Source organism: Hemiscyllium ocellatum, assembly GCF_020745735.1.
Source record: "Hemiscyllium ocellatum isolate sHemOce1 chromosome 27 unlocalized genomic scaffold, sHemOce1.pat.X.cur. SUPER_27_unloc_1, whole genome shotgun sequence".
Lineage (NCBI taxonomy): Eukaryota > Metazoa > Chordata > Chondrichthyes > Orectolobiformes > Hemiscylliidae > Hemiscyllium > Hemiscyllium ocellatum.
The window spans coordinates 2,956,661-3,100,839 of NW_026867476.1; the positions used below are offsets into that span (position 1 = coordinate 2,956,661).

Consider the following 144,179-nt stretch of genomic DNA (forward strand, 5'->3'; position numbering starts at 1 on the left):
CCGACTCTTGCATCTGTCCAGACGCATCTTAAATGAATCTACTGTGCCTGCCTCTACCACCTCTGCTGGCAACGCGTTCCAGGCTCCTACCACCCTCTGTGTGAAGTATTTGCTGTGTATATCCCCCTTAAACTTTTCACCTCTCACCTTGAAAGCGTGACCTCTCATTAGTGAATCCTTCACCCTGGGAAAAAGCTGGTCTCTATCCACCCTGTCTATATCTTTCATAATTTTGTAAACCTGAATCAGGTTCCCCCCCACCCCCATCTCCTTTTTTTCTAACGAAAACAATCCTAACTTACTCAACCTCTCTTCATAGCGCGCACTTTCCATACCAGGCAACATCCTCGTAAACCTTCTCTGCACCCTCTCCAAAGTGTCCACCTCCTTTTGGTAATGTGGTGACCAGAACTGTACACAGTATTCTAAATGTGGCCGAACCAAAGTCTTGTACAATTTTAACATGACCTGCCAGCTCTTAGACTCAACACCAGGGAAAGTTCCCGACGGACAAACGTTTATATTTGACTCTGGGAGCTGAGCAAAGATGACGTTGCTACTGCTAATGATATCCAAATCTGAACCATGTTCAGGCTGACAGCTGAGGTTTATTTCTGATGTTAAATCATCCCTGTAATTGGGCTGGACTTTTTAATCCGGTGGGGAAAGTCTCAAATGAATCACCCTTTGCTTAGGAAACAGTCTGTCAAATCTTAAAACCGAGGACTGCAGATGCTGGAAACCAGAATCTCGATTAGAGCGATGCTGGAAAAGCACGGCAGGTCAGGCAGCATCCGAGGAGCAGGAAAACCGACGGTTCGGGCAAAAGCCCTTTATCAGAAATGTCCAGCCCTGATGAAGAGCTTTTGCCTGAAATGTCGATTTTCCTGCTCCTCGGATGCTGCCTGACCTGCTGTGCTTTTCCAGCACCGCTCTAATCGAGACCCTGTCAAATCTTAAATGCCAATGTCATCAGAAAATAGAAATTCCTCCACCATTTCTTTATTCCTCATTACTATTTCTCCTGCCTCATATACACTCTTGCCTCACCCTTACCTTTTATAAGGTTAAAAATCACACAACACCAGGTTATGGTCTAACAGGGTTTATTTGGAAGGACAAGCACTGCTCCTTCATCAGGATCATAAGACACAAAATTTATAGCAAAAGCTCACAGTGTCATGCAATTGAAACAATATATTGAAAAAACCGAGATTGCTGTTAAGTCCTTCATCTTTAGAATGGGTTCCAGGTTTTGGTTCATTAATATGTAAATCCCAGAACTAGTTTTAAGTCACATTCTTGAGATAATTAAGGTTTTGTTAAAAAAAAAGTGACATCTCAGCTCAGGCAATGCATTACAGGTGTGGTTAGAGTCTGTCTGCATCCCAATTTAGAGTCAGACTGGGTCGATCTCCAAAGTAGGAATTTATAAAATGTTATATATAATTGACTGCCTGCAGGTTGTGCGCTTTTTGAGCAAAAATAGAATGTATCTGCAAATATAATTCTTCAAATGCAAATTCACCCCACAGACTTGTGTGTATGTGTGAGAGAGAGAGAGAGAGAGGGGGGTAGAGAAGGAGAATGTATGTGTGCATGTGATACTGTTACATTTTTCATCTTTTAGAATGGATTGCAGGTTTCATTTCAATTATATGACATTGTGATCTTTTATTTTAAATTCTGTGTCTTATGATCCTGCCCCATGAGCTATCTGACGAAAGAGCAGCGTTCCAAAAGCTAGTGCTTCCAAATAAACCTGTCGGACTATAACCCGGTGTTGTGTGATTTTTAACTTTGTTCACCCCAGCACCTCCACAGCATGGTTACCTTTAATAGATCTTTAAAAAAATTCTTGCGATCGTCTTTTATATTACTAGCTAGCTTACCCTCATGTAGAACATAACAGCGCAGTACAGGCCCTTCGGCCCTCGATGTTGTGCCGACCTGCAAAACCAATCTGAAGCCCATCTAATCCACATTATTCCATTATCATCCATATGTTTATCCAATGACCACTTAAATGCCCTTAATTTTGGCAAGTCTACTATTTTTGCAGGCAGGGCGTTCCACACCCTTACTATTCTGTCAATTTAGATTACTTACAGTGTGGAAACAGGCCCTTCGGCCCAACAAGTCCACACCGACCCGCCGAAGTGCAACCCACCCATACCCATACATTTACCCCCTACCTAACACTACGGGCAATTTAGCATGGCCAATTCACCTGAACCGCACATCTTTGTGACTGTGGGAGGAAACCGGAGCACCCGGAGGGAACCCACGCAGACACGGGGAGAACGTGCAAACTCCACACAGACAGTCGCCCGAGGCGGGAATTGAACCCGGGTCCCTGGTGCTGTGAGGCAGCAGTGCTAACCACTGTGCCACCGTGCCGCCCCGTATTCTCCGTATAAACACCGTATTCTCTGTGTAAAGAACCTACCTCTGACATCTGTCCTATATCCATCACCCCTCAACTTAAAGCTATGTCCCCTCGTGGTAGCCATCACCATCCAAGGTAAAAGGCTCTCACTGTCCACTCTATGTGATCCTTTGTACATCTCTATTAAGTCACCTCTTAACCTTATTCTCTCTAAGGAAAACAGCCTAAAATCCCTTCTGAGACCTTCCCTCCAGACCAGGCATCATCCTGGTAAATCTCTTCTGCACCCTTTTCAACACTTCCACATCCTTATCTTCTCTGCTCTCATTGATTTTTTTTTAAAGCCATAGAGATGTACAGCACGGAAACAGACCCTTCAGTCCAACCCGTCCATGCTGACCAGATACCCCAACCCAATCTAGTCCCACCTGCCAGCACCCGGCCCATATCCCTCCAAACCCTTCCTATTCATATACCCATCCAGATGCCTTTTAAATGCTTCAATTGTAATAGCCTCCACCACTTCCATTTGTCAGCCCTATTCAACGTCCCCATCCAGATGCCTTTTAAATGCTGTAATTGTACCAGCCTCCACCACTTCCTCTGGCAGCTCAATCCACACACGCACCACCCTCTACGTGAAAAAGTTGCCCCTTAGGTCTCTTTTATATCTTTCTCCTCTCACCCTAAACCTAAGCCCTCTAGTTCTGGACTCCCCCACCCCAGGGAAGAGACTTTGTCTATTTATCCTATCCATGCCCCTCATGATTTTATAAACCTCTCGAAGGTCAGCCCTCAGCTTCAGTCTATTCAATCTTTCCCTATAGCTCAAACCCTCCGACCCTGGCAACATCCTTGTAAATCTTTTCTGAACCCTTTCAAGTTTCACAACATCTTTCCGATAGGAAGGAGACCAGAATTGCACGCAATATTCCAACAGTGGCCTAACCAATGTCCTGTACAGCTGCAACATGACCTCCCAACTCCTGTACTAATAAAGGTTGTCGTCTACTGGTGTTTAAAGGCTTTCCACTTATCACCAACACATTGCATGCTTCTTCTTTTACTTTTATGTTGACTTTGGCTTCTCTTGTCAGCCACAGTTGCCTTATCCTCCCCTTAGTACGTTTCGTCTTCCTTGGGATGAATTTCTGCTGTGCCTCCGATATTATCCCCAGAAATCCCTGCCCTTACTGCTCCATCATCTTCCCTGTTCGACTCCCCCTCCCAATCAACTTCTGGGCAGCTCCCCCCTCATGTCTTTGGAGTTACCTGTACTCGTTGTAAGACGATTATATCTGATTCCACCTTCTCCTTCTCAAAAGGCAGGGTGAATTCTCTTGTATTACAGTTTCTCCCCCAGTGGGGTTCCTTCAAATTAAGCTCCCTAATCAAGTCTGACTCATTAGGTATCACCATATCCAGAATCGCCGGTTCCCTAGTGTGCTCTACCACAAGCTGTTCCAGAAGCCCATTCCGTGAACTCCTTCTCTTGAGATCTGCTATCAAACTGATTTTCCCCAGCCCACCTGCATATATTATTAGATTAGATTCCCTGCATGTGTTGGAAACAGGCCCTTCGGCCCCGCAAGTACCCACACAGATTCTACACCCTGGTTCATACAATTGTTGAGGGGCAGGGATACATACAGTGTTGGAAACAGGCCCTTCGGCCCCGCAAGCCCACACCGACCCTCCGAAGGGCAACCTACCCAGACCCAATTCCCTCTGACTCATGGGCAATTTAGCCAATTCACCTGACCCGCACATGTTTGGGTTGAGAGAGGAGACCGGAGGAAACCCACGCAGGCGTGGGGAGAATGTCCGAACTCCACACAGACAGTTGCCCGAGACTGGAATCGAACCTGGGTCCTTGGTGCTGTGAGGCAGCAGTGCTAACCACTGAGCCACCTGTGATTGATGATATTGAAGCCCCCTGTGAATATTGTAATAGTGCCTTTCTTACATGCCTTTTTAATCCTCGGATTTATTTTCTTCCCCGCATTCTGACTCCCACCACTGTCTTCTTTTTTCTTTCGTAGTTCCTAAACTCTACCCACACAGATTCTATGCCTTCTGACTCTGGTTCGTAAAATTGTGAGGGGCAGGGATAGGGCAAACAGACAAAGACTTTTCCCAGGGGTAGGGGAGTCCAGAACTAGAGGACCATAGGGTGAGGGTGAGAGGGGAAAGATTTAAAAGGGACCGGGTGGTGGTGGACTTTTTCCACACAGAGGATGGTACATTTATGACATGAGCTGCCAGAGGAAGTGATGGAGGCTAGTACAATTACAGCATTGAAAAGGCATCTGGATGGGAACATGACTAGGAATAGTTTGGTGGGATATGGGCCAAATGCTGATAAGCCAGACTAATTTAGGGATATCTGGTCGACGTGAACGAGTTGGACTGAAGGGTCTGTTTCAGTGCTGAACATCTCTATGACTCTATATCACGTCTTGCTATTGATGTAATTTCTCACTTACGCGTTCCCTAAACTCCGGAGGTAGGCCATTCAGCCCACTGAGACTGCAAGGACCCACTGAAGAGCATCCCATCCCTTTCCGTAACCCCTCTTGGGGTTTTTAAACCACGGCTGACTCACCTAACCTGGACAAGCTTGGGCACTATGGGTAATTTAGCACGGCCAATCCACCCTAACCTGCACATCCCTGGGCACTATGGGTAATTTAGCATGGCCAATCCACTCTAACCTGCACATCCATTAACACTGTGGGTAATTTACCATAGCCAAGCCACCTGTACATCCCTGGGCATTTAAGCATGGCCAATCCACCCTAACCTGCACATCCCTGAATACTAAAGGCAATTTAGCATGGCCAATCCACAGGAGCACCCAGACACTGGGGGAGAATGTGCAAACTCCACACAGACAGTTGGTCTGAGGCTGGAATCGAACCAGGCACCATGAGGCTGTGGTGCTAACCACTGAGCCGCCATGACCACCTCCTTTGACCAGAGAGGAGGACACATATTCTGCTGTTGCACATTTACAAAGCGAGTGCCAGAGAGTTTGTGAACAAATTGAACAAACCACAACTCACTAAGCAATGTGTGATTACAAATTGCCAGTCACATCCCAGTCCAATGTAATTTTGTTGCTTTTTTTTCCCGCTGAGGTTGATTTTACCGCTCGTGAGTTAGCAGTGCCACAGCCAGCGAGTATTTGTCTCCGACAGACCTGCTCGAGTCAATACTAATCCCAGCCACGTTCCTATCCGTGTACTCCAATCCCCCTTGGCGACACTGGGGTCCCCTTGTATCACTGAATGCAAACCGTGTGGGGAAGTCTGACACCGAGCAACAATCTCTTGTATCGGTGGGGCCCAGGAGGAGGGACAGAGGTATATCTCCCTCCTCGGATGAGGGTGAAACTCCAGTTGCTGGCCTCCCATTGACAAGGAGTTCGGTAGCACCGTCAGGTTTGGGGACCTTCCGCCGGCCCCCTCCAACCGCGGGGGCTCACCCTCGCTGTTGCTCCTCTGGAAGAGGTGCTCGACCTTGTTGCTGGTGCGTCCGTGACCGAATCCCAAGGGGCTGGGGGCCGGAGCGGAGCCCCGGGCGATTCGGATTCACCACCGCCTGCTTCATCTGGAAAGCAGCTCACGCCTGGCCATCTTCCGAACAAGATACAGGCATGCCCCCCTCCCCACTTTTCGGAAGTTCGGTTTACGCCACTTCCCTTGTACGAAAGGCCTGCGTTGGTACCTGTTTTCGCTAACCAGAGGAAATCCAAAGAGGATTTTTTTGCTTTTGCGAGAAAAGGCGTAATATAAATGAATTAATAGTAATCGCTTCTTCGCTTTCCACCATTTCGGCTTACGAGAGGTTTCACAGGAACGCTCGGCTTGCGGACAGCAGGGGGATACCTGTACACTGACAGAGGGGAAAGAGTTGAAGGGAGGATCCCATTAAAGAGGGAGCTGGGTACAGACACAAAGGAACAGAAGAATATGCGGACGGTGGGGGGAGATAAAAGGGGTGGGTGGAGGCTCAGGTGGAGTAAACACTGACAGATATGGCCGGGTGTCCTTGGATAAGGAGCACGTGGTGTCCACCAACACCCTGGAGTTGTTCAGGGAGAGGTGGGCGCCGCAGGGAGTGGAGTGCATCATTTCCCCCCTCCAACTCTATTTCGATTTAGTCCCTGCCCTCCCCTTCACTGTTTGATCACACAGCATTGCCCTTTGATGTGAAGGGCACTGCTTGCCACTGGCCACCCGGGTGTTTTCCTATCTTCCTGGTGGTGGAAATTGAATAAAGATTCGTGCACTTTGTGTCTCTCGCTGTGTCTCACAACTGCACACACACACCATGGGGTGCTGGGGAAAAATAAGCACTACCGCAGTTAGGCTGTAGTGTGGGGGTTAATTTTTTAAAAATTAAAAAACTAAACAGGATTGTGATCACACAGCGTTAAAGAAAAGAAAAAAAAACACTGACAAAGGCCAACTGAGCCGACTGGCCTGGCCCTGTGCTGGAGACTCAATGGGATAGAGACAAATATGTCTATTTCAGATCTACCTGCAGTGGTCGGACAAATGATGTGCTCCATCTAGAATACAAAATGTCCTTCTCGTGTTTCTGCGGATCGTTTCCATAGGGAAGGTGCAGTCCCGGACTCAGAGAGTGTCAGCCCCCCCTCTGGAAGTAAAGTGGGTGAGAGAGTGGCTAGTCCGAACCCTCCGCCCTCCTTCCTCTCTCAATGTCAAAGTGAGCAGGGTCGAGTCCCAGATGTGGCTCTCAGGCAGAATCAAACCAACCTCCATCTCCTTCCTGAAGAAGGGCTTATGCCTGATACGTCGAATTTCCTGTTCCTTGGATGCTGCCTGACCTGCTGCGCTTTTCCAGCAACACATTTTCAGCTCTGATCTCCAGCATTTGCAGTCCTCACTGTTTCCAACCTCCATCTCCCCCCCGCCCTCCCCCAAACCCGCAATCACTTGTGAACGCGCTGGTGCGACACCATGTTGGACAGCTGAGTGAATCCTTTCCCACACTCGGAGCAGGAGAACGGCCTCTCCCCGGTGTGAATGCGCTGGTGGGTCCGCAGGTTGGTGGACTGGGTGAAGGCCTTCCCGCAGACGGAGCAGGTGAACGGCCTCTCCCCGGTGTGGACCCGCCGGTGCCTCTGCAGGCCGGAGGACTGAACGAAGCCCTTCCCGCAGACGGGGCAGACGGACGGCCGCTCCCCAGTGTGAACCCGCTGATGCCGCTGCTGCTCAGACGACGTTTTAAACCTCTTGGCGCAGTGGGAGCAGCCGAACGGCCTCTCCTCAGTGTGGATGCGCTGGTGCAGCATCAGGTCCCAGGAGCTCTTGAAAGCAGCCCCGCAGTCGGAGCATTTGTAAGGCCTGTCCTCGGTGTGGCTGCTCTGGTGTCTGCGTAAGCTGGACGACTGACCGAATCCCTTCCCGCACACAGAGCAGGTGAACGGCTTCTCCCGCGTGTGGAATCGCCGGTGCTTCTGAAGGCTGCCCGAGTCACGGAAAGCGTTCCCGCACACCGAGCAGGCGAATGGCTTCTCCCCGGTGTGGACCCGCTGGTGCAAACGCAGGTGGCTCGACTGTGTGAATCCCTTCCCACACACGGAGCAGGTGAACGGCCTCTCCCCCGTGTGACTGCGCCGGTGAGTTTCCAGCGCGCTCGGTGTTGGGAACACTTTCCCGCAGTCCCCACATTTCCACGGTTTCTCCATGGAGGGAGTGCCGGTAGAACATGCACTCAGTGCAATTTCTTTCTCCGTCCAATGGGTAAACCTCTACCCACGGTCAAATCACTGTGAAACTGTCACTCAGGTGTGTGTTTGTTCCTTTTCCCGGTCTGAAGCAAACAGAACTGAGGTTCCCCTCAAAGGCCCACACGTTCAGTTCCCGATGAACTGACGTTCAGTTTGGTTTGAGATTTCCATTTCAAAATCGTCCTCTCCCTCAGTAGCCTGTAAAAGGAGATTAGAAAAGTCATCTGTGTCAGTCCCTGGTTAGGAATTTGGAGCAAAGAGAATAATCCACAGAACAATCTGTTCTCTCATATCTGCCAAAAATCTGTAAACCACCGTCCCATATCTGCTGTAACTAATCTTCCTGCTGATTCAAACTGAAAGACAAATTCTAAATAACTATGTTGCATAGCTTCTTAGCTTGAGAAACAGTTTGGGACTCTCTGGAATTCTCTGCCTGTGAGCAAAAGGGAAGTAAAGATCATTAATGTTAACAAAACTAAACTGGATGGGTATTTGGCAGAGATAAAATTGCAGGGATAGAGGGAGTTGGAAGGATACATGGGGGCAGCTGAATACTTTCCATAACTGGAAATATCTGCAACATTTGTTGAATCCTCTCACGAGACCAGCAATAATTGGAAATGACAATGAGAGAACCACCAACAAAAGTCAGTGGCACAGCACATAAAACATGTCTCTGTTTTGGATCACTCAAACAGGGTCTTCCTCTGTAAAATAAAATTGCAACGGTGAACATGAGGTATGTCAGCCTTTGGAGCCAAGCAAATATTCCAAACTGAGACAATAAAAGGATGTCAATGTCTCTGAGAAAGAGATGGACACCATACCTTTGCACAGCCTGCACTCTTCCTGCATTCACTGCTGGACAGAAAGCCCACACTGCGCCTGCTCCGGACAGCGGGTCCGCACTGCGCCTGCTCCGGACGGCGGGCGAGTACTGGACAGAGGAAACGCACTGCGCCTGCTCCGCACACCACGCCGCACTCCACAGCGGGCCCGAATTGCGCCTGCTCTAGACCGCGTGCTCGCGCTGGACAGCAGGACCGCACTGCGGCTGCGCTAACCTGGGACTGGGACTGGGACTGGGGAGGGCAGGACTCTGAGCAAAATCCCTTCTTTTCATTTTGCTCCAAGTCATGCAGTTTTAGTTCAAACAAAGCACATGGTTCCAGATTCACTGAAATTTGCTCCTCTGTCCAGCCTCTGTGAGTAAAACACATTGTCTCTTCCCCAGGGGAAACACAGAGAGTTGTGTAGCTGGAGGCTTTTTTCCCCTATATTTTATGAACAATTCTAATTGAAATTTATTCCTTACACAGACATGACGGGTGAACCTGCTCTTTTTTTGGTGTCCCACAACCATCCCACTGTTTGTGGAAGCTCAGGCTAGCTGCTTTTAAATACTTAGGGTAAGCAGTATAAAGCTGTGGATGAGTACCAGAGAGCAGTACTCCAAGTAATCCGGTTGGGTCAACAGAGAAAGACGATGTCCTATCTAAAGAACAGACAGAAGGGTTATGCAGCTCGTTGGGGCAGTTGAGTTGGCTCTGCACTCAGACAAGACTGGACGCTGCTTTTGATGGATGATAATTAAATACTATATCATGGAACAGGGAGAAAGTAAGGACTGCAGATGCTGGAGATCACAGTTGGGAGTGTGGTGCTGGAAAAGCATAGCAGGTCAGGCAGCATCTGAGGAACAGAAGAATCGACATTCATCAGGGCTTATGCCTGAAACGTCGATTCTCCTGCTCTCTTGGATACTGCCTGACCTGCTGTGCTTTTCCAGCACCACACTCTCAACCCCTATATCATGGAACACTCTAAATTCAAGGGCAAGTCAAACACGAAGTTTGGAGAAATATGTCCTTACATTTCTATCCTTGGTTAAAAATTACACAAGTAAAAAGTGAGGTCTGCAGATGCTGGAGATCAGAGCTGAAAATGTGTTGCTGGTTAAAGCGCAGCAGGTCAGGCAGCATCCAAGAAACAGGAAATTCAACGTTTCGGGCCAGAGCCCTTCATCAGGAATGAGACAGAAAAATTACACAATACCAAGTTGTAGTCCAACAGGTTTATTTGGAAGGACTTCCAACCTGATGTGTGATTTTTAACTTTGTACACTCCAGTCCAACACCAGCACCTCCAAATCATTTCTATCCTTGGGTGACCCAAAGAACATGAAATGGAGATTTTTGTGTAGATGGCTCCCATGATAATCTTCCAGTTTAACCAGAGTATCAGTGCAATTAGTTTCAGGATAGTTTTGGTAGGTGAGAGTGGCAAATGTCCTGTATCCTGGGAAGACAAAATGTTTTTCTTAATTTATCCATGGGGTGAGGGCATCACTAGCCAGGCCAGCATTTATTGCCCCATCTCTAATTGCCCAGAGGGCAGTTAAGAGTCAACCACGTTTCTGTGGGTCTGGAGTCACATGTAGGCCATACCAGGCAAGGATGACAGCTTCCTTCCCTCCAGGACATGAGTGAACCAGATGGGTTTTTCCCACAATCAAAAATGGATTAATGGTCAGCATTTATCAAATCTAAATTCCCCATCTGCTGTGGCAGTTTTCAAACCCGGATCCCCAGAACATTGCCTGGGTCTCTGGATTAACAGAGACATTAACATTAACAGTCTCCGGACTGGGGTGTACAAAGTTACAAATCCCACACACTCTAGGGAATCTAATCCTCCCTTGAGTCTCTGGACTTATTCTTTGATCTCAAACAAAAAAAAGGAGATATTGTGGAAGTAATTTTGTGGCCCTGGAAGCCATTTTCATTGAGCGTTAACTACCCTAAAAGTCATTATCAAGAGAAATTTGTAACTAGCTGTCTAACGAGATTCTGTGTCATAGTCTGACCTGACCCTGGAGGGATGAGATGAAGTTTTACCCATAAGAAACAAATCATTATTGAACAGTAACAGTGGTCATCCCTGTTCTGTTCTCCTGCAACGATGTACAAGAGAATGAATTCTTGTAGCATGTTGGCTCAGTGGTCAGCACTGCTGTCTCACAGTGCCAGGGACCTGGTTCGATTCCTGCCTCGGGCAACTGTCTGTGTGGAGTAGCACATTTCCCCGTGTCTGCGTGGGTTTCCTCCCACAAGCTAAAGACGTGCTGGTCAGGTGAATTGGCCATGCTAAATTGCCCATGATGCATTAGTCAGGGGTAAATATAGGATAGGGGAATGGGTCTGGGTGGATTACTCCTTGGAAGGTCGATGTGGACTTGTTGGGCCGGAGGGCCTGTTTCCACACTGCAGGGAATCTCAATGGTCTGCAATTAATTATCAGCCTGCAATTAGTAAAAATCAGTTAAACGTCTGTTAATTTGTGACTCCTAGAATAAAAAAAAAGGGTTCAGTGAAGAATTTAGGTCCTTTCCTGAATAGTCCCTGTTTTTCCTTTACTTATGGTGCTGCCTTTCCTTGGCCTCTGATAACCTAAGCATGCTTCTGCATAACTCATGAAATACTTTAGCTATGGAATGTCGTTTAATCAGCAGGGGAGGGGTTACAAAGTAAGTTCAAAGTGTTGACACAAACCTAAAACAATAGACCTTTTAATATACATTTTTGGCAAGACCTCCACTCTGTCCAATGCAGGTGCAAGCAGGCCATCTAGTGGCTATTTTGTAGAACTGCGTCCAATTAAAGTAAATTATCAGCTGAAATCCTGTATGTAGAGGTTAAAAAAAATCACACAACACCCAAGTTATAGTCCAACAGGTTTAATTGGAAGCACACTAGTTTTCGGAGCGATGCTCCTTCATCAGGTGGTTGTGGAGGACACAATTCTAAGGCACAGAATTTATAGCAAAAATTTACAGTGTGATGTAACTGAAATTATACATTGAGAAATACTTTCCTGTATACCTTGCATTTTCCGAACGAGATGGGCTGGCACTTTTCGGACAATTGATTTTATCTTAAACAAAAGAGGCTATCCTGATCTAACACTGTGCTGTACCGGAGGATCCGTTCAAATCTCTAATGTTAATGAGTCTAGGGTACACCCGATCAGGTCCTGGGGATTTATCCACTTTCATATATTTCAAGACATCCAGCACTTCCTCCTCTGTAATATGGACATTTTCCAAGATGTCACCATCTATTTCCCTACATTCTATATCTTCTATATCCTTTTTCACAGTAAATACTGATGCAAAATATTCGTTTGGTATCTCCCCCATCTCCTGCGGCTCCACACAAAGGCTGCCTTGCTGATCTTTGAGGGGAGGGTCTAGATCAGAGTGGTGCTGGAAAAGCACAGCAGTTCAGGCAGCATCTGCGGAGCAGTAAAATCGACGTTTCGGGCAAAAGCCCTTCATCAGGAGGGGCCCTATTCTCTCCCTGGTCACCCTTTTGTCCTTAATGTATTTGTGAAAACTCTTTGGATTCTCCTTAATTCTATTTGCCAAAGCTATCTCATGTCCTGTTTTTGCCCTCCTGATTTCCCTCTTAGGTATACTCCTACTTCCTTCATATTCTTCTAAGGATTCACTCGATCTATCCTGTCTATACCTGACATATGATTCCTTCTTTTTCTTAACCAAACCCTCAATTTCTTCAGTCATCCAGCATTCCCTATGCCTACCAGCCTTTCCTTTCACCCTGACAGGAATATAGTTTCTCTGGATTCTTGTTATCTCATTTCTGAAGGCTTCCCATTTTTCAGCCGTCCCTTTAACAATCAGTTTTGAAAGTTCCTGCGTAATACCATCAACATTAGACTTTTTCCAATTTAAGGCGGCACGGTGGCACAGTGGTTAGCACTACTACCGCACAGCGCCAGACACCCGGGTTCAATTCCTGCCTCAGGCGACTCTCTGTGTGGAGTTTGCACATTCTCCCTGTGTCTGTGTGGGTTTCCTCCAGGTGCTCCAGTTTCCTCCCACAATCCAAAACTGTGCAGGTCAGGTGAATTGGCCATGCTAAATTGCCTGCAGAGTTAGGCGAAGGGGTAAATGTATGGATCTGGGTGGTATGCGGGTTGGTGTGGACTTGGGCCGAAGGGCCTGTTTCCACACTGTAAGTAATCTAATCTAAGAACTTCAACTTTGAAATCTGGTCTATCCTTTTCCATCACTATTTTAAAACAAATAGAATTCTATTGTGACATTGAGTTCCTGGAAACTGTACATCTCTATGACTCCAGGACTCCATGCATGTGTTTACTTTGTCGGTCATTTTGTTCATGAATGGTCCAGTAAGGTGATGGGAATACCCTGTAAAACACTTAAGGGCTGTGAAATGAACCCTTACCTAAAAAATATCCAGTCGCTTGAGCTGCTTGTGTTTCTTTGTTCTTGCCAGCATTTTCACATGTTCTTCAGTACAGGTAAATCAAATACGCGTATCTCAAGCTGGACCTTGAGATCTTCTTCGGATAATCCGAAATTCAGACAATTGAGGTTCCTCCAAACCTCAAGCTGAATTGTAATTTCGAAGCTGTTTCCCGTGATAAGTAGTGAAATAACGTTGGTCAATACTGAAGATCTCCTTCTGAAATTTTCTACGACACTGTCCAATCCCCTGTCTCTGTCCACACCAGCCCAAGGGGGTCAACATGGCTGATGGAGTGAGACCACCCCAAAGATCCAATCAGATCTTTCCGTTTCATTTACTGGAGCTGTAATTGGCACTGTCAAGTTGCACAGCGGGTGTTCCATAAATGGTTACAACCTATTTACAATAGCACTGACAAGGACGGGTGTCCCCACATCTCGTTCAATACCCGAATGTCGTTCAATGTCACCGCCACACCTTCATCAGTTTTATTTTACAGATTTTCGAACACTTGACCAAAATCTAGTTCAGTAAAAACAATGACTGCAGATGCTGGAAGCCAGATTCTTGGATTAGTGGTGCTGGAAGAGCACAGCAGTTCAGGCAGCATCCAAGGAGCAGGAAAATCGACGATTCGGGCCTTTATTCCTGATGAAGGACTTTTGCCCGAAACGTCGATTTTACTGCCCTATGACAGCGGTCCTTCCTACCGGCACGAGGTCTGATCATTACAGTATTGGTAGAGGCAGCCAGCAAGGTTGTTCCCGCTCACCATTGCTGTCCACGCTGGTGATTGAGCCACTGGTGGAGGCTATTCAGGGGGAACCCAATGTTGTCACCCTGGAGGTGAGGTCAGGGGTCAGAAGGCAGATGACGCTCTCCTTTTCCCGTCAAACCCGACAGCATCTGTACCTCGTCCGACACAATGCATCACCTTACTTGGCTCTTTCTCAGGGTATAAGATCAATTTTACGAAGGAGGGGGCCTTAGTGGATCTCCAAGGCGAGGCCTAGTTCCCTTTCAGGTGATCACTGGGAGGTTTTCCGTACCTAGGTATCTGCGTTACCCCCTGCCTTTGACCAATGATACAAGGCTGCTTTGGTGCACTTGTTTGAGAAGATAAGGCAAAACCTTCAGCACCAGGAGGCTCTTCCAATATCTAGGTTGGTTTAAATAGCTCTGAATAAAATGAATGTTCTTCCTCGCTTTTTATGTCCCTCACGCATGCTCCCTATGACATTGCGTAGGCAAACGTTGCGGAGACTTAACAATCGCTCGGTTCTTGTATTTGGCGTTGCACACGGCCTCTCATTAAGCTTGGCAAGTTGTGGTTTCCCCAGGAAATGAGGTGGAGTTTGGGGGGGGGGGCTGTGGAGGGAGACTTTCCAGATCTCAAAAGCTCCCTCTCATCCTCTGTGAATGACTGGGCATGTCAGGAATGGAGGTGGATATTGAGGCCTCCCAGGCACGTGACCCCTTATCACATTGATGGATAAGATCAGGGCAGTAGCAGGGTATTGCCAGAACCCGATTATCATCAATATTATAGAACACAGAAAAGTACAGCACGGAACAGGCCCTTTGGCCCACGATGTTGTGCCGAGGTTTAATCCTAGTGTAAAATATAGTCACCTAACCTACGCAGCCCTCAATTCACTGCTATCCATGTAATTGTCCAGCAGTTGCTTAAATGTCTCCAGTGACTCTGCTTCCAGCACCACAGCTGGCAACGCATTCCACACATTCACAGCTCTCTGCATAAAGAACCTTCCTCTGACGTCTCCTTTATCCCTTCCTCCTAATATCTTCAAACTATGACCCCTCGTCCCAGTCAATCCTGCCCTGGGGAAAAGTCTCTGGCTATTGACTCTATCTATTCCCCTCATTATTTTGTACACCTCGATCAGGTCACCTCTCTCCCTCCTCCTCTCCAGAGAGAAAAGTCTGAGCTTATTCAACCTTTCTTCATAAGGCAATTATCCGAGTGTGGGGAATGATGCGAGAGAGCGAGAACAGCTTATTTAAAACTTCCTTTCTCACCTCCATGGTAGGAATGCCAGGATTTTGGCTAGGGTGAATGGATTCTGGTCTATGTCATGGGTGAACGGGGGTTGGGTCACTCATCTAGGAGACTGATTTGAAGAGGAAGTTCATGATTAGATTAGATTAGCTTAGCTACAGTATGGAAACAGGCCCTTCGGCCCAACAAGTTCACACTGACCCTCCAAACAGCAACCCACCCAGACCCATTCCCCTGCACTAATCTACCTAAAACTATGGGCCATGCGAAATTGCCCATTCACCTAACCTGCACATCTTTGGACTGTGGGAAGAAACCGGAGCAAACCCACGCAGACATGGGGAGAATGTGCAAACTCCACACAGACAGTTGACCGAGACTGGATTGAACCGGGTCCCTAGTGCTGTGAGGCAGCGGTGCTAACCACTGAGCCACCGTGCCACGCCACGGTGCCCTTTGATCAGAAGAGCTGTAAATATGAATTGCCCACAAGTGAGCTCTTTTGTTATTTTCAGATCGGGGGGCACTTCATTCGAAAAAAGACCGCACTGTAGGTTGACTGACAAGGGCCTGATGCAGAAAGGAGAGTGCTTCAGACTAGACGTACCCTCTCCATGAGGACCCGCTACCATCTACTGGGAGGTGGGACCCCGAAAGACATTGAACAGCTGCATGGGGGTCTGGGTGCACGAACTGGGAGTGGAGGTCTCTTCAGAGGTACGGGAAGACATTTGGGAGAACGTGACAGAACACAAACACAACAGGGTCTATTTAGCCCCAGAAAGCTCGCGAAATTTAAAAAAAAAGGAGCACCTCCAACGTGTCCCAAGGGCAAAATAGATATTGGCGCACTCACCCCATTGTTTGTGGTCACGCCGCATGCTTTGCAAATACTGGGGCGCTATAGCAAGTGTCGGGATGGGGGTTCTGGGGCTCTCTTCTTTTGTGCTTACTGAGTCCGCCTATCGCCATCAGCACGGGAAGCAGCTGATTAATGTTCTTCTGTATTGCACAGGGAAGAACAGGCCGACGAGCTGGATCTCAGAAAGTCCTCCGGCTCTCTCAGGGTGGCACTGACTGGTTACGGAACATATGCCCCTCGACTTCCTTACAAGTAGGATGGAGTAGAAAGCAGAACTTTTTTTTTAATAAGACATGGTGGCCTTTTTTGAACTACACAGAAGCAGACATGTTGGGTATATTAACTCAAGCTTTTGTTTAGCCACGAGACTTGGGCCTGAAGGGCTGGGTACCCTGAGAGGAAGAATCCCAAATAAATCGGGGCATGCTAACTGATGCTCCCGATGATGTGGAGCTTTGATGGGGGCTGCACTGGATAGTGTAACTTAATTTAGATTAGATTACTTACAGTGTGGAAACAGGCCCTTCGGCCCAACAAGTCCACACCGACCTGCCGAAGCGCGGCCCACCCATACCCCTACATTTACCCCTTACCTAACACTACGGGCAATTTAGCACGGCCAATTCACCTGACCCGCACATCTTTGGACTGTGGGAGGAAACCGGAGCACCCGGAGGAAACCCACGCAGACACGGGGAGAACGTGCAAACTCCACACAGTCAGTCGCCTGAGTCGGGAATTGAACCCGGGTCTCAGGCGCTGTGAGGCAGCAATGCTAACCACTGTGCCACCGTGCCGCTGTTTAATAAATAATTTAACTCTGTTCAATTATTTATTAAACAGCAGGATGGGTGCTTTTTCTTTTCTATTATGTGGTAGAGTAATAGTTAGTATAGCAATGGTCGCAATAAACGATCAGATTGTTCCATTTTTGAAGTTTTATAATCTTGTGAAGAATAAAAATCTTTCTTAATTTAAAAAAAAGGACAGTGCATTAACCATGCATGATCCACACTGATACAGACAACACTTTAAAATCACCATGGATTTCCAAAATGAAGACTTAATTCAAAACATTTCTCGGATCCCCAGCTCCAGGGAGCAAAAATACAACAAATATTTACACTAGACCATAAGTAACCACCAACGAACAAAGTTATATTCAAAACAGACCACGGGTGAACAGTGAGGTCAATCAAGGCAATACTAAATGCTGGTGTCTTATTCTGTCAGTCACTGTTTCCTTTTTGATTTTCTCAAAATATCTGCCAACTGTGTTCGGTAATCGCAATTAAATGTGCCATCAGGCGGAAATGGTTTCTCAGTTCTTTGCGTCCATTTCACCCATTGGTTGACAAAGTTTTTGTTTTGGGACCAGACCCATAATGGACCGTCAAGTGCAGTCAACGCGTTCCCCTCGGAGGGTGCGCCTCATGACAGACAGTGTTGCCCATTCTTTTGGGAGCTGGACCTCACACCCTCTCAACTGCACACGAACACACCCAGCCACACAATCGTGCAATCATGCAAACTGGATGTCCTTTACGTTTGTATGATTTACCAAGTTGCCCAGTTCACAAAGGATGTCCCACAATGTCCCATTTCCCTGAGGGGCCTCGAACCCCCTATTTCTGAGGAGCTTCAATCCCCTATTTTGTTGCATCGAACGTGTTTACCTGTGGCGTTCCCGCGCGCTTGTGTTTTCTCTGAGAGGACAAATGGATGTGGGCCATCCTTCTCAGCGGGATAAGTTTTCAGCGTCTCCGGGTACGGCCTGTTTTAGAAGTCACAGACCACAGGTTTTTTTCTTTCGTTCTAAAATGTGGATTTATAAAATTGGTGGAGAAATAGTCCTCCCTTTTGTCTCAGCATCTTTCCCCACCTTGGGATCAGCCTGTTGACTCAGGACCTTTTATAATTTTAGGTTCGTTCAGGACCCTGTAGAGAAGGGATCCTGCCGACTACACCAAACTCAAGAAATTGCCCAGACTCAGACCTTGAGCATTAACAAATTTTATTAACATGATATCATGGGGGGCGGGGGGGAGAAACAGAGACAGAGAGAGAGAGAGAGAGAGAGACAGAGAGAGAGAGACAGAGACAGAGAGACAGAGACACAGAGAGAGAGAGAGAGACACAGAGAGAGAGAGAGACAGAGAGAGAGACAGAGAGAGAGAGACAGACAGAGACAGACAGACAGAAGAGAGAGACACACACAGACAGACAGAGAGAGAGACAGACAGAGAGAGACACAGAGACAGACAGACACAGAGACAGACAGACACAGAGACAGACAGACAGACACAGAAACCTCCTCAAGAACGGTTCAGTGCTTTCTCCAAAGCAGTACAGACTTACATTGTACACATTGAGAGTTACTTACGAACCACAGGATAACCATATGACACAGCCTACAACACACAGACTATGCACAGTTTGAGCTCAGGAGGCCTTATGGTTTTGCTGTGCAGATAAACAGCAAGTTAGCCGGACCTATATTCTGCTTCCTGCCCGAGACCCTGCAGTTTTAGTTAAGAGCTACGTTTGCAAAAACCGTCAGCTTACAAAGAACAGCTTCCACACACCGTGTCGCTCCTGAGCTGCCGTGGAGGATGGAGCCAGTCCAGCAGAAAGCAAACAAAAAAGCCCACTAACTCTCCCACCACACCCACTGCCAGAAGGGGCAGGAGGTTCAGTCCTGGGAGTGACCCACAGCAGTGTCAGCGGCGGAATTCGATTGTTGGGAGCGCTGGTGCCCCCGCTGATGCCTCCGCAAATTACAGGACAACATGAACCTCCGCCCGCACTCAGGGCAGGCGAATGGCCTCTCCCCGGTGTGGACCAGCTGGTGGGTCATCAGGGTGGAGGAATGGCTGAAGGACTTGCCGCACTCGGGACAAATGAAGGGCCTCTCCCCGGTGTGGACCCGCCGGTGGGTCTGGAGGTGGGAGAAGCGGTTGAAGCCCTTCCCGCACTCGGGGCAGCTGAAGGGACTCTCCCCGGTGTGGACCCGCCGGTGGGCCAGCAGGATAGAGGAACAGGTAAAGCCCTTCCCGCAGTCGGAGCAGATGAAGTGCCCCTCGCCAGCGTGGACCTGCTGGTGGGCCAGCAGGGTGGAGGAGCGGGTAAAGCCCTTCCCGCACTCGGGGCAGCTGAAGGGCCTCTCCCCAGTGTGGACCGGCCGGTGTCTCAGCAGGTGGAAGGAGCGAGTGAAGCCCTTCCCGCATTCGGGGCAGGAGAACGGCCTCTCCCCGGTGTGACTGCGCCGATGGGTCTCCAGGAGAGATGGGAAAGAGAAGCCTTTCCCGCAGTCACCACACTTCCACGGTTTCTCCAGGGGGTGGGATTCCTCGGGTTTCTCCATGGCTGAAGCTTCGGCCGCACACAAACGTGCGTACAGTCCCTCCTCGCCGTGAATTCCTCTTTCCAGGCCGTATAACCGTTTCAGGCTCCACACTCAGTGCGCTGGAACAGTACGACTGTCTCATCCAGTCCCACCGATGCTGAAAAATGACTGAAACAGGAACCAAAGAGCTTTGCCCCTTCTCACAGAATCATAGCTGAAAATTGTTGCGGTCCCAATGGATTGAGTGACCGTCATTGACATGAAAGCGAGGACTGCAGATGGAGCATGCGGCACTGGAAAAGCACAGTGGCTCAGACAGCATCCGAGGATCAGGAGAGTCGATGTTTCGGGCCTAAGCCCTTCATCTGTTGATTTGGGAACTTCTGTCTTCAGATCTTCAAATACTCTGTAAAAAGAGATTACAAAATTCATCTGTCGGTCCAGGGTAGAAATTCAGAACAATTCTATTTTCTGCAGAACATTCTTTTCCTTTATTATTTCAGAAAATTTGAAAGCACCACACACACCTCTAACTCATTCTCCTGCAGGTGCTGATTCAGAATCTTAATGGGGCAGAAGAGCAAAAACGCCAAGACTGACATCTCTTTGAATTTTGGATTACTCCACCTGGAAGTTAATATCTTTCACATTACTGGGATACTGCGGAGAGTGAGCAGGTCTGATTTTGGAAGGCTAAAACAAAGTGTAAATTCAGGGTTGAACCTGCAGCCACTTGAGAAACAATCAGACACAAAACGTTAGTGACCTAGGGGTGGGGAATGAGACATCAAGGCATTGATACCAGAGAGAAACTGGACACACAGATGTGGCAAACATTACTGGCAAGTCACAGCCATATAGAGATGCCCAGCACAGAAATAGACCCTTTAGTCCAACCATCTGTGCCAACCAGATATCCTACCGAATCGAGTCCCATTTGCCAGCACCAGGCCCATATCCCTCTAAACCCTTTCTATTCATACACCCAAACAGATGCCTTTTAAATGTCATAATTGTATCAGCCTCCACCACTTCCTCTGGCAGCTCATTCCCTACCTGTACCACCCTGTGTGAGAATGCTGCCCCTTAGGTCTCTTTTATATCTTTCCCCTCTCACCCGAAACCTATGCCCCTCTAGTTCTGGACTCCCCCACCCCAGGGAAAAGACTTTGCCTATTTATCCTACTCATGCCCCTCATAATTTTGTAAAGCTCTATAAGGTCAGCCTCCAGAGAAAACAGCCCCAGCCTGTTCAGCCTCGGCCTATAGCTCAAATCCTCCAACCCTGGCAACATCCTTGTAAATCTTTTCTGAACCCTTTCAAGTTTTGCAACATCCTTCCAATAGGAAGGAGACCAGAATTGCACGCGAGGCTAAATGTTACCATATCCTGTACTGCACATCAGCAGTGCGGTTAACAGTGTTTCATTATATGAAAGAAAACAGCCCGATCCAAGGACAGGGATTTGACAGGAACAGCTCCAAGGTTAGGCAAGAACACCTGCAATCTTCATCATGCATACAGTTACTGTGAACTTTAGCCTGCCACGAATACAGACACTTAGTTCAAACTTTACGGTAAATCATGATTACAATAAAAACTTTTAACCATTGATTCCTCAATACTTTATCTACCCTATTCATGCCATTCATGATTTTATAAATGTCGGTAAAGTAATGCCTGAGCCTCCGGCATGCGAGGGAAAACAGCCCAAGACTATTCAGTTCAGACCCTCCAACCCTGGCAACATCCTTGTAAGTCTTTTCTGAACCCTTTCAAATTTCACAACATCCTTCTGACAGGAAGGAGACTAGAATTGCACACAATATTCCAAAAGTGGCCTAACCAATGTCCTGTGCAGCCACAACATAACCTCCCAACTCCTTTACACTATCAGAGGATTGGGAAAGATTTCAAAACCCACAAAAGACAACCGGGAAACAATGGAGGGACAAAGTGAACTTTTGAGGGTCAGCTTGGAAGCATCAACGCCTCGGGGCGGGGATGGGGCAAGGAAGCAGAATGTGCTGGATTTTGGATCAGTGGTGCTGGAAGAGCACAGCAGTTCAGGCAGCATCCAACGAGCAGCGAAATCGACGTTTCGGGCAAAAGCCCTTCATCAGGAATTAATCATGAATGATCCAGAATCTGGTTTCCAGCATCTGCAGTCATTGTTTTTACCTAGAATGTGCTGGATTCCTGATGAAGGACTTATGCTCGAAACGTCGAATTCTCTATTCCTGAGATGCTGCCTGGCCTGCTGTGCTTTGACCAGCAACACATTTGCAACTAGAATGTGCTGGAGCCAAGGTGGAGGCAGAACAGAGGATGCAGAACCGTTGCAGCTGGCCTGAAGCTGCAATGAGGAATATTGCACGTTCAATACTTGTACCTGTTGCATTTATTTATGGGAATTTGGTGCATTTAAAAAAAATAAAAACAGAAAAGACAACTCCCCCCTCCCCATCTCTATCCTTCCGTCCCTCCCCTACCCGGGTAAATAAGCCACATACCCGAATTTGCAGAGTCTGCTCCCTCCCTGGATTCACTCCAGTTGCTACAAGTGACCAGGTTCCCCCCCTCTCCCTCCCTGTCTCTCTCCCTGGATGAGGAGCTGCCCAGAGGGAGGGAGTCTCGCTCTGGACCTGACCGGGCCACTTCCGCGTTGTGACGTCGACAATGGGGTGGGGGCGGGGCGAAGACCACAACGGAACCCGCAGTGCGCCTGCTCCGGACGGCCGGCCGGCTGGCCCGCACTGCGCCTGCGCTAGCCTGCCACTGACGGGGAGGAGAGCAGAGTTTGCAAAGCTCCCTTCCCTTCAGAGAATCCCTGCAGCGCGGAAACAGGCCACTCGGCCCAACAAGTCCACACCGACCCGACAAAGGGTAACCCACCCAGACCCATTCCATTACACCTATTGCTCGACATTTACCCCTGACCAATGTACTTAACCTGCACATCCCTGGGCACTATGGGTAATTTAGCATGGCCAATCCACCCTAACCTGCACATCCCTGGGCACTATGGGTAATTTAGCATGGCCAATCCACCCTAACCTGCACATCCCTGGGCACTATGGGTAATTTAGCATGGCCAATCCACCCTAACCTGCACCTCCCTGGACACATGGGTGCTGCACGGTGGCTCAGTGGTTTGCACTGTCTCACAGCACCAGGATCCCAGATTCAATTCCAACCTTGGACAACTGTCTGTGTGGAGTTTGCACATTCTTCACGTGTCTGCACGGGTTTCCTCCAGGTGCTCCGGTTTCCTCCCACAGTCCAAAGATGGGCCATGCTAAATTGCCCACAGTGTTAGGTGCATTAGTCAGAGTGAAATGGGTCTGGGTGGGTTACTCTTCTGGGAGGGGGGGGGGCGGTCGGTGTGGACTTGTTGGGCTGGATGGCCTGCTTCCACACTGTAGGGAATCTAATCTAAACTAAACTAACCTGCACATCCCTGGGCACTTGGTACTTTAGCATGGCCAATCCATCTTAACCTACACATCCCTGAGTACTTTGGGTAATTTAGCACAGCCAATCCCGCACATCTGTAGGAGGAAACCGGAGAAAACCTATGTTAACTGGAGGGGAGACTTTGCAAACTCCACACAGACAGTCACCCTGAGGCTGGAAGTGAATCTGGGTCCCTGGTGCCAAGAGGGGGCATTCCTAGCCACTCAGCGACTGTGCTGCCTACATGTGCTGAAAGTGGTGCGGGATGGGAACTTTATCGACTGTATTGCACAGTGGATTGTTGAGTAAAGTTAAATCTCTCAGGGTCCAGGGAGAGCTAGCCAACTGGGTACAAAATTTAGGAGCACATTGCTGGAAACTGTCCCGAAAACAACAAATGCTGGAGATTCACAGCGGATCAGGCAGCGTCCCTGCAGAGAGGGCAAGCAAACGTTTCGAGTCCAGATGACTCCTCAACATAGAGATTTATAAAGTCATGCGGGGTATTGATAAGGTGAATGGGCAGGGGTCTTTTCCCTGAGCTGACGGATTTCAAGAGTAGGGGACATTAGATTCTCTTCTCTCCAGTGTGGAAACAGGCCCTTCGGTCCAACAGGTCCACACCACCCCTCTGAAGAGAAACCCACCCAAACCCATTCCCCTACCCTATATTTACCCCTGACTAACACTGTGGGCAGTTTAGCATGGCCAATTTACCTGACCTGCACATTTTTGGATTGTGGGAGGAAACCGGAGCACCCGGAGGAAACCTACGCAGACACCAGGGGGAGAATGTGCAAACTCCACACAGACAGGTGGGAATCAAACCCAGGACCCTGGTGCTGTGAGGCAGCAGCGCTCACCACTCTGCCACCGTGCTCAGCGAGAACAAAAAGATTTAAAAACAAAACAAGGGGCAACGTTTCTACAGAGAGAGTGGTTCGTGTTTGGAATGAACCTCCAGCGGAAGTGGTGGATGTGGGTGCAGTCACAACGTTTAAAAGACATTTGAATAAGTACATGAATAGAGGGATATTGGGCCAAACACAAGTAGATGGGACTAGTTTAGTTTGGGATTATGGTCGACATGATTGGACAGAAGGGTCTGTTTTCGTGCTGAGAGACTCAATGATTGGATCGAGTCCACGTGGAGAAGATGGTTCCACTACAATGAGAGACTAGGACCCGAGAACACAGGCTCAAGGTGAAGGAATGCCCTTTAGGACTGAGATGAGAAGGAATTTCTTCAGCCAGAGGGTGATGAATCTGTGGATCTCATTGCTGCAGAGGGCTGTGGAGGCCAAGCCATTTAAGGCAGAGGTAGGTAGGTTCTTGATTAGTAAAGGGGATCAAGGGTTATGAGGAGAAAGCAGCCGAATGGGGTTGAGAAACTGGCGCAGACGATTCGATGGGCCAAATGGCCTCATTCTGCTCCTGCGTAATATGGTCTTAAAAACTGTGCAGATTGCTGAAGTGGTTTTCACGAACAATGTCAGAGTCCTGAAGAAGAGTCATAGAGATGCACAACACAGAAACCGAGCCTTCGGTCCAACTCGTCTGTGCCAACCCAGTTATCCCAACCCAATTTAGTCCCATTTGCCAGCACTTGGCCTGTATCCCTCTAAACCCTTCCTATTCATATACCCATTCAGATGCCTTCAAATGCTGTAGTTTTACCAGCCTCCACCACATGCTCCAACATCTGCATGAAAAAGTTGCCCCTTAGGTCCCTTTTATATCTTTCCCCTCTCATCCTAAACCTATGCCCCTCTAGTTCTGGACTCCCTGACCCCAGGGAAAAGACCCTGTCTATCCATGCCCCTCATGATTTTGTAAACCTCTATAAAGTCACCCCTCAACCTCCGACGCTCCAGGGAAAAGCGCGGCACGGTGGCACAGTGGTTAGCACTGCTGCCTCACAGAGCCTGAGACCTGGGTTCAATTCCCGACTCAGGCAACTGCCTGTGTGGAGTTTGCACGTTCTCCCCGTGTCTGCGTGGGTTTCCTCCGGGTGCTCCGGTTTCCTCCCACAGTCCAAAGATGTGCGGGTCAGGTGAATTGGCCATGCTAAATTGCCCGTAGTGTTAGGTAGGGGTAAATGTAGGGGTATGGGTGGGTTGCACTTCGGTGGGTCGGTGTGGACTTGTTGGGCCGAAGGGCCTGTTTTCACACTGTAAGTAATCTAATCTAATCAAAACAGCCCCTGCCTATTCAACCTCTCCCTATAACTCCAATCCTCCAACCCTGGCATCAGCCATGTAAATCTTTTCTGAACCCTTTCAAGTTTCACAACATGTTTCAGCTAGGAAGGAGACCAGAATTGCACGCAATATTCCAACAGTGGCCTAACCAATGTCCTGTACAACCGCAACATGACCCTCCCAACTCCTGTACTCAATAGTCTGACCAATAGAGGAAAACATACCAAACGCCTTCTTCACAATCTTATCTACCTGCGACTCCACTTTCAATGAACTATGAACCCGCACTCCAAGGTCTCTTTGTTCAGCAACACTCCCTAAGACCTTACCATTAAGTGTATAAGTCCTGCTAAGATTTGCTTTCCCAAAATGCAGCACCTCGCATTTATCTGAATTAAACTCCATCTGACACTCCTCAGTGTACTGGCCCATCTGATCAAGATCCCGTCGTATTCTGAGGTAACCCTCTTCGCTGTCCACTACACCTCCAATTTTGGTGTCATCTGCAAACTTACTAACTATGCCTCTTATGTTCAAATCCAAATCATTTATTTAAATGCTGAAAAGTAGTGAACCCAGCACCGATCCGTGTGGCACCCCACTGGTCACAGGCCTCCAGTCTGAAAAACAACCCTGCACCACCACTCTGTCACCTTTTGAGCCAGTTCTGTATCCAAATGGCTAGTTCTCCTTGTATTCCATGAGATCTAACCTTGCTAATCAGTCTCCCATGGGGAGCCTTGTCGAACACCTTACTGAAGTCCATATAGATCACATCTACTGCTCTGCCCTCATCAATCCTCTTTGCTACTTCCTCAAAAAACTCCATCAAGTTTGTGAGACATGATTTCCCACGCACTAAGCCATGTTGACTATCCCGAATCAGTCCTTGCCTTTCCAAATACATGTACATCCTGTCCCTCAGGATTCCCTCCAACAACTTGCCCACCACCGAGGTCAGCCTCACCGATCTATAGTTCCCTGGCTTGTTCTTCCCACCCTTCTTAAACAGTGGCGCCATGTTAGCCAACCTCCAGTCTTCCGGCACCTCACCTGTAACAATCGATGATACAAATATCTCAGCAAGAGGCCCAGCAATCACTTCTCTGGCTTCCCACAGAGTTCCTGGGTACACCTGATCAGGTCCTGGGGATTTATCCACCTTTATGCATTTCAAGACATCCAGCACTTCCTTCTCTGTAATCTGGGCATTTTTCAAGATGTCACCATCTTCCACGTCCTTCTCCACAGTAAATACTGATGCAAAATACTCGATTGGTAACTCCGCCATCTCCTGCAGCTCCAAACATAAGCTGCCTTGCTGATCTTTGAGGGGACCTATTCTCTCCCTAGTTACCTTTTTGTATACCTTAATGTATTTACAAAAGCCCTTTGGATTCTCCTTAACCCTAATTGCCAAAGCAATCTCATGTCTTCTTTTTGCCCTCCTGATTTCCCTCTTAAGTAGACTCCTCCTGCCTTTCTGTTTCTCCTGAATATACCTGACATATGCTTCCTTCTTTTTCTTAACCAAAATCTCAATTTCTCTGGTCACCCAGCATTCCCTATACCTACCAGCCTTTCCTTTCACCCTGACAGGAATATGCCGTCTCTGGACTCGCGTTCTCTCATTTTGAAGGCTTCTCATTTTCCAGCTGTCCCTTTAAGAACAAAGAACAAAGAAAATTTACAGCCCAGGGACAGGCCCTTCGGCCCTCTAAGCCTGAGCCGATCCAAATGTACTGTCTAGATCTACGGGTCAATTCCTAAGCATTTGTATCCCTCTGCTCCCCACCTACTCCTGCATCTGTCCAGACGCATCTTAAATGAATCTACCGTGCCTGGCTCTACCACCTCTGCTGGCAATGCGTTCCAGACACCCACCACCCTCTGTGTGAAGTACTTGCCGTATGTATCCCCCTTAAACTCTCCACCTCTCACCTTGAAAGTGTGACCTCTCGTTATTGAATCCTTCACCCTGGGAAAAAGCTTGTCTCTATCCACCCTGTCTATACCCTTCATGATTTTGTAAACCTCAATCAGGTTCCCCCCTCAATCTTTTTTCTAATGAAAACAATCCTAACCTACTCAACCTGTCTTCATAGCTCGCACCTTCCATACCAGGCAACATCCTCGTAAACCTTCTCTGCACCCTCTCCAAAGTGTCCACCTCCTTTTGGTAATGTGGTGACCAGAACTGTACACAGTATTCTAAATGCGGCCAAACCAATGTCTTGTACGATTTTAACATAACATTACTCCACACCCTGTCCAATGAAGGCAAGCATACTAAATGCCTTTTTGACCACTCTGTCCACCTGTGCAGCAACCTTCAGGGTACAATGGACCAGCACGCCAAGATCACTCTGCCCATCAACTTTTCCCAAGGCTCTTCTGTTCATTGTAGAATTCGCTCTAGAATTAGAATTTGACTAAATGCATCACCTCACATTTTTTTTTAGATTAGATTACTTACAGTGTGGAAACAGGCCCTTCGGCCCAACAAGTCCACACCGACCTGCCGAAGCGCAACCCACCCATACCCCTACCCCTACATTTACCCCTTACCTAGCACTACGGGCAATTTAGCATGGCCAATTCACCTTACCCGCACATCTTTGGACTGTGGGAGGAAACCGGAGCACCCGTAGGAAACCCACGCAGACACGGGGAGAATGTGCAAACTCCACACAGTCAGTCGCCTGAGTCGGGAATTGAACCCGGGTCTCAGGCGCTGTGAGGCAGCAGTGCTAACCACTGTGCCACCGTGCCGCCCTCAATTTGTCTGGATTGAAAGCCATCTGCCACTTTTCCGTCCAACTCTCCAGTCTATCTATATCCTCCTGTATTCTCCGTCAGTCCCTTATGCTTTCTGCTGTGTCATCTGCAAACTTGCTGATCATACCAACAGTGCCCTCTTCCAGATCATTTATGTATATTACAAACACCAGTGGCCCCAGCACTGATCCCTGTGGAACACCACTGGTCACCTTTCTCCATTTCGAGAAACTCCCTTCAACTACTACTCTCTGTCTCCTGTTGCTCAACCAGTTCTTTATCCACCGAGCTATAACACCCTGCACACCATGACTTCACTTTCTCCATTATATGGGGAATCTTATCAAACACCTTACTAAAGTCCATGTATATGACATCAACAGCCCTTCGTTCATCTATCAACTTGGTCACTTCCTCAAAGAACTCTATTAAGTTGGTAAGGCACGATCTCCTCCCGGAACAAAACCATGTTACCCGTGAATGTCTGCCCCAATCAGCTTTTGAAAGTTCTTGCCTAATAAGAACATAAGAACTAGAAGCAGGAGTAGGCCGTCTGGGCCTTCGAGCCTGTTCCACTACCCAATAAGATCATGACAAATTCTTTCATGGAGGAGAAAGTGAGGACTGCAGATGCTGGAGATCAGAGCTGAAAAATGTGTTGCTGGAAAAGCGCAGAATGTCGATTCTCCTGCTCCTTGGACGCTGCCTGACCTGCTGCGCTTTTCCAGCAACACATTTTCAGCTCTAATCCTTTCATGGACTCAGCTCCACTTACCCGCTGGCTCACCCTTACCCCTCATTCCTTTACTGTTCAAAAAAAAATCTTAGCTTGAAAAGCGATTACTGAAGTCGCGTCAACTACTTCCCTGGAATTCCATGGATATATAATCCTCTGGGTGAAGAAGTTCCTTCTCCGTTCAGTCCTAAACCTGCTTCCTCTAATCTTGAGGCCATGCGCTCTTGTCCTCGTCTCACCCACCAGTGGGAACATTCTCTCTACTTCAATCTTATCGATTCCCTTCATAATTGTAGATGTTTCTATAAGATCCCCCCCTCATTCTTCTAACTTCCAATGAATGTAATCCCAGTCTCCTCAGACTCCCCTCATAAGTCAATCTCCTCACCTCCGGAACCAACCGAGTGAACCTCCTCTGCCCTCCCTCCAGTGCCAGTACATCCTAAGGAGAGTAAAACCGCCCAGTACTCCAGGCGTGGCCTCGCCAGCACCTTGTCCGGCTGGAACATGACCTCTCTGCTTTGAAACTCAGCCCCTTGAGCAACGAAGGACAACGTGCTATTTGCCTTCCCAATTACTTGTTAGACCTACAGACCAACCTTCTGTGATTCATGCACAAGGACACCCAGGTCCCTCTGCACAGCAGCAGCGTGCTGCAACTTATTACCCTTCATGTAATGAGCTATTTTGCTGCCACCCCAGTCAAAATGGAGGACTCCACATTTGCTGACATTGTATTCCACCCACCAGCCCTTTGCCCACTCACTCCATGTATCTATGATCCTCTGCAAAGTTTCACAGTTCTGTGCACACTTTGCTCTGCCACTCATCCTAGTGTCATCAGCAAACCTTGACACCCTATACATGGTCCCCAACTCCAAATCATCGACATAAATTGTAAATAATTGTGGTCCCAACACCGATCCCTGAGGCACACCATTAGTCACTGAATGCCAGCCAGAATAGCACTCACTTATCCCCACTCTGCTTAGTTAACCATTCCACCATTCACACGAATACTCTACCCTGACACAATACCGTCAAAATTAGCCTTCCTCCAATTTCAAACTTCAACTTTTAGATCCGGTCTATCCTTTTCCATCACTATTTTAAAACAAAGAGAATTATGGTCGCTGCCCCCAAAGTGCTCCCCCACTGACACCTCAGTCACCTGCCCTGCCTTATTTCCCGACTGTAGGTCAAGTTTTGCACCTTCTCCCGTAGGTACATCCACATACCGAATCAGAAAATGTTTTTGTACACACTTAACAAATTCCTCTCCATCTAAATCCTTAACATTATGGCAGTCCCAGTCTGTTTGGAAAGTTAAAATGCCCTACCATAATCACCCCATTGTTCCTACAGATAGCTGAGATCTCCTTACAAATTTGTTTCTCAATTTCCCGCTGACTATTACAGGGTCAATACTACAATCCCAATAAGGTGATCATCCCTTTCTTATTTCACAGTTCCACCCAAATAACTTCCCTGGATGTATTCCCAGGAATATCCTAAGTATATCAGTCATACTATCCCTTTTCAAAAATGTCACCCCCCCCCTCCTCTCCTCTCCTTCCCCTCTTTCTATCCTTCCTGTAGCATTTGCATCCTGGAATATTAAGCTGCCAGTCCTGCCCATTCCTGAACCATGTTTCCCAGTCCCATGTTCCTAACCATGTCTTGCATTAATCTGCCTTTCCCACCACCATCACCCCACCCCACCCCTTAAAACCTACAGCACAGCTCCAGCAAATCTCCCTGCCAATATATTAGTCCCTTTCCAATTCAGGTGCAATCCATCCTTGTACAGGTCACTTCTACCCCAGAAGAGATTCCAATGATCCAAAAATGTGAACCCTACTCCCATACACCAACTTCTCAGCCACACGTTCATCTGCTCTATCCTCTTATTCCTACTCTCACTCGCTCATAGCACTAATCCAGATATTACTACCCTTGAGGACCTCATTTTTAAATTCCTGCGTAACTTTCTATATTCTCCCCTTAGAATCTCATCCTTTTTCCATCTTATGTCATTGCCCACATTGGAGACAATGACCTCTTGCTGGCCCCTCTCCCCCGTGAGAACATTCTGCACCCTCTCTCTGAGACATCCTTGATCCTGGCACCAGGGAAGCAACACACCATTGATTTTTCGCTGCTGGCCACAGAAACAGATGTGTGCGCCTTTGACTAGAGAGTCCGCTATCACAATCAATCACTTGGTACCTGACAAACCCCTCATTACATTAGAGCCTCTCAATACCAGAAACTTGGTTGTTCGTGCTACATTCGCCTGAGGGTCCATCACCCCCCTACATTTTCTAAAACAGTGCACTTGTTTGACTCCTGCACCACCTGCCTATCCCTCCTACCTTTCCTGGAGGTAACCCATCTACCTGACTCTATCTGCGGCTTTTCTCCCTTCCTATAACTGCCAGCCATTACACCTCCTAGCTCTTGTAAATTCCTCATTGCCTCTAAGTGTCGCTCCAACCAATCCATGTGATCCGATAGGATTTGCAACCAAACACACTTATTGCAGACATATTCATCAAAAGCATGGAAACTCTCTGTAATCGCCCACATCTGACAGGAAGAGCATATCACTCTACGAAAGGCCATCTTTGCTCCTTCAAAATCTACAGACCCAGAAAATAGCACTGTCTTTTTGCCTTTTAAAAAAAGGAGTGCTCCAGGCTAACTTAGTACTTATGGCTTATATTCTTAAAATTTAATCCAGAGACAGATTTCAATAAAACATATGAAAGAGTTCAGAAAAGATCGACAAGGCCGTTGCCAGATTTGGATGATTTGAGGGGTCGGTACAGCCTCTGGGGGGGGTCTGGAGGTAGTGGGAGCTACAGGGAGAGGCTGAACAGGCTGCAGCTGTTTTTCCTGGAGCGTCGAAGGCGGAGGGGTGAACTTATAGAGACTTATAAAATCACAAGATAGGGTAAACAAACAAGGTGGGCGGCACGGTGGCACAGTGGTTAGCACTGCTGCCTCACAGCGCCTGAGACCTGGGTTCAGTTCCCGCCTCAGGCGACTGACTGTGTGGAGTTTGCACGTTCTCTGCGTGGGTTTCCTCCGGGTGCTCTGGTTTCCTCCCACAGTCCAAAGATGTGCAGGTCAGGTGAATTGGCCATGCTAAATTGCCCGTAGTGTTAGGTAAGGGGTATATGTAGGGGTATGGGTGGGTTGCGCTTCGGCGGGTCGGTGTGGACTTGTGTGGCCTGTTCCACACTGTAAGTAATCTAATCTAATCTAATCTAAAAACATTTTCCTTGGGATGGAAGGAGTCCAGGACTAGAGGGGCGTAGGTTTAGAGTGAGAGGGGAAAGATATAAAAAGAGGGACCTAAGGGGCAACTTTTTCACACAGAGGGTGGTGCATGTATGGAACGAGCTGCCAGAGGAAGTGGTGGAGGATGGTACAATGACAGCATTTAAAAGGCATCTGGAAGGGGATATGAATAGGGCTGACAAATGGGACTGGATTAGGTTAGGATATCTGGTCGGCATGGATGAGTTGGACTGTAGGGTCTGTTTCCGTGCTGTACGTCTCTATGTCTCTGTATAATCAAGAAAGGACCCACTCTCTTCACAGCTTACAGCAAGGTCGTGTGTTAAATACTATGTGCTGAACTGTTCCTGTGCTGTGAATGAACACCAGTTCCTCCAAGGTCAGCTGTCAGTTTTGCTGTTGGTTAATTTTCCCAAGACACACTCCCATGTCCAATAACTGGGCAGATTCACTGCTGTGTCAGTTAGCAGTGCAGGTTTCTTTCTCTGTCTCCCTCTTCCTGGACTCCCCTACCCTGGGGAAAGCACCTTGGCTTTCACCCTCTCCATGCCCCTAATAAACTTCACCAGAAATCCAGCAGAGCTGAGAACAGACAGACATCTTACTCTGTGGGAACAGGGAGATCAACAGAGGACAGAGCAATCAGGACCTGAAATCCGAGCTGACACCAGACCATGTTATCAGTGCTGTGATTGGCAGTGCCAACCCTCTACCTTTACCCAGCTTCCCATTTGACTTGAATGGCACAACCCTCTCAATATTCAGGATCCAATCCCTGTCATCCTGAAGCCATGTCTCTGTAAGGAGGCTCAGATCATAATGACTCTCTTCAATGTGTGCAGTCAATTCATTCACTTTTGTTAAAATGCAGCACATATTCAGATACTGAGATTTTAGTTTTTTTTTAATGATTGTTTCAATCCAGCTTCGATTGCTGGTACATTTACTCTCCTTGTCCCTTGCTATCGTTTCCTGACGTTCATGTTCCACATCACGACCTTGCTTACTGACCTCAATTCCGATTGGCCATGCTAAACTGCCCATTGTGTCCAGGCATGTACAGGTTAGCCATGGGAAATGCAGGGTTATAGTTCACAGTAATAGAAGCAGGAGTAGGCCATTTGGCCCATCGAGCCTGATCCGCCATTCATTAAGATCATGGCTAGTCTATCCATCGTCTCTCTCCTTCCTACCTGCATTATCCCAACTACCCTTAATTTCCCCTACCATGCAAAAACCCCATCCAACTGTGTCTTGAATATACTTAACGAATCTGCCTCTACTGCTTCCTTGGACAGAGAATTGCACAGACTCACAACTCTCTGGCTAAAGCAGTTTCTCCTCATCTCTATCCTAAATCTACTCCCCCTCATCTTGAGGCCATGACCCAGAGTCCTTGTCTCACCCACCAGCAGAAACGACTGGACAGGACAGAAGGGGTTGGAGTGTGTGGCATGCTCTTCGGAGGGGGTCGGCATAGACTTAATGGATTCTATGATTTCCCACAGTTGTGTTTGCCCCAGATCATAGCTCCCAGAGCCTCCCACCTTTTGCAAATCGAAAGACAAGTCCCACCCTGTCCTCTCGTATGTGTGTTATCTAACTGCTTAATTGTTTCTAGTGAACACAGCCCACACTTCTCACTGCTGCCAGGAACCTTCACAATGCTGATGAAACTATGCAATACCTACAGTACTGAGAATTGTAAGGCTTCTAACGATACCAGTTACTGATTCACCACTCCTTCTGATGCACAGCATTGGAAATACAGTGTTGGAGGCTGAAAGAAATGAGCAGTTGAAAACAAACCCACCTACCCCTGCACTAGGTTCCCTGCTCAGAACACTGTACTTACAGCTGGTAAACCTTAAAGCACTCCATCCCCGCGGTGCAATGAATTCCCACCCTCCACCAAAATCCTGGATTGTGCACACCCGCTCAGTTACTGTCTCACGAATGAAAGATTTCATTGTAACTTCTTCTGCTCCCAGTAAGGGAAAAAACCATCTTTGAAAGGTGCTTTAAAAAGTCCAGTTCTTCACAACGACCCTTCTGCTTTCACCGAAAATAATTAGACTCACAGCACGGAAAGAGACAATTCGGTCTAACTCATCTGTGCCGACTAGTTATCCGAAATTAATCTCCTCCCATTTGCCAGCATTTGGCCCATATCACTCTGAACCCTTCCTATTCAAATATCCATCCAGATGCTTTTTCAAAAAGCCTCCACCGCTTCCTCTGGCAGCTCATTCCACACACGCACCACCCTCTGCATGAAAAAGTTGCCCCTTAGGCCCCTTTTAAATCTTTCCCCTCTCACCTCAAACCTATGCCTTCTAGGTTTGGACTCCCCTACTCTGGGGAAAAGATCTTGGCTTTTCACCTTATTCATGCCCCTGATGAACTTGTACAAGGTCACCCCTCGGCCTCTGACGCTCCAGGGAAAACAGTCCCAGCCTATTCTGCCTCTCCCTATAAGTCAAACCTTTCAACTCTGGCAACAGCCTTGTAAATCCTTTCCGAACCCTTTCAAAGTTTCTCAACATCTTTCCTGGAGCAGGGAGACCAGAACTGAACACAGTATTCAAAAGTGGCCTAAATCAATGTCCTGCACAGCTGCAACATAACCATCATTCCAGTACTGAATGCACTGACAAATAAAGGAAAGCATACCAACTATTTTTTTTCACTGTTCTATCTACCGGCAACTCCACTTTCAAGGAACTATGAACCTGCAGCGCAAGGTGTTATTCTTCTGCAACACTCCCAATTAACTGAAAATGTGTTGCTGGTTAAAGCACAGCAGGTCAGGCAGCATCCAATGAATAGGAAATTCGACGTTTCGGGCATAAGCCCTTCTACAGGAATGAGGAGAGTGTGCCAAGCAGGCTAAGATAAAAGGTAGGGAGGAGGGACTTGGGGGGAGGGGCGATGGAGATGTGATAGGTGGAAGGAGGTCAAGGTGAGGGTGATAGGCCGGAGTGGGGTGGGGGCGGAGAGGTCAGGAAGAAGATTGTAGGTTAGGACCGCTTCCCCGGTCCCCAACGCCTTATCTTCACCATGGACATCCAGTCCCTGTACACCTCCATCCCCCATCATGAAGGACTCAAAGCCCTCCGCTTCTTCCTTTCCCGCCGCACCAACCAGTACCCTTCCACCGACACCCTCCTCCGACTGACTGAACTGGTCCTCACCCTGAATAACTTCTCTTTCCAATCCTCCCACTTCCTCCAAACTAAAGGAGTTGCCATGGGCACCCGCATGGGCCCCAGCTATGCCTGCCTCTTCGTAGGATATGTGGAACAGTCCATCTTCCGCAACTACACTGGCACCACCCCCCACCTTTTCCTCCGCTACATCACTCCTAACCTGCAACCTTCTTCCTGACCTCTCCGCTCCCACCCCACTCCGGCCTATCACCCTCACCTTGACCTCCTTCCACCTATCACATCTCCATCGCCCCTCCCCCAAGTCCCTCCTCCCTACCTTTTATCTCAGCCTGCTTGGCACACTCTCCTCATTCCTGATGAAGGGCTTATGCCCGAAACGTCGAATTTCCTGTTCCTTGGTTGCTGCCTGACCTGCTGTGCTTTAACCAGCAACACATTTTCAGCTGTGATCTCCAGCATCTACAGACCTCATTTTTTTACTCCCAATTAACTGTCTAAGTCCTATCCTGATTTGTGCTACCAAAATGCAACAACTCATATTGATTTAAAGTAAACTCCATCTGCCACTCCTTGGCCCATTTGATCAATTCTAATTTATATCAAACTTTCTTTCCCGTCTCATTCCTTAAAAGCTGAAAATCTCCATCCCACACACACACTCCCTCCAATCTCACTTTGCTGAACCTAATCCCTTCTGTTCCTCAACCTGGTCCATGCTGTTAGCAGGCCCACACTCAGGAGAGATATAATTGAAATATACAGAATACCGAACCTCTGGACGGTGTGAAAAATGTCTCCATTGCTAGGAGAAATTGGGACTCGAGGGTACAGTCTTAGAGTGAGAGGAAAACAATTCAAAATGGAGATAAGGAGTAAATTCTTCAGCCAGAGAGATAGGCTGGGACTTTTTTTCACTGGAGCATAGGAGGTTGAGAGGTGACCTTATAGCAGATTATAAAATTATAAGTAGTATAGATACGGTGAATGGCAGGTCCTTTCCTTAGGGTGGTGGTTTCAAGATTAGGGAGCCAATTTTGAAGGTAAGAGGAGAAAGATTTAAAAAAAAGACATGAGAGGCACCATTTCTTGTTGCACAGAGTGTGGTTAGTGTGTGGAATGAATGTCCAGAGGAAGTGGTGGATGCAGGTACAGTTACTACATTTAAAAAGCATTTGGATAAGTACATGAGTAGGGAAGGTTCAGAGGGATATGGGCCAAACACTGGCAGGTGGTATTAGTTTAGTTCGTGAACATAGTCAGCATGGACTAGTTGGCCCGAAGGTCCTGTTTCTGTGCTGCATGACTCTAACTGTTCTGTATTGGTCTTAAAGCCATTTTCTTGCCTTCCCTCATAACCACCCATTTCTTTGTTGTTCAAAATCAGATGAACTTAGTTTTGAATATATTCAATGCCCCCCTAACTCCAGGAAGGCATCCCCACTTCTGAACACAATTCCTCTTGCCTTGCTCATTGCTTGCCGCACCTGTCTGATAACTGGCAGTGACTGGTGTAGAAGGAGGTCCCTTTGTACACCATTTCCGAAGAGCTCGTGCCTGAAACATCGACTCTCCTCCTCCTTGGATGTTGCCTGACCTGCTGTGCTTTTGCAGCGACACATTTTTCGATGCTGATCTGCAGTCTTCACTTTCTCCACATCCCCACATATTACCATTTAAACCATGCCTTTCTGTCTTTTTTTTTCCCCACAGCAAAGGCTATAATTTCACATTATAGTGGTACTGCAATTGCCATGTGTTGGTCAATTGAGACACAGACCTGGACCAACTTTTCCAGAGTCTGTCCCTTCCCTGGATTCACTCCCTTTCCCTTCAGTTGCTGCAAGTCAACAATTGAACCCCAGAATGAAAAAGAAAGAAATAGAAAAGGGGGTGAGAGAAGAGAGTGTTGTACTCACAGATATTGGACAGAGCAGGGAAGTTACAGTCTGGGGTGAAGCTCAATCTTCATTCAGAGGGACAAGGGAACAGCAGCAGCTTCAGAAGCTCATGGTCCAACTTCCGCATTTAGACAATGGAGGGGCTTTGATTGGTAGGAGGACCAGGCTCCTTCCGGTCTTCCAAGTTTCCCCATTGGTCCAACAAACGGAGGTCGCGCGCCAGTTCCGTGAACAGCGAGGAGCGTGCGCAACGTTTTGCTGACACCGGCGAACATGCGCAGTGCTTGCTGACACCGAACAACATGCGCAATACACTCAGTGAAATTGCTGGTGGATTGTGTGTCCAAATAACTAAAGGGGGGAACAAAAAAGGCTGGAACGACAATATTTTTTTTTCCCCTTGCATCTCGACATTTTATTCCCTTTGCATTTTGTCTGGCTACTCAACTTTTGTATATCTTTTCCCCGGGGTGGGGGGGGACTCTCAAACTGGAGGGCATAGGTTTAGGGTGAGAGGGGAAAGATTTAAAAGGGTCCAAAAGATTAGAGAAAAAATAAGTTTGAAATGTTAATTCCCCTCAAGAAAGGCCCTCTCTTACACCTTGAAAAAAAATATTCACAGCCTATTAATCACTGAGCACAAAGGATGTTGTGAAACTTGAAAAACTTCAGAAACAATTTGTCAGGATGTTGCTCAGGTTGGTGGGTTTGAGCTACAGAGAGGGGCTGAATAGGCTGGGGCTGTTTTCCCTGGAGCATGGAAGGGTTAGGGGTGACCTTATAGAGGTGTATAAAATCATGAAGGGCAAGGATAGGTTTCCCTGGTGTGAGAGAGTTCAGAACTAGAGGGCGTTAGTTTAGGGTGAGAGGGTAAAGGTTTAAAAGGGACCTAAAGGGCAACTTGACACAAAAGGTGGTGTGTGGGCTGAATGAACTACCGGAGGAAGGGGTGGAGGCTGGTACAATTACAGCATTTAAAAGGCATCTGGACAGGTACATGAATAGGAAGGTTTAGAGGGATATGGTAAAAACAATGGGTCAAGTGCTGGCAAATGGGCCTAGATTAATTTAGGATATCTGGTCGGCCCAGACCAAAGGGTTCGTTTTCATACTGTACAACTCTACCACTCTGGTTCTATTAGTCAGAACCAATTTCACACAACTAGGACTAGGCCATTCTCCCCTTACATCCCATCCTCAACTCTGGCCTTACTGCACATATTTCAGTGCAAGTTTGAGAAAGATGGCTGCAACTTTTTTTTAAACAATTGAACATGCATTTAATGATGTTTCTGAATGGATCATTTTTGCTATTCTCAATTTTAAAGATTGTCATTTCCCATGCACCTGTCTCTCCGAGGCAGGGTCATCACCATCCATTCTCTCTCTCTCTCCTGAAAAAGGCTTGATAAAGCGATCAAAAAGGGCTTGAGGCATGTGAAAGTTTATGTTGGGGGGGTGGGAGGAAGAGAGAGAGAATGGACAGGGGACAGTTTTGGGGCCATCGAGAGACTGGGGTGGGGTAGAGAGAGAATGGGAGACAGAGGGTGGGAGAAGAGAATGAGGGGGGAAAGAGAATGGGAGGCAGAGGGTTGCTGGGCAGAGGGAGAGAGTATGGACGGGGTGGGGGAGGGGGGTGGCAGTGGGTGGGAGGAAGAGACAGCACAAATTTCACCTTCCCCAAGACCGGTGTCAGTGTCCCACGAACTGGAACCTACTCCTCCCACAGCAGACATTTCTCAATATAAATGTGCTGAAAGCTGTAGAATCGTGTAATCCCTGCAGGCCATTCAGCCCATCAAATTCACACCGACCTTCCAAACAGCATCCCACCCGGACACATCTGCTTACCTTACACTTCCCCATGACTAACCCACCCGAACTTGCACATCCCTGGACACCTGAAGCATTGCTGATCCATCCTAAACTGCAGATCTTTGGACTGTGGGAGGAAATCGGAGCACCTGGAGGTAACCCACGCAGAACTAGGGGAGATGTGCCAAAGTCCCCACAGGCAGTCGGCAAGGGTGGAATCGAACCTGGGTCCCTGGCGCAGTGGGGCAGGTCCTCCTACCTGCAGCCCTCTCTCAGATCCCCATTACCTGCCTGATTCGTCCTCACCCTGTCCACTGACCCAATCCGAAGGCTCTGTCCGGAGGGGGGGATGACCGTCTTCCAGAATAAAGTGTCCGGTTAACTTCCCCCCCCCCCCCCATGTATCTGCAGTCCGACTTCCAGCTCCATCTCTCTGATCTGAAGGTCCTCCAGCATGTGTTTGCGCTGGATCACAGCATCCAGAGGCTCCCACCTTCTGCAAATCTAAAGACAAATCGCACCCACCCCCCTCCAATGTCTGTCGTGTCACTGCTTAATTGTTTCTGGTGGCCGAGCAGAGGCTGATAGCCAAGTTCGGAACCCATGGGGATGGCCTCAACCGGGACCTTGGGTTCATGTCACACTACAGGTGACCCCGCTACACTATACACTCTCTCACAAATATACACACACACCACCCCCAGACTCAAACTCCACACACACAAAACCTAGCAAGCGCACACAAAACCTAGCAAGCGCACACAGAAGCGCACACTTTCTCATGCATGTGCACACACTCATCTCTCTCATGCACACAACCATACATATAAGTCTATGGGGTGTATTTGCATTTGTAGATACATTCAATTTGGCTCAAAAAGCACACAATCTGCAGGCAGTCAATCCAGGTAATATTTTATAAATTCCTACTTTTGAAATAGAACTAGTCTGATTCAAGTTTGGGATGCAGACTTAAATTTCACATCTTGATGCATTGTCTGAGCTGAACTGTCATCTTTTTATTTTATAGAATCTTAAGTTATTTCAAGTGTGTGACTTGAAAGTAGTTCTGCGATTTACAATATTAATTAAACGAAACCTGCAACCCACTGTAAAAGATGGAAGAATTAACAGCAATCTAAATTTGTTCAATATATCATTTCGGTTGCATGGCAGAAATTCTGTGTCTTATGATCCTGTTCTACAGCTACTTGATGGTGCTTCCAAATAAACCTGTTGGACCATAAATTGGTGCTGCGTGATTTTCAACTTGATCCACCCCAATCCAACACCGGCTCCTCCGCATTGTATCGACTGACCACAGCCCACCCCTCCCAGTGCTGCCAGTAAATGTTGCAGTGCTGATGAAACAATGCACTCCTGAAAAATTTACAATTTCGAACGATACTAGTTACTCATTCACTGCTCTGTCTGATACACGACGTTGGAAACGTGGTGCTGGAGGCTGAAAGAAACAAGCAGCTTTAAAACAAAAACCTTGTGGATCTCTCAGCTTTCAATGAGAGTCTGAGGCCAGGGCTAAGTTCAGGTAACCTTTATTGCGACCGAACTTTGTTACAGCTTCGGATCTCCCCAGGAAAAAGGTGGACAAAAAGTAGCTTTTTCTCCCCCTTTAAACATCTCAAGGTCAAAGCACACCCACTCCCCCCAACCACTGACCCTCACCCTACTTTCTTTATTCTTGGTCAGCACTGAGTTGTCCCTTTGTAATTGGATCCTTGGTACAGCCTTAACCCAGAGGAAGTATTGCCTCACTCAGCTATTTCAACCTACATACTGTATCCAAGTGTGTTTCTCCCCACTCACTAGCTGGGGAGAAGAGGGATGGCAGTCAAGAGTCAACCACACTGCTGTGGGTCTGGAGTCACATGCAGGCCTGGAGTCACGTGTACGCCAGACCGGGTTAAAAAGCAGCTGGGACGACTGAGTGAATCCTTTCCAGCAACCGTGGTTCCCTTCTCTAAAAGGAGAAGAGTAAATCAGAATGGGGATTTCATCCTGAAAATGTTTTAAATCATTAAATTCTGGACTCCAGATTTCTGACCAAATTCCAATTCCGCCATCTGTCTGTGGCGGGGTTCGAACCCGGGACTTCCCAGAACTGGGTTGATAGTCCAGTTGAAAATGGCACTCAGCTGTCCCTACTTCAATCCCTCTGCGATGGCACATGAACTCACTGGTGCCTCCGCAGGTGGGAGGAGCAGGTGAATCCCTTCCCGCCCACAGAGCAGGTGAGCGGCCTCTCCCCGGTGTGGACCCGCTGGTGGGTCAGCAGTGTAGAGGACTGAGTGAATCCCGTCCTGCACACGGAACAGGTGAAGGGCTTCTCTCGGTGTGGACCCGCTGGTGCGTCTGCAGATGGCCCACCTGACTGAATCCCTTCCCGCATTTGGGGCAGGTGAACGACCTCTCCCTGGTGTGCACCCTCTGGTGTGTCCGCAGGTTGCTCATCTGACTGAACCCCTTCCCACACACGGAGCAGGTGAATGGTCGCTCTCCGGTGTGGACCCGCTGATGGATCTGCAGGCTGGAAGAATCAGTGAACCTCTTCCCGCACTCGGGGCAGGCGAATGGCCTCTCCCCGGTGTGGACCCGCTGGTGCTTCCGAAGGTGGGAGGAGTGGGTGAAGCCCTTCCCACACTCGGGGCAGGTGAACGGCCTCTCCCCGGTGTGGACCCGCCGGTGGGTCAGCAGGCCGGATGAATCGATGAATCCCTTCCCGCACTCGGGGCAGGTGAACGGCCTCTCCCCCGTGTGGACCCGCTTGTGGATCAGTAGCTTACCCGAGCAAGCGAACCCCTTCCCGCACTCGGGGCAGGTGAACGGCCTCTCTCCCGTGTGGATCCGCTGGTGCGTCTGCAAGGTGCCCACGTGACGGAATGCCTTCCCGCACTCGGGGCAGGTGAACGGCCTCTCCCCCGTGTGGACCCGCTGGTGGGTCTTCAGGCTGGAAGAATTCACGAAGCCCTTGCCGCACTGAGAGCAGGAGAACGGCCTCTCCCCCGTGTGGACCCGCTTGTGGGTCAGCAGCGCAGCTGACTGAGCAAACTCCTTCCCACACACGGGGCAGGTGAACGGCCTCTCTCCCGTGTGGACTCGCTCGTGCTTCCGCAGATTGCCAATCTGACTGAAGCCCTTCCCGCACTCAGGGCAGGTGAACGGCCTCTCCCCGGTGTGGACCCGCTGGTGTTTCAGCAGGCTGGAAGAATTCACAAATCCCTTCCTGCACACGGTGCAGGTGAACGGCCTCTCCCCGGTGTGGACCCGCTGGTGGATTTGCAGTGTAGACGACTGAGTGAACTCCCTCCCACACACAGGGCACGCGAACGGCTTCTCTCCCGTGTGGACTCGCTTGTGCGTCTGCAGGTTTCCCAGCTGACTGAACCCCTTCCCGCACACGGAGCAGGTGAACGGCCTCTCCCCGGTGTGGATCCGCTGGTGTTTCAGCAGGCCAGAAGAATCGACAAATGACTTCCCGCATTCGGAGCAGGTGAACGGCCTCTCCCCGGTGTGAGTGCGCTGGTGTGTCAGGAGGTGGGATGCATCAATAAATCTCCGCCCACACTGAGAGCAGGAGAACGGCTTCTCCCCGGTGTGAATCCGCTGGTGCGTCTGCAGGTGGGACAACTGAGTGAATGCTTTCCCGCAACGGCAGCAGACGAACGGCCTCTCCCCGGTGTGAACTCGCTGGTGGGTCTGTAGGCTGCACAGCCAACTGAAGCCCTTCCCACACACCGAGCAGGTGAATGGCGTCTCCCTGGTGTGAACGCGTCTATGCATTTCCAGCACCGAGGGGGAAGGGAACCCTTTCCCACAGTCCCCGCATTTCCACGGTTTCCGCATGGGGACAGCTTTCCTCGTGTCAAACCCAGAGTGACACAATCTCCTGCACTGAATCTCTCTCACTCAGGTATCTCAATATTCTTCCTGGCACACCAGTGTCCAAAATCTCTCAAGCAGACTTGAATGGCTGCTGATATTCAGGTCCCAATGAATCAAGGAGCTCTGTCAGAGGTCGATGTATCAATTGCTTTCAGATTTCTCGCCGCATGTCCTCCTGCAAAAAGAAATTCACAAAATAAGTGATCACTGTCAGTACAGTTAAATTAACATAACACAAGTGGCAATTCCTGTAGGTTGCCAGATGCCTGCTGATCACATATTATCCAGGACACACAAACCTGAAAACCCTCATGCAGCCACATAGCCCTCAGTGTGTATGGAGGGAAACTTCATTTAGGTGATAATGACCTGGAACAAACCGTCTACAGAGGTGCTGGAAATGGAGCTGAATCAAGGACATGATAATGAAATGCCAAGCCTACTTGAGAATAGAAAGCCAGGAAAGTTGCTGAGTGACTTACATCTGTCCTATTAAATAAAAAAAAGACAACAAATACAGCATATAACTCCATTACTATATTAGGAGAAAAATAATAGCCATGAAGCTTTAACAACAGCCAACAATATCAGATATACACCAAAATAAGCAACATGCATCTACATTTTGTATCAATGTGCCAATCCCTTAAATGCTGTTCAGTTCCATGAGAAACTACCCTTTAATTATGAACATGAGGAAAGAAGCAATCCTTTTTTCAGGGGCCAAACTGTGGGAATACACCATGAAAATCCTTTAAGTGGGACAAAGAGCATCTGAGCACCTTTGCAGAGTCTGCTCCCTCCCTGGATTCACTCCAGTTACTGTAAGTAACCAGTGTCTCTCCCAATCTCTCTCTCCCTCCCAGGATGAGTGCAAAGGGGGAGACATTGCTTTGCTCCCAGATGTTGCCCAGAGGGAGGGAGTTTCACCCTGTCAGTTTCAGAGTTACTTCCGCGTTGTGACGTCCACAATGGGGGGGCGGGGCGCACAGTGTGCCCGCACTGCGCCTGCGCTGTCCTGCCGCTGGGGCACGCGGCGAGGAAAGGACACTTTGCAAAGTCCCTTCGCCCTCTTCCAAGTCAGTGCGGCTTTGAGTTCAAGCAAAGTACAGGGTCTCATTTTAGCTCCACACTCAGAAATCCTCCTCCTCTGTGAATCCAACACTTTAATCCTCCCTCTATGGCAGACTTCTAAGACTCTAGAGTTGCAGTTGCTACCATACCTGTAGCAGGGGGGGTTTGGTAAAAACTTTATTTTATGAACCATTTCAATTCAGCCTCATCCTTGCCATTTAAATGCTAGTTTTACACAGAGGGTGGTTCATGTGTGGAATGAACCTCCTGAGGAAATGGAGGATGTGGGTACAATTAAAAGACATTTGTTTAAGTCCATGAATAGGAAAGGTTTGGAGGGATACAGGTCAGGAGTGGACAGGAGTGACTCGTTTAATTTGGGATTATGGTTGGCATGGATTGGGTGAACCGAAGGTCTGTTTCCATGCTGTGTGACTCTATGACAGTTCCTTGACAGTGAACTTGCAGGTAGGTAGGATAGTGAAAGTGGTGTTTGGTACACTTTGCTTTATACAGTATTGAGTATTGGAGTTGGGAGGTCATGTTGCGGCTGTCCAGGACATTGATTCGGCCACTTTTGGAGTATTGCGTGCAATTCTGGTACCAGTGATCCCACCCTGATACACCATACACCAGAAAGAGTGACTAAAATTGATGGGGTACAGGATAAAATCATAAAATCCCTGCAGTGCAGAAAGAGGCCATTAGGCCCATTGACTGCATTGGATAAAGGAGTCAGGAGGTCATGTTGCAGCTGTACAGGACATTGGTTAGCCCACTTTTCGAATACAGCATTCGATTCTGGTCTCCCTGCTGTAAGATAGGAAAGATGTTGTGAAACTTGAAAGATGTCAAAAAGATTGAGAAGGATGTCGCAGGGTTGGAGAACGTGTGGTAAAAGGAGAGGCTGAATAGGATGAGGCTGTTTTCCATGGAGCGTCGAAGGCGAAGGGGTTAGCTTAGAGGTTTATAAAATCATATAGAGTCACATAGATGTACAGCATGGAAACAGACCCTTCAGTCCAATTCGTCCACACTGACCAGCTTTCCCAACCTAACCTAGTCCCATTTGCAAGCACTTGGCCCATATCCATCTAAACCATTCCTATTCAAACACCTATCCAGATGTCTTTTACGTAATGCAATTCTACCAGCCTCCACCACTTCCTTGGCAACTTATTCCAAACACACACCATCCTCTCGTTAAAGTTGCCCCTTAGGTCTCTTTTATATATCTTTCCCCTCTCACCCTAAACCTATGCCCCTCTAGTTCTGGACTCCCCCACCCCAGGGGGAAAAGACCTTGCCTATTTATCTTATCCATGCCCCTCATGATTTTATAAACCTCTATAAGGTCACCCCTCAGCTTCTGATGCTCCAGGGAAAACAGCCCCAGCCTGTTCAGCCTCTCCCTGTAGCTCAAACCCTCCAACCCCAGCAACATCCTTGTTGTATTTTCTGAACCCTTTCAAGTTTCACAACATCTTTCTGATAGGATGGAGACCAGAATTGCACGCAATATTCCAACAGTGGCCCTAACCAATGTCCTGCACAGCCGCAACATGACCTCCCAACTCCTGTACTCAATACTCTGACCAATAAAGGAAAGCATACCAAACGCCTTCTTCACTATCCTATCTACCTGCGACTCCACTTTCAAGGAGCTATGAACCTGCATTCCAAGGTCTCTTTGTTCAGCAACACTCCCTAGAACCTTACCATTAAGTGTATAAGTCCTGCTAAGATTTGTTTCCACAAATCTCGCACCTCGCACTTAACTAAATTAAACTCCATCTACCACTGCTCATCCCATTGGCCCATTTGCTCAAGATGCCGTTGTAATTGGAGATAATCTTCTTCAATGTCCACCACACTTACAATTTGGTGTCATCTGCAAACTTACTAACTATACCTTCTATGTTGACATCCAATCTTTTACTGAAAATGTGTTGCTGGAAAAGCGCAGCAGGTCAGGCAGCATCCAAGGAACAGGAAAGCCTTATGCCCGAAACGTCGAATTTCCTGTTCCTTGGATGCTGCCTGACCTGCTGCGCTTTTCCAGCAACACATTTTCAGCTCTGATCTCCAGCATCTGCAGACCTCACTTTCCATCCAATCTTTTATACAAGTGATGAAAAGTAGTGGACCCAGCAGCGAACCTTGTGGCACTCCACTGGTCACAGGACTCAAGTCTGAAAAACAACCCTCCACCACCACCCTCTGTCTTCTACTTTTGAGCCAGTTCTGGATCCAAATGGCTAATGCTCCCTGTATTCCATGAGATCTTACCTTGCTAACCAGTCTCCCATGGGGAAGCTTGTTGACTGCCTTACTGAAGTCCATATAGATCATGCCCACTGCTCTGCTCTCATCAAATCTCTGTTACTTCTTCAAAAAACTCTATCAAGTTCGCGACACATGATTTCCCACACAAAAAGCCATGCTGACCTCCCCAATCAGTCCTTGCCTTTCCCAATACATATAAATCCTGTTTCTCAGGATTCCCTCCAAAAACTTGCCCACCACTGACACTAGGCTCACCACTCTATAGTTGCATGGCTTGTCCTCACCAACTTTATAGACAATAGGTGCAGGAGTAGGCCATTCTGCCCTTCGAGCCTGCACCACCATTCAATGTGATCATGGCTGATCATCCTTAATCAGTATCCTCTTCCTGCCTTGTCTCCATAACCCTTGATTCCACTATCCTTGAGAGCTCTATCCAACTCTTTCTTAAATGAATCCAGAGACTGGGCCTCCGCTGCCCTCTGGGGCAGAGCATTCCACACAACCACCACTCTCTGGGTGAAAAGTTTCTCCTCATCTCTGTCCTAAATGGACTACCCCGTATTTTTAAGCTGTGTCCTCTGGTTCGGCACTCACCCATCAGCGGAAACATGTTTCCTGCCTCCCGAGTGTCCAATTCTTTAATAATCTTATATGTCTCAATCAGATCCCCTCTCAGTCTTTCAGTGTAAGGTAGTCCTGCCATTCCAGAAATTGACCTCGTGAACCTACGCTGCACTCCCTCAATAGCCAGAATGTCTTTCCTCAAATTTGGAGACCAGAACTGCACACAATACTCCAGGTGTGGTCTCACCAGGGCTCTATACAGCTGAAGAACCTCTTTGCTTCTATACTCAATCCCTCTTGTTATGAAGGCCAGCATGCTATTAGCCTTCTTCACTACCTGCTGTACGTGCATGCTTACTTTTATTGACTGGTGTACAAGAACACCCAGATCTCTTTGTACTGCTCCTTTACCTAAATTGATTCCATTTAGGTAGTAATCTGCCTTCCTGTTCTTGCTACCAAAGTGGATAACCATACATTTATCCACATTAAACTGCATCTGCCATGCATCTGACCACTCACCTAACCTGTCCAGGTCACCCTGTAATCTCTCTCCTAACATCCTCCTCAATTTCACCCTGCCACCCAGCTTAGTATCATCAGCAAATTTGCTAATGTTATTATTAATACCATCTTCTATATCATTAATATATATTGTAAAAAGCTGCAGTCCCAGCACTGATCCCTGCGGTACCCCACTGGTCACTGCCTGCCATTCCGAAATGGAGCCGTTTATCACTACCCTTTGTTTCCTGTCAGCCAACCAACTTTCAATCCAAGTCAGTACTTTGCCCCCAACACCATGCGCCCGAAATTTACTCACTAACCTCCTATGTGGGACTTTATCAAAAGCTTTCTGGAAGTCCAGGTACACTACATCTACTGGATCTCCCTCGTCCATCTTCAGAGTTACATCCTCAAAAAATTCCAGATTAGTTAAGCATGATTTCCCCTTCATAAATCCATGCTGACTCTGACCTATCCTGTCACTACTATCCAGATGTGTTGTAATTTCATCCTTTATAATTGACTCGAGCATCTTTCCCACCACCGAGGTCAGACTACCTGGTCTATAATTTCCTGCTTTCTCTCTCCCACCTTTCTTAAAAAGTGGTACAACATTAGCCACCCTCCAATCCGTAGGAACTGATCCCGAATCTATCGAACTCTGGAAAATGATCACCAAGCATCCACGATTTCCCGAGCCACCTCCTTCAGTACCCTGGGATGTAGACCATCAGGACCCGGGGACTTATCAACCTTCAGACCTAACAGTCTCTCCAACACCAAATCCCGGCAAATATAAATTCCCTTCAGTTCAGGTCCTTCAGCCACTGTTCCCTCAGGGAGATTGCTTGTGTCTTCCCCAGTGAACACAGATCTGAAGTACCAATTCAATTCTTCTGCCATTTCTTTGTTCCCTGTAATATATTCCCCTGTTTCTGTTCTCAAGGACCCAATTTTAGCCTTAACAATTTTTTTGCCTTTCACATACCTAAAAAAGCTTTTACTATCCTCCTTTATATTTTTGGCCAGTTTATCTTCGTACCTCATTTTTTCTCTGCGTATTTCCTTCTTAGTAATCCTCTGTTGTTGTTTAAAAGCTTCACAGTCCTCTGTTTTCCCACTTATCTTTGCTATGTTATACTTTTTCTCTTTTAACTTTATATGTTTCTTAACTTCCCTCGTCAGCCACAGCCACCCCTGCTTCCTCCTAGGATCTTTCTTCCTTTTTGGAATGAACTGATCCTGCATCTTCTGCATTATACCCAGAAATATCTGCCATTGTTCCACCACGGTCATCCCTGCTAAGGTATTGCACCATTGACCTTTGGCCAGCTCCTCCCTCATAGCTCCATAGTTCCCTTTATTCAACTGAAATATTGTCACTTCCGATTATACCCTCTCCCTCTCAAATTGCAGATTGAACCTTATTGTATTATGGTCACTACTTCCCAATGGCTCCTTCACTTCGAGGCCCCTGATCAATTCTGGTTCGTTACACAATACTAGATCCAGAATTGCTTTCTCCCTGGTAGGCTCCAGCACCAGCTGCTCTAAGAATCCACCTCGGAGGCACTCCACAAAGTCTCTTTCTTGAGGTCCAATACCATCCTGATTCTCCCAGTCTACCTGCACGTTGAAATCCCCCATAACAACTGTAGTAACATCTTTACGACAGGCCAATTTCAGCTCCTGATTCAACTTACATCCGACACCCTGTAGATAACTTCCAAGAGTGTCCTTTTACCCGTAGAATTTCTCAGCTCTATCCATACTGACTCTACATCCCCTGATTCTAGGTCCCCCCGTGCAAAGGACTGAATATCATCCCTTACCGACATGGCCACCCCACCCCCTCTGCCCGTCAGTCTGTCCTTATGATAGCACGTGTAGCCTTGAATATTCATTTCCCTGGCCCTGTCCACTTGAACTCCTATTTCACTCAACCTTACAGCACGATCCCACCCACTCAAATAACAATCACTTACCTTCCTGACCGGCTTTGCGCTCTGACTTCACTTCCGCCCAGCACCCGCCGTTCTCTGCTGCAAAAAAAAAAAATACTGGCACCACGTGAGCCAACCTCCAGCCTTCCGGCACCTCACCTGTGGCGATCAATGATACAAATATTTCAGCAAAGGGCCCAGCAATCACTTCTCTAGCTTCCCAGAGTTCTCAGATATATCTGATCAGGTCCTGAGGATTTATCCACCATTACATGTTTCAAGACATCCAGCACATTTCCTCAGTAGTAAAGACATTTTTCAAGATGACACCATCTATTTCTCTACACTCTATGTCTTCGATTCCTTCTTCACAGTAAACACTGATGCAAAATACTCGTTTAGGATCTCCATCCCCTGCAGCACCACTCAAAGGCCGTCCAAACTGATCTTTGAGGGGTCCTATTCTCTCCCTACTTACCCTTTTGTCCTTAGTGTATTGAGAAAAGCCCTTTGGATTCTCCTTAACCCTATTTGCTAAAGCTATCTCATGTCTCCTTTTTGCCCTCCTGATTTCCCTTAAGTATACTCCTACTGCCTCAATACGCTATGGATTCACTCGATCTATCCTGACACATGCTTCCTTTTTATCCTTAACCAAACCATCAATTTCTTTAGTCATCCAGCATTCCCCTATACCTTTAAGGGCGGCACGGTGGCACAGTGGTTAGCACTGCTGCCTCACAGCGCCAGGGACCTGGGTTCAATTCCCGACTCAGGCGACTGACTGTGTGGAGTTTGCACGTTCTCCCCGTGTCTGCGTGGGTTTCCTCCGGGTGCTCCGGTTTCCTCCCACAGTCCAAAGATGTGCGGGTCAGGTGAATTGGCTATGCTAAATTGCCCGTAGTGTTAGGTAAGGGGTATATGTAGGGGTATGGGTGGGTTGCGCTTCGGCGGGTCGGTGTGGACTCGTTGGGCCGAAGGGCCTGTTTCCACACTAAGTAATCTAATCTAATCTAAACCTACCAGCCTTTCCTTTCACCCGGACAGGAATATACTTTCTCTGGATTCTCGTTATCTCATTATGAAGGCTTCCCATTTTCCAGCTGTCCCTTTCCCAATCAGCTTTTGAAAGTTCTTGCCTAATACCGTCAAAATTTGCCTTTCTCCGATTTAGAACTTCAACTGTTAGATCTGGTCTATCCTTTTCCATCACTATTTTAAAGCTGATAGAATTATGGTCGCTGGCCCCAAAGTGCTCCCCCACTGACACCTGACCTGCATTATTTCCCAAGGGTAGATCAAGTTCTGTACTTTCTCAGTAGATACACCTACACGCTGAATCAGAAAATGTTCTTGTGTACATAGACATTCCTCTCCATCTAAACCTTTAACACTACGGCAGTCCCAGTCAGTGTTTGGAAAGTTAAAATCCCCTACCATAACCACCCTATTATTCTTACAGATAAGATTAGATTAGACTAGATTACTTACAGTGTGGAAACAGGCCCTTCGGCCCAGCAAGTCCACACCGATCCTCCGTACGGCAACCCACCCAGACCCATTCCCCTACATTAACCCCTTCACCTAACACTACGGGCAATTTAGCATGGCCAATTCACCTAACCTGCACATCTTTGGACTGCACATCCGGAGCACCCGGAGGAAACCCACGCAGACACGGGGCGAATGTGCAAACTCCACACAGACAGTTGCCTGAGGCGAGAACTGAACCCAGGTCTCTGCCGCTGTGAGACAGCGGTGCTAACCACTGAGCCACCGTGCCGCCCACTGAAACCTCCTTTCTCAATTTCCCGCTGACTATTAGGGAGTCTATAATACAATCCCAATAAGGTGATCATCCCTATCTTATTTCAGTTACACCCAAATAACCTCCCTGGATATATTTCCAGGAACATCCTAAGTACAGCTATAATGTTATCCCTCATCAAAAACACCTCTCCCCCTCCTCTCTTTCTGTCATTCTGTAGCATTTGTCTCCTGGAACATTAAGCTGCCAGTCCTGCCCATTCCTGAGCCATGTTTCTGTATTTGCTACGATATCCCAGTCCCATGTTCCTAACCATGCCCTGAGTTCATCTGCCTTCCCTGTCAGGCCTCTTGCATTGAAATAAATGCAGTTTAATTCATCAGTCCTACCTTGTTCTCTGCTTTGTCCCTACCTGCCCTGACTGTTGGACTCGCTTCTGTTCTCAGCTGTACCAGTCTCAGTTTGATCTCTTTCCTCACCATCTCCCTGGGTCCCACCTCCCCCACCTTCCTGGTTGAAATCCTCCTTTGCAGCTCTGACAAATCTCCCAGCCGATATATTAGTCTCTTTCCAATTCAGGTGCAATCCATCCTTCTTGTACAGGTCACTTCGGCCCCAGAGGATTCCAAAAATGTGGATCCCATACACCAGCTCCTCAGCCACACATTCATCTGCCTTATCCTCCTATTCCTATCCTCACTAGCTCGTAGCACTGGGAATAATCCGGATATTACCACCCTCGAGGACCTCCTTTTTAAATTCCTGCTTATTTTTCTATATTCTCCCTTCAGAATCTCATCCTTTTCCCTTCCTATGTCATTGGTTCCCCTTTGAGAACATTCTGCACCCTCTCTCAGACATTCTTAATCCTGGAACCATGGAGACAACGCACCAAATCGGATTTCTCACTGCTGGCCACAGAAATGTCCGTCTGTCCTCTGACTATAGAGTAACTATAACATTCGAGCGTTTGGATCCCGATGTACCCAGCATTGCATCAGCGCCTCTGTGATGGTGTCCGATACTAGAGGGCATAGGTTTTGGGCGAGATGGGAAAGATTTTGCACATTCTCCCCGTGTCTGCGTGGGTTTCCTCCGGGTGCTCCGGTTTCCTCCCACAGTCCAAAGATGTGCAGGTTAGGTGAATTGGCCATGTTAAATTGCCCGTAGTGTTAGGTATAGGGGTATGGGTGGGTTGCGCTTCGGCGGGTCAGTGTGGACTTGTTGGGCCGAAGGGCCTGTTTCCACACTGTAAGTAATCTAACGTTCATTAAAAATAATCTAATCTAATGTTCATTTAAAAGGGACCTAAGGGGCAACAATTTCACACAGTGTGGTGCGCATATGGAATGAGCTGCCAGAGGAAGTGGTGAAGGCTGGTACAATTACATTTAAAAGCCATCTGGATGGGTATGTGAATAGGAAGGGTTTGGAGGGATATGGGCCAAATGGAACCAGGTTTACATCTGATCAGCGTGGATCTGTTTGATCGAAAACTCCATTTCTGTGTTGTATATCTCTGTCTATTTGATAACAGATGCTTTATTTCTGTTGGTGTAACTATTGTTATAAATCATAGCTGGACAGATGTAAAGGAGAGAGAATTCCTCAAGTAGTGCACCATAAGAAACCTGGGAGACCTCTATTTCCGGTTTCCAGCCGAATGAAAGAACATAAATGTTTGTCTTTGTGTTTAATTCCTAATTTTGTTTCAATTTTCTTCTTTGCTCCCCACTATGACTCACTCACTGTCTGGATGGTTGACAGACTCGGAGATTGTGGGTTGGGTCTTGATCAACTGAATGTTTTATTGTTCCACGAGGTGTAAAAGGTGTTGGGGGGTGGGGGGGGGGGGGGGGGTGGAAATCAGACCTTCAGTGGGAATCCAGCAGAGCTGAGAACAGACCGGCATCTTACTCTGTGGGAACAGGGAGATCAACAGGGGACAGAGAAATCAGGACCATGTTATCAGTGTGTCGATTAGCAATGCCAATCCTCTACCTTTACCCAGCTTCCCATTCAACCTGAATGGCACACACCCCCTCGATATTCAGGATCCAATCCTTGTCATCCTGAAGCCATGTCTCTGTAATTACTCTCTTCAATGTGTGCAGACTATTCATTCACTTTTGTTACAATACAGCACACATTCAGGCACACAGTCTTCCCTTTCAACGTTTGTGATCTTTCGAATCCAGTTTTGATTGCTGGGACATTTACATTTACACTGTCCCTTTTTATCATTCTCGGGTGTTCATTTTCCACATCACTACACTGCTCACCAGCCTTAATATGGATGGGCCATGCTAAATAGCCCACAGTGTCCAGGGATGTGCAGGTTAGGTGGGTTAGCCACGGAAAATGCAAGGTTATAGTTTTGCAGTTCTCTGTCCAAAATCTACTCCTCCTAATCTTGAGGCCTAATCTCACCCACCAGCAGAAATAACCTGAGTGTTGGGGGGTGAGGGGGGGGGGGGGGAGGAGGAGGAGAGAGAGAAGAGATTTGGAAGGGTCACTGTGGACCTGATGGGCCGAATGCTCACATCCACACTACTGGTCTTCTATGATCTACCACAGTTGTGTTTGCCCCAGATCACAGCACCCAGAACCTCCCACCTTCTGTAAATCAAAAGACAAGTCTCACCCTGCCCCTCTCGTATGTGTGTTATCTAACTGCTTAATCGTTTCTAGTGAACACAGCCCACACCTCCCACTGCTGCCAGGAACCTTTACAATGCTGATGGAAGTATGCAATACCTGCAGTACTGAAAATCCTAAGATTCACCGCTCTTTCTGATGCACAGCATTGGAAATACAATGTTGGAGACTGAAAGAAATGAGCAACTTAAAAGAAAAACTCACCTACCCCTTCACTGAGCTCCTCGCTCAGCACACTACTTCCTGCTGATAAATCTTCGAGCACTTCATCCCCACAGCGCAATGAATTCCCACTTTCCACCAAAAGCCCGGATGTACTCACTCACTCAGTTGCTGTCTCACAAATGAAAGATTTCATCGGAACTACTTCTGCTCCCAGTCAGGACAAAACATCTTTGAAAGCTGCTCTGAAAGTCCAGTCTTCACAACCACACTGCTGCTTTCACCAAAGACAAATGGAGTCGTACAGCATGGAAACAGACCCTTCAAACCAACTCGTCCATGCCGACCACATATCCCAAATTAATTTAGTCCCATTTGCCAGCATTTAGCCCATATCCCTTTCAACCTTCCTATTTATGTCCCCATCCAAATGCCTTTTAAATGTTGTAATTGTACCAGCCTCCACCACTTCCTCTGGCAGATCGCACCACCCTCTGTGTGAAAAAGCTGGCCTTCAGGTCCCTTTCAAGTCTTTCCCCTCTCACCTCAAACCATACCCTCTAGTTTTGGACTCCCCTACCCTGGGGAAAAGCTCTTGGCTATTCACCTTATCCAAGCCCCTTATGAACTTCTCGAAGGTCACCCCTCAGCCTCTGACTCTCCAGGGAAAACACACCCAGCCTATTCAGCCTGTCCTTGCAGCTCAAACCGTCCAACTCTGGCAACAGCCCTGTCGATCTTTTCTGAACCCTTTTGTGGATAGTGAGGAAGGAAGTGGTAGGTTACAGCGGGATATAGATAAGTTGCAGAGCTGGGCTGAAATGTGGCAAATGGAATTCAATGTAGCTAAGTGTGAAGTCATTCACTTTGGTAAGAGTAACAAGAAGATGGATTACTGGGCTAATGGTCGGATACTTGGTAGTGTGGATGAGCAGAGGGATCTTGGTGTCCATGTACACAGATCTCTGAAAGTTGCCACCCAGGTAAATAGTGCTGTGAGGAAGGCATATGGTGTACTGGGCTTTATTGGTAGAGGAATTGAGTTCTGGAGTCCTGAGGTCATGTTGCAACTGTATAAGACTCTGGTGCGGCCTCATCTGGAGTATTGTGTGCAGTTTTGGTCGCCATACTATAGGAAGGATGTGGAGGCATTGGAACGAGTGCAGAGGAGGTTTACCAGGATGTTGCCTGGAATGGTAGGAAAATCCTATGAGGAAAGGCTGAGGCACTTGGGGCTGTTCTCATTGGAGAAGAGAAGGTTTAGGGGAGATTTGATAGAGGTGTATAAGATGATTAGGGGTTTAGATAGGGTTGACAGTGAGAACCTTTTACCACTAATGGAGTCAGGTGTTACTAGGGGACACAGCTTTAAATTAAGGGGTGGTACGTATAGGACAGATGTTAGGGGTAGATTCTTTACTCAGCGGGTTGTGAGTTCATGGAATGCCCTGCCAGTAGCAGTGGTGAACTCTCCCTCTTTATGGTCATTTAAGCGGGCATTGGATAAGCATATGGAGGTTATTGGGCTAGTGTAGGTTAGGTAGGATTCGGTCGGCGCAACATCGAGGGCCGAAGGGCCTGTACTGTGCTGTATCTTTCTATGTTCTATTAAAAGTTTCACAACATCTTTCCTTTTGCAGGGAGACCAGAACACAATGCAGTCTTCCAAACCTGGCCGAACCAATGCCCTGTGCTGCCACAACATGAGCTGCCCACTCCTTTACTCAGTGCACTGACCAATAAAGGAAAGCATACCAAACGCCGCCTTCACTATCCTATCTACCACTTTCAAAGGAACAATGAACCTTCAGTACAAGGTCTCTTTGTGCAGCAATACTCCTCATAACTGTGTAAGTCCTGAGTTGCCTCACCAAAAGGCAACACCTCATATTTATCTGAATTAAACTCCATCTGCCACACCCCCGCCCATCAGCCCATCCGATCAATACTAATTTATACAAAACTTCTTTTCCTCTCTTATTCCCTAAAAGCTGAGAATCTCCATCCCACACACTCTCCCTCCATTCTCACTTCGCTGAACCTAATCCCTGCTGTACCTGCTGGTACATGCTGATTAACAGGCCCACACTCAGGGGGGATCTAAGTGAAACAAACAGAATATGGCCTTGGACAGAGTGGATTGGAAATGGTTTCCATTTGTAGGAGAGAGCAGGACCCGAGGGCACAGCCTTCGACTATAGGGAAGACCTTTTAGAATGGAGTTAAGGAGAAACTTCTTCGGCCAGAGTGGTGAATCTATTGAATTCACTTCCAGAAAAGGCTGTGGGGGCCAGGTCACTGAGTATCAAGGAGATCAAGGGTTATGGGGAGAAAATGAGAGAATGGGGTTGAGAAACCTATCAGCTATGATTGAATGGTGGAGAAGACCTGATGGGCCGAATGGCCGAATTTGTGTTCCTGTGTTTTAAAGTCTCTTGCTGTCCTGGCAACATAAGAGTAGGAGAATTGGGAGCAGGAGTCACAGAATCATAGAGATGTACAGCACGGAAACAGACCCTTCGGTCCAACCCATCCACGCTGACCAGATATCCCAACCCAATATAGTCCTACCCGCCAGCACCCGGCCCATATCCCTCCAAACCCTTCCTATTCATATCCCCATCCAAATGCCTCTTAAATGTTGCAATTGTACCAGCCTCCACCACTTCCTCTGGCAGCTCATTCCATACCCGTACCACCCTCTGCGTGAAAAAGTTGCCCCTTAAGTCTCTTTTATATCTTTCCCCTCTCACCCTAAACCTCTCACCCTCTAGTTCTGGACTCCCTGACCCCAGGGAAAAGACTGTCTATTTATCCTATCCATGCCCCTCAATTTTGTAAACCTCTATAAGGTCACCCCTCAGCCTCTGACGATCCAGGGAAAACAGCCCCAGCCTGTTCAGCCTCTCCCTGTAGCTCAAATCCTCCAACCCTGGCAACATCCTTGTCAATTTTTTCTGAACCTTTTCAAGTTTCACAACATCTTTCCGTTAGGAAGGAGACCAGAATTGCACGCAATATTCCAACAGTGGCCTAACCAATGTCCTGTACAGCTGCAACATGACCCTCCCAACTCCTGTACTCAATACTCTGACCGATAAAGGAAAGCATACCAAACGCCTTCTTCACTACCCTATCTACCTGTGACTCCACTTTCAAGGAGCTATGAACCTGCACTCCAAGGTCTCTTTGTTCAGCAACAATCCTTAGGACCTCACCATTAAGTGTTTAAGTCCTGCTAAGATTTGCCTTCGCATTTATCAGAATTAAATTCCATCTGCCACTTCTCAGCCCATTGGCCCATCTGATCCAGATCCTGTTGTAATTTGAGCTAACCCTCCTCACTGTCCACTACACCTCCAATTTTGGTGTCATCTGCAAACTTACTAACTGTACTCTTATGCTCACAGCCAAATCATTAATGTAAATGACAAAAAGTAGTGGACCCAGCACCGATCATTGTGGCACTCCACTGGTCACAGGCCTCCAGTCTGAAAAACAGCCCTCCACTACCATCCTCTGTCTTCTACCTTTGAGCCAGTTCTGTATCCAAATGGCTAGTTCTCCCTGTACTCCATGAGATCTAGCCTTGCTAATCAGTCTCCAGTGGGGAACCTTGTCGAACACCTTACTGAAGTCCAGATAGATCACATCTACTGCCCTGCCCTCATCAATCCTCTTTGTTACTTCTTCAAAAAACTCAATCAAGTTTGTGAGACATGATTTCCCACGCACAAAGCCATGTTGACTATCCCGAATCAGTCCTTGCCTTTCCAAATACATGTACATCCTGTCCCTCAGGATTCCCTCCAACAACTTGCCCACCACCGAGCTCAGGCTCACCGGTCTATAGTTCCCTGGTTTGTCCTTCCCACCCTTCTTAAACAGTGGCACCACATTAGCCAACCTCCAGTCTTCCGGCACCTCACCTGTGACTATCAATGATACAAATATCTCAGCAAGAGGCCCAGCAATCACTTCTCTAGCTTCCCAGAGTTCTCGGGTACACCTGATCAGATCCTGGGGCTTTATCCACCTTTAACCGTTTCAAGACATCCAGCACTTCCTCCTCTGTAATCTGGACATTTTGCAAGATACCACCGTCTATTTCCCGACAGTCTATATCTTCCATATCCTTTTCCACAGTAAATACTGATGCAAAATATTCATTTAGTATCTCCCCCATTTTCTGTGGCTCCACACAAAGGGCGCCTTGCTGATCTTTGAGGGGCCCCATTCTCTCCCAAGTTACCCGTTTGTCCTTAATTTATTTGTAAAAACCCTTTGGATTCTCCTTAGTTCTATCTGCCAAAGCTATCTCATGTCCCCTTTTTGCCCTCCTGATTTCCCTCTTAAGTATACTCCTACTTCGTTTATACTCTAAGGATTCACTCGATCTATCCTGTCTATACCTGACATATGCTTCCTTTTTCTTAACCAAACCCTCAATTTCTTCAGTCATCCAGCATTTCCTATAGCTACCAGCCTTCCCTTTCACCCTGCCAGGAATATACCTTCTCTGGATTCTTGTTATCTCATTTCTGAAGGCTTCCCATTTTCCAGCCTTCCCTTTACCTGCGAACATCTGCCCCCAATCAACTTTCAAAAGTTCTTGCCTAATACCATCAAGATTGGCCTTTCTCCAGTTTAGAATTTCAACTTTTAGATCTGGTCTATGCTTTTCCATCACTATTTTAAAACGAATAGAATTACGGTCGGAGGTCAGGTTTGGCACCTTCTCTAGTTGGTACATCCACATACTGAATCAGAAAATTGTCTTGTATGCACTTAATAAATTCCTCTCCATCTAAACCTTGAATACTATGGCAATCCCAGTCGATGGTTGGAAAGTTAAAATCCCCTACCATAACCACCCTATTATTCTTACAGATAACTGAGATCCCTTTACAAGTTTATTTCTCAATTTCCCTCTGACTATTGGGGGGGGGGGGGGTCTATAATACAATCCCAATAATGTGATCATCTCTTTCTTATTTCTCAGTTCCACCCAAATAACTTCCCTGGATGTATTTCTGGGAATATCCTCCCTCAGCACAGCTGTAATGCTATCCCTTATCAAAAATGTCACTACCCCTCCTCTCTTGCCTCCCTTTCTCTCCTTCCTGTAGCATTTGTATCCTGGGAAGATTAAGCTGCCAGTCCTGCCCATCCCTGAGGCATGTTTCTGTAATTACTATGATATCCCAGTCCCATGTTCCTAACCATGCCCTGAGTTAATCTGCCTTCCCTGTTAGGCCTCTTGCATTGAAATAAATGCAGTTTAATTTATTAGTCCTACCTTGTCCCTACCTGCCCTGACTGTTTGACTCACTTCTGTTCTCAGCTGTACCCGTCTCAGATCGCTTTCCTTCCCCGCTATCTCCCTGGGACGGCCCCCCCCCTCCAACCAACCTTACTAGCTTAAATCCCTCCAAGCAGTTCTAGCAAATTTCCCTGCCAGCATATTAGTGCCCTTCCAATTCAGGTGCAATCCGTCCTTCTTGTACAGGTCACTTCTACCCCAAAAAGAGATTCCACTGATCCAAAAATGTGAATCCTTCTCCCATACACCAGCTCCTCAGCCATGCATTCATCTGCTCTATCTTCCTATTCCTGCCCTCACTAGCTCGTAGCACTGGGAGCAATCCAGATATTGGTCTTTTGTTGAGTGTGTGTTGCTGGAAAAGTGCAACTGGTCAGGCTGCATCTAAGGAGCAGGAGAATTGATGTTTCAGGCCAGAGCCCTTCACCGTCTAGACTGACTGCCAGAATGGCATCCCATTTTCTCCCGTTTGGTCTTTCGAGCCTGCACCAGCATTGAACAGATCATAACTGGATATGATTATACCTACATTGAGGAGAAAGTGAGGACTCTGAGATCAGAGCTGAAAATGTGTTGCTGGAAAAGCGCAGCAGGTCAGGCAGCATCCAAGGAGCAGGAGAATCGACGTTTTGGGCATAAGCCCTTCTTCAGGAATTCCTACATTGAGGTGGATAGAGTAGGACTTTTTTCACTGGAGTTTAGGAGGTTGAGAGGTGACCTTACACCGGATTATAAAATCATAAGGGGTAGAGATGATGAGGTGAACAGGGGGCATCCTTTCCCTAGAGTGGGGGTTTTGAGATTAGAGAGCAAATTTTGAAGGAGAGAGGGGAAAGATGAGGCACACAATTTGTTTTTCTTTTACACAGAGTGGTTTGTGTGGTGGAATGAATATCCAGAGGAAGTGGTGGATGCAGGTACATTTACAGCATTTAAAAGACATTTGGATAAGGACGACACGGTGGCTCAGTGGTTAGCACTGTTGCCTCACAGCACCAGGGTCCCAGGTTCGATTCCACCCTCGGGCATCTATCTGTGTGGAGTTTGCACATTCTTCCCAAGTCTGCGCGGGTTTCCTCCGGGTGCTCTGGTTTCCTCCCACAGTCCAAAGATGTGCAGGTCAGGTGAATTGGCCATGCTAAATTGCCCACGTGTCAGGTGCTTTAGTCAGAGTGGGGTGGGCTCCTCTTCGGAGGATCGGTGTGGACTTGTTGGGCTACAGGGCCTGTTTCCACACTGTAGGGAATCTAATCTAATAAGTACATGAACAGAAAAAGTTTCGGAGGGATATGGGTCAAACACAGGCAGGTGGGACTAGTTTAGTTTGAGAACATAGTGGACTGAAGGATCTGTTTCTGTGCTGTTTGACTCTGTAACTGTTCTGTACTTGTCCTGCCTTCCCCCATAACAATCCATTTCTTGGTTGTTCAAAAATCAGATGAACTCAGTCTTTAAAATATTCAATGACCCCCAAACTGCAGGAAGACATGTCCACTTCTGAACGCAATTCCTATTGGTGATATACCACTTGCCTTGCTCATTGCTTGCTGAACCTGTCTGACAACTTGCATTGACTGGTTCAGAAGGCCCCTTTGTACATCCACACATCATTCCTGATGAAGGGCTCGTGCCCGAAAAATCACCTTCCCTGCTCCTTGAATGTTACCTGACCAACTGTTTTTTTTTCCCAGCCCCTACTTTTCAACTCTGATCTCCAACAACATCTGCAGTCCTCACATCCCCCACGTCTCAGCAGGTCACCATTTAAACAATGCACCTCCCTTCTGCTTTTTTTCCCCCCCATAGCAATGGCTATAAGTTCACATTATAGTGGTTACTGCATTTGCCATGTGCTCGCCAATTGAGACACAGCCCTGGACCAACTTTTCCAGAGTCTCCCTCCCTCCCTCCCTCCCTCCCTCCCTCCCTGGATTCACTCCCTTTCTCGCGGCAAATCAAAAATTGAACAGCAGAACGTTTAAAAAAAGGGAAGATGGGAGGCTGAGAAAAGTAAGTGCTGTACTCACAGATGTTGGACAGAGGAAGGAAGTTGCAGTCTGGGGTGAAGCTCAACCTTCATTCAGAGAGACAGGGGAACAACAGCAGCAGCAGCAGCTTCAGAACCTCATGGTCCAACTTCCGCATTTAGACAATAGGATGGCTGTGATTCGCAGGACTCCTTCCGGTCCTCCAGGGATTTCCATTGGTTCATCGAAAGACGGTCGCGGGCCGTTCCAGCGGACAGCGAAGAGCATGCGTACTCGTTTGCTGACACCGGCGAACATGCGCTGTTCTTGCTGACACCGAAAAGCATGCGCAGTATTCTGTGGCGATGCTTGTGTTTACTGACATATTCTCAGTGTCCAAATGCTAATGAGAATCCAAAAGGCCGGAGCCATAATTTTTCCTCCACGCTGTGGCTCGACATTTTATGCCTTTTGCATTTAGTCCGGCTGCTCAACTTTGGTATATCTTTTCCCCAGGGTAGGGGACTCACAAACAGAAGACATAGGTTTAGGGTGAGAGGAGAAAGATTTAAAAGGGATCTGAGGATAACTTTTTCACGCAGACGGTGGTGAGTGTGTTGAACGAACTGCGAAAATAAGTGTTGTAGACTGCTACCATTACAACATTTAAAAGGAATCTGGATGGGTTCATGAATAATCATTCCTGATGAAGGGCTCTGGCCCAAAACATCGAATTTCCTGTTCCTTGGATGCTGCCTGACCTGCTGTGCTTTAACCAGCAACACATTTTCAGCTCTGATCTCCAGCATCTGCAGACCTCACTTTTTACTGGGTTCATGAAGAGGAAAGGTTGAAAAAAAGATATGGGCCATAATGCTGGCAAATGGGGCACCAGATTAACTTAGGATATTAGGTTAGTGTGGACTGAAGGGTTTGCTTCAATGCTCTACAACTCTATGACTATTTCTACATATTCAAAACTAATTTCACAAGATTAGGAATAGGCCATTCACCCCTCACAGCCTGCCCCGAGCACATTTAATTGCAAGTTTCAGAAAGATGTCTGCAGCTTACTTTAAAAAATTGAACTTTAACGATGTTTCTGAACAGATCATTTTAGCTATTCTCAGGTTTAAAGATCAACGATATCTCACCCACCCCATCCCCACAAACTTTCCCAGGTAGAATCGTGACCATCCATTCTCTCTCTCTCTCTTTCTCTCCTTAGAAGGGCTTGATACAGTGATCAAAGAGAGCTTGAGGGACGAGTAAGGATGCGGTGGGAGGTCTGTAAAGAGACAAAATGGATAGGGAGACAGAGTAGGGAGTAGAGAAAGACTGGGGTATAGTGGGTGGGGAGGAAGAGAAAGACTGGGGTGCAGAGGGTCAGCATACAGGATTCCTCCCACCAGAAACTGTTTGCCCTAAAAAAATATCCAGCAGGAAGATCATTATGCGGCTATCATTAAAAATCTCTCATTTGGGTCATCCAAGGGTAGAAACGGAAGAACCTGTCTCTTCAAGTTTACTGTTTGATTTATCCTTTCAACATTCCTGGAATTTAAGGTGTTCCTTTGTAGTGTTTAATTATGATCCATTAAAAGCAGCATCTGGTCTCATCTGAACCAATTCAACTAATGAATAAGCATGACAACTGTTCTGTCTGCTCTTGAGATGTGACATCCTCCCCCTCTCTCTGTTGACCCAACAGGATCATCACGGCTGCTAGTACTACTGTTGAATTATGTTTGCTGATCTACAATTTACTTTATGGCTTAACACAAGGATTTAGAAGCCGCTAGCCTGATCTCCCACAAAGCACAAAAACAGGCTGTTCACCCAAGCTTGTGCAGAGGATAAATTCCACTTGGGATAGGTCACAAAATAGCAACAGGTACCAGTCCCACAACTCCCTGTATTTCCCATTTGTGGGGGCGGGTGGTTAAAAAGTGTTTTATTCTCAAGACATTGGAGGGAGAACGAAGTTTCAGTGAGTGTGAAGTTAAAATTAAACCCTGTGTTTCTTTCCTTATTTTAACAAACTCAAACTGCATTGACTGGGGGAAAAAAAATAAAGGAGAGGGAGCTTGCAAAGTTTCCTCCCCATCCCATTCCCACTCCTCAACTGGAGACAGTGCTGCCACCCTCTGTTCAGGAGTAACTGCTGGAAAGGTGGTGGTGTTGAATAGTGACGAGGATGGTCTACAGTCTGGTATCGACCAGCTGGTTAAAAAGGGCAGAGTGATGGAATTTAATCTCAAGGCATTCTGGGAAATTTAATAAGGGAAGGAAATACGCAATAAATAGTTGGTCCCTACAGAGTGCTGAGGAACAAAGGGACCTTGGTGTCCAAGTCCAGAGATCCCCGAACTTGAAGTACAGGTAAAACAGTGGGGTGAGGAAGGCAGAGGGGATGCTTTTCTTCATTAACCAGGGCTTGGAATACAGGAACAAGAAAGTTTTGTCACAGGAGAGGAGGGGACCTTATAAAAGTGTATAAAATCAAGAGGGGCATAATAGGGTGAATGCACTCAGTCTTTTTCTCAGGAGTCTAGGACTAGAGGGCATCAGTTTAAGGAGTGAGAGGGGAAAGAATAAAAAGGGAACCTGGGACAACTTATTTTTTCTTTATACAGAGGGTGGTATGTATATGGAATGAGCTGCCAGTGGAAGTGGTTGAAGCAGGTACATTAACAACATTTAAAAGGCATTTGGACAAACACAAAGGTTTAGAAGGATATGGGCCAAGTCCAGGGAAATGGGCTTAGCGCAGATGATATTTTAGTCAACAGAGATCAGCTAGGCCAAAGGGCCTGTCTCCATGTTGTAGGACTCTTTTACTCTAAAACATTGACGTGCAGAGCTCTGGTTGCCACACTGTCAGAAGGACAAGATTGAACTGGAGAGGGCGCAGAGGAGATTCACCAGGCTGTTGCCTGCGATGGAAAGTCTCAGTTATGAGGAGGGGCTGGATAGGCTGGGTTTGTTTACCCAGGAGTAAAAAAATGAGGTCTGCAGATGCTGGAGATCACAGCTGCAAATGTGTTGCTGGTCAAAGCACAGCAGGCCAGGCAGCATCTCAGGAATAGAGAATTCGACGTTTCGAGCATAAGCCCTTCATCAGGAATAAGAGAGAGAGAGCCAAGCAGGCTAAGATAAAAGGTAGGGAGGAGGGACTAGGGGGAGGGGCGATGGAGGTGGGATAGGTGGAAGGAGGTCAAGGTGAGGGTGATAGGCCGGAGTGGGGTGGGGGCGGGGAGGTCAGGAAGAGGATTGCAGGTTAGGAGGGCGGTGCTGAGTTGAGGGAACCGACTGAGACAAGGTAGGGGGAGGGGAAATGAGGAAACTGGAGCAATCTGAATTCATACCTTGTATTATACCTTGATTCGCAGTAGGTTAAACCGGCCTATCACCCTCACCTTGACCTCCTTCCGCCTATCCCACCTCCATCGCCCCTCCCCCTAGTCCCTCCTCCCTACCTTTTATCTTAGCCTGCTTGGCTCTCTCTCTCTTATTCCTGATGAAGGGCTTATGCTCGAAACGTCGAATTCTCTATTCCTGAGATGCTGCCTGACCTGCTGTGCTTTGACCAGCAACACATTTGCAGCTGTGATCTCCAGCATCTGCAGACCTCATTTTTTACTCGAAGATTTTAACCTACTGCGAATCCTCTTACAAGGATGCCTTCCTTGAAGAAGCTCTCTTCCTCCCTCTACAAGGATTTCAGTGAGTCCCTCTCTCACTGCACCCCCCAGGTCATCTCCTCTGCACAGAAGCTCTTCAGCCACGTTCTCAAACAGACCCGTTACCACAGCCACATCTCCTTCCTCAGCACCTGTCTACGGAACTGACTGATCCCACACGGACTCCGAACTACATTCCAACCAACAAAATTTGGATCCAACCAGGACAACGTGTACCTACAACAAATCCGACCCTCCAACCACAAGGTATGAATTCAGATTTCTCCAGTTTCCTCATTTCCCCTCCCCCTACCTTGTCTCAGTCGGTTCCCTCAACTCAGCACCGCCCTCCTAACCTGCAATCCTCTTCCTGACCTCCCCGCCCCCACCCCACTCCGGCCTATCACCCTCACCTTGACCTCCTTCCACCTATCCCACCTCCATCGCCCCTCCCCCTAGTCCCTCCTCCCTACCTTTTATCTTAGCCTGCTTGGCTCTCTCTCTCTTATTCCTGATGAAGGGCTTATGCTGGAAACGTCGAATTCTCTATTCCTGAGATGCTGCCTGGCCTGCTGTGCTTTAACCAGCAACACATTTGCAGTTGTTTACCCAGGAGCAGAGGACGCCATGGGGGGATCTGCATGAGGTGTGCAAAATTCAGAAAGGCACGGACGGACAATGACACTGACAATCTTTTGAAGATCAGAGGGCAGAAGTTGAAGGTGAGGAGTAAGTAGTTCAGAGGAGATCTGACCACCTGAGGGTGGTCGAATTAAGGAACTGAGAGGGTGATGAAGGTAGGGACTCTCATAACTGGTCAGCACTTAAAATGCCATGTTCCCTAAGGTAGTCATGGAGTCACACAGTGCGGAAACAGACCCTTCGGTCCAACCAGTCCATGCTGACCATAATCCCAGATTAACTAGTCCCACCTGCCTGCTCCTGGCCCATGTCCCTCCAAACCTTTCCCTATTCATTTACTTAAATTTCTTTTAAACGTTGTAACTGTACCCACATCCCATTACCGGGACCACAACTCCCCCTCTTATTAAACACTGATCCAATTAAAACTCACACGGTCACAGAATCAATTCAGTGCCTCAGGGGAGTCTGACTGAAACCCTTTCCCACACTAAGAGCAGCTAACTGCCCTCTCCCCGCTGTGGAGCTGCTGGTGGCTCTGCAGGTTGGAGGACTGACTGAAGCCCTTCCCGCACGCGGAGCATGTGAATGGCCGCTCCCCGGTGTGGACCTGCCGGTGCTTCTGCAGGAGGGAAGGACCGGTGAAGCCCTTTCTGCACTCGGAGCAGGAAAATGGCCTCTCCCCAGTGTGGACCCTCTGGTGAGTCACCAGGGTGGACAAGTGAACAAAGCCCTTCCCACAAACCGGGCAGGTGAACGGCCGCTCCCCAGTGTGACTGCGGCAATGGCTTTCCAACAAAGACGGGAATTTGAATTCCTTCCCACAGTCCCCGCATTTCCACAGCTTCTCCATGACATGGGAATCCTGTCCATCTCCCCAGCGTTAACAATCGCTTGAAAGACCAACCACACACAGAGTGTATTCGGTCTCCTGCCACTGTGAATGGTGTGGTTTTATTTCTGTGTAACTGTAAAAAGCTTTTCCCACAGTCAGTTCACTGGGACACTCTCTCCCACAGTCACACTAATGTCTGAAACCTTTGCAAATAGACAGACCACACATACTTGTTCCTGTTAAGATTCAAAACTTCAAAAACTATGTGTGCGCCAATGATTCAGGCCCCTCAGTCAGATAGTGATGTGACGTTTGGTTTGAGATTTTGTCCCGCAAAGCCTCCCTTTCTCATATCCTGTAAAAGGAGATTCCACAAGTCAAACACACTCAGCACAGGACTGAAATTCAGAACAGCCTCACTCCTTCCCTGTACATCTCCATTCCCCACACTTGCCTACCATTCTCACTTTGTACCTAATATCCTCCCTCCCCATTCCCCTAAAAGTGTTAATTCATGTCGATTGACAGACCTGGGTGGCTCAGTGCTGCTGCCTCACAGCGCCGTGGACCCTCAGGTCTGTGTGTAGTTTGCATTTTCTTCTCCCCGCCCCATGTCAGCATGGGTTTCCTCTGGGGGCTCTGGTTTCCTCCCACAGTCCAGAGATGTGTAGATTAGGATGGATTGGCCACATGATTTATGGGTTGAGGTGTTGAGTTTGGGTAAGACGCTCTTCGGAGGGTTGGTGTGGATTGGACAGGCTGAATGTCTGCTTCTACACTGTTTGAGTTCTATGACTCTCCCCACAAAGGAACATTTTGTCTGCATCTACCATGTCAAGCCCCTTTCAGAATTCTACTGGTTCTTAGTGTCACGGAGGCATACAGCACAGAAACAGACCCTTCGGTCCAACTCGTCCATGCTGACCAGGATTCCCAAACTAAACCAGTCCCACTAGTTTCATGCAGTTTAAATTTAACACGCTAAAAGTACTTAATTTACTTTTTAACAACATTTGACACAGACTCACGAGAAAAAAATTTGAGAGATGCAATTTGTATATGAATAGGAGTCCCAGTTCAGGAGTCTCCAAAAGGTGAACATGCAGATTCAGTTAGCAGGTAGGAAGGCAAATGCAATGTTCGGAGTGCTAGGATGCCCTGCTAAGGCTTGGATCACACTGCATTTGCAATATTGAGAGCAGTTTTGAAAGTATCTAAGAAAGGGAAAGGCGAGGGTTGAGAAAAGAGAGTGCTGTACTCACAGATGTTGGACAGAGAACGGAAGCTGCAGTCTGGGGTGAAGCTTAATCTTCATTCAGAGAGAGAAAGAGAGGAGCAGCAGCTTCAGAAGCTCATACCCCAACTTCCGCATCCAGGCAATGGGGGGGTTTGATTGACAGCAGGACCAGACTCCTTCCAGGGCTCTCCATTGGTCGATTCCGCGACCTGTGACGGTTGAATCCCGGAACGCGCGGGGCGCGGACGCAATCAGCTTGGAACCTGCCGACGTTACCGTCGAACACCGCGATTCTGATTGGTTGTTCTGGAGAGACCCCCGCCCCCTCCACTGTTGACATCACAACACGGAAGTTCTGTGAGCTTCAAACTGGAATTTGCTCCTTAGAAGCTGCTGCCCTTGGAGTAATTGAAGTGGAGGGAGCAGACTCTGCAAAGGTCGGTTCAGACTTCCTATATTTCTTTGTTTTTCCACGTTTTAGAGAGCGCTGTATTGTTTAACTTTTTAACCTTGCTTTCCTTATTTTTCTGCATTGTGTGTTGTTTCAAAAATATACTTTAATCATGAAAACCTTTTTATATATAATTATGTATATGATGTCATAGACTTCCTACGGTGTGGAAACAGCCGTTTGGCCCCGCAAGTCCACGATGACCCGTCGAAAAGTAACCCACTCAGACTCATTCTGTTACCCCGTTACTCTTCATTTACTCCTGACTAATGCACCTAACCTGCACATCCCTGAACACTATGGGGAATTCATCTAAACTGCCAATCTTTTGATTGTGGGAAGAAGCTGAAGCACCCGGAGGAAAACCCTGCAGACTTGGGATGCTGGGGGGGGGGGGGAAAGAGAGAACGTGCACACTCCACACAGGCTGGGATTGAACCCAGGTCCCATGTCTGCCACCTAACGACTCTGACCTCCATAATTGTTACGCTTAGAGAGGCTGGTCAGGATCACATCAACTCTAGCTAGCCTTGATTCCCTACAATGTGCTGAGCGACATAGCAGGTCTGCAGTGGATGCTATTTCCCTCAGTCCCACACTCCTCACCGAAACATCTGGACAACAAGGACAGCTAGGTCAGACTCCTGCTCATTGGCTACAGCTCCACCTTCAACACCATGATTCTCTCTACACTGATCTCAAAACTTGGTGACCTTGCTCTCAGCTCTAATCTCTGCCTCTGGATCCTCAGCTTCCTGACCCACAGACCGCAATTGGTGAAAATGGATGCCACTTCCACGATAACACTCAACACTGGAGGCCCTGTCCAAGGATGCGTTCTCAGCTCCTCTATTGTACTTCCTGCTCCTGCATGACTGTGTAGCTAAATTCTGAACAAACGTCATCTACAAGTTTGCTGATGACATCACAGTGGTAGGAAGGATATCAAACAATGACGAGTCAGTATACATATATATACTGACTCCACCTTATATATACCACCTTAGTGAGGTGGTGCAATGACAACGATCTCTCTCTCAATGTTGGCAAAACTAAAGAACTGACTTCAGGAAGAAAGAAGCAGAAATACTCTTTTCTCCAACAAGGGAGCAGAGGTTGAAAGGGTCATAGGAGTGACAATAACCAACATACTGTCATGGACTTCCCACGAAAATTTCGATTATCAAGAAGGAACCACAACGGCTCTTCTTCCTCAGGCAGCTCAGGGAAATTGGCATGTCCATAAGGACCCTCACCAACTTTTATAGATGCACGATAGAAAGCATACTGTCCAGGTGCATAATGGTCTGGTATGGCAGTTGCTCTGCCCAGGGCTGGAAGAAACTATAGAAGGTTCTGTGCAGAGTCCAGACCATGGTGAAAGCTAACCTCCCATCCGTAGTCTCCATCTACACTTCTCGTTGCTGCAAGAAGGCTGCCCTAAGATCATCAAAGACCCCTCCTGCACCAGTAACACACTCTCTTCAAACGTCTTCTGTCAGGCAGAAGATACAGATGCTTGAACCTACGCACCAGCAGGTTCAGGAACAGCTTCTTCCTAGCTGTTATTAGGTGGCACGGTGGCTCAGTGGTTAGCACTGCTGCCTCACAGCTCCAGGGACCCAGGTTCGATTCCAGCCTCGGGCGACTGCCTGTGTTAAGTTTGTACGTTCTCCCTCCATGTCTGCGTGGGTTTCCTCCGAGTGCTTCGGTTTCTTCGCACATTCCAAAGATGTGCAGGTTTGGTGAATTGGCTATGCTAAATTGCCCTTTGTGTTTGGGGTGTGTAGGTTAGGTGCATTAATCAGGGATAAATGTAGAGTAATAGGGTAGGGAAATGACTCTGGGTGGGTTAGTCTTTGGAGAGTCGGTGTGGACTTGTTGGGCCCAATGATCTGTTTCCACATTGTAGGGTTTGTATGAACTTTGCTGACTTGAAACAAAATGCTGATCTTGTTCATGTTGATCTTGCCAGTGCATGTCCTGTGTGGTGTGACCTGTATGCCTGAGGCTGTCCAATGTTTCTTTCTCACTCTATGATCTGTATGTCCTTGCTTACTGTGATCTGCCAGCACTGCTCACAAATAAAGCATTTCACTGTACTTAGGTACATGTGACAGTAAATCAAATCAAATCAATTTAGCAAGGCCACTTGATACAATTAGTAAGTTGCAGATGACACCAAAATTGGAGGTGTAGTGGACAGCGAAGAGGGTTACCTCAGATTACAACAGAATCTGAACCAGATGGGCCAACGGGCTGAGAAGTGGCAGATGGAGTTTAATTCAGATAAATGTGAGGTGCTGCATTTTGGGAAAGCAAATCTTAGCAGGACTTATACACTTAATGGTAAGGTCTTGGGGAGTGTTGCTGAACAAAGAGACTTGGAGTGCAGGTTCATAGCTCCTTGAAATTATGGCGGTCAGAGTCGTTGGGTGGTAGTCATTATGACATGGGACCTGGGTTCAATCCCAGCCTGTATGGAGTGTGCACATTCTCTCTTTTCCCCCCAGCATCCCAAGTCTGCAGGGTTTTCCTCCGGGTGCTTTAGCTTCTTCCCACAATCAAAAGATGGGCAGTTTAGATGAATTCGCCATGCTGAATTTCCCATAGTGTTCAGGGATGTGCAGGTTAGGTGCATTAGTCAGGAGTAAATGAAGAGTAACGGGGTAGCGGAATGGGTCTGAGTGGGTTTCAGGTAGATAGGATAGTGAAGAAGACATTTGCTGTGCTTTCCTTTATTAGTCAGAGTCTTGATTACAGGAGTTGCGAGGTCATGTTGAGGTCATTGGTTAGGCCACTATTGGAATATTGCATGCATTTCTGATCTCCTTCCAATCGGAAAGATGTTGTGAAACTTGAAAGGGTTCAGAAAAGATTTACAAGGATGTTGCCAGAGTTGGAGGATCTGAGCTACAGGGAGAGGCTGAACAGGCTGCAGCTGTTTTCCCTGGAGCCTCGGAGGCTGAGGGGTGACCTTATAGAGGTTTACAAAATTATGAGGGGTATGGATAGGATAAATAGGCAAAGTCTTTTCCCTGGGGTCAGGGAGTCCAGAACTAGAGGGCATTGGTTTAGGGTGAGAGGGGAAAGATATAAAAGAGACCTAAGGGGCAACCTTTTCACGCAGAGGATGGTACGTGTATGGAATGAGCTGCCAGAGGAAGTGGAAGAGGCTGGTACAATTGCAACATTTAAGAGGCATTTGGATGGGAATATGAATAGGAAGGGTTTGGAGGGATATGGGCCGGGTGCTGGCAGGTGGGACTGTTATAAGTGAATTTCTGTCTAGGCTTTCTGAATCTCCGGAGAATAGTTCCTGACACTTGGCTAACTATTCTAACTCTAGGGATCTGATTCAGAACAACCGGGTCCTGCCTCCGAACTCTGCCAACCGCGGACTGTCCTTTAACCCTTGTGTCAAGGGAGACTGTCCGCAAGGTTAAGTTCAAAAAGGCGAACTCCAAGTTGACTGGTATCAGCCCTTATCCCCACCGGCTGTCACTTTTCCTGTGGCAAATCGAAATACTGCGAGACACACACAAACGGAGCAACAGATGTTTATTCAATCTTCGAAGATTGGGCGAGTTCCAAAAGGGACTTCGGAAGTCGCAACGGGAGATTTTACAGCGCTAATACTTATACATTATTTTTCCATTCAAATACATTGGTGATAATTTCATTGGTTTAAACATCTCACGCTATGGATTTTTCTTACATTAAAAATCATTAATGACAATTCCATTGGTTAAAGCATTTCACGCTTTTCTCTGCCAATTTCTTTAATTAAAATGTTATATTATTTTACAATTTCTGCTACTAGTTATAACATTTATTGATGTCATGAAAAGAGCTTTCATTGTATTTTGCCCTCTGTGTCTAACTGAAGCATTCCTTGGTTTCTTGCCCAAGGTTACCATGTTCCTGGCATAACAGAGGTGACTTCTAGTTCATGCTTCATTATGGCCTAGTCGATCATTAGTTTCATAATTTAGCTTTTATTCATTAAACCTCAGTTTTAGTACAGTGAGTGTGTGTGTGTATGTATGTGTATGTGTGTGTGAGGTGTGTGTGTGTGTGTGTGAGTGAATGCATGAAACTGCAGAAATTACATTAACCATATCAATCCCCCCTGTCTTTTTATACAGTCTGTAATTTCTGCAACATGATAATAGCTTGTCTATTCCAATCAGCTTCAGTATCGTTTGCATCTGCTTGTAGGTGAATGCCCACTATTGAATTAGGGTCACTTTTCATCAATGCAGTCTCAATAAGGCGGGTAATTAGACCACGCAGACATGGAATTATACAACAGCCCAAAGCAACTAAAATCCCGATTACCAACAGAAGTGTAATCACCACTGAGACCATCACCCCCTTCCATTTATCGAACCACCGCTCTAGCCAGCCAGTCCAATTAGTATTTACACCTGAATTCTCAGCTATCTCATCAGCCAGTGCCTGGAGACCTTCCAGGGCACGGGTCACCGAGCCATCAGGGGCCGTATTGTTGGGAATAAAAGTACAACATTGAGAGCCTATCATGACACAAACGCCCCCCTTTTCAGCTAAGAGCATGTCCAAGGCCAGTCTATTTTCCCAAGCCATACGACTGGTGGCATCCATTTGTTCAGCCAAACCCTTTACTGCTTCTTTAGTGTGGTTAATAAATCGTGCCTGGTTATAATAAATGTAGTTTATCCAATCCACATTCTTATTAATCGTAACCCACCAGAATAGGAATGACTCAAAGCCTGCTGAAGTCTGGTTACGAGCTTTAAACTCATCAGGCACCCCCCTATGGACCCCTATTGAATCAAGATAAATCCCTTTATCAAAAGAAGTGGATAGCAGTGATCTCTTATCTCTTCCTTTTTTCCCAACTAAATGTTCTCTTTCAAATGCCAGGGTGAATGGTATTGCCAATTGTACAATTGCACATATCCCCTTCCAATCAGGGGGCAGGGTGGGTCTCAGTATTTTCCCTCCACAATACCACCACAGATCCGCTCGGGGAACGTTTAAAGATGAGTAATTTCTTCCTTCCACTGCTTCAGTAACGTTTTAAATCACCGAACACAATCTCAGCTCCCCCAAATCAATAGATCCACCCTGTCTATAAACACACGATGTGTGATTCCCAACAGCAGCAGAAAACACAGGGGGAGCCTGCCTCTGGTGTCCTTTTAATGAAGGGAACAACGCAGACAAAGAGGCACATTTCGGATTTTTCCAAGCAGTCTCATCTTGATATAGGGCTATCATGCATTCCATGCCCTGTTTGTTCTGCTCCCACCCGAGCGGAAAGGGAACTACCCGAGACACTGTCCTACCGGAGGCACATGCATAGCAATTGCTTTTGTTCAGGCTTTTTACAGTATATTTAACCCATTCAATCCAGGCATTTGTTTATCCATATCCTGTTTCTATTTCAAGAGTCTGTCTCAGGTCTTTAACCTCTATAACCTGCAGTGACTTTGGATCAGTGTAAGGGGTTAAAGGTTGCAGTTTAGAATCAAGGAATCCCAAAGGCTGTCCCCGTCCGACGCCAATTCAAAAATAGCAGCCCACAAAACGCTTCCCATACACTGTCATCTCTATCTTTAAATCTTTACTAAGGAGTTGGGACCCATTTTTATGGGGAAATGAGTCTTCAGAGGAAGCATTTTTAATGGTGAGATATATATAGGATGACACTTCCTGTCAAAACAGTTTAGGGCTGGGCTAAAGGGGGCTCTATGGATAGTGATGCTAGGCGGTGGCTTTTGCGGTTCGGTAGGGTGTGAAGAAATATCTTGGAGGAAAGATATTCCCTTTGAAACTCTACATCTGGGCATTCTACTTAGGCTGCAAGCATCAATTTTTATAACTTGTGGAAATTCCGAAACAGAAATCATTAACACAACATCTGAAAAAGATATATGAGCAAAACTCAGAAGTAACAGGAATAGCAGCATAATTCTGACTAGTGCTAAGAACTTAAACAATATATCAAAGCACAAAACAAGATTAACATACAATTCTGAAGAAACAGTCCCCGCACTCACGTCGCCATAGTATAATCAGTTACTCAAAGTCTGTTCAGTCTGAGTTATAGTGGGTCACGTGTTGATTCGGCTGTCCAGACTCCTTTCTTAACTGGAGAGGTGACTGGCCATTTGCCAGCCTTTCTCCGCCGTTCAATGGTGAGGAGTACTAGGAACGGGCCGTCCCACACAAGTTCGAGAGTTAACTGTCGTCAGTGTTTGATCAAAACCCCTTCACCGGGTTCAATAGTGTGCAGCGAAATCCAGAGGTGGTGTCTGAGTCAGGAATCCCTGGTGAAGTAAACGAGAAACAGCGAAACCCAGGATCTCAACATATTTACATATACACATATCTCGTGACTCAAGCTCGACGTGATAAACACTCAAACATTCATGCACTAACGAACAGATGACTTTCAGCCAGAAACACAACAAAATGTAATAGCTTCCGTTCTCTCTCTGTAGGTCCTCACACACAGCCAGTCTCTCTCTCTCTGTCTATGTCTGCCTGTCACTGTCTCCTGTGTCTGCGCATCGGAGCTCATAGCGACCTCCCCTCGACCACCAGGTCTTCAAGTGCTAATTCTTTTCCCCAACTATCTCCACTCGCAGTCTCCAGTACTGCTGGGCAGTCCCCATGTGGCAGATCTTCCCCCCCTGTCTTTTTCCCGGAGGTCACTGCTCTACATATGGACTTGTTCAGGGTCGGTTGTCAGTAATATTTTAATTCTTTCAAGCACATCCCTGTGTCTGGGCGCATCTGCCCCCGGAGCTCCCACTCCCTACCTACCGTTTTTCAATGCGGCCCTACGCGCCGTATAGCCCCCACGAACAATCTCAGCGCAATACAGTCTACTTACTGTCTCAACGTCCTGAAACTCACTCTCAAGTTACCCATATTAATTCACATCTACCCTCAGAGTTTCTGTTCCCCCCTGCCTTATCAGCAGCCTATTTCTTTGTACATCTGTTCAGGAGCCACTGCTCCCCTGCCTCACTGGCAGCCTATTTTTCCTTCTGGGTCCCACTTAACCCTGTCCGGAGCCTCCTCTGTTAGCTGCAGGTATAGTCTTTTTGTAAGAGTAGCATAATTATATGTCCAGAATCTGCAATAACCTAGCAAACCCAGGAACTTTCGGAGTTCCCTCTTAATTCGGGGTAGTCCTAATTCTACAATTCCCTTTACTCTTTCAGGGCTTATTCTCTTCTGCCCTTGACTGATCAAATGCTCTAAATATCTTACTTCCCGTTCCACATACTGTAGTTTGTTCTGACTAACTCGCAATCCCTTCACTGCAAGGTAGTTTAATAAATCATTGGTTCCCTGCTGTGTGTCAGTTTGGGTGGGACCGGACAACAGGAGGTCGTCCACATACTGAATTAACTTTAAAGTTGGTCTTAAAGTCAAGCCCTCAAGAACTTGTTCTAGGATCTGTCCAAACAAGTTTGGTGACTCGGTAAAACCTTCAGCTAAGACAGTCCACCTATACTGCTGTTTTCTCCCAGTATCAGGGTCCTCCTTAAGTTCTAATAAAATCATATCATGAGAAAAAAAATAACGTTGAGCATTCATAAAATTACAATCAAAAATAGCGCACTGAATCAAATGACAAACAACAAGTTTCACACATAAAACCATTAACAAACAGATGAATTCAAGCCAGAGCACAAAGTGTTAAACTGCTTGTTAGCTGAGAAGCCTTTTTAAAAAAAAAATCCATACACAAACACAAATTCTCACATCCACAGAGACTTTTTTTACAATCAAATTTACACACACAAAGACACACATAAATCTTCACCAACACAAAATTCCTATCGGGGGCCGGCCCACAAAGACATAAATATTCAGATTTAGATAACCACCTTATTTATCCGACTCCTTTTGTCTTTCATACAGTCCTCCCTTACTACTGACTTTCTGAACCTCCTGTAACAACTCCGACTCATTTCTACCGTTCCCGTCCTCTATCTTCTGTAACCTTTACCATCCGTCATCCTATTTCCCCATCTGGGTCTATACCCGAACATTTCCTAACCGACTCCCTTAACCTGTGTAAGAATGCACAGGGAGACTCGTCCTTTCCCTGCCTCAGGTCGAAAACCTTGGCTAAATTTTGTTGTTTGGGGATGCAAGTTTGTATCCCTTGGATTATCAAATTTTGCATGTCTAACATATTATTCCACCCTTCTATATTGTGGTGGTCCCAGTTAGGGTTCTGAAGGGGATATTTGACTTCACCCCTAACCATCCCCCTCTCATGCCAAATTGTCCGGCAAGCTTAATACCGGCACTGCTACTAGTTTTTTTTTAATCTCAATTAACACTTTCCTTATCCAGTATCCCCATATAAGTCTCCTTTCTCCCCAGTAAATAGTATATTCAAAAATAGACATTAACTCAGCCCACATATACAGACTGGGCCTCAAAAATTAATTTGTTCTGACAATCCTATCGGATTCTCATCCAGGACCGTCATTTCCTTCTAAATGTTCCGACCTCCCCACTGGTGAGGGGGTCACACACAAACCCAATCTCCTTGTCCCCTATCGGCACTTTAGTCGATATGTTCTTCCTTTTTTTAAGAAATATTGCAATGTTCCTAGCTTCTCATATCCTCAAACACCAATTTATTAATTCTTGCTTGACTAACTTTAAAGCCTGTTCCTAACTTGTAAACATATTTATATATTTACGTCCATTTATTCAGTATTTAATATTTAAAATGTAAAATGTAAAATGTTCCCAATTTTGAAATCCACTGTATTCACCCAGATTTAGTACTCTAATTTAGATCCAAAATTAGTTTTCTGATGTACTCCTGACCAATTATTTCTCAATTACAATACTTTAGGTCGTAAAATAATCAGAGGTGTCTTACAATAATTTGTCAATTCAAGTTTAAAAAAAAATTCTAATGGCCGAATCCAAGGTCTCAGATAATAACCATGGAAGTTATTGTCTTTTTTTTCCCGACAGTCTACTGTTGAACTGAAACTACAACTGTCCTTCACATATTGAAAATAAATCATGTTAAGTTTACATAAAGATCACATTTAAAACAATCCTGGAACTCAAGCTCCAGTGAATAAAACTTCCTCATTCAATCACCAACAAACCAATGTGCATTCAAACCAAATCACAGAGGGTTAAATGTTTTGCGAGCAGTTCTCGCACTCTCTCTCTCTCTGTCGGTCTTACTGCAAGCTGCTGGTAAAAAATAAACTTCAGTTGTCTTATATCATTTGAGTTTAATGGGGCTACAACAAATCCTGTGGTCCGTTCCCCAAACGGGACCTCCCGTAGGGGACACAGTCTCACTACTTCTTTATCACCTTTTCCCCTCATCTCTCTCTCCTTTAGTCGTGCAGATCTCCTTACCCTCTCAGCCCCTGCTGCTGTGGCTTCTACGTCCCCTTCGCCAGATCCCCTGGATCCCGCTCCCTGATTCTCCAACGGCCGCTGCCGTTGTTCCTCCTGAAGAGCATATGGCGGGGGTGCCACAGGCGGGGGTAAGTTCTCTAACACTTCCCACTTACTCTCATTCAGTGGGGTTAAAGGATATAAGGGTACTGGGGTTGGAGCAGTTGCTGTCAGGTTCCTTACCCAACATGCAGCATACTCGCTCTCTTTTAAACCTGGATACTGTTTATTCTTTACATAATCATTTAAAATTTGACAAACCCAATCCTCGTCCGATCCAAATTTTGGCCAGATCACTGATGGCGGACGGGATGGGTTCTTTTACCCAAACAAAACAACAGTATTTTATCATTTCCTAAGCCCCGACTTTCGTAGGGACTCCAATTCCCCAATTTTCGTCCCAGCGGACTATTAAGGGGAATCTGTGGGGTTTCGTTTTCCCGTTCCTTTTTAGACCTGGAATCTCGGCCACCCATGGTTGGTCTTCAGGCTGACCTACACTCTGGTTACTCAATTAACCCCGGTTACCTGTCACAACCACCGAGTCGACAAGGCAGTGTACCCTTCCCTAGTGTGAAAGCCCCAAAATACCAGAGAAGGTTCTTACCTTGATCCTGTGCACGGAGTTGTCCGACTCAAAGTAAAAAATCACCTTTTTACTTTTTGAAGCTTCAACCTTTTTACTTTATTGCGAGCGCCACCTATTCACATCGTTTGCTCAAACATCTGTGTGTGTCACAGTGTCCCAGAATCATTCAGAGCCTCCCGTGGGAGTTCTGTTTAGGATCCCGGACACGAGCCCCCAAATTTGTTATAAGTGATTTCTGTCTAGGCTTTCTGAATCTCCGGAGAATAGTTCCTGACACTTGGCTAACTATTCTAACTCTAGGGATCTGATTCAGAACAACCGGGTCCTGCCTCCGAACTCTGCCAACCGCGGACTGTCCTTTAACCCTTGTGTCAAGGGAGACTGTCCGCAAGGTTAAGTTCAAAAAGGCGAACTCCAAGTTGACTGGTATCAGCCCTTATCCCCACCGGCTGTCACTTTTTTCCCGTGGCAAATCGAAATACTGCGAGACACACACAAACGGAGCAACAGATGTTTATTCAATCTTCGAAGATTGGGCGAGTTCCAAAAGGGACTTCGGAAGTCGCAACGGGAGATTTTACAGCGCTAATACTTATACATTATTTTTCCATTCAAATACATTGGTGATAATTTCATTGGTTTAAACATCTCACGCTATGGAGTTTTCTTACATTAAAAATCATTAATGACAATTCCATTGGTTAAAGCATTTCACGCTTTTCTCTGCCAATTTCTTTAATTAAAATGTTATATTATTTTACAATTTCTGCTACTAGTTATAACATTTATTGATGTCATGAAAAGAGCTTTCATTGTATTTTGCCCTCTGTGTCTAACTGAAGCATTCCTTGGTTTCTTGCCCAAGGTTACCATGTTCCTGGCATAACAGAGGTGACTTCTAGTTCATGCTTCATTATGGCCTAGTCGATCATTAGTTTCATAATTTAGCTTTTATTCATTAAACCTCAGTTTTAGTACAGTGAGTGTGTGTGTAGGTGTGTGAGTGAGTGTGTGTGTGTATGTATGTGTGTGAGAGTGTGTGTGTGTAGGTGTGTGTATGTGTGAGGTGTGTGTGTGAATGCATGAAACTGCAGAAATTACATTAACCATATCAGGACTGATTTGGGATGAGATATCTGGTTGGCATGGACGGGTTGGACCGAAGTGTCTGTTTCCATGTTGTACATCTCTATGACTCTAAGACTCCACCCTGGACTCTGGGAGAAACTTTGAGCTCCCGGAGGAAGCCCACGCAGACGCAGGAGAATGTGCACAATCGCCTGAGAGTGGGATCAAACCTGGGGCCCTGGTGCTGTGAGTGGCAGTGCTGAGCTACTGTGATGCCTTAGGTGGCTAAGGTGGTGGATAGGGGAATGTCTATGTATGTTGTATATGTGGACATCTGGAAGGCATTTGATAAAGTCTCTGAGAGGCTGCTAACTTAGGTCCAAGCCCACAAAACTGAGAACAAATTACTGGCAGGGTTGTGAAACTGGTTGACAACCCGAAACAGGGAGAATGGGTAGGTCCTCATTGTCAGGATGTGACCAATGTTCCCGCAGAAAAGTTGCCAACATCATCAAAGTCCCCTCCCACTCCCACTGCTCTCTTACAACCTCTTCGGTCAGGCAGAAGATACAGGATCTTGAACGCACAGGCCAACAGGTTCAGAAACTGTTATTAGACTGATGAATATACTCAATGTATACATAGAATGATCTGCCAGATAAACGGTGAAGGTTGGTACAATTACAACATTAAAAAGGCATCTGGATGAGTGTACGACTTAGCAAGTGTTGAGAGGGATATGGGACAAGTGCAGGCAAATGGGACCAGATTTATCCAGAATATCTGGTCAGCATGAACGAGTTAGACCAAAGGATCTGTTTGCATTTTGGACATCTGTGACTCTCTGTCCAATGCCCACTTACCATCCCCTTCAGTAATAGTATAATTAGAAATATGTGACATAGCTACAACACAATATTACAACAAATAATTATAATTGAATCTTGGAGAACCACGAATAGCACATTGAATGTTTAACCATTGAATAACACTAGACATATCTCCGACTCTTCTCAAGTTCCAAGTCCTGATAAATGCCACGAGGATCTGAAAACCTTGTGAGCGAGAATCTCAAACCACTTCCCTTGCATTAATACTCTCCGCCTGTAGTTACTACAAATGAACAGTGTTTCCTCCCAGGATGAGGAATGGAAAAGGGGGAGACATCACTTTGCTCCCAGATGTTGCCCAGAGGGAGGGAACTGACAGGGCTACATCCGCATTGTGACGTCAACGGTAAGGGGCGGGGACTTCATGGAGCCGGCCAGTGACGAGCCCGTGTACCAAACTGCTGGTCTCCAAATGTCCAATCGCCCTTGCGTCACACAAGACCATTGTGAGCCAATTGCCGATCCTCGGAGGACCGGAAGTAGTCTGGGGTCCTCCTGCCAATCAGAGCCATCCATTGCTCGAATGCGGAAGTTGGACCATGAGCTTCTGGTAAAAAGTGAGGTCTGCAGACGCTGGAGATCACAGTTGAAAATGTGTTGCTGGTTAAAGCACAGCAGGTCAGGCAGCATCCAAGGAACAGGAAATTTGACGTTTCGGGCATAAGCCCTTCATCAGGAATGAGGAGAGGGTGCCAGGCAGGCTAAGATAAAAGGTAGGGAGGAGGGACTTGGGGGAGGGGCGATGGAGATGTGATAGGTGGAAGGAGGTCAAGGTGAGGGTGATAGAGCTTCTGCTGCTGCTGCTGCTCATCTCTCTCTCTCTCTCTGAATGAAGATTGAGCGACAACCCAGACTGCAACTTCCTATCTCTGTCCAACATCGGTGAGCACAGCACTCTCTGTTCTCATCCTGGGCTTAAAATGCTCATTTTCATGAATTGAAAGCAAATGAATAGAGGGAGAGGGCAGACTCGGACGGTTGACTTAGTCTTCTTGCCCCTTCCTGATGAAGGGCTTTTACCCGAAACGACGATTTTCCTGCTCCTCCGATGCTGCCTGACCTGCTGTGCTTTTCCAGCACCACTCTGATCTAAACAACGGTTGATTTGGTCTCTCTATTGTAGACATTGACAGACTTCGCTTCCTTAACTTGATCGATTCATTTGTTTGGTTAATGCTGGCAAGGAAAGGGCTGTCTTCCCCAGGAGATGGTTAACATTTAACAGGATGGCATATGATGACTAGCTGCTTGACAGTACAGTTGTAGAGTCATAGTCATACACCATGGAAACAGAATCTTCAATCCAACCAGTCCAAGCTCAACATGATCCCAAACTAACTCGTCCCCACCTGCATGCTCCTGGCCTTTATACCTCCAATCCTTTCCTAATCACTCCCCTATCCAAATTACTTGTAAATGTTGCAGTTGCAGTTGTACCCGTATCCACCTTTTCCTTGGGAATTTCAAACCACATGCGAACCATCTATGTTTTTAAAAAACCTTTTAAAATGTGCCACCCAGTCTTCAAATGCCTCATTCTAGGGAAGAGAAAGACCCATCAACTGCATCTGTACCTCTCATTATTTTATAAACTTCTGTCAGGTGCCCGCTAATCTCCTATGCTCCAGTGAAACTCCTTTCCTTATGGCAGATGAGTCTCTAGTCCTTGGGTTTAGATGACTGAGAGGTGACCTTTTCTAAACCAATAGAATTCTGAGGGGGACTTGTCAGGACAGATTTGGTTAAAATACTTCTTTGTTAGAGAATCTCGAACTCACTGACACAGATTACAAATAAGGGCTCTCCCATAATCCAATGGAAATGAGCAATTTATTCTCTCTCTTGTTAGCTTGTGGAATGCTCCCCCACAAAGAGTAATGGAGACTGGTTCATGGAAAGTATTCAAGGCTGAATTGAACATAGTTTTGAGTGACAGGGTATGGAGAACAGGTAGGAAATGGAGATAGGGCCACAGCAGACCAGACATGATCTCATGGAATTGCAGAGCAAGCCCCATGAGCTGAATGGCCCAATCCTGGTCCAATCTCTTACAACCTGTGTTCAGGGCCGAAAGAAGCAAACAAAGAACCGTCAGTCGACATTTTTCAGTATTTTTAGGAGAATTTGGAGTGGGGCAGTAATAGGAACAGCAGAGTGAGGATGGAGGGAAACCGTGGTGTTGAGATCCACAATTTTTGGGGAAGGAGAGGAGAAAGAACGTTCCACAGGAACCAGAACTGTCTGTTTTGGAATTTGTATCCTATGTAGGCAATTTCTATCTTGTGCAATCTTCTTTTACAGGATACGAGAAAGGAAGGAACTACAGCCAGAAATCTCAAAACAAGATCTGATAGAGACAATCAATTCATTGGCACGGGAATATCATCAGCCTTTGAATCTTGCAGGATATTTTAATTCTCTTCTGTCCTGCCTGCTTTGAAAGGTTTCAAATATCAGTGAGACTGAGGCACACAGACCTGAGTGAGAGTGTCCCAGTGAACTGACTGTGGGAAGAGCTTCAATCGGTTACGCAGTCTGACATAGCAATACCCCATTCGCAGCAGCAAGAGATAGAACACATTGTGTGTGTGTGTGAGTGGTCTTTCAACTGATTGTCGAAGCTGGAGAGAGACGAGGATTCCCAGGTGATGGAGAAACCGTGGAAATGTGGGGACTGTGGGAAGGAATTTGAATTGCTGTCATTGCTTGAATGCCATCGGCGCGGTCACACCGGGGAGAGACCGTTCGCCTGCTCTGTGTGTGGGAAGGGCTTCACCAACTCGTCCACCCTGCATAGACACCAGCGGGTCCACACTGGGGAGAAGCCATTCACCTGCTCCGTGTGCGGGAAGGGATTCAGTCAGATCGGCCATTTGCAGTCACACCAGCGGATCCACACGGGGGAGAAGCCGTTCATCTGCTCAGTGTGCGGGAAGGGGTTCACGCGAATGGGCAACCTGCAGACGCACCAGCGGGTCCACACGGGAGAGAAGCCATTCACCTGCTCTGAGTGTGGGAAGGGGTTCACTCAGTCATCTAAACTGCTGACCCACCAGTGGGTACACAGTGGGGAGAGACCTTTCCCCTGCTCTGTGTGCAGGAAGGGCTTCACCAATTCATCCGCCCTGTGGAAACACCAGCTTGTCCACACCAGGGAGAGACCATTCAACTGCTCCATATGCGGGAGGGGATTCACTAATTCATCCGACCTGCTGATGCACCAGCACCTCCACACCGGGGAGTGGCCGTTCACGTGCTCTGAGTGCGGGAAGGGGTTCACCCGTTCATTTGCCCTGCGGAGACACCAACGGGTCCACACCAGGGAGAGGCCATTCACCTGCTCTGTCTGCAGGAAGGGGTTCACTCAGTTCTCCAACCTGCAGAAGCACCAGTGGGTCCACGGCGGGGAGAGGCCGTTCACCTGCTCAGTGTGTGGGAAGGGGTTCACTAATTCGTCCGATCTGCTGACACACCAGCACCTCCACACCGGGGAGTGGCCGTTCACGTGTTCCGTGTGCAGGAAGGGCTTCACCCATTCATCTGCCCTGCAGAAACACCAGCGGGTCCACACCAGGGAGAGGCCGTTCACCTGCTCCGTGTGCGGGAAGGGGTTCACTCAGTCCTCCAACCTGCAGAGACACCAGCGGGTCCACACCGGGGAGAGGCCATTCACCTGCTCCATGTGCGGGAAGGGGTTCACTCAGTCCTCCGTCCTGCAGAAACACCAGCGGGTCCACAGGAGATGACATTGCACCTGATGTGGGCTCCTCTACATCGGGGAGACAGGGCGCCGCCTTGCGAGTCATTTTAGACATCTCTTGGACACTCGCACCCACCAACCCCACCGCCCCGTGGCTGAACACTTCAACTCCCCCTCCCAGTCTGTCAAGGACATGTAGATCCTGGCTACAGGACGTCTCTGTAGGAGTTCCTTAGGGTAGTGTCCGAGGCCCAACCGTCTTCAGCTGCTTCATCAATGACCTTCCTCCATCATAAGGTCAGAAGTGGAAATATTCACCAATAGTTGCACAATATTGAGCACTATTCATAACTCCTCACATACTGAAAGAGTTCAGTTTCAAATGCAACACAATCTTAACAAGATCCAATTGGCTGATGAGTAGCAAGTAACATACATCCAAGCAATGACTCATCCCTGTTATGAAGATGTGGGTGTACTTTGTACTTTAACTTTGAGAGTTAAAAGGCCGCAGGACTACCTGACAGCCTCAAGCATTCCGAATAAAGTAACAATGTCATACTTGGTTGAAACTGAGATTAGCTGGGTTGCCTGGAAGCAACAAATCAGATTTGAATTAAGCCAATTACACTCCAAAAAATACCAAACCCCAATCAAGTTTGAATTTAGTATATTGAAAATCTTAAAAGCCAATGACACAATCCAATTCTTTGGGGGCATAAGACCAGGGAAATTGCCAAGCTAACGACATTTGCAGACTGCCTGGAGAATACCTCTCTTAAAGGTACCTTTATCAATTCGTGACCTGTGAAGCAGAATCTCCAAGAAGAAGAAAAGAAGACACAGGAAGATCCAAATAGAACAGTTGGCTGGTTTTAAAAACTTGAATTTTTGGTAAATCTCAATTGAGATGTTTTATTGGATAAGTACTATAGAAGGGAAGGTAAAAAACAGACTAGAAGAAGAAGTTGTAAATAGTTGTTTGTTAATGATTCTCTGTTATACCTTAAGAAATAAAATGGTTAATTTTTCCTTTAAATAGTTTTTGGCCTCTTGAATTTTCACAGATTACAGTATGGGATAATTTTTTTCTGTGTTGCTGGTTTAAATTAAGCAGGAGGGTTTAACCAGTATCATAACATCCCAAAAGAGATCATCTGACCACTGCCCTGTGACATTCATTGGTGTTACTGGCACCAAATACCCCACTATCAACATCTTTGGAGTTTACCATTGAGGAGAAACTCAACTGGACTCACCAAAGTGACCACAAGAGCAGGTCAGAGGCGAGGAATACTGTGGCAAGTAACTCACCTCCTGACTCCCCAAAATCTGTCCATCTTCTACAAGGCACAAGTCAGCAGTGTGACAAAATACTCTCCCACTAGTTTAGATGGATGCAACTTCAACAGCGCTCAAAAAGCTTGATATCATCCAGGACAAAGTAGCCTGCTTGATTGATACCATATCCCACATGCACCCACTCCCTCTGCCACCACTGTTCAGAAGCAGTAGTGTACCATCTACAATATAGAACAATACAGCATAGAACAGGCCCTTCGGCACACGATATTGTGCCGAACATTTGTCCTAGCTTAAGCACCTATCCATGTACCTATCCAATTGCCGCTCAAAGGTCACCAATGATTCTGACTCTGCCACTCCCACAGGCAGCGCATTCCATGCCCCCACCACTCTCTGGGTAAAGAACCTACCCCTGACATCCCCCCATCCCTTCCACCCTTCACCTTAAATTTATGTCCCCTTGTAACACTGTGTTGTACCCGGGGGAAAAGTCTCTGACTGTCTACTCTATCTGTTCCCCTGATCGTCTTATAAACCTCTATCAAGTCACCTCTCATCCTTTGCCGTTCCAATGAGAAAAGGTCTAGCACTCTCAACCTATCCTCATACGACCTATTCTCCATTCCAGGCAACATCCTGGTAAATCTCCTCTGCACCCTCTCCAAAGCTTCCATATCTTTCCTAAAATGAGGCGACCAGAACTGCACACAGTACTCCAAATGTGGCCTTACCAAGGTCCTGTACAGCTGCAACATCACCTCATGACTCTTGAATTCAATCCCTCTGCTAATGAACGCTAATCCACCATAGACCTTCTTACAAGCTCTATCCATCTGAGTGGCAACTTTCAAAGATCTATGAACACCGACCCCAAGATCTTTCTGCTCCTCCACCTTACTAAGAACCCTACCGTTAACCCTGTATTCCACATTCTTATTTGTCCTTCCAAAATGGACAACCTCACACTTGACAGGGTTGAACTCCATCTGCCATTCTTCAGCCCAGCTCTGCATCATATCTAAGTCCCTTTGCAGCTGACAACAACCCTCCTCACTATCCACAACTCCACCAATCTTCGTATCATCTGCAAATTTACTGACCCACCTTTCAACTTCCTCTTCCAAGACTCTGGAACAGCTTGGTCGAGATCTGTGCTCGTTATAGATATTGACAGGCTTTGTTTCCTCAGCTTGACACATGTATTACCAACATGCACTGCAGAAAGCCACCAAAGATCCTTAAACAATACCTTCTAAATGAACAACCACTTCCATCTCAAAGGGCCAGGATTCTTGGGAACACAACCACTTGCAAGTACCCCTCCAAACCACTCACCATCTTGACTTGAAAATATATTGTTCTTCCTTCAGTCTTGCTGGGTCGAAATCCTGGGATTTCGCTCCCCATGTGGCATTGTGGGTCACTGTATAGCGTGAGGACTGCAGCGGTTCAAGAAGGCAGCTCACCACTACCTTCTCAAAGGAAACTAAATGCTGTCCAGCCAACGATGTCCATGTACCACTAGTAACTTTTAATAAATTATGGAAACAGAGTCTGAAAACTAAAATAAAAATCAGTGTTAAGGAGGGAGAGATGGAGGGCATTGATTCGGTCATTATTTGAGGACAGATAAAGAGCGATGTATTGAAGTGAAAATAGAGTTTACAGTTGAACATCTGTAGTGTTTCAAATCTAAAATCAATTAAAGATTGTCTCCTGATGTGTACTTCACTAACACGTGAATAGGAAGGTTAAGAAGGTAAATGGGACACTTGCTTTCATTACTTTAATCTAGTGCGTTCCTGGAGATAGAGGATAATGGCAGCTTTATCTCCCACAATCCCATGCACTCCAGACACCGCTCTATGGGCCGCGGGCAGTACCAATGAAAGCGGTGAGGGTGGTGCAGGTGCGCACGTGAGATCGGTGTGGTTCAACATTCCTTATTGTTCTGATGGAAGTGGAGCCTAACCAATAGAAAACCCTGGAGGACCGGAGAGCACTGGTCCTCCCGCCAATCAACGCCCTCGTATTGCCTGAATGCGGACGTTGGACCATGAGCTCCTGAAGCTGCTGCTCCTCTCTGAGTGAAGATTGAGCTTCATCTGCAAGTTCCTCCCTCCAATGTCTGTGAGTACAGCACTCTCTTTTCTCACCTTCCCTTCCTTTTCTCATCCTGGGGTTCAACTGTTGGTTTGTAGGAGCTGGAGGGAAAGGAAGTCAATCCAGGGGAGGGGACAGACTCTGGAACAGGTTGGTCGAGATCTGTGTTCATTATGGACATTGACAGGCTTTGTTTCCTCAGCTTGACACGTGTATTTATCTGTCAAAAAGGATGGCCTCTTGATCTGCCATCAGGACAGATGCAAGAATGTTGAATCTGCATGAGAAACGGGGTCAGATTCCCTCTGAGGGCTCTTAGTGAGAGCTTGTTGATTTGATTTGATTTATTGCCACATGTACCACAATTAGTTGGAGGAGTTGTGGATAGCATGGAGGGCTGTTGTAGGTTACAACAAGCTATTGACAAGATGCCAAACTAGGCTGATAAGTGGTCGATGGTGCTCAACCATCACTTTGGAAGGTCAAATTTGAATGCAGAATACAGGGTTAAAGGCAGGATTCTTGGCAGTGTGGAGGAACAGAGGGATCTTGGGGTCCATGCCCACAGATCCCTCAAAGTTGCCACCAAGTTGATAGGGTTATTAAGAAGGCACATGGTGTGTTTACTTTCATTAGCAGGGGGATTGAGTTTAAGGGCTGTGAGGTTATGCTGCAGCTCTATAGAATCCTGGTTAGACCACACTTGGAATATTGTGTTCAGTTCTGGTCGCCTCTTTACAGGAAAGATGTGAAAGCTCAGAGAGGGTGCAGAGGAGATTTACCAGGATGCTGCCTGGACTGGAGGGCATGTTTTAAGAAGAATGGTTGAGGGAGCTATGGCTTTTCTCATTGGAGCGAAGAAGGTTGAGAGGTGATTTGATAGAGGTGTATTAGATATTGAGACACATAGACAGAGTGGTTAGCCTTGGCAGAAATGTCTATTATAAGGGGGCATATTTTTAAGGTTATTGGAGGAAGGTTTAGGGGAGGGTTTTTACTCAGAGAGTGGTGGGTGCATGGAACGCACTGCCAGCAGTGGTAGAAGAGTCAGACAGAGAACAGCCAGGGAATTCCTAGAGGCATGGCATTCATCCACAAACTCCATCAACAAACACATCGACCTGGACCCAATATACCAACCACTACAGCAGACAGCTGAAACTGACAACCGGAAGCGGCAAGGACAGACCACTATAAATACCGGAAGATACATCAAAGAAGCGCTTCGCAGGAGGCTCCAAAGCACTGATGATGTCACCTAGCCAGGGGACGAAACGTTTGCAACAAAAACTTCCAGCTCGGCGAACACAACCACAACAACGAGCACCCGAGCTACAAATCTTCGCACCAACCTTGAAGAGTCAGATACGTTAGGGACATTTAAGTAACTCTTGGATAGGCACTGGATGTTAGTACAATGAAGGGTATGGAGGTTAGTCTGATCTTAGAGTAGGATAAAAGGCCAGCACAACATTGGGTACCGAAGGGCCTGTATTGTGCTGAGCTATGTTCTATGTACCCAAGTTCAGACAAAGGTTTTGTTTTGTGAGCAGTACAGTCAGACCTTAGCAAACAAGGACATGTAGGTCATACAGTTCTTAGAGACAGCGAGGCAAAAAGCGAGGTTGCACAGGAGATGCACAAAGGCAAGGTCAACATTTGATTTGAAATTTGAGAGGTCAATTCAACAGACTAATAATGGTATGGAAGAAGCTATTATTGAACCTGGTGCATGTGTTCAAGCTTCTGCCAGACGGGAGAGGTTGTAGTGGGGGTGGGAATGGTCTTTGATGATGTTGGCAGCCTTTCCGCGGCAACGAGAAGTATAGATCGATTCCATGGATGAGAGGTTGGACTCTATGATGGATAGTGTTGTGCGTACAACCTTCTGTAGTTTCTTCTGGTCCTGGGCAGAGCGGTTGCCGTACCAGGCCATGATGAACCCAGATACAATGCTTTCTGTGGTGCATCTATAAAGGTTGGTGAGGGTCCTTATGGACATGCTGAATTTCCTAAGCCTCCTGAGGAAGAAAAGGCATTGTTGTACCTTCTTGACCATTGCATGGGTAGATTTAGATATTTAGCTGCTCTTTTCTCATTCTTACTAACTCCTTTACTTGATGCAGTCACACAGTCCGTTTCATACCTTGTGCTAATAGTTTTGAAGGACTTCTTTAGAAGGATAAGATATCATGAGGGGCAAAAATAGTGTACATGCATGATATTAAATCTTTAGACTTGATTATGTTTTAATGAACAGAACAGCTTATTTATGGTAAAATGTGTAAACTGAACAGGCATTATGAAGAGTAAGAGTGCAAAGTATTTATTGCAAGATAAAACAGGACTGAGCCTGCACAGCTTTGACAAGAGGAGGTGATTGTCTGATTAATCTGTTAGGATTATTTGAGCAGGTAAAGAGTCAGTTAGAGAAAGGAAAACCAATGGACATGACCGATTGCATTTCCAGAAGGCCTTTGACAAGATGCTCAATAGGATGAGTCCTTGGTGTTAGGGGCAAGGTACTGGCACAGACCGAGGATTGGCTGACTGTCAGAAGACAGACAGTGGGGGAAAAAGGGGTCTTTTTCAGGATGGGGCAAAGGGAATTCCAGAAGGGGGGGTGTGTGCTGGAACCTCAACTCTTCATGTTAGGTGCAAACAATCTGGACAAAGGGAACTGAGGACATTGTTGTCTACCACAGATAACACAACAGTAGGTGGAGGGAAAGGGAGCAGTTGAGGAAGTAGGGAAGCTGAAAGAAGGGTATGGACAGGCCAGGAGAATGGCCAGAGAAGGGGCAGATGGAATACAATGTGGCAAAATGTGAGGTTGTCCACTTTGGTGGGAAGATGAGAAGCAGAGACTATTTTCAAAATGGGAAAGACTTCAGAAATGTGAAACACAATGGGACTTGGGATACCCAGCTCAGGTTTCCCTTAAGGTAAACCTGCAGGTTCAGTGAGCAGTTCGGAAGCAATGTTCGCATTCATTGTTAAGAGGGTTAGAATACAAGAGCAGGGATGTACTGTGGAGGCTGTATAAGGCTCTGGTCAGACCACATTTGGAACATTGTGAGCAGTTTTGGGCTCTGTATCTGAGGAAGGATGTGCTGGTATTGGAGGGGGGTTGGTTTCGGAGGAGGTTTACAAGAATGATCATGGGGTTGAAAGGCTTGCCAAATGAGGAGCGTTTGAGGACTCTGGATCTGGATGAGGTGGCGTTTAGAAGGATGGGGGGGTTGGAGGTTGAGCCTCACAGGAGACTGAGAGGCCTGGATAGAGTGGGTGTGGAGAAGATGTTTCCACTTGTAGGAGAGATCCAGGACCCAAGAGCGCAGCCTCAGAGTGAAGGAGTAACCCTGAGATGAGGAGGAATTTCTTCAGCCAGACAGTGCTTAATCTGTAACACTCACTGAGGGGGACTGTAGAGGGCAAGCCATTGAGTGCATTTAAGACCGTGATCGATCGGTTGTTGATTAGTGAAGGGATCAAGGGTGACTGGGTGAAGGCAGGAGTATGAGGTTGAGAAACATATCAGCTATGATCGAATGATGGAGCAGGCCCAATGGGCTGAATGGCCCATTTCTGCTCCTTTTTATTATGCTCTACTGAAACATGATTGGTTATAATTCATACACTGTGTATCTAGGATGGGAAGGAGGTGAGTGTTGGTCTGTCAGTCAGACCCTTCAGGAGAATGGGGAGGGATATTAGGTACAGCAGAATGAGAATGGAGGGAAGAGGGTGTGGGATGGAGCTTTATAGCTTTTAGTGAATGAGAGAGGGCTTAGATGTTCCTGGACTAGAACAGTCTGTTCTGAATTTCTATCCTGCACTTCCTCAGGCAACTCGTTCCACACACACGCCACCCTCTGCGTAAAATCATTGCCCCTTGGACCCCCTTTAAATCTCACCATAAATCTCCGGCCTCGAGGTTTGGACTCCACTACCCTGGGGAAATGTTAGATCTTGTATTCTCTGATGAGAGTCTGAGTCACGGGACGGTTTCAGGTAATCTATATTGCAGTATTTTCAGTAATCTATTTTCAGTACAGCTTCATTTCTTCAGAGCAATAAGGCACACCAAAAGCTTTGAGGTATATTAACTTAAACAGTTTCAACTTGGAGCACACACCCCTAGTCCCCTCTTGATTGCTATTGGTCAGCGCCACCCAGTTATCCCTTTGTAATTGGCTCTCTGGTCCATAACTGGCTTATACAGTTTCAGCTGACCTCAATGTAATTCCAATGAAGCTAATCGTTTCACTGAATGGGCGGCACGGTGGCACAGCGGTTAGCACTGCTGCCTCACAGCGCCTGAGACCCGGGTTCAATTCCCAACTCAGGCGACTGACTGTGTGGAGTTTGCACGTTCTCCACCTATCTGCGTGGGTTTCCTCCGGGTGCTCCGGTTTCCTCCCACAGTCCAAAGATGTGCGGGTCAGGTGAATTGGCCATGCTAAATTGTCCGTAGTGTTAGGTCAGGGGTAAATGTAGGGGTATGGGTGGCTTGCGCTTCGGCGGGTCGGTGTGGACTTGTTGGGCCGAAGGGCCTGTTTCCACACTGTAAGTAATCTAATCTAAAAAAAAAGAGATGGACAGGCTTGTGGTCCGACCTGGACCTTTGTGACATTTCCCCGACTCTCTTATCTCCTTCCTTGAGGCTTTTTCACACTGGATCCTGTATTCAAGTAACATTTACCAGCTGCACTGTGTTAACTGCCAATTCATTGGATACTTGCCCATCACTTCAGGAACCTTTTAAATTCCTCATTACAGGCGATCCAAAAGGATCAGTTCCAACAAAGTTATGTGGTTACACCTAATGTCAGAATTCTTCAGCTAACAAGTTGTTGCTTCCCATATTTACCAGACACCTCTATGTTTACCTTTGGATGTCTTATAACATGTGCATTCACCTCACATTCCAATGTCTGCCTATTTCTGTCTCTGTGATTCGTTCCTCTCTGTAATGAGACGGGGGCTGCTTTTATTGTCTGATACTGGTTGGAATCTTTTCCTAAAATGCTTTAAGTGATTTTTTTGTGTATAGTTAGATTTGTAACTACTGTGGAATCTATATCTATGATTATTTGAAGGATCTTAACTGAAACTTACTCTTAGTATTGTATCAGATTAATTAAATGATTCCATAGACACAACAAATTGGGGTGAAATGGTCCTATCTATGTTTTATGCAGCTGCACATTCTATCCCAGTTCTGTTACATGGAGTTACTATTGTTTTACTTGTCAGAACTATATTAAGCAAACATTTTTCCCACAGTCTCTAACTCCTGTCATTTTTTAGAATAGATTGCAGGTTTCAGTTCATTGATATATAAATCCCAGAACCTCTTTTAAGTCACAGTGTGGAGATCACTTAAGGTTTTATAAAAAGAGGTGACATCTTAGCTCAGACAATGCATGAAAGGTGTGAGGTAAGAGTCTGTCTTGAGTCAGACTGGTTCTGTTTCCAAATTAGGAATTTATAAAATATGAAATGGATTGAGTGCCTGCAGATCTGGCTCAAAAATCGCACAACAAAATGTATCTGCAAGTGCAAATTCACCCCATAGACTATATGTATGTGTGCATGCGAGAGTGTGAGTGAGTGTGTGCATTCGTGTGAGTGCATGTGAGAGAGCATGTGTTTGCATGTATGTGTACATGCTTGGTAAGGTGTGAGTGTGAAGGCGTATAAGCCTGTGAGAGGGTGTGTGCGTGGGTGTGTGTGTGGGGGGTGTATGTGTGTATGAGTGTGCGAGAGTGTGTGTGTGTGAGTGTGTGTGTGTGTGTGTGAGAGAGAGAGGGAGAATGTGTACAGTGTAGCTGGATCTCCTGTAGTGTAACATGAACCCACGGTCTCAGTTGAGGCCATCCTCATGATTCTGAACTTGGCTATCAGCCTCTGCTCAGCTACTAGAAATGATGAAGCAGTTACACAGCACACATTGGAGAGGACAGGGTGGGACTTGTCTTTCGATTTGCAGAAGGTTGGAGGCTCTAGACGCTGTGACCCAGGGAAAACACATGCTACAGGACCTTCGGCTCAGAGAGATGGAGCTGGAAGCCAGGCTGCAGATACATTGGGGGGAAGCAGACACTTTATTCTGGGAGATGGTCTTTCCCTCCGGCCAGAGCCTTCTGATTGGGTCAGTGGACAGGTTCAGGAGGGTGTGAGCCAGGGTCAAGCAGATGAAGGGGATCTGACAGAGGGCTGCAGGGGGCAGGAGCTAACTGGCTGGGTGGTGGGAGTAAGAACAACGTCAGGGAGGGGGGAGGTAAGGGACAGAATAGTGACAGGGATTGTTTTCAATCTGTGCACTTGGTGGTCGGAGGCCAGATGGCATCGGTGTCTGTCTGCGCAAGGATTTGGGAACCAATGTGCTCAGGACTAGAGAAATGGGAAAGAGAGGTTGCAGCGGGTGTGGTCCAACAGAGGAGAGAGCCTCTGCTGAGGGCACATGAGAAGGTAGAAGCTACAAATACAAAGCAGAACCTCAAAGCTCTGGGTCCTTGGTGGCTCAGTGGTTAGCACCGCTGCTTCACAGCACCATGAGCCTGGATTCGATTCCACCCTTGGGCAACTGTCTCTATATAGTTTGGTATGTTCTCCCCCATGTGTCTGTGTGGATTACCTCTGGGTGTTCCTAGTTTCCTCCAATGGTCCAAAGATCTGCACATTAGAGTGGATCAGCCGTGCTAAAGTGCCCAGAGATGTGCAGGTTAGCTTACATCTTTCATCTTTGAGAATGACCATGTTAGTTTCAGTTCCTTCAATTGTAAATCCCAAAACTTTTTTAAAGCTGTGTTCCCAAAAATCGATTTTAACAATAGGTATCATCTCAGACAATGCATTGAAGATGTGAAGTTATAGTTGTCTGTGTCCCAATGTTATGTCAGACTGATTCTATTTCGAGTATGGGAGTTACAGAGTCTTACATGAATTTATGCAGTTTTTGAGCAATTCAGAATAGAATGGACTATTGCAAGGAAGTGTACGGACAACTGACCAGGAACACTGCTGGCTGATCCGACCAAAGAGCACACCCGTGAACTAACAACATTGATCATTAGTGGAACAGAGTGGTGCAGTAGAAGTGTGCTGAGCTTATAACCCAGAGGTCGATGGATCGAAACTATCTTCTGCTATTTACTTTATCAGGTGGCTCAGTGGTTAGCGTTGCTGCCTCACTATGCCAGGGACCTGGGTTCAGTTCTCGCCTGGGGTGACTGTGTGGAGTTTGCATCTTCTCCCCGTGTCTGCATGGGTTTGCTCCGGTTTCCTCCCACAGTCCAAAGATGTGCAGGTTAGGGTGGATTGGCCATGCTAAATTGCCCATAGTGTTCAGGGATGTGTATGTTAGGGGCATTAGTCAGGGGTGAAGTAGAGTAGTCGGGGAGTGGATCTGGATGGGTTACTCTTTGATAAGTCGGACTTTTCTCTCTGAAGAGAAGGAGGAAGAGACGTGACCTGATCTAGGTATACAAGATAATGAGTGAAATAGATAGAGTCAATAGCCAGAGATTGGGACAGGATTGACTGGCACGAGGAGTCATAGTTTTAAGATATTAGTAGAGAGGTATAGAGGGGGCATCAGAGGTAGGTTCTTTACGCAGAGAATTGTGAATGCACGGAATGCGTTGCCAGCGGTGGTGGTGGAAGCAGAGTCATTGGGGACATTTAAGCGACTGCTGGACATGCACATGGACAGCAGTGAATTGAGAGGTGCATAGGTTAAGCTATTTTATTTTATATTAGGATTAATCCTCAGTACAATATTGTGGGCCAAAGGGCCTGTTCTGTGCTGTACCTTTCTATGTTCTATGAGTTTCGATCCAATCCTACGTGCCCTCATCCCACGAATTCTCACGAAAGCGACTTCTACTGCCCTCCGAAGATACACAAAGCCAACACACTAGGATGTTCAGTGTATCAGGCCACGGGACCCTGTGTGAGAACTTCTCTGGCTATGTTGAAGGCATCTTGAAACCCATTGTGCAGGGGACCCCAAGCTTCTGTCACGACATTACAGATTTCTACCAGAAACTCAGCACCCACGGACCAGTCGAATCAGGAACATTCTTTGTCACAATGGACGTGTCAGCACTTTACACCAGCATTCCCCACGATGATGGCATCACGGTAACAGCCTCAGTACTCAATACCAACAACTGCCAATCTCTGAGCATCCTCACAACATATCTGCTTCATCCTTGACCACAACATTTTCACCTTTGACAACCAGTTCTTCATCCAGACACATGGAACAGCCATGGGGACCAACTTTGCACCCCAGTATGCCAACATTTTCATGCATAGGTTCAAACAAGACTTCTTTTCTGCACAGGACCTCCAACCAACACTATACACCAGATATACTGACAATATTTCTTCCTCTGGACTCATGGTGAGGAGTCACTGAAACAACCACACAGTTTCATCCCACCATCACACTCACCATGTATCTGTCTCATTCTTGGACACATGCATCTCTATCTAGGATGGGCGTCTCAGCACTTCCATGTATCGCAAACCCATGGATAACCTGACAATGCTACACTTCTCTAGCTTCCACCTGAAACATATTAAAACAGCCATCCCCTATGGACAAGCCTTTCACATACATAGGATCTATTCAGGTGAGGAGGAACATGACAGACACTCGGAAGTAAACAAGCATGCTCTCATAAGAGCGGGATACAATGCTCAACTCATCAACTGCTAGTTCCAATGTGTCACAGTGAGAAACCGTAATGATCGCCTCAGGAGACAGACATGAGCTGCAACCAATATGGTACCCTTTGTGTCCAGTACTTCTCGGGAGCTGAAATACCACGCCATGTTCTTCGCAGCCTGCTACATATTAGCGATCAGGATAAGCATCTCATCAAGACCTTCTCCATATCTCCACGTCTTGCCTTCAAACAGCTGCCAAACCTTAAACAGATCATTGTTCACTGCAAACTGCCTGGCCTTCAGGACAACATGATGCAACCTTGTCATGGCAGATACTGCAAGACATGTCAGAGCGTCGACACGATCACTAGGTACTCATGTGAATCGGCTAACATTGTGTACCTCATATGCTGCAGGAAATGATATGCTGAGGCATGGTATATTGACGAGACCGAGCAGAGGTGACAGCAATGGATTAATGGACACTGTACAACAATCACCAGGCAGGAGTGTTCCCTCCCAGTTGAGGAACACTTCAGCAGTCCAGGACATTCAGCCTCAGACCTTCGGGTGACCATCCTCTAAGGCGGACTTCAGGACAGGCAACAACGGAAAGTGGATGACCAAAGGCTGATATCCAAATTTGGTACCCATGGGAATGGCCTCAACAGGAACCTTGGGATCATGTCACGCTCCAGGTGACCCCATTACATTATGCACTCTCTTTGTCTCACACACACATGCACACAAGTGCGCACTCACACAAATACATGCTCCTCCAAAACAATACACCCACAGACCCTCTCTCATGCACAAGTGCTCATATGCTCTTTCTCTCACACACACCCTGTCACAGACTTATACCCCCCACACACCCATGCACTCTGTTTCCCCGAGTTTGTGGGATGAATTTGCACTTGCAGAATTACATTTTATTTTGCTCAAAAACTGCATAAATACACGTGAGATTCTGTAATATCACTTTAGAAATAGAATCAGCCTGACATAACATTGGACCACAGACAGACTTTAACCTTCAGTGCATTATCTGAGCTGAGATGACACCTATTGTTAAAAGCTATCTTGAGCATGTAACTTTAAAAAAGTGCTGGAATTTACATTCGAAGGAACCGAAACTAAAGTGGTCATTCTAAAAGACGTGAGCTAAATTTGTCTAATATTACATTCCATAACACTGCAATCCTGTTGCTGTAATGTCTGCGTCTTATGATTATGCTCCACAACCATCCGATGAAGAAGCAGCGCTTCGAACGCCAGTGATTGAAACAAACCTGTTGGACTATAACCTGGCGTTGTGTGATTTATAACTTAGAAAATCTGTCAGTGATACCAGCATCTCCATACTGCGCATGCTCCTCGGTGTCAGCAGCCACTACGTGTGTTCGGCGGGTGTCAGCAAAACACTGCGCATGCTCCTGTGGCACACGGAAACGCCCCGCGGCATTGTTTTGCTGGACCAACGGGAGACTCTGGAGGACCGGATGGAAACTGGTCCTCCAGCCAATCACAGCAAACCCATAGTCTGGATGCGGAAGTTGGTCCATGAGCTTCTGAAGCTGCTAAACCCCCCCCTCTCTCTCTCTCTCTGAAGGAAGATTGAGCTTCACCCCAGACTGCAACTTCCTTCCTCTGTCCAAATATCTGTGAGTACAGCACTCTCTCTTCTCACCCCCTTTTTCCATTCCAGGGTTCAGTTGTTGACTTGCAGGAACTGAAGGGAAAGGGAGTGAATCCAGGGAGGGGACAGACTCTGGGAAAGTTAAGAGCTGAAAATGTGTTGCTGGAAAAGCGCAGCAGGTCAGGCAGCATCCAAGGAGCAGGAGAATTCGACGTTTCGGGCATGAGCCCTTCTTCAGGAAGGAGGAAGGGCTCCTGAAGAAGGGCTCATGCCTGAAACGTCGATTCTCCTGCTCCTTGGATGCTGCCTGACCTGCTGCGCTTTTCCAGCAACACATTTTCAGCTCTGGTCTCCAGCACCTGCAGTCCTCACTTTCTCCTCTGGGAAAGTTAATCCAGGTCTGTGTCTCAATTGAAAAACACAGGGCAAATGCAGGAGAATTGACGTTACGGGCACGAGCCTTTCATCAGGAATGGTGTGTGGATGTACACAGGGGTCTCAGCGTCCTTCTACAGTGCCAGTCACTGCCAGTTGTCAGACAGGTGTAGCAAGCAATGATCAAGGCAAGAGGAATTGAGTTGAGAAGTGGGGATGTCTTCCTGCAGTTAGGGTGTCACTGAATATATCCAAGGCTGAGTTCATCTGATTTTTGAACAACAAAGAAGTGGATGGTTATAGAGGAAGGCAAGAAAAAGGTTTGGAGACCAGTACAGATCAGTTACAAAAACAAACCCTTTAGTCTGACCTGTCCATTGCTGACTATGTTCTCAATCTAAAGTATACCCATCTGCCTGTGTTTAGCCCATATCCCTCTGAACCTTTCCCATTGGAGTCATAGAGATGTACAGCATGGAAACAGACCCTTCGGTCTAACTTGTCCATGCCGACCAGTTTTCCTAATCTAGTCCTACTTGTCAGCACTTGGCCCATATCCATCTAAACCCTTCCTATTTACAGACCAATCCAGATGCCTTTTAAATGCTGTAATTATATCAGCCTCCAGCACTTCCTCTGGCTGGTCATTCCATACATGCATCACTCTCCGTGTGAAAAAGCTGCCCCTTAGGTCCCTTTTATGTCTTTCCTCTGTCACCCTAAACCTATGCCCTCTCGTTCTGGACTTCTTCACCCCAGGGAAAATACTTTGTTTATTTACCCTATCTGTGCTCCTCATGATTTTATAAACCTCTGTAAGGTCGCCCCTCAGCCTCCGATGCTCCAGGGAAAACAGCCCCAGCCTGTTCAGCCTCACCTGAGAGCTCAAATCTTTCAAACCTGGCATCATCCTGGTAAATCTTTTCTGAACCCTTTTCAAGTTTCACAACATCCTTCTGATAGGAAGGAGACCAGAATTGCACAAAATATTCCAAAAGTGGCCTCGCCAATGTCCTGTACAGCTGCAACATCACCTTCCCACTCCTGTATTCAATGCTCTAACCAATAAAGGAAAGCATACCAAATGCTGCCTACACTATCCTATCTACCTGCGACTCTACCTTCAAGGGGCTATGCACTGCACTCCAGGCGTCTCTTTATTCAGCACACTCCCCAGGAGTTATACCTTAAAGGGTATAAGTTCTGCTGTGATTTGCTTTTCACAAACCCACGCAGACACAAGGAGAATGTGCAAACTCCACACAGACAGTTGCCCGAGGTGTGAATTGAACCCGGGTCTTTGGCGCTGTGAGGCAGCAGTGCTAACGACTGAGCCACCGTGCCGCCTCCACTGATGTACTTATTCAAATGTCTTTTAAATGTTTTAACTGTACCTGCATCCACCCTTTCCCCTGGACATTCATTCCATCCAAGAACCACACTCTTGGGGGGGGGGGGGGAAAGAAATGGTGCCCCTCATGTCTTTTTAAAATCTGTCTCCTCTCTTCAAAATTTGCTCCCTAATCTTGAACCCCCACCCTTGGCAAAGGATATCTGCCGGTCACCTCATCTATACCCCTCGTGATTTTATAATCCTCTATACGGTCACCAGTCAACCTCCTCCGCTCCAGTGGAAACATTTCCAGCCTATTCAGCGAGATGTAGGTATATTCATATCCACTTATGATCTGTTCAATGCTGGTGCAGGCTTGACAGGCTAAGTGGCTACTCCTGTTCCCAATTCTCACGTTTGTAGTCCAGGACAGTAAGAGACCATAAAACACAGGAGCAGAAATGAGGCCTTTCAGCCCATCAGGACTGCTCCACCATTACATCATGGCTGATAAGTTTCTCAATCCCGTTCTCCCCGTAACCCTCGATTCCCCTTGATACTCACGAACCTATCTACCTCCGTCTTACAAATGCTCAGTGACCTGGCCTCCACAGCCTTCTATAGCAGTGAATTCCATATGTTCACCACTCTCTGGCTGAAAAGGTTTCTCCTTACCTTTGTTCTAAAAGATCTTCCCTTTACTCTAATGCTGTGCCCTCAAATTCTAATCTCTCCTACCAATGGAAACATCCTCCCAACATCCACTCTGTCCAGGCCGTTCAGTATTCTGTGTGGTTTCAATTAGATCCCCCCTGAGTGTGGACCTGTTCATTAGTATGAACCAGCCCCTTCAAGATGGATACAGCAGGGATTAGGTTCAGCAAAGTGAGAATGGGGGGAGTGTGTGCGAGGTGGAGATTATCAGCATTTAGGGATAAGAGAGGAAAGAAAGTTCAATATAAATTAGAATTGATCAGCTGGGCTGATAGGCCAAGGGGTGGCAGATGGAGTTTCATTTAGATAAATGTCACTGTTGCATTTTGGTAAGGCCAATCAGGGCAGGACTTACACAGTTAATGGGGTGTGTTGCCGAATAAATCGATCTTGCAGATTAAAAGCTCCTTGGAAGTGGAATTGCAGGGAGTCGGGATAATGAAGAAGGCATTTGGTATGCTTTCCTGTATTGGTCAGAGCATTGAGTACAGGAGTTGGGAGGTCATGTTACGGCTGCGCAGCTCATTGGTTAGGCCATTTTTGGAATATTGTGTGCAATTCTGGTCACCCTCCGATGGAAGAATGTTGTGAAACTTGAAAGGGTTCAGAAAATATTTGCAAGGATGTTATCGGAGCTGCAGGGTTTGATCCATAGGGAGATGCTGAATAGGCCAGGGATAATTTCCCTGGAGCATCGGAGACTGAGGGGTGACCTAATAGATGTTTATAAGGGGTATGGGTAGGGTGAATAGCCACAATCTTTTCCCCGTTGTAGGGAAGTCCAAAACTAGAGGGTGTAGGTTTGAGATGAGAGGGGAAAGATTTAAAATGGACCTAAGGGGTAACTTTTTCACAGAGGGTAGTGCACATATGGAACGAGCTGCCAGAGGAAGTGGTGGAGGCTGCTACAATTACAACATTTAAAAGGCATCCCTTTTGTCCTTAACATATTTATAAAAACTTTTCTAATTCACTCGAACACTGTTTGCCAAAACTATCTCATGTCCCCTTTTCACCCTCCTGATTTCCCTTTTAAGTATACTCCTACTACCTTCATACTCTTCTAAGGATTCATTCGATTTCTCCTGTCTATACTGTCATATGCTTCCTTCTTTTTGTTAGCCAAAACGTCGATTTCTCTAGTCATCCAGCATTCCCTATACCTACCAGCCTTTCCTTTCACCCTGATAGGAATATACTTCCTCTGGATTCTCATTATCCCATTTCTGAAGGCTTCCCATTTTCCAACCGTCCCATTACCTGCGAACATCTGCCCCCAATCAGCTTTTGAGAGGTCTTGCCTAATACCGTCAAAATTAGCCTTCCTCTAATTTAGAACTTCAACTTTTAGATCTGGTGCATCCTTTTCCATCACTACTTTAAATCTCATGGAATTATAGTCACTGGCCCCAAAGTGCTCCCCCATTGACACCAACACAGTCACCAACTGTGCCTTATTTCTCAAAAGTTGGTCAGGTTTTGCACCTTCTGTGGTAGGAACATCCACATACTGACTCAGAAAATTTTCTTGTTCACACTTAACAAATTCCTCTCAATCTAATCCCTGAACATTATGGCAACCCCTGTCTATGTTTGGAAAGTTAAAATCCCCAACCATAACCATCCTATTATTCTTACAGATAACTGAAATCTCCTTATAAATTTGTTTCTCAAATTCCCGCTGACTATTAGAGGGTCTATATTACAATCCCAATAAAGTGATCATCCCTTTGTTATTTCTAAGTTCTACTTAAATAACTCTTCTGGATGTATTCCCAGGTATATCCTCCCTAAGTACAGCCGTAATACTATCCCCTTGCCAAAATGCCACTCACCTCCCCTTCCCCTTTCTAACTTTTCCATAGCATTTGTATCCTGGAACATTAAGCTGCCAGTCCTGTTCATCCCTGAGCCACATTTCTGTAGTTGCTATGATATCTCAGTCCCATGTTCCTAAACATGAGCCCTGACTTCATTTGCCCTCCCTGTTGGGCCTCTTGCATTGAAATAAATGCAGTATAATTTATCAGTCCTATCTTGTTCTCTGCTTTGTCCCTCGCTGCCCTGACTGTTTGACTCACTCCCTTTCCCAACTGAAATCTCTCTCTCCTCACTATTTCCCTGGGACCCATTCCCCACCGTACTCATTCAGCAACTTTACTGGCTTTCTTTCTGCAAGCAGTCTTGATATTTTATTTTCATACTTTGATTCAGCTTATTCCAGGTTATTGTCACCTAAATGAAATTTTCCTGCACACACACTTCACCCTCATGCAGCCAGATAGCCTTTTCAGGTTTCCATGTCCTGGATAATATGTGATCAGCAGGCATCGGGCAATCTACAGGAATTGCCACCAATGTTATATGTATTTAACTGTACTGACAGTGATCACTTATTTTGTGAATTTATTTTTGCAGGAAGATATGTGGAAAGAAACTTGAAAGCAATTGATCCATCAACTTCTAACAGAGCTCCTTGATTCATTGGGACTTGAATATCAGTAGCCATTCAAATTGAGGGGAAATGTTTGCTTTTGTCTGCTTGAGAGATGGTGTGGCAGGAAGAATACTGAGACACCCAAGTGAGGGATATTCAGTGCGCTGTCTGTGAAAAGTGTTTCAAACCATTTACTCAGCTTGGGGGAATCAAAATCTCACCCCTCACGGTGGGGAGAGACCGTGTACCCGTTCTGTTTGTAATTTCAAACCCAGAGTGACACAAGGAAAGCTCTCCCCATGGAGAAACCGTGGAAATGTGGGGACTGTGGGAAAGGATTCCCTTCCCCCTCGGTGCTGGAAATTCACAGACGTGTTCACACCGGGGAGAGGCCGTTTGTCTGCCACTGTTGCGGGAAAGGGTTCATTCAGTTGTCTCAGCTGCAGACACACCAGCGTGTCCACACCGGGGAGAAGCCGTTTATCTGCTCAGTGTGCGGGAAGGGGTTTGCGAATTCTTCCAACCTGCGGGCGCACCAGCGGGTCCACACGGGAGAGAAGCCCTTCACGTGCTTGGTGTGCGGGAAGGGGTTCGCTCATTCATCTACACTGCTGATCCACAAGCGGATCCACACCGGGGAGAGGCCGTTTGCGTGCTCCGAGTGCGGGAAGGCTTTCCGTCGCACGAGCAACTTGCGGAAGCACGAGCGGGTCCACACGGGGGAGAGGCCCTTCAGGTGCCCCGAGTGCGGGCAGGGGTTCAGTCAGAGGAGTGACCTGCGTAATCATGAGCGGGTCCACACCGGTGAGAGGCCCTTCACCTGCCCCGAGTGCGGGAAGGCATTCCGTAATGTCGGCAATCTGCGGATGCACCAGCGGGTCCACACCGGTGAGAGGCCCTTCACTTGCCCCCAGTGCGGGAAGGCCTTCCGTCACGTGGGCGACCTGCGGAAGCACCAGCGGCTCCACACCGGGGAGAGGCCGTTCACCTGCCCCGAGTGCGGGAAGAGATTCCATCAGGTGCGCAACCTGCGGAATCACGAGCGGGTCCACACCGGGGAGAGGCCGTTCACTTGCCCAGAGTGCGGGAAGGGATTCATCGATTCTTCCGGCCTGCTGACCCACCAGCGGGTCCACACCGGGGAGAGGCCGTTCACCTGCCCAGAGTGCGGGAAGGGATTCATTGATTCTTCCGGCCTGCAGACCCACTGGCGGATCCACACCGGGGAGAGGCCGTTCACCTGCTCCGTGTGCGGGAAGGGATTCAGTCATGTGGGCAATTTGCGGCAGCACGAGCGGGTCCACACGGGGGAGAGGCCGTTCACCTGCCCCGTGTGTGGGAAGGGATTTATCAATTCTTCCAGCCTGCTGACTCACCAGCGGGTCCACACCGGGGAGAGGCCATTCACCTGCTCCGTGTGCGGAAAAGCCTTCACCCGCTCCTCCCACCTGCAGAGACACCAACGAGTTCACGTGCCAAAGCAGGGAAATTGAAGGAGCGACAGACAAGTGCCATTTTCGATTCGAACTTTCAGTCCAGTTCTGGGGAGGTGCGAGGTTCGAATCCCACCATGGCAGATGGCGCAATTGAAATCTGCAGTTCCGAATCAAACAATGAAACCATTTTCAGGGGAAGAAAAGCCGCATCTTATTCACTCATGTTCTTTTTAGAGAATGAAGCTGCTGTTGCAGGGAAGGATTCACTCAGTCATCCCAGCTGCATCCTTTACCCAGTCCGGCCTATGTGTGACTCCAGACCCACAGCAGTGTGGTTGACTCTTGATTGCAGCCCCTCCACCTCCTGCCTATGAGCTGGAGAAACACACTTGTATACAGTGTGTAGGCTGAAATTGCTGAGTGAGGCAATAGTTCCTGCAGGTGAAGGCTGTACCAAGGATCCAATAACAAAGGGATAATTTGGTGCTGACCAATATAAAGAAATTGGGGGAATGGGGAGTGTGTGCACTTTGACCTTGAGCTGTTTTTTTTTAAAAAAGCTAGCTTTCATACGCCTTTTTGCTGGGAAAATCTGAAGCTGTAATGAAGGTGGGTCGCAATAAAGGTTACTTGAACTCATTGTCGGACTCTGACTCTCATTGAAAGCTGTGAGATTCAACAGGTTTTTTTTCTTTAAAGCTGCTAATTTCTTTCGACCTCCAACACCAATTTTCCAATGTCATGTATCAGAAGGAGCAGTTAATGAGTAGCTAGAATCCCGAGAAATTGTAAATTTTTTTCCGGAGTGCAGGTTCATTGTTTCATCAGCATTGTAAGGTTTACTGGCAGCAGCAGAAGGTTGGGTTGTATTCACTAGAAACAAAGATTAAAAGTCACACAACATCAGGCTATGGTTCAGCAGGTTTATTTGGAAGCACTAGGTTTTGGAGCATCGCTCTTTCATTGGGTAGCTGTGGAGCAGGATCTTAAGACACAGGATTAAAATTAAAACTTAAGTTTTTCATCATTTCATCAGCATTGTAAAGGTTACTGACATCAGCGGGAGGTGTGGGCTGTGTTCACAGGCAACAAAGTTATAAATCATACAAATGTGTTGGAATATAACCTGGTGTTATTTGGAAGGACTAGCTCTCGGAGCGCTGCTCCTTCATCAGGTAGCGATAGAGCAGGATCATAAGACCTAGAATTTGTAGCAAAAAATTAGTGTCAGACAATTGAATTAAACAAATCTAGATTGCTGTTACATCTTTCATCTTTTAGAATGGGTTGTGGGTTTTGGTTCTGGTTCATTAATATATAAATCCCAGAACTACTTATAAGTAACGTTCTCGATGTAACGTGAAGGTGACATTTCAGCTCAGATGATGTATTAAAGGTGTGAGGTTAGAGTCTGTCTCCTAATGTTGAGTCAGACTGGTTCTACTTCCAAAGTAGGAATTTATAAAATATTAATGGATTGACTGCCTGCAGATTGTGTACTTTGAGCAAAATTGAATGTATCTGCAAAAATAGTTCTGCAAGTTCTGGCTCAAAGGTTGAAGACAGAGGGTGGTGGTGGAAGGGTGCTTTTCAGACTGGAGGCTTGTGACCAGTGTGCACCATAAGGATCGGCGCTGGGTCCATTAGATTAGATTAGATTAGATTAGACTTACAGTGTGGAAACAGGCCCTTCGGCCCAACAAGTCCACACCGACCCGCCGAAGCGAAACCCACCCATACCCCTACATTACCCCTTACCTAACACTACGGGCAATTTAGCATGGCCAATTCACCTGACCCGCACATCTTTGGACTGTGGGAGGAAACCGGAGCACCCGGAGGAAACCCACGCAGACACGGGGAGAACGTGCAAACTCCACACAGTCAGTCGCCTGAGTCAGGAATTGAACCCGGGTCTCTGGCGCTGTGAGGCAGCAGTGCTAACCACTGTGCCACCGTGCCGCCCACATCATTACTTTTCATCATTTATATAAATGGTTTGACTGTGAACATAGGTAGCAAAATTGGAGGTGTAGTGGACAGTGAAGAAGTTTACTTCTGATTAAAACAGGATCTTGATCAGTTGGGCCAATGGGCTGAGGAGTGGCAGATGGAACTTAATTTAGATAAAGGTGAGGTGCTGCATTTTTGAAAAACAAATCAGAGCAGGATTTATACACTTAATGGTAAGGTCCCAGGGAGTGTTGCTGAACAAAGACCTTGGAGTACAAATTCATAATTCCTTCAGAGTTGCAGGTAGATAGGATAGTGAAGAAGGTGTTTGATACAATTTCCTTTAGTTCCTTTCCCAGTGAATCAGGTGGCGCCGTCAGAAGTTGATGTACCATTTGGTTTTAGATTTCTTTCCCCATGTCTTCCTCTAAAGAAATTCACAAAATAAATGATCACTGTCAGCACAGTCAAATAAATATAACATAGATGACAATTCCTGTAGATTGCCAGATGCCTGCCAATCTCTTGCTGTCTAGGACACAGAAACCTGAAAACCCTCATGCAGCCAGATAGCCTTAAGTGTATATGGAGGGAAACTTCATTTAGGTGACAATGACCTGGAACAAGCTGCCTACAAAGGTGCTGGAAATGGAGCTGGATCAAGGATATGATAATGAAAAGTCAAGGCTACTTGAGAAAAGAAATGATTTGGAGATGCCGGTGTTGGACTGGGGTGTACAAAGTTAAAAATCACACAACACCAGGTTATAGTCCAACAGGTTTAATGGAGCGGTGCTCCGAAAGCTAGTGTGCTTCCAATTAAACCTGTTGGACTGTAACCTGGTGTTGTGTGATTTTTAACTGAGAAAAGAAAGCTAGTAAAGTTGCTGAATGCTGACCTTTTAAATAAAATCGATGACGAGAACAACAGCATGTAATCCCATTACTATGGACTATCAAACTTACATCATATGAAGCAATTTATATTTTACATAAGTCTACATTTTATATCAATTAAAATCATTAAACTCCTGCAGTGCAGAAAGAGGCCACTTGGCCCATTGAATGCATTGAGTATAGGAGTTGGGAGGTCATGTTGCAGCTGTGCAGGACATTGGTTCAGCCACTTTTAGAATATTGCATTTGATTCTGGTCACCCTCCTACAGGATAGGAAAGATATTGTAAAACTTGAAAAGATTGATAAGGAAGTCGCCAGGGTTTGTGCTAGAAGGCGAGACTGAATAGGATGGGGCTGTTGCCCCTTGGCCGTCAGAGGCAGAGGGTGAACTTGAAGAGATTTATAAAAGCATGAGTAGGACGGATAGGGGAAATAGGCAAGGTCTTTTCCCCAGGGTTTAGATTAGATTAGATTACTTACAGTGTGGAAACAGGCCCATCGGCCCAACAAGTCCACACTGACCCGCCGAAGCGCAACCCACTCATACCCCTACATATACGCCTTGCCTAACAGTACGGGCAATTTAGCATAGCCAATTCACCTGACCCGCACATCTTTGGACTGTGGGAGGAAACCGGAGCACCCGGAGGAAACCCACGCAGACACGGGGAGAACGTGCAAACTCCACACAGTCAGTCGCCTGAGTCGGGAATTGAACCCGGGTCTCAGGCGCTGTGAGGCAGCAGTGCTAACCACTGTGCCACCGTGCCGCCCATGCCACTGTGCCGCCCACAACCAGGTTGAGGGGGGTAAGAGTCCAAAACCAGGGGGCTTCGGTTTAGGGTGAGAGGGCAATACCACCATGTTATCAGTGCTTGATTAGCAGTACCAACTCTCTACCTTTACCTAGCTTCCTATTTGACTTGAATGGCACGTACCCCTCGATATTCAGGATCCAATCCTTGTCATCCTGTAAGGAGTCTCAGACCATAATTATTCTCTTCAATGTATGCAATCAAGTCATTCAGTTTTGTTACAATGCAGCACACGTTCAGGCACAGTCTTTAATTTCAATTTTTGTGATCTTCTGAAACCAGCTTTGATTGCCGGTACGTTTATCCTCCTTGTCCCTTTCTATCGTTTCCTGACGTTCATTTTCCACATCACGACCTTGCTTACTGACCTCAATTCTGATTGGTCATGCTAAACTGCCCATTGTGTCCAGGCATGTACAGGTTAGCCATGGGAAATGCAGGGTTATTGTTCACAGTAATAGAAGCAGGAGTAGGCCATTTGACCCATTGAACCTGCTCTGCCGTTCATTAAGATCATGGCTGATTGATTCATTGTCTCATTGCCTCCTATCTGCACTATCTCAACTACCCTTAATTCCCCTACCATGCAAAAACCCCATCCAACTGTGTCTTGAATATACCGAACGAATCTGTCTCTACTGCTTCCTTGGGCAGAGAATTCCAAAGATTCACGACTCTCCAGGAAAAGCAGTTCCTCCTCATCTCTGTCCAGACTCTACTCCCCCAATCTTGAGGCCAATACCCCTCATCCTGGTCTCATCCACCAGCAGAAACAACTGGAATGGGTAGGGTGGATCTGTGTGGCACGCTGTTCAGAGGGGCTGGCGTGGACTTGATTGTCGGAATGGCTGACATAACCTCTCTGCTTTTAAACTCAATCCCTTTAGTAATGAAGGACAAAATTCCATTTGACATCTTAATTACCTGTTGCACCTTCAAACCAACGCTCTGATTCATGCACAAGGACACGCAGGTCCCTCTGCACACCAGCATGCTGCAACTCTTTACCATCAAGTCATTACTGTTATTCCTACCAAAATGGATGACTTCATATTTATTAACGTTGCATCCCTTTGCCCACTCACTCAAAGCATCTATGTTCCTCTGCAAAGTTTCACAGTCCTCTGCACACTTTGCTCTGCCACTCTTCTTAGTGTCACCTGCAAACTTTGACCTGCGACCCATGGCCCCCAACTCCAAATCATCAGTATAGATTGTGAATAATAATACAACCAATGGGATCAGATCTAAGCTCTGCAGTCCTGCTCCATTCAGTGATGAATGGTGGCGGACAATTAACCAATTCATTGGAGGAGGTGGCTCCACCAATAACCCCATCCTCAATGATGGAAGAGCCCAGCACATCAGCACAAAAAGAACAGGCCGAGGCACTCGCGGCAATCTTCAGCCAGTAGCAAAGAAATCTTAATAACTTACTTCAGATTCCAACAGCATTCAGTTAAGTATCCAAAGCTTTAGACTGAACCAAGCCTCTCCATAAGTTTGAATAAAATCACAGAAGGAGCTGATTACTAACTCTAGTTGTTGTGAGGGATGACAAGATTTAAAAAAAAATCAAGTAATTCATCTCCATTAAGTTTCTTTACAAGGGTGGGCTGGCTCAAAGTTGCAGAGCTACCATTAACACATACAAGTGCACAATTCCATCAAAGCTCTTGCTGTAGATTTGTTATTATATACCACCTGTTATAGGTACTAAGCATCATGAAATCCTAAGTGCTAGTTGATTAAGAGTAAGATTGTAGCAATTAGCTTGAATTAACGAAATTGGATAACAAAATAATTTAGGATTCATGCCTTTTTCACACATGGTGGTATATGTATGGAATGAGCTGCCAGAGGAAGTGGTGGGGGCTGGTACAATTGCAACATTTAAGAGGCATTTGGACGGGTATATGAATAGGAAGGGTTTGGAGGGATATGGGCCGGGTGCTGGCAGGCGGGACTGATTTGGGATGGGATATCTGGTCGGCATGGACGGGTTGGACCGAAGGGTCTGTTTCCATGTTGTACATCTCTATGACTCTAAGACTCCACCCTGGACTCTGGGAGAAACTTTGAGCTCCCGGAGGAAGCCCACGCAGACGCCGGAGAATGTGCACAATCGCCTGAGAGTGGGATCAAACCTGGGGCCCTGGTGCTGTGAGTGGCAGTGCTGAGCTACTGTGATGCCTTAGGTGGCTAAGGTGGTGGATAGGGGTATGTTGTATATGTGGACATCCGGAAGGCATTTGATAAAGTCTCTGAGAGGCTGCTAACTTAGGTCCAAGCCCACAAAACTGAGAACAAATTACTGGCAGGGTTGTGAAACTGGTTGACAACCCGAAACAGGGAGAATGGGTAGGTCCTCATTGTCAGGATGTGACCAATGTTCCCGCAGAAAGGTTGCCAACATCATCAAAGTCCCCTCCCACTCCCACTGCTCTCTTACAACCTCTTCGGTCAGGCAGAAGATACAGGATCTTGAACGCACACGCCAACAGGTTCAGAAACTGTTATTAGACTGATGAATATACTCAATGTATACATACATATGAATAGGAAGGGTTTGGAGGGATATGGGCCGGGTGCTGGCAGGTGGGACTAGATTGGGTTGGGATATCTGGTCGGCATGGACGGGTTGGACTGAAGGGTCTGTTTCCATGCTGTACATCTCTATGACTCTATAAGTGCTGACTGGATGATCCATCTCGGCCTCTTCCAGAGATCCCCAGCATCACAGATACCAGTCTTCAGACAATTCCAGAAGTTCATAAAATGATGAGGGGCACAGATAGGGTGAATAGCCAAGGTCTTTTCCTGTTCTGACTGCCCGTGACTGAGCAGGACACAGACAGCGAGCCATGGTTAATGCAGCGGAACATAGCTGACAGGAGTTAGACACCTTGGGAACCATGTTTACTTAACATAGTCCTGACAAGTAAAACAATAATAATCCTAGACTCTTGAATTATTTAATAAATCTGTTTTAATATTTAGAGTAGGTTTTAGTTAAGATCCTTCAAATAATTATAGATCTAGATCCTTTAGTATTTACAGATCTACCTACACACAAAAAAATCATTAAAGCATTAGAAGAAAAGATTCTAACCAGTTTCAGACAGTGAAAGCAGCCCCGTGTCATTACAGAGAGGAATGAACATTGATACGGAAATTAGCAGACATTGGAATGTGAGGTGAATGTCCTCCCTACCTTTTATCTCAGCCGGCTTGGCTCTCTCTCTCTTATTCCTGATGAAGGGCTTATGCTCGAAACGTCGAATTCTCTATTCCTGAGATGCTGCCTAACCTGCTGTGCTTTGACCAGCAACACATTTGCAGCACATTATAAGACACCCAAGGATAAAGATAGAGGTGTCTAGTAAATATGGGAAGCAACAACTTATTAGCTAAAGAATCCTAACAGTAGGTGTAACCACAAATTTAGTAGAACTAATCAAAGATCAATATTTGAATCACTTTTAATAAGGAATTTAAAAGGTTCCTGAAGTGATGGGCAAGTATCCAATGAATTGGCAGTTATGACGGTGCAGCTGGTAAACGTTACTTGAATACAGGATCAATCGTGAAAGAGCCTCAAGTAGGGAGATAAGAAAGTCTGGGAAACGTCACCAAAGTCCTGGGGTGGACCACAAGCCTGTCCATCTCTTTGTCGTTCAGTGAAACGATTAGCTTCATTGGAAATACATTGAGGTCAGCTGAAACTGCACAAGATGCTGCACCAGAATCATAGAGGATTTGAGCTATAGGGAGAGGCTGAATAGGCTGGGGTTGTTTTCCCTGGAGCATTGGAGGCTGAGGGGTCACCTCAGCAGTTGATAAAATCATGAAGGGCATGGACAGGGTAAACAGACAAAGTCTTTTCCCTGAGGTGGGCAAGTCCAGAACTAGAGGGCACAGGTATAGGGTGAGAGGGGAAAGGGACAACTTTTTCAGGCAGAGGGTGGCGAGTGTATGGAATGAGCTGCCAGAGGAAGTGGTGGAGGCAGCTACAATTACAGCATTTAAAAGACATCTGGATGGGTATATGAATATAGGAAGCGCTTACAAAGATATAGGCAAACGGGACTAGATTAGGTTAGGATATCTGGTCCGTGTGGATGCGTTGGACCAAAGGGTCTACTTCTGTGCTGTATATCTCTATGACTTTAATTGGAACTAGCTGGGTGGGCACCATGGACCAATTTAGACTGAAGGGCCTGTTTCCATGCTGTCTTACTCTATGAATCTAACTGGGCCATGGACTGAGGAATGGTAGATGGAGTTTAGATCAATGCAACGTGTTGCATTTTGGTGATCAAACCAGGCCAGGATGTACACATGAATTGTTAGAGACCTAGAGGTGCAGGTGCATAGTTCTTTGAATGTGGACTCAGAGGTAGACAGGGCGGTGAAGATGGCTTTCGGCATGCTTGCGCTGAATGTAGGACCATCCTGTGGAGAGAAATCAGAGTTTATGTTTCGGGTCCGATGACCATTCCTCAAAACTGGACCCAAAACGTTAACTCTGATTTCTCTCCACAGGTGCTGGCAAACCTGCTGAGCTTTTTCAGCAGCTTCTGTTTTTGTTTCTGATTTCCAGTGTACAGTTTTCTTGGTATTTATTGAGTACTGGAGTTGGAACATCTTATTGCAGCTTTACAAGACGTTGGTGAGGCCACTTTCAGAGTACTGCCTGCAGTTCTGGTCACCCAGAAAGGACGTTATTAAACTAGAAAGGGTGCAGAAAAGATTTACTCGGATGATACCGGGTCTGGAAAGTTTGAGTTATAGGGAGAGGCTGGATAGACTGGGATGTTTTTCCTCTGGAAACTGAAGGGTACTCTTATAGAGGTAGATGTACAGTAATAGGGGAATGGGTCTGGGTGGGATACTCTTCAGGTCAGTGTGAATTCTTTGGGCCAAAGGGCCTGTTTCCACACTGTAGAGATTCTATGATCCAAAAACCCATCCATATACCTTTTAAATGTTGCTTTTGTACCTGCCTCAACCACTTTCTCTGACAACCCACTTCACATATCACCCTCTGCGTGAAGAAGTTTCCTTCAGGTCCTTCCTGAGTCTTTCCCCTCTCACCACAAACCGGTCCCCTCTAATCTTCAATTCCCCATCCCTGGGGAAAAAGACGACATGGGTAAGGTTGATCATACAAAGGGCAACCGACTGACACTGGCGTAGTTGGCATACACCTGTCATGTTTTGTTCTGGAAATAAATCTAGACCATGTAAGGATTGGCTCCAGTTTCTCCCTCCCCTCTGTAAGGTTGTCAGAGTTGTAACAATAGGAGCAGAGATTCATTGACCGACAGTGAAGTTCGGAACTGACGTGAAATAAAATTTCAGACGGAATCTTTCAATTCCAGTGGCGTTTGAGACAAGAGGCGGAAAGTAAGTGGAAATTGCCAGGATCTTGATTGGCAGCTGAGTCCGAGTTCGATTCCTCCCTCGGACCGACTGTGTTATCCCCCGTGTCTGTGTGGGTTTCCTCCGAATGCTCCAGTTCCCTCCCTCAACCCAAAGATGTGCTAGTTAGGGTGAATTGGCCATACTTAATTGCCCCATTGTGTTCAAGAATGTGTAGGTACGGTGCATTAGTCGGGGTAAATGTAGAACAATAAGATGGGTTTGGGTGGGTTACTCTTCAGAGGGTCAGTATGGATTGTTGGGCCGAAGGGCCTGTTTCCACACTGTAGAGATTCTATGATTCTTCTACAATTCACACAACCATCGGTAGGATGAAGTGGCCAAGTCCCTACCCCAGAGGGAGCAAGACATGGCCTTGGCATCACCACTTTCTGATGGACACTAATATTAGAGACAATTTTGGGAGCTGGACATCTGTCAGTTAGACGTTGAAGAATCTTTGGCTTTTCAATACGGTTTATGAATGAGATTTACAAGAAGAAGGGTGACCTTATACAGGTTTACAAAATCATGAGGGATGTGGACGAATAATTAAGGTCCTTAACACCCCCCCCACAACCCCCACCCCAGGATGGAGGAGTCCAGAACCATGGAGTGTGGATCCAACGCCAGAGAGGAAAGACACAAAAGGGACACAATGGGCAACCCACACTCCCCCCACCCAGATGGTCGTGCACACACAAAATGAGCCACTAGAGGAAGTGGTGGAGGCCAGCACAACCACAAAATTCAGAATGGACCAATGGGAACAGCTTGGGCGTGGCCAGCGCACTCAAACCACATTTTCTACTTTTATTTTAGATTTTTGTCTTAAGCAGGAGGAGTTGGAAGCTTCAGTGAGCGTCTCTTGGCTGCTACTCTCTCTGAATTTGCTCTTGTTGGTTTGTTCCTCCTGGAGATCTTGATGTGAAAGTCTGTGTTGGAATTGCCTTTTTGTCAAAAGGGGTGTGTTTAATGGGACATTACTGTATCGGAATACATAGTTAGTAACAGTTGCCGTGTGTCTATTAAGTTTCCAGTCTGTGGAGTTATCCTAAATTCCTCCCTTTGGCTGTACTTTAATGACAGCTTTTTTTAATAATCTATTTTTATTAAGAAAAAATAGATTTTTAAATATTACAACAAATACAAAACAATGCAATTCAAAACAGTATAAAAATAGTACAAAACTAAACCCAAATAATAAAAAAAATTCCCCAACCCACCCTCCTATACGAATGTATAAACATATATAGAGAAGTATAAAATTTAAAAAAAACTAAACTATATATTTAACTAAATAAATAAATAAATACCTAACAACAAACAAATAAATAATAATAACTCAGCCCAGCCAAACACAATACTCATACATTCACAGTTCCTCCTCCCTGGATATTGGACTCATGAAACACAATTGTTACGGTTATATAAAAGCCCTTGTTAGTGTGGCAGATAAATCTGTGTCCAGGTATTTCAAAAAGGGTTGCCATGTCTTGTAAAAATTCTCAGTTTTGTGGTGTACCATATTTGTGAGAAAATCCAGGGGAATATGCTCCATAACAATCTTCCGCCAACCCGACAGGCCTGTGGTTTTTTCGGATATCCAACCTAGCAAGATATTCTTCCTTGCACAGAACGTAAGAATATTGAAAGGTTTTTTCCGAATGCGCTTCTGCAGGAAATACAGGCCCAAGAGAAATAGGGTCCTTCTCCACCCCTACACCTAAAATCCTCTCCATTGCGCCCACCACAGCGCTCCAATATGTTTGAAGCTTGTCACAAGACAAAGACAATGGGTAAGAGTGCCCGTGCAGACCTCGCACTTGGGACATGCTGAAGATATCCCTGGTTTAAATTTTGACAAACAGTCTGGGGCTAAGTGGACCCTGTGGAGAATCTTCAACTGTAAAGCATGGGTCCTATTGCAATTGATATCTTCCTTGCATTCTCCGAAATCTCCTCCCATGCCTCTGAAGAAACTTCAACACCCAGCTCTCTTTCCATAAGACATAGGAGTGGACGTAGGGCCATTTGGCCCATCGAGTCCACTCCGCCATTCAAGCATGGCTAATGGGCATTTCAACTCCACTTACCAGCATTCTCCCCATAGCCCTTAATTCCTCGTGACATCAAGAATCTATCAATCTCTGCCTTGAAGACATTTAGCGTCCCAGCCTCCACTGCACTCTGCGGCAATGAATTCCACAGGCCCACCACTCTCTGGCTGAAGAAATGTCTCCACATTTCTGTTCTGAATTGACCCCCTCTAATTCTAAGGCTGTGTCCACGGGTCCTAGTCTCCTCGCCTAACAGAAACAATTTCCTAGCGTCCACCCTTTCCAAGCCATGTATTATTTTGTAAGTTTCCATTAAGTCTCCCCTTGATCTTCTAAACTCCAATGAATACAATCCCAGGATCCTCAGCCATTTTCCCACATCTTGCAGAGTTGATCAGACTCATCTGAGGTGGCACCCCCCAATTGGTGATATAAAGTACTGACAGAGAGTGTACTCTTAGCCCTTGGTACCCCTCTTTCTATGTCAGATTTGTAGGGATCAGTCAAAAGTGTGGTCTTTTTTTGAATAAAATCCCTAACTTGAAAAAACGAAAGAGGTCTCTATTAGGTAATTCGTACTTCCGTACTAACTGATCGAAGGGTATCAGTATATCTCCCTCAAATAAATCACCCATGCAAGATAAAGCCCTAGCTGCCCAATGTTTAAATCATGAATCTATCATACCCGGTTGAAAACTCAGCATACCCACTAAAGGTGTAAACAAAGATGTTTTGCCAATATTGCCTTCCCTCTGTCAAATTCCCTCCGTGATGACTATTGGGTTATGGCAATATTTCTTAACTGTCCTCATCTTGTCCAATAACAGCAAACTGGTAAAGGGGCACCTTGCCTAGGAGGCTTTGATATCTAGCCATATTGAAAGAGGGTCCCCACAAACTCAATCACTCACGTAGGTCAAAAGCGAGCTTAATTGGTAATTTTTAATGTCTGGAAAGTCTACTCTCCCCAATCTGTGAGGCAACTGTAGTTTGGCTAATTTAATGAGGGGCCGTTTACGGTGCCAGATAAAGGAGCTGAACCAACTGTTCAGTCTCTTGAGTGTTTGTTTGTTGAAAATCAATGGGAGCATCCGTATAGGGTATAGCAAATGAGGGAGAATATTCATCTTAATAAGCACTGTCCAACCCAACCATGAGACTGGAAGTGCCTCCCATCTTTGGAGATCTTGTTTAATTTTTTCAAATAATTGAGTAAAATTGGCTTTGAACATCCAATCCAGAATAGAGTAGTAAATATGCCCAAACACACAAAACCCCGCTGTGACCACCTAAATGGGAATCTATAGTCACTCTCTTTCCTAAGACCACCCATAGGCAAAGCCTCTGATTTAGCAAAATTAATCTTGTACCGTGAAAAAGCACCAAACGTGTGAATGCATTGTATCAGCTGAAACTGCTGGATTTGTCAAGAAAATTAAAACATCGTCTGCATATAGTGAGATCTTATGTAATTTTGACCCCACTTCTGGAGCTGATATATTGAGATTCCCACGAATGGCATCTGCCAACGGTTCAATCACTAACGTAAAAAGTAATGGTGAGAGGGGACAGCCCTGCCGGCTGCCCCTAGAAATATTAAAATTGCTTGATCGTACCCTGTTGGTAATGACCGCCATGAGAGGTACACTGTAGAGAACCTTTACCCATCTTTTGAAAACTTGGCCCAGACCAAACCGGTCTAGAGTATAGAAAAGGTACGGCCACTCAACTCGGTCAAATGCCTTCTCTGCATCTAAAGAAATCACCAATCCCTGTATTGACTGCTTTGGCATGCTTGAATTATGTTAACCAGCCTCCTAACATTATTGGAGGATCTGCGACCCTTTATGAAGCCCGTCTGATCCTCTTTAATAATATAGGGTAACAGTCTCCAGCCTTAACGCGAGAGCCTTAGAGAGGATCTTAAAGTCCACATTTAAGAGCGAGATGGGCCTGTATGAAGCACAGTCTTCCGGATCTTTCCCTTTTTTAAGGATAAGTGAAATATTGGCCTCTCTCAGAGATGGTGGGAGACAACCATGACTGTATGAATCATTAAACATATTCAGCATCGGGCCTGACAGTTTACTTATAGAATTCACTGGGAAGTCCATTAGGACCAGGTGCCTTTCCACTCTGAAGCTGCCTCACAGCTTCCTGCACTTCTTGCTCTGATAATGGGGCATTGAGAAAGGACTGTTGCTCGGGAGTCACACCCGGGAGCTTCAGATCTCTAAAAAAGGATTCCATTTTGGCCTGCCCCTCCTCACAACTCTCAGACTGATATAACTTAGAGGAGAATCTCTGGAACGCCACATTAATCTTTTTAGAATCACATGTTAGGTTCCCAGACCCTTCCCTAATCGCTGTAATGGTTTGTGGGGCAGTTCTCTTTCTGGCAAGGTATGCTAAGTATTTGCCTGGCTTGTCACCATGCTCGTATAACCTTTGCTTTGCAAAAGCCAGCTCCTTCTTTGCTGTCTCCGTGTGCACAAAATTTAGTGCAGACCGCAGTGCCGTAATCCTCTGTAGTTTGACCAACGAGGGTCTGTCAAAATAGGCCTTCTCGGCTGCCTTCAACTGTGCTTCACGGAGGCGTTGATGCTCACCCTTCTGCCGCTTCCTACTGGTGGAATATGAAATAACTAACTCCTTGGCATAAGCTTTGGCAGCTTCCCAGAGAACAGATGAGAACCGAGCCTATGTTGATGTCTAAGAATGCCCGAAATTCCCTAGAGAAATACTCCACAAACTTACTGTCCATGAGAATGAAGGGGTCCATTTGCCAGTACCTTGAATCCACTGTAACATCCTTAATTTTAACCATGAGGTACACTGGAGCATGATCAGAGATGGCAATATTACCAATCGTACAGGATGCCACCAGATCCAGGGTTACTGCAGGGGTCAGAAAAAAATCAATCCTCGAGTGACATCTACGCGGATTGGAGAAAAATGTGAAATCCCTACCTGTAGGGTGGAGACACCTCCAGACATCCACCAACCCTAATTCCCCACACAAACCCAATAACTGTTAGTTTGTGCAGAGGGTATCGAGGGATTTTTAGACAACCTGTCTACTGTGGGGTCCATGAGGCAGTTAAAATCTCCCCCTATAATGATATGTCAAGACTTGAGACTTCTCAGTTTAGAAAAAGCATTTACCAAGAATTTTTAAGAGGATGAGCTGGGGGACAATAAACATTTAAAATACTATATTCTTCCCCATTTATCAAGGCTTTTAAGAATTACAAACCTCCTGTATGTGTCTTTAACACATTGCAACAATTTAAATGAGAGATTTTTCCTAACCAATATAGCCACTCCCCTATTTCTGGTATTAAATGATGAAAAATAAATTTGGTCAAAGCCATTCTGCTGTAATTTCAGATGGTCCTTGTCATCCAAATGTGTCTCCTGTAACAAAGCAATATCCACCTCCTTCTTTCTAAGACTCAAGGGTACCTTCTTCCTCTTAATTGGTGAGTGACTTCCCTTGATATTCCAGGTACACCATTTAATCAAATCATTAGCCATAATCTCCAGCAATTACATTTAAATTCCAGAGAGGAGGAACCCGAACCACAAATTGCTGAGTCTTAGTGTCGCATGGTCCACCAAATATAAAAACTACATAAACTAAAACTACTACATTTAACAAACATACAAAATTATTAAAAATAAAAAACAATAAAAACCAGAAAACAAACTAACATATAAAGCACCAATAGCACTGAGTAGGGGAACTCACCCCCTGCCCGGAGGGGGCAACTACCCGTCTCGAACTGCCCATAAATAGGCATGTAACCATCTCAAACTCCTTCACTTCTCCCATCTAGAGCCGCATCGCAAGCACAATCCCCTGGAGTCTGGAAGCCTCCATGACTCTCTCCTTATCCCGGTAATGATGGAACCACACCAGGAAAGGACGAGGGGGTTGACCCAGACCTGACCTCCACGCTGCAACCCGGTGAGCCCTCTCTATCTTCAATCCTCTCATGCCAGTCTCCAAGTCAAGGAATTTCGGAAGCCAATCTTCAACAAATTCCGCAGGCCGCTCACCTTCCTTACCCTCAGGCAGACCGACGATCCGAATGTTTTTTCTCCTGCCTGTTTTCAAGATCATCCATTTGGTCACGCAAATTACGAACCTGCATCTTCAGGGCTTGGATCTCATCCTTGAATGAACTGGCATCAGCTTCCACCACTGTGACCCTGTGCTCCATCTCATCCGTCCTCTTTTCCAGGTCTCCCAGCTGCTGCTCATGCTTCTAACCTAATAATAAGACCCGTTGTGGTAAGCAGGTAAGTGCTGCATTTTGCTTGTTTGTTTCTTTAGACCTAGTTTTTTAAAGTTTACCTTTTAGAGAGATGGCAGCGAAGGCAGTGCAATGTTCCTCTTGCAACATGTATGAGGTGAGGGAAGCCATTAGCGTCCCTGCTGATTACACTTGCAAGAAGTGCACCCATCTCCAGCTCCTCCAAGACCGTTTTAGGGAACTGGAGCTGGAGTTGGATGAACTGTGGATCATTCAGGAGGCAGAGGTGGTCATAGATCAGAGCTTTAGGGAAGTAGTTACTCCGAAAGTTATAGACAGATGGGTGACAGTGAGGGGGAGTGGGAGGAAGCAGCCAGTGCAGGACCCCCTGCGGTCATTCCCCTCAAGAACAAGTATACCGTTTTGGATACTTGTGGGGGGGATGACTTACCAGGGGTAAGCAACAAGGTTCAGGCCTCTGGCACAGAGCCTGTCCCCGTTGCTCAGAAGGGAAGGGTGGAGAAAGGTAGAGCGATAGTTATTGGGGACTCAATAGTGAGGGGCACAGATAGGCGGTTTTGCGGGGACAACAGAGACTCACGATTGGTATGTTGCCTCCCAGGTGCAAGGGTACGTGATGTCTCTGATCGTGTTTTCCGGGTCCTTAAGGGGGAGGGGGAGCAGCCCCAGATCGTGGTCCAAGTTGGAACCAACGACATAGGTAGGAAGAGGGGTGAGGATGTTAGGCAGGCTTTCAAGGAGCTAGGTTGGAAGCTCAGAGCTAGAACGAACAGAGTTGTTGTCTCTGGTTTGTTACCCGTGCCACGTGATAGAGAGTCGAGGAATAGGGAGAGAGAACAGTCAAATGCGTGGCTACAGGGATGGTGCAGGAGGGAGGGATTCCGGTTTCTGGACAACTGGGGTTCTTTCTGGGAAAGGTGGGACTTCTATAAACAGGATGGTCTACACCTGAACCTGAGGGGCACCAGTATCCTTGGGGGGAGGTTTGCTAGTGCTCTTTGGGAGGGTTTAAACTAACTCTGCAGGGGCATGGGAACCTGGACTGTAGCTTTAGGATACAAGGCCTTGAGTGTAGGGAGGTTAGGAATAAGGCATCGATCTCAAAGGAGGGTGCCTGTAAACAGGAAGGTGGCTTGAAGTGTGTATACTTCAATGCCAGAAGTATAAGAAATAAGGTAGGTGAACTTGCAGCGTGGGTTGGTACCTGGGACTTCGATGTTGTGGCGAGTAGAGAGACGTGGGTAGAACAAGGACAGGAATGGCTGTTGCAGGTTCCAGGGTTTAAATGTTTTAGCAGGGTCAGAGATGGGGGTAAAAGAAGGGGAGGTGTGGCATTGCTTGTCAAGGATAGTATTACAGCGGTGGAAAGGACGATGAAGGAAGACTTGCCATCTGAGGTAGTTTGGGCTGAGGTTAGAAATAGGAAAGGTGAGGTCACCCTGTTAGGAGTTTTCTACAGGCCTCCTAATAGTCCGAGAGAAGTAGAGGAAAGTATTGCAAGGATGATTCAGGAGAAGAGTGAAAGTAGCAGGGTGGTTGTTATGGGGGACTTTAACTTCCCAGATATTGACTGGGAAAGCTATAGCTCGAGTTCGTTAGATGGGTCGGTGTTTGTCCAATGTGTGCAGGAGGGTTTCCTGACACAATATGTAGACAGGCCAACAAGAGGTGAGGCTATACTGGATTTGGTTCTAGGTAATGAACCAGGCCAGGTGTTAGACTTGGAGGTAGGTGAGCACTTTGGGGACAGTGACCACAACTCGGTGACTTTTACTCTAGTGATGGAGAGGGATAAGTGTGCACTGCAAGGCAAGAGTTATAGCTGGGGGCAGGGAAATTATGATGCGGTGAGGCATGACTTGGGATGCGTGGATTGGAAAAATAGGCTTCAAGGGAAGAACACAAATGATATGTGGAGATTGTTCAAGGAACAGCTATTGGGTGTCCTTGATAAGTATGTACCAGTCAGGAAGGGAGTAAAGGGTCTTGTGAGGGAGCCGTGGTTTAATAAGGAATTGGAATCCCTTGTGAAAGGGAAGAGGGCGGCCTATGTAAAGATGAGGCGTGAAGGTTCAGTTGGGGCGATTGAGAGTTATAAGGTAGCAAGGAAGGATCTAAAGAGAGAGCTAAGAGCAGCGGGAAGGGGACATGAAAAGTCCTTAGTTGGTAGGATTAGGGTAAACCCAAAGGCTTTCTATAGGTATGTCAGGAATAAAAGGATGACTAGGGTAGGTATCGGTCCAGTCAAGGATAGTAGTGGGAAGTTGTGCGTGGAGGCGGAGGAGATTGGAGAGACACTAAATCAATACTTTTCGTCAGTATTCACTCAGGAACAGGACACTGTTGCTGATGTGAATATTGAGTCACAAGTGATTAGAATGGATGGCCTTGAGGTATGTAGGGAAGAGGTCTGGGGAATACTGGAAAGGATGAAAATAGGTAAGTCCCCTGGGCCTGATGGCATTTATCCTAGGATCCTCTGGGAAGCTAGGGAGGAGATAGCGGAGCCATTGGCCTTGATTTTTATGTCGTCATTGTCTACGGGAGTAGTGCCAGAAGACTGGAGGATAGCGAACGTGGTCCCCTTGTTCAAGAAGGGGAGTAGGGATAGCCCAAGTAACTATAGGCCAGTGAGTCTCACTTCTGTTGTGGGCAAAGTCTTAGAGAGAATTGTAAGGGATAGGATTTATGAACATCTGGATAGGAATAATGTGATCAAGGATAGTCAGCATGGTTTTGTGAAGGGCAAGTTGTGCCTCACAAACCTTATTGAGTTCTTTGAGAAGGTGACCAAGGACGTGGACGAGGGTAAAACAGTAGATGTGGTGTATATGGATTTTAGCAAGGCATTCGATAAGGTACCCCATGGTAGGCTAATGCAAAAACTACGGAGGTATGGCATTGAGGGTGCATTAGAGGTTAGGATTAGTAATTGGCTGGCTGGAAGGAGACAGAGGGTAGTAGTTGATGGTATAGGTTCATCTTGGAGTGCAGTTACTAGCGGTATTCCACAAGGATCTGTTTTGGGACCATTGCAGTTTGTCATTTTTATAAATGACCTGGAGGAGGGGCTTGAAGGTTGGGTGAGCAAGTTTGCGGATGATACGAAAGTCGGTGGAGTTGTTGACAGTGAGGAAGGATGTGGCAGGTTACAGTGGGATATGGATAAGCTGCAGAGCTGGACAGAAAGGTGGCAAATGGAGTTCAATGTAGGCAAGTGTGAAGTGATTTACTTTGGTAAGAGTAACAAGAAGATGGGGTACTGGGCTAATGGTCGGATCCTTGGTAGTGTGGATGAGCAGAGGGATCTTGGGGTCCATGTTTACAGATCTCTGAAAGTTGCCACACAGGTAAATAGTGCTGTGAAGAAGGCATATGGCGTATTGGCTTTTATTGGTAGAGGAATTGAGTTCTGGAGTCCTGAGGTCATGTTGCAGTTGTATAAGACTCTGGTGCGGCCGCATCTGGAGTATTGTGTGCAGTTTTGGTTGCCATACTATAGGAAGGATGTGGAGGCACTGGAACGGGTGCAGAGGAGGTTTACCAGGATGTTGCCTGGCATGGTAGGAAGATCGTATGAGGAAAGGCTGAGGCACTTGGGGCTGTTTTCATTGGAGAAATGAAGGTTTAGGGGTGACTTGATAGAGGTGTACAAGACAATTAGGGGTTTAGATAGGGTTGACAATGAGAACCTTTTTCCACGTATGGAGTCAGCTATTACGAGGAGGCACAGCTTTAAATTAAGGGGAGGTAGGTATAGGACAGATGTTACGGGTAGATTCTTTACTCAGCGAGTCGTGAGTTCATGGAATGCCCTGCCAGTAGCAGTGGTGGACTCTCCCTCTTTATGGGCACTTAAACAGGTATTGGATAGGCATATGGAGGATAGTGGGCTAGGGTCAGCGCAACATCGAGGGCCAAAGGGCCTGTACTGCACTGTATTTTTCTATGTTCAAGATCCGGTCTGGTCCGTAACAATTGTGCAGTAAGGATTCGATCTGACTAACTGGTTCAAGCTCCTTCCACAGCCAAGTACACAGGAAGACTCTCCCTCAGACAGTGTTCCTGGGAATACTTCCTCTGATGGTCAGTCAAACACTTTCACACTCACCTGTGTGTGTCTCACACTCCATGCGTTTCCAATTGCACTACTTTTGAAGCCAACAGAATAGTTAAATGTTTCGCATTTGAGGTCCAGATCTTCAGGTCATGGCGAGTTGAATGACTGTTTTAGATCTGAAATTACTTTTGCTTTCAGACTTCTCTCTGTAGATCCTTCCCTTCTTGTAATCTGTATAAAGAGATTATGAAAGTCAGCGCAGAGATCCAGAACAGACAATTCTGGTTTCCACATCCCCAAAACTAAAAGATATTCCTTCACATTCTATTGTCTTATATACCGTAACATTTGATCAGAGACAAACAGGGATGTGAGCACATGCACTGTTTGGATAATCAGACCATCATGGAATCAGACCCTTCCGTCCAACTAGTCCATGCCAAACATAACCCCAAGCTAAACTTGTCCCACTTGCCTGGTGCTGACCCAATATCCCACCAAGCCTTTCCAATTCATTTACTTAGCCAAATGCCTTTTAAATGTTGTAATTGTAGCAGCATCCCCACATCCTCTGGCAGTTCATTCCACACATGAACCACTGTGTAAAAAAAAAAGTTGCCACTTGAGTCTCCTTCACTTTAAAAATGTGCCCCAGGTCTTGAAGTCCCCAACCCTATGGAAAATACACATGCCATTCACTTTATCTATACCCCTCACGAATTTATAAACCTCTACCAGGTCACCCTCAATGTCCTAAGCTCCAGTGGGAAAAGTCCCAAACGATCCATCCTATCCCCATAACTCAAACCCATCTTGGAACCCACTCTACCAGTCAAAGGATCAATGATTTCAAAACTGAATGGGTGTTTGCAACAAAAAAAACTTGCAGGGCTACAGGGGACACAGGGATTGGTCTGAACATAAAATATCAAATTAAAACCTTCAGTATCATAATAACCATGGGGCAGCACGGTGGCTCAGTGATTAACACTGCTGCCTCAAAGCACCAGGGATCAGCCTTGGGCAACTGTTTGTGTGGGGTGTGAATATTCTCCCCATGTCTGTGTCAGTTTCCTCCCACAGTCCAAAGATGTGCAGGTTAGAGTGAATTAGGCGTGCTAAAGTACCCATGGTGTTCAAGGATGTGTAGGTTAGGTGGATTGGCCATGCCAAATTATTCAGTGTCCAGAGATGTGCAAGCTATGGGGATTAGCCATGGGAAATGCAGAGTTGGGTGGATCTGGGTGGGATGTTCTTTGGAGGGTCAATGTTGACTTGGTGGACCGAATGGCCTGCTTCCCCATTGTAGGGATTCTATGATTCTTACCTCTGTCTTGAAATCGAGGTATAAAGGTCTACAGCATGGAAACTATTCCTTTGGCCCAACTTGCCCAAGATGCCCAGTTTTCACAATTAATTTTGTTCCATTCCCTGCATTTAGCCCTTATCCCTCCATACCCCTCCCATCCATTTAGCTGTCTAAATGTTTCTTCAATGACAAAATTGTACTCGCTTCCACCACCACCTCTGGCAGCCCGTTCCAGACACACTCCAATCTCGGTGTGTAAACATTTGCTCCTCTGGACCCATTTATATCTCTCCTCCACTCACCTTAAACCTAAATCCTCTAATTTTAGACCCACACGGGAATCCAGCCTCTGATTATAACTCAACCTTCCAGCCCAAGTAGTAAATCTTTTCTGCATCCTTTCTAATTAGCAATATCCTTTCTACAGTAGGGTGACTAGAACTGCACACCGTACTCCTTGCCAACATCTTGTACAGCTGCAACGAGACATCCCAAACCCTATACTCGATATTCTGACTGATGAAAGCAAGCATGCTGAAAGCCTTCTTCACCTCCCTGTCCCCATGACTCCACTTTTGAGGACCTATGAACCTGCACCCCTAGATCTCTTGGTTTGAGACACTGCATGTGAAATAGATTCAGTGCTATAATAAAGGCAGGAAAGAGTAACAAAAATATGCTATTACAGAGCCATAAATTATATATCGAGATAAGGTACCGAAATAGACTCGAGATAAGCACCAACTAATAACGTTTACCAATAAGCACCGAATCTGTTTCGTATGCAATATTTCAAACCAAGAGATCTAGGGGTGCAGGTTCATAGCTCCTAGAAAGTGGAGTCACAGGTAGACAGGGAAGGCTTTAGGCCCACTTGCTTTCATCAGTCAGAGCATTGAGCATAGGAGTTGGGATGCCTTGTTGCAGCTTTCACACATATCACACAACAACACAACACATGACCCTGCCTTCCTGACTGACCGTCTCTTTGAACATCAGGGGGAAGACACCCCTTTAATTGTGATGATCAGGAAAGATGGCATCCTTCAAAAAAAAGCGTTGTCCAACGTTTGTCGGTAGAGGAAGGAAGTTGCACTTTGGGGTGAAGCTCAATCTTCGTTCAGAGAGAGAGGAGCAGCAGCAGCTTCAGAAGCTCATGGTCCACCTTCTGCATTTAGACAATGGGGAGGGGGGGGGCTCTGATTGGCAGGAGGATCAGGCACCTTCCGTTCCTCCTGGGCTCTCCATTTGGTCAATCCCCAGACATGGCGCCTCCTTGACCAGGAGGCTCGCATGTCAGCTGTCCAATGGGAGACAGCCGGCCTGGAAATATGGGTATTGTACCTGAAACAACCCCACAGGGGGCACGTTACCAAGTTACCCTTTATTTACATGTGCAGGAACCTTGACACTGGTTCGGTTTGCTCCGAGTGAAAAGAACCCCTGACACGCCTGTTTCTGTCAGCCTGGGCTCCCCGACTGGACCAGGTTAACAGCCCCAATCAAGGAACTCATATTCTGTGCGATCCAGCTGACTGACCTCATTATAGTCACCACAGTACCTCGTACTACTGTTCACTGAACACTGCTGCTACTTTACTTTTCAGTTTAATGATCCAACTCTCTTTTGAATGCCATAATTGAATCTAATTCCAACACACTCTCTCACAGACCATTCCAGAGGTCAAAGTATTTTTAATCATTAATGAATTACGTTTTGGATCGCTCTCCAAAAGATTTCCTATGGACTATTGCTTCCAATCATTTGCAGTAATTTCTTCACATGGACAAATTTACAACTTAGTGGATTTATTAAAATTTTTATTCATATTGGGGTAGCACGGTGCTTAGCACTGCTACCTCACAGCGCCAGGGACCCAGGTTCAATTCCAGCCTCAGGCGACCATCTGTGTGGAGTATGCATGTTCTCCCTGTCTACATGTGTTTCCTCCCACAGTCCACAGATGTGCAGGTTGGGTGGACTGACCAGGCTAAATTGCTCAGTGATGTGTAGGCTAGCTGGATTAGCCATGGTAAATGCAGGGGGATGGGGTGATCCTGAGTGGGATGCTCTTTGATGGGTCAGTGCAGACTCAATGCGACAAATAGCCTCTTTCTGCACTTTAGGAATTTTATGCATCTCTGTCTGATGTCTTGCACATGTTCCTTTCAGAAAGGGATATTTTGCTGTCATGTTCAGTTCTGCAGTGTCTATATTTTCACACGTACCTCTAAATTACATTTGCATGAAATTCTCCCCATTCCATAGTATTTTATCTCGTATTCCCCCTTCCATGCCTTATCAATTTTTCCATTACCTTGACTTATGATCCTCTTCTCTTTATATATTATTGTAGACTGACTAAATCTAGTTACCATGTCTACAAAGTGTAAGACGAAAATGCTTTTTTTTCCTGATTCCATACTTTGGTGAGTCCATTACTAAAGCTTGTTAAGGGGTAGTGGGAGGGGGAGAGTGGAAATGAGGAAACTGGTGAAATCTATATTGATCCAATGTGATGGCGGGTCCCATAACAGAAGATGAAGTGTATTTCCTTCAGGTGTCAGGTAGCTTGAGTTTGGTGATGGAGGCAGCGCAGGACTCATGTCCTTGTCTGAGTGGGAAGGGTAGTTAAAGTGTTCAGCCACCGGGCAGTGGGGTCATTTAGTTCAGATGTCCCAGAGGTGTTCCGCAAGTTGGCGTCCAGTCTCCCCAATGCAGAGAAGACCACATGAAGAGCAACTGACACGTAAATAAATCTTTTAAATAAATTAGATAAATCTTAGCCTGCCAGAGTTATTTTCTAAAAGATTTTAATTAAATTGGGTGATGGGATGAAACAGTTTGTTGGTCAGACATGAATCAGCACCCTGAAATGAGACAAAGCCATGAATATCAGCGAACTGCTTTTTTTTTGTTAAAGGCACAGGCTCTTGATTTATTTTCACAACTTAATGTTATTCGCACCTGCGCATTCAATGTCAAACTCTTGACTTCGTCAGAAATGAAGTTTCACCTTAAATTTTGTCTTACACTAGTTTGACAAACAAGCTAATAGCACACCAAGTCTGATTAATATGAAATTGAATTTGACTTAAGAAAAAGTTTAAAATCAAGATGGGAGATAACAAATGGGGGAAGGGCAGAAGGCAAGAAATACAGCATCATAAAAGGTGCTCCTCTACCTGATGAAAGAGCGACGCTCCGAAAGCTAGTGTTCTGGAAAAGAACAGTAGTTCAGGCAGGATCCAAGGAACAGTAAAATCGATGTTTCGGGCAAAAGCCCTTCATCAGGAATACAGGCAGAGTGCCTGAAGGGTGGAGAGATAAATGAGAGGAAAGTGGGGAGAAAGTAACTGAGTACAATAGGTGAGTGGAGATGGGGATGAAGGTGATAGGTCAGGGAGGAGGGTGGGGGAAGGTAGCAACGAGTACAATGGGTGGATGGAGGTGGGATGAAGATGATAGGTCGAGAGGAGGGTGGAGTGGATAGGTGGAAAAGAAGATAGGCAGGTAGGACAAGTCATGGGGACAGTGCTGAGCTGGAAGTTTGGAACTGGGGTGAGGTGGGGGAAGGGGAAATGGGGAAACTGTTGAAGTCCACATTGATGCCCTGGGGTTGAAGTGTTCCAAAGCGAAAGATGAGGTGTTCTTCTTCCAGGCCTCGGGTAGTGAGGGAGCAGCAGTGAAGGAGGCCGAGGACCTCCATGTCCTCGGCAGAATGGGAGGCGGAGTTGAAATGTTGGGCCACAGGATGGTGTGGTTGATTGGTGTGGGTGTCTCGGAGATGTTCCCTAAAGCGCTCTGCTAGTAGGCATCCAGTCTTTCCAATGTAGAGGAGACTGCATTGGGAGCAACAGATACAATAAATGATATTGGTGGATGTGCAGGTGAAACTTTGATGGATGTGGAAGGCTCCTTTAGGGCCTTGGATGGAGGTGAGGGAGGTGGTGTGTGTGCAGATTTTGCAGTTCCTGCGGTGGCAAGGGAAGGTGCCAGGACGGGAGGGTGAGTTGTGGGGGGGGGGGGGCGTGGACCTGACCAGGTGGTCACGGAGGGAACGGTCTTTGCGGAAGGCGGAAAAGGGGTGGGGAGGGAAATATATCCCAGGTGGTGAGTGAGGTTTGTTTGGAGGTGGCGGAAATGTCGGTGGATGATTTGGTTTATGCAAAGGTTGGTTGGGTGGAAGGTGAGCACCGGGGGGGGCGGGGTTTCTGTCCTTGTTACGGTTGGAGGGGTGGGGTCTGAGGGCAGAGGTGTGGGATGTGGACGAGATGCGTTGGAGGGCAGCTTTAACCACGTGGGAAGGGGAATTGCGGTCTCTAAAGGAGGAGGCCATCTGGTGTGTCCTCCTGGGAGCAGATACAGCGGAGGCGGAGGAATTGGGAATACGGGCTGGCGTTTTTGCAGGAGGGCGGAGGAATTGGGAACACGGGCTGGCGTTTTTGCAGGAGGGCGGAGGAATTGGGAACACGGGCTGGCGTTTTTGCAGGAGGGCGGAGGAATTGGGAACACGGGCTGGCGTTTTTGCAGGAGGGCGGAGGAATTGGGAACACGGGCTGGCGTTTTTGCAGGAGGGCGGAGGAATTGGGAACACGGGCTGGCGTTTTTGCAGGAGGGCGGAGGAATTGGGAACACGGGCTGGCGTTTTTGCAGGAGGGCGGAGGAATTGGGAACACGGGCTGGCGTTTTTGCAGGAGGGCGGAGGAATTGGGAACACGGGCTGGCGTTTTTGCAGGAGGGCGGAGGAATTGGGAACACGGGCTGGCGTTTTTGCAGGAGGGCGGAGGAATTGGGAAACCTGTTGGACTGTAACCTGCTGTTGTTGTGATTTTTTTTAACAAAACTTTGTGCACCCCAGGCATCTCAAAATCACTCCTCCAACTACAACTGCTCAATATAAACAAACACTCTGACAGGATCCTCCGGCTTTAATGTAAACCATACCCCCATACAGTAGGTACCATTTCAAATAAGTTAATAGATACAAGCCTTGAGTAAATCCAGCCTCCAGCCGGACCCCCCGCTTCTTGGAGCTCGGACCTTCCTCCAGCTCCGGGGGGTTGTTGAGCTCCTGGGCTCCGGCCGCCGCCAAAGAAGCCGCGGGCGCCGGCTCTCTCTCCTCCACCGCCGACATTTTAAATTTGTTTTCCCGTTCACCCGGTAACCGTCACCTCCCCCTTCCCGGGCCCCGGGAATTGTACACAAATAAGCAATAAACCTTTTTGTGAGAGTGAGATCTGGCTTAATAAGAATTATTAAGATGTGCATGGCATTATAATCTTTAAACGTGAGCATTACCATATTGAATAAGCTAAACTTTTTGCTGCTTTAAAACCCAGATTTCTGATGCTATCAAGCTCTCTTTGTGTAGCCATTTCTGTACTTAAAATATTGTCAGCATTGAACCCTCAGAATGGGGGAAGTGTTAACAGCTAATAAGAAACAAGCTACTTGGTGCAAGGGTCGGCCTTGTGTTAACAGAATGGAGAAACAAATCCAGACATCTGCTGATGTATTGTGAAACCACAGGACAAGAATAAAATGTGAGATGCCTGTTGACCTGCTTTGAACCTGCTGCAGAATTTGGGCGGCACGGTGGCACAGTGGTTAGCACTGCTGCCTCACAGCGCCTGAAGACCCGGGTTCAATTCCCGACTCAGGCGACTGACTGTGTGGAGTTTGCATGTTCTCCCCGTGTCTGCGTGGGTTTCCTCCGGGTGCTCCGGTTTCCTCCCACAGTCACAAAGATGTGCGGGTCAGGTGAATTGGCCATGCTAAAATTGCCCGTAGTGTTAGGTAAGGGGTAAATGTAGGGGTATGGGTGGGTTTCGCTTCGGCGGGTCGGTGTGGACTTGTTGGGCCAAAGGGCCTGTTTCCACACTGTAAGTCTAATCTAATCTAAGAACCACAGAGCAGAAGAACGACCCTGTGTTTTTCTACGTGGTCAGAACTTGAGACAATGAGGGCATAACGGAAAATTACTGACAGTTTACAATGTGAACCCCGTGACTCTTTGGAGTCAAAGAGGGGAGGGACTTGTGCTGTATATAACGAGGGACCTTGTAATGCTCGGCGCGCCTTTTACTTGGAAGGTTGCCCAACTCTGCAGACTTGCTAATAAGATTTTGTTTTCCCGAATTTGTCTAGAGCGATTATTAAGAAGCGATTTTCGTTTCTAACACTTTTCTTCACGACTTTTGTTTGAAAAGTCCCGGCTTTAATTTGAAATGTATTTTAAAGGTATTTTCTGAGGTAAACGATGCCTGTCTGCTCTCCCCCCCCTCCCGCCCGCTGAGGTCGATGAGGAAAACCGCAGCCTCGCCCCGCCATCTTTGTTTTTCTTCTTCTTTCCGTCTCCTCCTGCGGTGACGCGCGTCATCCGCGCTCCCCCTCCAATCAGAGCGCACCTTACTCCAGCTGACCAATGGCGGCCGGCTTTGCCGTCGTCGTTTGTTCCCACCCCACCCCCGCCGAATGACCGCAGGGATTGGGATTGGTGGAGAGGGCTTCACCCTCCGCTCCGACCTCCATTCACCTCGCACCGCCATCTTTGTTTTTCTGCTTCTTTCCGTCTCCTCCTTCGGTGACGCGCGTCATCCGCGCCTCCACCAATCGGAGCGCACCTTACTCCACCTGACCAATGGCAGCCGGCGCTGGGTGTTATTGACAGGTCTTGTGTCCAATTGCCAATCTGGGGTTTAAAAAAAAGGCGGGAGCCACAATTGTTTTTCCCTGTGGCTGCACATCTCAGTCCTTTTGCCTCAGGGAAGGGAGAGTCCCAAACTAGAGGCACAGGTTTAGGGTGAGAGGGGAAAGATTTAAAAGAGTCATAAGATTAGATTAGATTACTTAGTGTGGAAACAGGCCCTTCAGCCCAACAAGTCCACACCGACCCGCCGAAGCGCAACCCACCCATACCCCTACATTTACCCCTTACCTAACACTACGGGCAATTTAGCTTGGCCAATTCACCTGACCTGCACATCTTTGTAACTGTGGGAGGAAACCAGAGCACCCAGAGGAAACCCACGCAGACACGGGGAGAACGTGCAAACTCCACACAGTCAGTCGCCTGAGGCGGGAATTGAACCCGGGTCTCAGGCGCTGTGAGGCAGCAATGCTAACCACTGTGCCACCGTGCCGCCCACAAAGGATTAGAGAAAAAAGTGTGAAAGTTAATTCGCCTCAAGAAAAGCCCAGTCTTAGGTCCTGAACAATATAGATTGTTCACAGCCTATTACTGAGTAATCAGGAAGGAGGTTGTGAAACCTAAAAGGGTTCAGAAATTATTTACAAGGATGTTGCCAGGGTTGGAGGGTTTGAGCTACAGGGAGAGGCTGAACAGGCTGGGGCTGTTTTCCCCGGAGTGTCGGAGGCTGAGGGGTGACCTTATAGAGGTTTACAAAATTAACGTTAGAGTCATGGATAGGGTTTTCCCCTGGGGTGGGGGAGTCCAGAACTAGAGGAAACATTCAAAAAGGACCTAAGGGGGCAACATTTTCACATGTAGGTTGGTGTGTGCATTGAATGCTGCCATGGAAAATAGTGGAGACTGGTAAAATTGCAACATTTTTAAAAAATGGGTATGTGAATAGGAAGGTTTCGAGGGATATAAGCTACGTGCTAGCAAATGGGACTAGATTAATTTAGGATAGCTGGTCAGCACCAACAGATGGGTTGTTTCCATGCTCTCCAACTCTATAGTTCTATGTAGGTTTGCTCACTGAGCTGGGAGGTTCATTTCCAGACGTTTCGTCACCCTACTAGGTAACATCTTCAGTAGGCATCAGATGAAGCAGTGTACATGATTCCTGCTTTCTATTTACATATTTGGGTTGGTAATGTTGTTTCCTGTGCAATGCCATGTTTCTAGGAATTCTTGTGTGTGTCTCTGTTTGGCTTGTCCTAAGGTGGATGTGTTGTCCCAGTTGAAGTGGTGTCCTTCCTTATCTGTATGTAAAGATACTAGTGCGAGAGGGTCAGGTCGTTTTGTGGCTAGTTGGTGTTCATGTATCCTGGTGGTTAGTTTTCTGTCTGTTTGTCCAAAGCATTGTTTGTAACAGTTCTTACACGGTATTTTTTTTTACAACAAGCAAAACTAATGTCATTTACAAAATACAAAGGAATCATGTAGGCTGCTTCGCCTGAGGCTTACTGAAGATGTTACCTAGTAGGGTGATGAAACGTCTGGAAATGAACCTTCCAGCTCTGCGAGCAAACCTACATCCAGAACCTCAACCTAAGCTACAAATCTTCTCAAAATGCTATGGTTCTATTTCTACATTGTCAAAATCAATTTCACAAGACTAAGAGTAGACCATTCATCCCTTACAGCCTGTCCTCAACTGTGGCCTAACTGCACATCTTTCAACACAAGTTCCAGAAGGCTGTCTGCAGCTTCTTTATAAAATTGATAGTGATGTTTCTGAATCTTATCATTTTCACTATTGTTAATTTTAAAGATCAGCCATTTCTCATGCACCCCCATCTCCCATGCAGAGTAACCATCATCCATTCTCGGTCTCTTAGAAGGGCTTGAGGTATGAGAAAGGACAGGGATCTGGGGGGGGGGGTGGAAGAAGGGAGAGAGAATAGACAGGGAGGCACAGAATGGGGAGAGAGAGAGAGAGAGAGAGAAAATGGACATGGAGACAGAGTGGGGGGAAGAGAAGAGAAAGACTGGGATGGGTGACAGAGAATGACAGAATATGTGAGAGAATGGGATGGCAGAGAGAGAATGGAAGGGGAGCAGTGGGTGGAGGGATAGACAGCACAAAGTCTACCTTCACAAGAACTAGTGTCAGTGTCTCAGTTACTGAAACCCACTCCCTCCCCCATAGCAGACTTGGGGCAATCATGTGTCAATATACATGTCGCTAAGGCAGTGGAATCACTTAATCCCAACAGGCCATTCAGCCCATTGAATTCACACCAACCTTCCAAACACCATCCCACCCAGACCCACCTGCTTCCCCTACAGCCCTGTAGTTCCCCATGGCTAACCCCCACGAACTTGCACCTTCTTGGACACTAGCAGGGCCGATCCACCCTAAACTGCAGATATTTAAACTGTGGGAGCAAACCGGAGGACCTGAAGTAATCCACACAGTCACAAGGGGAAGAACACGCCAAAGTCGTTAATCACTGAGCCACTGTGCCACCCAGAGCTTTGAGGTTCTGTTTTGCCTTCTCATGCGCCCTCAGCAGAGACTCTCTCCTGACATTTTTAGAACACACCCGCTTGCAATCTCCCTTTCCCACTTCGAGTCATAGAGATGTACAGCACAGAAACAGACCCTTCGGTCCAACCCGTCCATACCAACCAGATATCCCAATCCAATCTAGTCCCACTTGCCAGCACCCAACCCATATCCCTCCAAACCCTTCCTATTCATATACCCATCCAGATGCCTTTTAAATGTTATAATTGTACCAGCCTCCATCACTTCCTCTGGCAGCTCATTCCATACACACACTACCCTGTGTGAGAAAAAGTTGCCCCTTAGGTCCCTTTTATGTTTTTCCCCTCTCACCCTAAACCTATGCCCTCTAGTTCTGGACTCCCCGACCCCAGGGAAAAGACTGTCTATTTATCCTATCCACGCTCCTCATGATTTTACAAACCTCTATGAGGTCAGCCCTCAGCCTCTGACGCTTCAGGGAAAACAGCCCCAGCCTGTTCAGCCTCTCCCGTAGGTCAAATTCTCCAATCCTGGCAACATCCTTATAAATATTTTCTGAAGCCTTTCAAGTTTCACAACATCCTTCCAAAAAGAAGACCAGAATTACATGTGATATTCCAAAAGTGTCCTAACAACGTCCTGTACAGCCTCAACATAACATCCTAATACCTATACTCAATGCTCTGACTAATAAAGGAACACCTTCTTCACTATCCTATCTACCTACGACTATACTTTCAAGAAGCTTTGAACCTGCACTCCAAGGTCTCCTTGCTCAGCAACACTCTCTAGGACCTCACCATTAAGTGTATAAGTCATGCTAGGATTTGCTTTCCCAAAAATGCAGCACCTCGCATTTATCTAAATGAAACTTCCATCTGCCACCCCTCAGCCTATTGGCCCATCTGATCAAGATCCTGTTGTAATCTGAGGTAACTTTCTTCGCTGTCCACTACACCTCCAATTTTGGTGTCATCTGCAAACTTACTAATTGTACCTCCTATTTTCATATCCAAATCATTTTATAAAGGACTTCTCCAGCCCTGAGCACATCAGTTCCTGAATCCTGGTACCAGACAGACACAGATGCCATCTAGCCTTCTACTGGCAACCGCAGAGAACGGAGACAATCCCGGTCATTATTCTATCCCTTACCACCACCTCCCCCATCCTAACATTGGTCTAACTCCCACCACCAAGCCAGTTAGCTCCACCCACATTCAGCCCTTACTGAGAGGCCTTTTACCTGCCTGACTTGCGCCCACACCCTCCTGACCCTGTCCACTGACCCCATCAGAAGGATATATCCAGAGGGGAACAGCCATCTGCTGGAATAAAGTGTCTGGTTAACTTCCCCCCTCCAAGGTGTCTGCAGCCTGGCTTCCAGCTCCATCTCTCTGAGCCAAAGGTACTCCAGCATATGTTTGCCCTGGATCACAGCATCCAGAGCCTCCTACCTTCTGCAAATCAAAAGACAAGTCCCACCCTGCCCTCTCCAATGTGTGCTGTGTAACTGCTTCATCGTTTCTCGGAGCTGAGCAGAGGCTGATAGCCAAGTTGGGTAGCCATGCGCATGGCCTCAACCGGGACCTTGGGTTGATGCCACACTACAGATGACCCAAATACAGTACACTATATACTCACACCCACGCACACACCCTCTCAGGCTTATACTCCATCACACACACACACACTTTACCAAGCATGGACACACGGACACACTCTCTTACACGCTCACTTGCTCGCTCTCTCTCTCTCACACACACACTCTCTCACACACACACACACACACACACACACACATCTAAGTCTATGGAGTAAATTTACAGATACATCCTATTTTGCTGAAAAAGTGCACAATCTGCAGGCAGTCAATCCATGTAATATTTTATGAAATTCCTACTTTGGAAATACAACCAGTCTGACTCAAAATTGGGAGACAGACAGACTCTAACCTCACACCTTTCATGCATTGTCTGAGCTGAGATTTAACTATTTTTTAATAAAGCCTTAAGTTACATTGAGAATGTGACTTAAAAGAACTCTGAGGTTGACATATATAATGAACTGAAACCTGCAACCCATTCTAAAAGACGAAAGACTTAACAGCAATTTAGGTTTGTTCAATATATTGTTTCAGTTGCATGACGCTGTGCTATTTTGCTATAAATTCTCTGTTTTATGATCCTGCTATACAGCTACCCAATGAAGGAGCAGCGCTCTGAAAGCTAGCGCTTCCAAATAAACTTGTGGGACTACAACTTGGTGTTGTGTGATTTTTAACTTTGTCCGCCCCAGTCCATCATCAGCACCCCCACATTGTGTCTAGTGAACACAGCCCAGTGCTGCAGTAAACTTTACAATGCTAACGAAACGATGCAGTACCTGCACTCCTGAAAAAAATTACAGTTTCTAACAATACTAGCTATTCATTCACTGATACATGACCTTGGAAACCTAGTGCTGGAGGCTGAAAGAAATCAGCAGCTTTAAAACAAAAACTGTTTGGATCACATAGCTTTCAATGAGAGTCTGAGCCAGGCAATAAGTTCAGGTAACCTTTATTGCGACCCAACTTTGTTACAGCTTCAGATCTCCCCAACAAAAAGTTGTACGAAAAGTGTTTTTTTTCCCCCAATCAGCTCAAGGTCAAAGCGCACACACTCCCCCTCCAACCCCACTGCCTTTACTATTGGTCAGCTGAGTTGTCCCCTTGTAATTGGATCCTTGGCACAGCCTAAACACGCAGAAAGTATTGCCCTACTCAGCAATTTCAAGCTACACACTGCATCCAAGTAAATTTCCTCCTGCAGATTTGCACGGGGTGTGTGTGTGTGGGGAGGGGCTGCGTTGGTCAAGTCTCAACCACACTGCTGTGGGTCTGGAGTAGGCCAGACCAGGTAAAAGATGCAGCTGAAACCACTGAGTGAATCCTTTCCCGCAACGACTGTTTCCTTCCCCGAAAAGGACAAGAGTGAATCAGATGGGGTTTCTTTTTCCCAGGATATGGTTTCATCATTAGATTCCGTACTCTAGAATTCCGTCCAAATTCCAATTCCGCAATCGGCCATGCCGGGATTGGAACCGGGCTGTCCCCCAGAACTGGGTTGATAAGTCCAGTCGATAATGGCGCATGGCCGTCAGTCCCTCAATTCCCCTGCGATGCCACGTGAACTCGCTGGTGCCTCCGCAGGTGGGAGGAGCTGGTGAATCTCTTCCCGCACTGAGAGCAGGTGAGCGGCCTCTCCCCGGTGTGGACCCACTGGTGGGTCAGAAGGCCGGAGGAATCAATGAATCCCTTCCCACACTCGGAGCAGACAAATGGCCTCTCCCCCGTGTGGACCCGCTGGTGGGTCAGCAGGCCGGAAGAATCAATGAATCCCTTCCCGCACTCTGGGCAAGTGAACGGCCTCTCCCCGGTGTGGACCCGCTGGTGCTTCCGTAAGTTGCCTACATGACTGAAGTCCCTCCCACAGTCAGGGCAGGTGAAAGGCCTCTCCCCCGTGTGGACCCGCTTGTGGGTCTGCAGGCTTGAAGAATCAATGAATCCTTTCCCGCACTCTGAGCAGGTGAACGGCCTCTCCCCCGTGTGGACCCGCTGGTGGATCAGCAGGTTAGCCGAGCAAGCGAACCCCTTCCCGCAGTCGGGGCACCTGTAGGGCCGCTCCCCCGTGTGGACGCGCTCGTGCTTCCGCATGTTGCTCACATGACGGAAGGTCCTCCCACACTCGGGGCAGGAGAACGGCCTCTCCCCAGTGTGGACCCGCTTGTGGATCAGCAGGGCAGCTGACTGAGCAAACCCCTTCCCGCACACCAAGCATGTGTAGGGCTTCTCTCCCGTGTGGACCCGCTCGTGTTTCCGCAGGTTGCTCACATCACTGAATCCCTTCCCACACACACAGCAGGTGAAAGGCCTCTCCCCGGTGTGAACGCGTCTGTGCATTTCCAGCACCGAGGGGGAAGGGAATCCTTTCCCACATTCCCCACATTTCCACGGTTTCCCCATGGGGAGAGCTTTCCTTGTGTCACTCTGGGTTTGAAATTACAAACAAAATGAATACACAGGCTCTCCCCACCGTGAGGCATGAGATTTTGATTCCCCCAAGCTGAGTAAATGGTTTGAAGCACTTTTCACAGTCAGCACACTGAATCTCCCTCACTCGGGTGTCTCAGTATTCTTCCTGCCACACCAGCGTCCAAAATCTCTCAAACAGACATTTCTTCTCGATTTGAATGGCTGCTGATATTCAAGTCGCAATGAATCAAGTGGGTCCATCAAAAGTCGATGTAACAATTGCTTCCAGATTTCTTTCTACATGTCTGCCTGCAAAAAAAAATCACAAAATATGTGATCACTGTCAGTACAGTTAAATGAACATAACATAGGTGACAATTCCTGTAGATTGCCAGATGCCTGCTGATCACATATTATCCAGCACACAGAAACCTGAAAACCCTCATGCAGCCAGCTAGCCTTAAGTGTGTATGGAGGAAAACGTCATTTAGGTGACAATGACCTACAAAGGTGCTGGAAATGGAGCTGAATCAGGGACATGATAATGAAATGTCAGGGCTACTTGAGAAAAGAAAGTCAGTAAAGTTGCTGAATGACCTCCTGCTGTTCTATTAAATAAAATAAAGACAAGAAATGCAATATGTAACTCCATTACATGGGCAGCACAGTGGCTCAATGATTAGCACTGCTGCCTCACAGCACCAGGGTTCCAGGTTTGATTCCAGCCTCGGGTGACTGTCTGTGTGGAGTTTGCACATTTTCCCTGTGTCCGTGTGGGTTTCCTCCAGGTGCTCCGGTTTCCTCCCACAATCCAAAAATGTGCAAGTCAAGTGAATTGGCCATGCTAAATTGCCCATAGTGTTAGGTGCATTAGACAGAGGGAGATGGGTCTGGGTGGGTTACTCTTCAGAGGGTCGGTGTGGACTGGTTGGGCCGAAGGGCCTGATTCCACATTGTAGGGAATCTAATCTAAAAAAAATCCATTACTACTTTACAAGGTAATTAGAAGAATAATTGCAAAGGAGCTTTTACAACGGTCAACAATATCAGATATACACCATATAAAGCAACATAAGTCAACATTTTATATCAGTGTGCCAATCTCTCTCTCTCTCAGGATGAGGAATGGAAAGGGGAGACATTGCTTTGCTCCCAGATGGATGGCAGCACAGTGTCTCAGTGGTTAGCACTGCTGTCTCACAGCACCAGAGACCCGGGTTCAATTCCAGCCTCAGGCAACTGCCTGTGTGGAGTTTGCACATTCTCCCCATGTCTGCGTGGGTTTGCTCCGGTTTCCTCCCACAATCCAAAGATATGCAAATTAGGTGAATTGACCATGCTAAATTGCCCCATAGTGATCAGGGATGTCTAGGTTAGGTGCATTAGTCAGGGGTAAATGTAGAGTAATAGGGGAATAGGTCTGAGTGGGATATCCTTTGGAGGGTCGGTGTGGACTTGCTGGGCCAAAGGGCCTGTTTCCACCCTATAGGGATTCCATGTTGCCCAGAGGGAGGGGGTTTCACTCTGAAACTGACAGGGCTACCCCCGCATTGTGACCTCACAATGGATCAATGGGGGCAGGGCAGGCAGTGGGCCTGCACTGCCCTGCAGCTAAAGTACATGGGGAGGGGAAGACCCAGAGTTGGAGGTGCTACCATAGCTGCTGTCGGGGGTTTGGGAGAAACTGTTTATTTTATGAACCATTTCAATTCAACCTCATCCTTGCCGTACAAATACTAATTCTACACTGAGGGTGATTCATGTGTGGGCTGAACTTTCTGAGGAAGTACAATTAAAATATAATTAAAAGCTATGTGGACAAGTATGTGTATAGGGAGTAATGTCAGGAGCAGGCTGGTGTGACTAATTCAATTTGGGATTATGGTTGGCATGGACTGGTTGGACCGAAGGTCTGTTTCCATGCTGTATGACTCATCTAGCAGGTTCATAGTTCCTTGAAAGTAGAGTCGCAATTAGACAGGCTAGTGAAAGGTGTTTGGGACACTTGGCTTTATTGGGCAGTTGGGAGATCATGTTTTGGCTGTACAGGAAATGAGTTAGGCTTCTATTTGGAGTATTATGTGCAATGCTGGTACCAGTGATCCCACCTTGAAACAACATATACCAGAGATAGTGACAAAAATTGACTGGGACACAGAATAAAATCACAAAATCCTTGCATTGCAGAAAGAGGCTCTTTGGCCCATCGATTGCATTGGGTACAAGAGTTGGGAGGTCATGCTGCAGCCGTACAGGACATTCATTAGGCTACTTTTGGAATATTTCATTTGATACTGGTCTCCCTGCTAGAGGATAGGAAGGATGTTGTGAAATTTGAAAGGGTGAGGAAAAGATTGAGAAGGATGTCACCAGGGTTTTTTGACTAGCTTCCCTAAGTGTGGAAACAGGCCCTCCAGCCCAACTAGTGCACACTGACCATCCAAAGAGTAACCCATCCAGACCCACTCCCCCTAACTAATGCACCTAACTCTACAGGCAACTTAGCATGACCAATTCACCTAACCTGCACATTTTTTGGACTGTGGGAGGAAACCCACCGCAGACACGGGGAGAACGTGCAAACTCCACACAGACAGTCGCCAGAGGCTGGAATCGAACCTGGGTCCTTGGCTCTGTGAGGCAGCAGCGCTCACCACTGAGCCATCGTGCCACCCTGACTGGGTTGGAGGGTTGTGGTAGAAGGAGAGGCTGAATACGTAAGAGCTGTTTTCCCTGGAGCATCAGAGGTGGAGGAGTGACCTTACAGGTTTATGAAATGATGAGGGGCATGGATAAAGGTAAATAGGCAAGGTCTTTTCTCCAGGGTGGGGTTGTCCAAAACCAGAGGGCATAGGCGAGGGAGGGAAACCATTTAAAAGGGATCTAAGCGACAACGTTTTTACACAGCTAGTGGTGCGTGTATGGAATGAGCTGCCAGAGGAAGTGGCCGGTACAATTACAGCATTTAAAAGGCATCTGGATGGGTATGTGAATAGGAAGGGCTTGGAGGGATATGGGCCAAATGCTGGCGAATGGAACTAGATTAACATCTTGTCTGCATGGATATGTTCGATCGAAAAGTCTATTTCAGTGCTGTATATCTCGGTGTCTATTTGATAACAGATGATGTATTTCTGTTAATGTTAATTGTTATCAGTCATAGCTGGGTACTATTACTTAGCTGTAAGGGAGAGAGAATTCCTCACATTGGGCACTATAAGAATCCTGGGAAACCCCTATTTCTGGTTTACTTTCTAATGAATAAACATTAACCACAAACACCAACCGAGCCTTTATTTCTAATTTTGTTTCATTTTTCTTATTTTATTCCCCACCACAATGACACTTGTGTCTGGATCGTTGACAGGCTGGGAGACTGTGGGTTAGGTCCTGACCGACTAAATGTTTCATTGTTCTGGAAGGTGCAATGGGGAGCAAAGTTTCAGCAGAAATCCAGCAGAGCTGAGAACAGACCGACATCTTACTCTGTGGGAACAGGGAGATCGGGGTGTTTTTTCGGCTTGCTCTTCGGAGGGGGTCGGTGTGGACCTGATGAGCCAGATGGCCTGCATCTGCACCGTAGGACTTCGGAGATTTACCGCAGTCGTACTTGCCCTGGATCACAGCACCCAGAACCACCCACCTTCTGCAAATCAAATCGACAAGTCCTGAAGATCTGGGCTCCCCTGGCAGGCAGCTCTCTCTCTCTCTGTTCCGTGATCAGTCAATAAACACTAGCAACTCAGACTGGTTCTGTAAGATTTCACACTTTATTTTACAGCCAGATACTGGTTGTCTAGCAACAGAGGTTAAACACTTCTGCCTCCCTCAGAGAAACTGCGCACATGGCTTAAGACAAAGACATTTTAATATTTTTTTTAAAAAAGAAGTACAGCCACAGTTACACAGCAGATTCAAACAATTACCAAATTGAATAAAATGACATTATTGACAGCAACTTAACCCAATGATATTTCCTGGGAACCAACCTTGCTTTACACATCCAAGCACCTTTATCTCCCGACACTATTTTTCGCATCTGTACTTGCAAGGTCAGTTAGGATATCTTATTTAGTCTAGTTATTTCTATGCTGCAAAAGGAAGCATTGTTTGCTAATCTTTGTTAAAGCACACAATGGTTAAATCTGGAATGCAGCTTTTAGCAGGGTTAAAAGCCACTTTATACAGCTTTTCAGCAGAATTGTCAATTTGAGCCAGTGTCATGTTACTTGCAATAAGAAGCCATTTTGTTGCTGCCTATGTTAGTAAGAGCATGTATTAAATGGTTGCTCCTGTCAACAACCTGTATTCAGATTTCAGATCCTCAGTCCCACCCTGCCCTCTCGCGTGTGTGTGTGTGTTATCTATCTGCTTAATCATTTCTAGTGACAGTAACCTTCACAATGCTGATGAAACAACACAACACCTACAGTACTGAGAATTGTAAGGCTTCTATCAATACCAGTTACTGATTCACCGCTCCATCTGACGCACAGCATTGGAAATACAATGTTGGAGGCTGAAAGAAATGGGCAGTTTAAAACAAAAACCCACCTACCCCTCACTGGGCTCCCCACTCAGCAAACTTTACTTACTGTTGGTAAACCTTACAGCGCTTCATTCCCACAGTGCAATGAATTCCCAATTTCCACAAAAATCCCAGATATGCTCGCTCACTCAGTCATAGAGATGTACAGCATGGAAACAGACCCTTTGGTCCAACCCGTCCATGCCAACCAGATATCCCAACCCAATCTAGTCCCACCTGCCAGCACCCGGCCCATATCCCTCCAAACCCTTCCTATTCATATACCCATCCAAATGTCTCTTCAATGGTGCAATTGTTACAGTAGCCTCCACCACTTTCTCTGGCAGCTTATTCCATACACATACCACTCTGAAAAAGTTGCCCCTTAGGTCTCTTTTATATCTTTCCCTTTCACCCTAAATCTATGCCCTCTAGTTCTGGACTCCCCGACTCCAGGGAAAAGACTTTGCCTATTAACCCTATCCATGCCCCTCAATTTTGTAAACCTCTAAAGTTGCTGTCTCGCAATGAAAGGTTTCATTGTAACTTCTTCGGCTCCCAGTTAGGGCAAAACATCTTTGAAAACTGCTCTGAAAGTCCAGTCTTCACAATGACACATCTGCTTTCACCAAAGACTATTAGTCACGCAGCACAGAAAGAGATCATTCAGTTCAACTCGTCCATGCTGACCAGATATCCGAAAGTAATCTACTCCCATTTGCCAGCATTTAGCCCATATCACTGAACCCTTCCTATTCAAATATACATCCAGATGCTTTTTATGATGTTATAATTGTACCAGCCCCCACCACTTCATATATACACCACCCTCTGCATGAAAAGGTTGTCCCTCAGGTCCCTTTTAAATCTTTCCCCTCTCATCTCAAACCTATGCCCTCTAGATTTGGACTCCCCTACTCTGGGGAAAAGATCTCAGCTCTTCACCCTGTCCATGGCCCTTGAGCTTGTATAAAGTCACCCCTCAGCCTCCGATGTTCCAGGGAATAAAGCCCCAGCCTCTCCCTATTACTCAAATCCTCCAACTCTGGCAACAACCTTGCAAGTCTCCTCCAAATGCTTTCAAAGTTTTGCAACATCTTTCCTGTCACGGAGACCAGTACTGAATGCAGTATTCAAAAATGGCCCTAATCAATGTAATGTCCAGCCGCAATGACCACCATTCCTACACTGAATATACTGACCAATAAAGGCAAGCATATCAAATGTCCTCTTCATTATCCTATCTATCTGCGACTGTACTTTCAAGGAACTATGAACCTGCACTGCAAGGTCTCTTTTGCTCTGCAACATTCCCATTAACTGTCTACATCCTATATTGGAGGAGAAAGTGAGGACTGCAGATGCTGGAGATCAGAGCTGAAAATGTGTTGCTGGAAAAGCGCAGCAGGTCAGGCAGCACCCAAAGAGCAGGAGAATCGCGTTTCGGGCATGAGCCCTTCTTCCTGAAGGAGGGCTCATGCCCGAAATGTTGATTCTCCTGGTCCTTGGATGCTGCCTGACCTGCTGCGCTTTTCCAGCAACACATTTTCAGCTACATCCTATATTGTACAATTTGTCTCCAAAATGCAACACCTCATTTATCTAAATTAAACTTCATCTGCCACACCTCAGACTCTCTACCTTTGTGATCAATTCTACTTTATATCAAACTTTCTGTCCTCTCTCATTCCCTCAAAGCTGAAAGTCTCCATCCCACACTCTTCCCCCCATTCTCACTTTGCTGAACCTAATTAGAGGGGGTTAATTCAGAACAGAAATGCGGAGACATTTCTTCAGCCAGAGTGGTGGGCCTGTGGAATTCATTGCCGCAGAGTGCAGTGGAGGCCGGGATGTTAAATGTCTTCAAGGCAGAGATCGATAGAT

At 46.7% G+C, this 144,179-nt stretch overlaps 6 protein-coding genes across 18 annotated transcripts in view; 2 read left to right on the forward strand and 4 right to left on the reverse strand.

The window, feature by feature from the left end:
- Window positions 1-7,349: 7,349 nt before the first annotated feature.
- On the reverse strand, window positions 7,350-37,352 carry LOC132807073 (zinc finger protein 665-like). Its single transcript, XM_060821375.1, has 4 exons — window positions 37,240-37,352; window positions 26,909-26,994; window positions 19,155-20,081; window positions 7,350-8,016 (listed from the first exon to the last, which is right to left on the reverse strand). The coding sequence occupies exons 3-4, from the start codon at window positions 19,691-19,693 to the stop codon at window positions 7,350-7,352; spliced, it is 1,206 nt and encodes a 401-aa protein (XP_060677358.1). The 5' UTR covers window positions 19,694-20,081; window positions 26,909-26,994; window positions 37,240-37,352.
- A 3,224-nt stretch (window positions 37,353-40,576) lies between these two features.
- Window positions 40,577-64,190, reverse strand: LOC132807019 (gastrula zinc finger protein XlCGF57.1-like). 5 transcript variants are annotated; one of them, XM_060821314.1, is made up of 4 exons: window positions 61,255-64,190; window positions 49,359-49,475; window positions 43,239-43,428; window positions 40,577-43,114 (listed from the first exon to the last, which is right to left on the reverse strand). In XM_060821314.1, exon 4 carries the CDS (start codon window positions 42,898-42,900, stop codon window positions 41,326-41,328), a length of 1,575 nt encoding a protein of 524 aa, XP_060677297.1. In that variant the 5' UTR covers window positions 42,901-43,114; window positions 43,239-43,428; window positions 49,359-49,475; window positions 61,255-64,190; the 3' UTR covers window positions 40,577-41,325. The 5 variants fall into 5 exon arrangements, with proteins under 5 accessions (XP_060677297.1, XP_060677298.1, XP_060677296.1 ...); XM_060821315.1 differs by lacking the exon at window positions 43,239-43,428 and having other exon boundaries at window positions 49,359-49,415; XM_060821313.1 differs by lacking the exon at window positions 43,239-43,428.
- An 809-nt stretch (window positions 64,191-64,999) lies between these two features.
- On the forward strand, window positions 65,000-84,722 carry LOC132807023 (zinc finger protein 239-like). Of its 8 annotated transcripts, none has more exons than XM_060821332.1 (2): window positions 65,000-65,144; window positions 82,341-84,722. In XM_060821332.1, exon 2 carries the CDS (start codon window positions 82,688-82,690, stop codon window positions 83,783-83,785), a length of 1,098 nt encoding a protein of 365 aa, XP_060677315.1. In that variant the 5' UTR covers window positions 65,000-65,144; window positions 82,341-82,687; the 3' UTR covers window positions 83,786-84,722. The 8 variants fall into 8 exon arrangements, 7 of the variants coding, with proteins under 7 accessions (XP_060677315.1, XP_060677309.1, XP_060677313.1 ...); XR_009641915.1 differs by lacking the exons at window positions 65,000-65,144; window positions 82,341-84,722 and adding exons at window positions 67,943-68,028; window positions 71,392-71,752; XM_060821326.1 differs by lacking the exon at window positions 65,000-65,144 and adding an exon at window positions 67,950-68,028.
- Window positions 65,485-67,735, reverse strand: LOC132807027 (zinc finger protein 664-like). The gene is made up of 2 exons (XM_060821336.1): window positions 67,617-67,735; window positions 65,485-66,709 (listed from the first exon to the last, which is right to left on the reverse strand). The coding sequence occupies exon 2, from the start codon at window positions 66,370-66,372 to the stop codon at window positions 66,010-66,012; it is 363 nt and encodes a 120-aa protein (XP_060677319.1). The 5' UTR covers window positions 66,373-66,709; window positions 67,617-67,735; the 3' UTR covers window positions 65,485-66,009.
- Window positions 84,723-87,105: 2,383 nt separating the features above from the next.
- LOC132807022 (zinc finger protein 229-like) lies at window positions 87,106-104,396 on the forward strand. Of its 2 annotated transcripts, none has more exons than XM_060821324.1 (2): window positions 87,106-87,174; window positions 102,312-104,396. In XM_060821324.1, the coding sequence occupies exon 2, from the start codon at window positions 102,630-102,632 to the stop codon at window positions 103,821-103,823; it is 1,194 nt and encodes a 397-aa protein (XP_060677307.1). In that variant the 5' UTR covers window positions 87,106-87,174; window positions 102,312-102,629; the 3' UTR covers window positions 103,824-104,396. The 2 variants fall into 2 exon arrangements, with proteins under 2 accessions (XP_060677307.1, XP_060677306.1); XM_060821323.1 differs by lacking the exon at window positions 87,106-87,174 and adding an exon at window positions 97,388-97,496.
- A 31,931-nt stretch (window positions 104,397-136,327) lies between these two features.
- The window catches only part of LOC132807074 (zinc finger protein 271-like), an 81,989-nt gene continuing 74,137 nt past the window's right edge, over window positions 136,328-144,179 (reverse strand). Inside the window, exon 6 of the mRNA XM_060821376.1 lies at window positions 136,328-137,702. Coding sequence (XP_060677359.1) covers window positions 136,901-137,702 — 802 coding nt within the window. The 3' untranslated portion in view covers window positions 136,328-136,900. The remainder of the gene's footprint in view (window positions 137,703-144,179) is intronic.

Coding starts and splice junctions, on each gene's coding strand:
- LOC132807073 (XM_060821375.1), bottom strand. CDS start 19,693: ATGGAGAAACCCGAGGAATCCCACCCCCTGGAGAAACCGTGGAAGTGT. Junction 8,017..19,154: donor CTGGTCCACACCGGGGAGAG/GCCATTCGCCTG, acceptor CACGGGGGAGAG/GCCGTTCACCTGCTCCGTGT.
- LOC132807019 (XM_060821316.1), bottom strand. CDS start 42,900: ATGCGGAAACCGTGGAAATGCGGGGACTGTGGGAAAGGGTTCCCTTCC.
- LOC132807027 (XM_060821336.1), bottom strand. CDS start 66,372: ATGGAGAAGCTGTGGAAATGCGGGGACTGTGGGAAGGAATTCAAATTC.
- LOC132807023 (XM_060821332.1), top strand. CDS start 82,688: ATGGAGAAACCGTGGAAATGTGGGGACTGTGGGAAGGAATTTGAATTG.
- LOC132807022 (XM_060821324.1), top strand. CDS start 102,630: ATGGAGAAACCGTGGAAATGTGGGGACTGTGGGAAAGGATTCCCTTCC.